General features: G+C 43.2%; 3 protein-coding genes across 7 annotated transcripts in view; all 3 read right to left on the bottom strand.

Annotated features, from left to right (window-relative positions):
* SIRPB1 (signal-regulatory protein beta 1) overlaps positions 1-11,612 on the bottom strand; it is a 93,202-nt gene extending 81,590 nt beyond the window's left edge. For 4 of the 5 annotated variants that reach the window (XM_059892653.1, XM_059892652.1, XM_059892651.1 and 1 more), the window contains exon 1: positions 11,473-11,612. In XM_059892653.1, the coding sequence (XP_059748636.1) occupies positions 11,473-11,545 (73 nt within the window). In that variant the 5' untranslated portion in view covers positions 11,546-11,612. 5 annotated transcript variants of the gene reach the window in all.
* A 21,351-nt stretch (positions 11,613-32,963) lies between these two features.
* LOC104973826 (signal-regulatory protein beta-1) lies at positions 32,964-68,251 on the bottom strand. Its single transcript, XM_010811573.4, is given in 7 exon segments — positions 32,964-35,260; positions 35,864-35,972; positions 39,751-39,839; positions 39,841-40,072; positions 50,249-50,605; positions 57,683-58,039; positions 68,115-68,251. Coding segments are annotated over 6 exon segments (1,266 nt in total). The 5' UTR covers positions 68,245-68,251; the 3' UTR covers positions 32,964-35,260; positions 35,864-35,871.
* Positions 68,252-82,241: 13,990 nt separating this feature from the next.
* Positions 82,242-129,012, bottom strand: LOC101902869 (signal-regulatory protein beta-1). Its single transcript, XM_015474218.3, has 9 exons — positions 128,769-129,012; positions 125,954-126,173; positions 123,103-123,242; positions 97,031-97,342; positions 95,623-95,943; positions 91,164-91,472; positions 83,995-84,321; positions 83,774-83,883; positions 82,242-83,181 (listed from the first exon to the last, which is right to left on the bottom strand). The coding sequence occupies exons 4-8, from the start codon at positions 97,224-97,226 to the stop codon at positions 83,777-83,779; spliced, it is 1,260 nt and encodes a 419-aa protein (XP_015329704.1). The 5' UTR covers positions 97,227-97,342; positions 123,103-123,242; positions 125,954-126,173; positions 128,769-129,012; the 3' UTR covers positions 82,242-83,181; positions 83,774-83,776.
* Between the last annotated feature and the right edge of the window lie 15,167 nt (positions 129,013-144,179).

The raw sequence follows: 144,179 nt of genomic DNA, 5'->3' as shown, positions 1-144,179 counted from the left end.
GGAGCCTAGAAAAATAAAGTCAGCCACTGTTTCCACATCTATTTGCCATGAAGTGAATTGGACAGCTTCTGACCTGTGGGACTCATCTTCTGGTTTCATTTTTTTTTTTTTTTTTTCGTACTGCTCATGGGGTTCTTGCAGCAAGAATCCTGCAGTGGTTTGCCTCCTCCAGTGAACCACGTTCTGTCAGAACTCTTGACTATGACTCATCTGTCTTGGGTGGCCCTGCAAGGATTGGCTCATAACACTGTTGAGTTATGCAAGCCCCTTTACCATGACAAGGCTGTGATCCATGAAGGGTATGTATAATGTATGTGTGTGTGTGTATGTGTGTAAAGTGGAATATATTTGTTGTTATTGTTCAGTTGCTCAGTCATGTCTGACTTTTTGTGACCCCATGGACCCCATCCACTATCTCCCAGAGTTTGCTCAAACTCACGTCCATTGAGTTGGTGATGCTATCCAACCGTCTCGTCCTCTGTTACTCCCTTCTCCTAATGCCCTCAATCTTTCCCAGCATCAGGGGCTTTTTCAGAGAGTCAGCTCTTCACATCAGGGGCAAAAGTATTGGAGCTTCAGCATCAGTCCTTCCCGTAAATATTCAGGGTTGATTTCCTTTAGGATTACGGCTTTGCTCTCCTTGCTGTCCAAGGGACACTCAAGAGTCTTCCCCAGAACCAAAGTTCAAAAGTATCAATTCTTCAGTGCTCAGCCTTCTTTATGGTCCAACTCTCACATCTGTACATGACTACTGGAAAAACCATAGCTTTGACTATGTGGATCTTTATCAGCAAAGTGATATCTCTGCTTTTTAACACTCTGTCGAGGTTTGTCATAGCTTTTCTTCCAAAGAGCAGGTGTCTTTTAATTTCATGGCTGCAGTCACAGTCCACGGTGATTTTGGAGCCCAAGAAAATAAAGTCTGTCAGTGTTTCCATTTTCTTCCCCCATCTATTTGCCATGAACTGATGGGACCAGATGCCATGATCTTAGTTTTTTGAATGTTGAATTTTAAGCCAATTTTTCCATTCTCCTCTTTCACCTTTATCAAGAGGTTCTTTAGTTCATCTTAACTTTCTGAGGTTATTGACATGTTTGGATTCCAGAAATCTTGATTCCAGCTTGTGATTTATCCAACCTGGCAATTCACATGATGTCACTTGGTCACGACTGAGTGATTTTCACTTTCACTTTTCACTCTGCATATAAGTTCAATAAGCCATGTCATGATATATACTCTTGACATACTCCTTTCCCAATTTTGAACCATTGCGTTGTTCCATGTCTTGTTCTAACTGCTGCTTCTGAACATGCATATAGCTTTCTATTTATAATGTAATATTGCTCAGCCGTAAAAATGAAATTTTGCCATTTGCAGCAAAATAGATGGAATTGGAAGGCAAATGAAATAAGTAAGACAGAGAAAGACAAATAGTGTATGATACAACTTATATATGGAAAATAAAAAATACAGCAAACTAGTTAACATAACAATAAAGAGACAGACTCAAAGATATAGAGGACAAACTAGTGGGGACAAAGAAAGGAAAAGGAAAATATAGGCTAAGGGGTGAAGAGGTGCAAATAATTACATATGAAATAAGCTACAAGGATATATTGTACTACACCAGGAATACAACCAATATTTTATAATAATGATAAATGGAATATAACCTTTAAAAATTGTGAATCACTCTATTTTACACCTGTAATTTACAAATTATTTTACAGCAACTATACTTCAATGTAAAGGAAATAGCCCAAAATCCATCAATAGATGAATAGATAAATTAAATGTGAGATATATATATATCATAACATATCATATCATATATATATGATATCATATATCATATATATACATATCATAACATATATATATAATATTTCAGCCCTAAAAAGCAAACATATCTTATATCATATATATACATATATATATACATAAGCAAACATATCATATATCATATATATACATATCATAACATATATATATATATACACACACACACACACACATATATATATATATATATATAATATTTCAGCCCTAAAAAGCAAAACATTTTGACACCTACATCATGGCATGGATGAACCTTAAAAATACGCTTAGTGAAATAAGCCAGATAAAAGAGGACAAATAGATGATTCCACTTATGGTACATAGAATAGGCAAATTCACAGAGAAAAAGTAGAATAGATGTTTCCAGTGGTTGCAGGGGAAAAGAAATGAGGAGTTACAGTTTAATGAATAGATTTTCTGCTGCTGCTGCTAAGTCACTTCAGTCATGTCCGACTCTGTGCGACCCCATAGATGGCAGCCCACTAGGCTCCCCTGTCCCTGGGATTCTCCAGGCAAGAACATTGGAGTGGGTTGCCATTTCCTTCTCCAATGCATGAAAGTGAGAAGTCAAAGTGAAGTCACTCAGTCGTGTCCGACTCCCAGTGACCCCATGGACTGCAGCCTACCAGGCTCCTCCATCCACGGGATTTTCCAGGCAAGAGTACTGGAGTGCGGTGCCATTGTCTTCTCCAAGATTTTCTGCTACAGATGTTGAAAAAGTTCTGGCAATATGTACTGTAACACTTCACAACACTGTGAAGGTCCTTAGTGCCACTTTGTATCCTTCAGTTCAGTTCAGTTCAGTCGCTCAGTCGTGTCCGACTCTTTGCAACCCCATGAATTGCAGCACGCCAGGCCTCCCTGTCCATCACCAACTCCCGGAGTTCACTCAGACTCATGTCCATCGAGTCAGTGATGCCACCAGCCATCTCATCCTCTGTCGTCCCCTTCTCCTCCTGCCCCCAATCCCTCCCAGCATCAGAGTCTTTTCCAATGAGTCAGCTCTTCGCATCAGGTGGCCAAAGTACTGGAGTTTCAGCTTTAGCATCATTCCTTCCAAAGAACACCCAGGACTGATCTCCTTTAGAATGGACTGGCTGGATCTCCTTGCAGTCCAAGGGACTCTCAGGAATCTTCTCCAACACCACAGTTCAAAAGCATCAATTCTTCGGCGCTCAGCCTTCTTCACAGTCCAACTCTCACATCCATACATGACCACTGGAAAAAACATAGCCTTGACTAGACAGAATTTGTTGGCAAAGTAATGTCTGCTTTTTAATATGTTATCTAGGTTGATCATAACTTTCCTTCCAAGGAGAAAGCGTCTTTTAATTTCATGGCTGCAATCACCATCTGCAGTGATTTTGGACCCAAAAAAATAAAGTCTGACACTGTTTCCACTGTTTCCCCATCTATTTGCCATGAAGTGATGGGACCAAATGCCATGATCTTCGTTTTCTGAATGTTGAGCTTTAAGCCAACTTTTTCACTCTCCTCTTTCACTTTCATCAAGAGGCTTTTTAAAAAGTTCCTCTTCACTTTCTGCCATAAGGATGGTGCCATCTGCATATCTGAGGTTATTGATATTTCTCAAAGTAGCTAAAATGGTAAATTTTATGTTTTTTATATTTTACTGCAAAAAAAAACAAATGAGATCTGAAACATGGTGATTGCCCCAAATAAAGCTTTTGAACTGAACCAAATGGTTCAAGGAAAAATAAAATGTGTGATTCTACACTTGATCTTAGCCAAAAGGCCAAGGAGTGATAAATGTGTGATTCTACATGTTGATACATTTGAGGAAACTACAAGTGAATAGGAAGGTAGAACCATGGGGACAAGCAAGCAAGGAAACAGCAAATTCCAAAATCATGTTTTGAAAAGAACTGCAGGTGGCTGACTACATTTGGACAATGAGTTACAAGTTAAAGGGACACAAGTCACCATGGGGCCAATTATTTCACTACAGGTGCAAATTTACCAGATTGATTTCACTGCCTCCCTAACTACCCAGTGCGGGGAGCGAGCTCCACCCGTGGCAAAGGTCATGAGGAAGGAGGCTCGGCATACGCAAAGGCGGGATCGAGCCTCAGGAGTCCCCCTGGAAATTCTTGAGCATCTACCCCCAAAACCAGAGTCTGCCTACTTTCTGCTTTGTGCTTTCACCTACACCTCTGACTTTACGGGGGGCTGTGCCCCAATACCTCTCTCTGAAAAAAGAGTTAGCTTACAGCTCCAGCTAATAATTCCTGGGTGTGACAGTGTTTAACCTACAAACTCCTTTGGAAATCCTCTAGCCTGCCTGAATAGGTTTTTCCGGCCACATGTGATTGTTCAGAGCCTCCCAACTCCTGTGAGAGGCAGGAGATGTTCTAAACTGTCTAAATACAGATTCCTTTGAGCAGTTAAAAGATTTATTAGAAATTGTATTGGTGAAGGGTTTTTCACTTATTGAGCCAATATTTGCTGCTAAGTCTCCATACCCCTTACCTACTGTGTCCTTGGCACTGTATTGATTGATATAATGGGTGTATAGAAATGTAAGTAGTAGCCTCAGTGTTTGTAACCTTGGACTCTTGAGAGTTAATTCTTTTCTTGATTGAGCCCACCTCACCTTTGCCCTATAGGAATGCAGCTTTGTCCAATGCTTTTTTGGAGGCTGGTGCCTGACTTTGGAATAATCACCTTTAGAGAAAGATAAGTTTCTTAAAATGTTAACAGGCCTCCTGGCCAGAAGATGATGTAAATCACCTGAACTTTTGCATATGATAAGTTTGAAAGCCTGGCTTCAATTAGAACCAGGAACTGCTGTCCTTGCATGACTCCACCCCTTCCCCCATTATCCTCTATGCACAACTTAAGGTATAAAAAACTATTTTGGAAAATAAAGTGCGGGCCTTGTTCACAGAAACTTGGTCTCCCCATGTCTCTCTCTCTCCCAAATTCTGGCTGAGTCTCCATCTGGAGCGCGGAAACCGCCATGCTTGCTAATTATGCCTGGGCTTCTAAGATCCGACCGGGGAGGCCTCAGTGTCTCCTCTCCTTTGGGAGAACGGAAGGACGCCTGCGGCCTACGTAAGTGGTGCAAACTTCTTGTCTTGAAGTTTTATTGGTCTCCCGCGTAAACCAAGCTACTCAGCCTCTTTTCTCCACTGAATTTTCCTACTGAGCTATCCTCATCCTATTACTCTTTATATCTTTGATAAAATATTTAAATAAATAGGTCACCGACGCCGTCCCCGCTTCGAATACCCTGGATCAGCCGGGGCTGGTCCCCGGCAACCCAGTTTCTGGAGATACAGAGAAATACAAACATATTACTTATCTGAAATGTTCTATTAAACAGGCAAGGGTCTAATTACAGGGGTATAAATCAGAGGAGCAGGATGTTTTGGTGCCACAAACAAATTCTGTGTTCTTTTCTGTTTCTTCCCTACTCCTTGAGTAGAAAATGTGTGGTTCATCTTTGCGGAGTGTGAGCTGGTAACCCACTCACTTCAGTTCAATTCAGTCACTCAGTCATGTCCTACTCTTTGTGATTCCATGGACTGCAGCATGCCAAGCTTCCCTGTCCGTCATAAACTTCCGGAGCTTGTTCAAATTCATGTCCATCAACTCAGTGATGCCATCCAATTATCCCATCCTCTGTCATCCCCTTCTCCTCCTGCTTTCAATCTTTCCCAGCATCAGGGCCTTTTCCAGTGAGTCAGTTCTTCGAATCAGGTGGCCAAAGTATTGGAGTTTCAGCTTCCGCATCAGTCCTTCCAATGAATATTCAGGACTGATTTCCTTTAGGATTGACTGGTTTGTCTCCTTGCTGTCCAAGGGACTTTTAAGAGTCTTCTCCAATACCACTGTTCAAAAGCATCAGTTCTTCCGTGGTCAACTTTCATTGTGGTTCAACTGTCACATCCATATATGACTACTGGAGCTTTGACTATACGGACATAGGCACTATTTGTAACCAATCATGCCTCCTAAAGAGGGGGCATGCTATTACACGGTAAGTACCGTGATGTGCCAACATCATCAAATGGTTTAGGTTTTTAAGTCTAGACAAGATTGAGGTTAGGGAAGTTGAACTGTTAAGATAAAAATTGGAAGAAATAGGAAAGAACATTGGAGGGAGGAATGGAAGGAGAGGAGGAGAGGGAAGAGAATAAGGGTCAGGAGCCAAAGAATTAAAAAAAAAAAAAACAAAACACTACTATCTGTGAATCAAGAATTATTCTATTTATATCTCTGCTCCAGGCCTTTCCTCTGAACTCTGAATTGAATGTCCAACTATATACTCATCATGTTCTTTGTATAGATATAACCATCTCACAGTTAAAACATCTAAAACTGGACTGAATTTCCCCCCACATTCTCTGTATCTCAGCTGAGCCCCTCTTCTTCTTCCAGATTGTTAAGGAAATTAAGTAAATAGTCTTGTTTAAGCTTCAGAGACAAAGCAGAGCAGGCCTGTGGCCTTGCTTCTAACCTGCCTGGACACTGCCCTGACTGTGAGTGCCCTGACTTGCCTGCTGTGAGTGCAAATCTTGTAGCACCGTGGATAAGAATCTTAAAATTGTTGAGCCCCTGGAGGGGCCCTGGCTAACCAAGTCACAGGCTCAACATTCCAAGTTTTACATGACAAAAAGCATTAACATGAAACCAGAGCTGCAGTTTGCTCACAGATTGATGATGATATCAGTTTGCATTCTGTGATTATACCTGGGAATCCCGAACTGCAATTTTTGAACTCTCACTTACAGAATGGACATGCTGCCTGGGACCTTTTCCCAATTGGGACTCCAGATGTGCTGTGTCATGGGGACTTCCCAATGCTGTTTGAGTCTGGATGTTGGTCAAAACCCAATTTGTTGATGTATCCTCTGCTGTTGCTATTTCTCTCTCTCTTTTTAATGTTAGTATATTGAAAGTAAGCTAGATAATGCTCTAATCAGTTCAGTTCAGTTCAGTCAGTTAGTCGTGTCTGACTCTTTGCGACCCAATGGACTGCAGCAAGCCAGGCTTCCCTGTCCATCACCAACTCTGGGAGTTTGCTAAAAACTCATGTCCATCACGTTGGTGATGCCATCCAACCATCTTATCCTCTGTCGTCCCCTTCTCCTGCCTTCAATCTTTCTCAGCATCAGAGTCTTTTCCAGAGTCAGTTCTTCACATCAGGTGGCCAAAGTATTGGAGTTTCAGCTTCAGCATCAGTCCTTTCAATGAATATTCAGAACTGATTTCCTTTAGGATGGACTGGTTGGATCTCCTTGCAATCCAAGGCACTCTCAAGAGTCTCCTCCAACACCACAGTTCAAAAGCATAGATTCTTCAGCGCTCAACTTTCTTTATAGTCCAACTCTCACATTCATACATGACTACTGGATTTGTATACAATGAGTAGCTTATTTTGTTAACAAATCCTTGGAACCTGGGACAAAAGTGAAAACTTTCATCAAAACACAGATGCAGAAGTCTCAAAACCTTGGAGCCTTTTTCTTCTACCTCAAATCCTATGCATCAGAAAATTCTGTTGCTTTCTCATCAGCATGCATCTGGAATCTGACTTTTTTCTCTTATCTCTACTAGCTCCTGCCCAGGTGCAAGTCACTTTTACAATTTTTTTTTTTTTTTTTGCATGAATGTGATTGTCTCAAATGCTCTGCTTGTTTCTCAGTACTCTTGCCTGGAAAATCCTATGGACAGAGGAGCCTGGTAGGCTGCAATCCATGGGGTCACTAGGAGTTGGATACAACTGAACAACTTCACTTTCACGCATTGGAGAAGGAAATGGCAACCCACTCCAGTATTGTTGCCTGGAGAATCCCAGGGATGGGGGAGCCTGGTGGGCTGCCATCTATGGGGTCTCACAGAGTCAGACACAACTGAAGTGACTTAGCAGCAGCAGCAGGTACTTGTTTCTATATTATGTATAGTCTGCTCTCAATCAAATAGTAGAATAAATTAAAACTCATGTCAGATTATGTCACTTCCCTCTTCAAAACTATGAGGGCTGAAACTAGGAATAAACCTACCTAAGGAGACATAAGAGTTGTATACAGAAAACTACAAGACACTGTTGAAAGAAATCAAAAACACTATAAATAGATGCTCATATTGTTCTTGGACTGGAAGAACCAATATTGTGAGAATGACTATACTACCCAAAGCAATCTCAGATTCAATGAAATCCCTATCAAATTACCATTGGCATTTTTTTCATAGAACTAGAAAAAAATTCACAATTCATATAAAACTATAAATACCCCGAATAGTCAAAGTAATCTTGAGCAAGAATAATGGAGCTGGAGGAATCAACCTTCCTGACTTCAGACTGTATTACAAAGCTCATCATCAAGACAGTATGGTATTGACACAGAAACAGAAATATAGACCAATGGAACAAGATAGAAAGTCCAAAGATAAATCCACACACCTATATACACCTTATGTTTGACAAAGGAGGCAAGAATATTCAACGGAGAAAAGATAGTCTCTTCAATAAGTGGTGCTGGAAAAACTGGACAGCTACATTTAAAAGAATGAAATTAGAACACCTCCTAATACCATATACAAAGATAAACTCAAAACAGATTAAAACATAAATGTAAGATGAGAAACTATAAAACTCATAGAGGAAAACATAGGCAGTACAGTCTTTGACATCAATCACAGCAAGATCCTCTATGACCCACTTCCTAGGGTAATGGAAACAAAAAAATAAACAAATGGGACCTAAGGGACCTAATTAAACTTAAAAGCTATTGCACAACAAATGTAACCATAAACAAGATGAAAAGACAATCCTCAGAATGGGAAAAAAATAATTGCAAATGAAGCAACTGACGAAGGATTAATCTCCAAAATCTACAAGCAGCTCATGCACCTCAGTATCATAAAAAGAGACATTTCTCCAAAAAAGACATACAAGATGGTTCAGAAACACATAACAAATGCCCAACATTGCTTATTATTAAATAAATGCAAGTCAAAACTACTTCATCCCAATCAAGTTGGCCATCATCAAAAAATCTATAAACAATGAATGCTGGAGAGGATGTGGGAAAAGGGGAACACTCTTGGTGTTGCACTCTTAGTGGAAATATAAATTTTTAAAATAATTCATTTATTTTAATTGGAGGACAATTACTTTACAATATGGTGATGGTGCTTGCCTTATATCAACATGAATTGGCTGCAGGTTTACATGTGTCCCTGCCATCCTGAACCCCCCTCCCACCTCCCTCCCGACCCTATCCCTCTGGGTTGTCCCAGAGCACCAGCTTTGGGTCCCCTATTTCATGCACCGAATTTGCACTGTTCATCTATTTTACGTATGGCAATGTACATGTTTCAACGCTATTCTCTCAAATCATCCCACCCTCACCTTCTCCCATTGAATCCAAAAGTCTGTTCTTTATATCTGTGTCTGGGAACATAAATTTACATGGTCACTATGGAGACCAGTATGGAGATCCTTTAAAGACTTGAAATAAAACTACCTTAAAAAATAAATAAATAAAATAGGGCACGCTCCTGGAAAAGTTTGTGTCCAATAAACTAAATGAAATCTTAAAAGAAAAAACTGCAATGGCAACCATTTCACTCACAGCAAAACCAAATCCTTCAACACAGGAGGATGATTCTACTCTCAGGACTTTTGTACATGCTGCTCCCTGTCAGGAAGTCTCCTCCACCGGATAACCACATAGCTCACTTCAGAATTTTCTTTTCAACTTTGCTCACAATTCCCCTTCTCAGAGATGCCCACCCAAGATTACCAGGCTTGAAATACATTGCACCCAACATATTCTCCCAATTTGTTATCTAGCTACTCTTTTAAAACACTTATCACTTTCTAACATACTATGTTATTTAATTAAGTATAAGTCTATTGTTTATTGTCATTTCTTCCACTAAGCTAAATATCCATGAAGACAACTTCTTAGTCTCTTTTATTCACCAAAGTACCCCAAGTTCCTTCCTGCAACTTAGAAAGTATCCAAAAAATATATGTTGTTTGAATTGCCCACTGTGACATCTCCATGAGACACTGAATTCTATTTTAAGTGGACATTTCTCTGGAAATTATTAGTATATCAGAAGTTGAGTTGTCCACGTAGGTCAGTTTATGAAAAACAAAAGAAATTTGCATTTATACAGGAGGAAGAAGAGCCCAGGAGAAGAAAACCACAAACCTTCTTTCCCATACTCCATACTTCTCCACACCCATTAGCAGAAGCTGCAGAAATATCATGGGATGGAAAAATATCACAGTATCAAGAAGAGCCATGGTTAAACTCATGAGCTCAACTACCAGGTTGCTTGAGTTCAAATCACACCTTTATCAGGTACCTTGAACTGAGTAACCTTGAACATTCCTTGCTCAGTTTCCTTATCTGTAAGGTAGGGGTTCACAAGAGGATCTAGCTTGGATATAATGATCACATGAGTAAATGCTGTGGGCATTTCCAACATTGCCTGGCACATGCTGAGTGGTCAATAAAATGAATAGTTATTACTCATTAGCTTTCCTGAGGCATGGAAGCTTCAGATAGCATTAGATTATATATATATATATATATATGTTATAGATATGGATATGGTTATAATTATAGATATGGATATGAATATATAGGTGGTATAGGCAAGATTCTTGTGTCTTTTATCCCTCCTTTCCTCCTCACGTCTATCCAGCATGGAAGCAGAGACTAAGATAACAACGCAGGAAATTCTACCCTTTAACCAAGAGAAAAGTTTTCTTAAGAATTTGAGTGAGGGTAAGGGGTAGATTTATAGAGAAGTAGAAAAGGAGAGATGTTGCTAAAGACCTCAAAAACTGAACCTTCCATGTAGATTGAAAAATGTTTTAAGGGGAAGAACAGAAAAAGTCTTCTTGAAATACCACGTGTCTGGAAACACTTCCTCATACCCACACGTATATACACGCACATACACACACATAAACACATTCACCCACAAACATGTATTAAAAAGTACCCTAGCAATCTAATGTACAAGCTGTTTTGAGCATTAAAAGAAATTATAACACATATTAAAATCTCAGTAAAAATGTCATTGCATAGGACCCTTGCAATATACTGAAAAATTTGAACCCTTCTCTGAGTGGCATGATGGGTGATGACTAATATATTGTTTGCTTCTTGGTATTTTCTGATATTTCTGCAATTGGGCTCTTCTGAGAAGCTGAGCAGCACAATATTATTCAGAGAATCAACTCTGGAGCTGGACAGCCTGGATTTGAATCCTGTGCTCCACTGCTTTAGATAGGTGACATTGGACAAGTTACTCTGTGCTTCAATTTCTCCATTTACAATTGGAGTAATAGTTATCACACAGGGATGTTGTGAGGGATGTTTAGTTAAGTAAATATGCACAAAGCTGTTAGAGTTTGAAACATCCTCTGTTTGGAAGCCTCTGGTAACCAGCTGCATATGATGGATCTACAGAGAAAACTCAGATCCCTGATTTCATGCTCTCAGATAAGGCCCAGCCTTTGGCCTTCTGTGACTGCCTCGGGTAGCATACCCATGTTTACATGGAGACCCTAAAAGCACAGGGACAGGGGGAAAGTCCAGGGGACAGGGAGAGGGGATTCTACTCTAAGCAATGCTCACCTGTGAGTCCCAGGAGTAGAGTAAGCAACAGGCAAGAAGGAGGCGGCCAGAAGTAGCAGGCAGAGAATGTCATTGTGGAGGCCAGCGGAGCTGCTCTGTCCAGACGTGTCAGTTGGGAGAACTTGAATTTCTGTGCTCTGTGGAGAAGAGAAAAGCTCCACCTACCATTATATAAAAGGAAGTGCCTATGATGGGGTGAAATGTCTGTGAGAAAGTTATCTGCTTCTGGATTCTTGTAGTTCCTGTTTCTAGACAATGAAATAGGACTCGGGGAAAAAACATAGGTACAAGTTATGAATTTCGTGTTTTCAGAGAGATTGGACAAGCCTAGCAGAAATAATGCTTCCTCCCTACCTGGGGTCTCTGCTTTCTCCTCTGGGTGCCTTGCCCCATTCATGGTGACCCTTCTTTCAAAAGCACCAGGCAAACTCACACATCCCAAGAGTATCTGTGATTATGGTCTATGTCCTAAAGACACAAGCCCAGGACCCTAGGATGTGACTGATTTGTGGTCTCCTTCTGTACTTGCCTCAGCAAAGACATGCTCTTTGCTGGAAAAAGGAAGAGGGTTCACCAGGACCTTCTCTATTTTGGGATGGAACCAGATCAGCACCTGAAATGATTTCCTATTCCAAACCTTTATTGATGTCGCTAGTGAAATTTAGCCCAATTGCAAAGTGCAATGTGGACCTAGACTGGTACGGCCAGCATCCAAAAAGGGAATCATTTTCTCCTTCCTTTGGGAGAAGAAGTAGATTATATGATCCAGAAATTATACTTCCAGGCATTTATCTCAGAGGAGTGAAAACTCTGTCCATACAAAATCTGTGCACAAATGTTTTAAAACGTTTCTTTTTGAGTCAAAGCAGTGGAAAAATCAAAATGTCTAATAAAATGGAAGAGTTTAACAACCTTTCTACATAGGAAATACTATTCAGCAGTACAAAAAAAATGAGTTATATACGAGTACAGCTTTGTCTCTTGAAAGCCTTATGTTGACTGAACAAAGCCAGTCTCAAAGTATCACTCCACTTGCACAACATTATCAAAATTTTATATATATATATATAACTGAATGGCATTTGGCAGAGGTTTGGTTTGGTGGGGATGTGTGTCAATTTGTTATGCTAGCACACGGGAGACTCTGTGGCTATGGAATGTTCTGCAGCCTGCCCGTAGTGGTGGTTATACATACACAAAAAAGGATCAACATAAACCAAAATTAAGAGTGTTACAAACTCAACTATAAATAATAATCTCATAGTAATAATAACATGGACACTACTAAGCTATCCAAAATTATAATTATATTAGAGTAATAAGGAATAACGTGTGCATATGTAGCATAGGTCAGGAGTAACAGAACATTGCATCCTCATCCTCCACACTGGGATGTCTATAAATAATGCCTAAGAGTGAAAAAAATCAAGAAGTATCAGTAAGCATACCATGTGACATTTGGCAGTGAAACCTAAAATCATCAGTTTAAAGAGTTGAAAGTGGTTTTGTCTCAGAGGTGGAGAATGGCAGGAGGTTAGAGAGACTCCAGTTTTCATATGTATAACTTGTAGAGCTACTGGACTTATAAACTACGTGCATATGAAACTTTAATAAATATAAAGATGATTGGGTTGATGTCAATAGAGTTACACGTAAAAAGAATGCCCTTACTGTTCAGCAATGCTAATAACTTTCAAGCTTGCTGGACAAAACATTGATGATCTACATCAAATACAATCTTATAGTCAAAACTACTGAAAGCATTAATAATAATTTTTAAAGATTCCATAAGCTAGAAAGTATTGAAGACAGCTTTAACTAGAGATGAATAAGACCATTCGTGGTAAAAACAACTGTAAAATTGTGAATTTAGAATCATTTGAAAAACTAAATAAACAGAGGCATATTATATCCATGAATGAGAGAACTCAATATTGGAAAATTTTCAATATTTCCAAATTCATATATAAATTCAATGCAGTCAAGCAATAAATCTAAAATAGTTTTTCATGAAAATGCATTAGGAGACTGAAACTGAGGAGATGAAAAAGTGATGTCATACAAATGGAAATGCCAATAAAACAGGTATACTAATACTCATATCAGAAAAAATAGACTTTAAAGCAAGGCTATACAAAAGACGAAGGCAATGGCACCCCACTCCAGTACTTTTGCCTGGAAAATCCCATGGATGGAGGAGCCTGGTGGGCTGCAGTCCATGGGGTCACTAAGAGTCGGACACGATTGGGCGACTTCACTTTCACTTTTCACCTTCATGCATTGGAGAAGGAAATGGCAACCCACTCCAGTGTTCTTGCCTGGAGAATCCCAGGGACGGTGGGGCCTGGTGGGCTGCCGTCTATGGGGTCACACAGAGTCGGACACGACTGAAGCGACTTAGCAGTAGCAGCAGCATACAAAAGACAAATGAGGCATTATATAATGGTAAAATGATCAATATAAGAGGAGGCTATTAAACTCATTAACATATATATACCTAATACAGAAGCATCTAAATATATAGCAAATATTAACAGGCATTAAAGGAGAACTTGGCAATAATACAGCAATAGTAGGGGACTTGAAGACCCCTTACATCAATGCATAAATTATCCAAGAGTAAATCAATAAGGTGGTCTTAAATGACAGAGTAGACTGGTTGGAATTAATAGATATATACTATAAAGCAGTAGAATATACATCTTTTCAAGCATACATGGAACATTCTCCAAGATAGTTCGCATGTTAGGCCAAAATTCAAGTCACGATACATTTAAGAGGATAGAAATTAGATCAACTACTTTTTCTGACCACAATGGTATGAAAGTAGAACTCAATTACAGGGAGAGAAATGCAAAAGAACAAACACATGGAGACTAAAACATATGATACTAGAACACCAATGGTCAAAGAAAAAAAATCAAAGAGGAAATCAGAAAATATCACGAGACAAATGAAAATCCAGAATGACACTTTTCAAAATCTATGTGATGCAGAAAAAGTAGTTTGAAGAGGAAAGCTTATAGTGATACAGGCCTACCTCAAGAAACAAGGAAAATCTTAAATAAACAACCTAATCTACCATCTAAATGAATTAGAACAGGGAGAATAGATGAGACGAAAAGTCAGAAGAAGGAAGAAAATAATAAAGATCGGAATGGATATAGATAAAAGAGACAAAATACACTAGAAAAGATAAATGAAACCTGGTTTTTTGAGAGCTGGTTATTTGAAAGGATAAACGAAGTTAATAAACATTTAGCCAGGCTCATTAAGAAAAAAAGAGAGTGGCTTGAAATAAACAAAATAAGAAATGACAGAGAAATAGCAACTGATATTACAAAAATACAAAAAAAAAAAAAAAGAAAATACTAGAAAAATTATACCAACAATTTTTACAAAGTAGAAGAAATGGACAAGTTTCTGGAAATATACATCCTTCCAAGGCTGAATCAAGAAGAAATAATCTGAACACAGATCATAAGTAGTGAAATTGCTGTTGTAATTTAACAATTCCCAGCATACTTAAAGGCCAGGACCTGATGGCTTCACAGGGGAATTCTATCAAAACTACAAAAAAGGTTTAATGCTATCCATCTCAATCTATTTCACAAATTGAAGAGGATAGAATAGTTCAAAGTTATTCTATGAGGCCACAATTACCCCAACACTAAAATCAGACAAACACAATACAAAAAAAGAACATTAGAGCCCAATATACCTGATGAATATATATTTAAAAATACTCAACAAAATATCAGCAAACTGATTCAACAATATACAAAATAAAATCATATATCATGGTCAGGTGAGAGTTATCCCATCATTCAATATTCATAAATCAATCAATGCAACATATCACATTAACAACTGGGATGAAAAAATCACATAGTCATCTAACAGTCACAGAAAAGGTCTTTGGCAAAATCCAACATCCATTCCTAATAAAAACTCTCATCAAAGTTGGTATAGAGGAATATATCTCAACAAAATAAAGGCCATTTATGACAAACCAACAGCTAACATCATGCTCAATGGTAAAAAGCAGAAAGCCTTCACACTAAGTTCAGGAATAAGATTACGATGCCTGCTCTTACCAATTCTATTTAATCTAGTATTGGAAGTTTGAGAGGGAAGAAATAAAACTGTCACAATTTTCAGATGACATACTACTTACAAATAATCATAAAATCTCCACAAAAAATTTTAGAGCTTAAAAATGAACTCAGTAAGATTTCAGAATACAAGATTAATATGCAGAAATCTGTTTCTATACAGCAACAATGAATGGTCAGAAAAGGAAAACAAGAAAATAATCCCATTTAAGACCTCTTCAGTCAGCTCAGTCATTCAATCCAGATGCTCAGTCAGGTCCGACTCTTTGCAACCCCATGGACTGCAGCACACAAGGCTTCTCTGTCCATCACCAACTCCTGGAGCTTGCTCAAACTCATATCCATCAAGTTGGTGATGCCATCAAACCATGGCATCTTCTGTCATCCCCTTCTCCTCCTGCCTTCAATCTTCCCCAGCATCAGGGTCTTTTCCAATGAGTCCGTTCTTCACATCAGATGGCTCAAGTATTGGAGTTTCAGCTTCAACATCAGTCCTTCCAGTGAATATTCAGAACTGATTTCCTTTAGGACAGACTGTTTTGATCTCCTTGCAGTCCAAGGGACTCTCAAGAGTCTTCTCCAACACCACAGTTCAAAAGCATCAATTCCTCTGTGCTCAGCTTTCTTTATAGTCCAACTCTCACATCCATACATGACTACTGGAAAAACCATAGCTTTGACTAGATGGACCTTTGTTGACAAAGTAATGTCTCTGCTTTTTAATATGCTGTCTAGGTTGGTCATAGCTTTTCTTCCAAGGAGGAGAAACCTCTTAATGATAAGCAAAGTCGAGCAGTTTTTCACGTGTTTATTAGCCATCTGTATGTCTTTCTGGGAGGAATGTCTGTGTAGGTCTTATGCCCATTTTTTGAGTGGGTTTTTTGCTTTTCTGATATTGAGCTGTATGAGTTGCTTATGTAGTTTGGAGTTTAATATTTTGTCAATTTCTTCATTTGCAAGTATTTTCTCCCATTCTGAGAGAAAATTTTCATCTTGTTTATTTTCATCTTGTTTATTGATTCCTTTGCTGTACAAAAGCTTTTAAATTCAATTAGTTCCCATTTTTTTATTTTGCTTTTCTTTCAGTTACTCTAGGAGATAGTTCACAGAGGACCTTGGTGCTATTTTTGTCAAAGAGTGTACTGTCTATGTTTTCATCTAAGAGCTAAGTTTTCAATCCACTTTGAGCTTGTTTTTATGTATGATGTTAGAAGTGTTCTAGTTTCATTATTTTACATGTAGCGGTCCAATTTTCCCAGAACCATTGATTGAAGAGGCTGTCCTTTCTTCACTGCATACTTTTCCTCCTTTGTCAAAGATAAGGTGCCCATAGGTGCATGGGTTTATCTCTGGGCTTTCTATTTTGTTCCATTAGTCTATGCTTCTGCTTTTGTGCCAGTACCATACTGTCTTGATGACTGTAGCTTTGTAGTATAGTCTGAAATCAGGAAGCTTGATTTCTACACCTCCATTATTCTTCCTCAAGATTGCTTTGGCTATTCGGTGCCTTTGTGTTTTCATACAAATTACAAAATCTATATGGAACCACAAAGGACCCTGAATTCACAAAATAATCTTGCTAAAAAGGAAAAAGCTGAAGGTACCAAATCTTCTTCTGTCAGAATATACTACAAAGTTACAGTAATCAAAATAGCATGGTACTAGCATAAAGCAGGCATATAGTTTGGTGTAACAATAGAGAGCCCAGACATAAGCCAACACATTTATGGTCAATTAATCTATGACATGAAATGCAAGAGTATACACTGGTGAAAAGGCAGTCTCTTCAATAAATGGGGCTGGAAAAAACTGGAAAGCTACATTTAAAAGAATAAAATGAGAACAATTCTTCCTACCATACACAAAAATAAACTGTAACTTGATTAAAGAACTAAATGTAAAACAGGAAACCATAAAAATTATAGAAGAGAACAAAGGCAGAATCCTCTTTGACATTATCTGTAGAAATATTTCTTTTTATCTTTCTCCTAAGAAGAAAGAAACAAAAGCAAATGTAAACAAACGTGACCTAATTATTATTAAAGCTTTGCACAGCAAAATGAAAAGGCAAACTACTGAGTGGAAAAAGATATTTTGCAAATTATATGACCAATAAGGGGTCATACCTAATATATAAAAATAAATCATAAAACTCAATAACAAAAAAGCCTTATTAAAAATGAGAGGAAGTCCTGAGTAGACATTTCTCCAAAGAAGACAGATAGATGGTCAACAGGCACATGAAAAGAGCTCAATACTGCAATCATCAGAGAAATGCAACTAAAACCATAGCAAGATATCACCTGACACCTCTCAAAATGGCTATCATCAAAATTTTACAATTAACAAATATTGGTAAGGATGGGAAGAAAAGGGAAACCTCATGCAGTGTTGGTGGGATTGTACATTTATGTAGCCACTATGGAAAACAGTATGGAGGTTCCTCAGAAAATGAAAAATGAAGCTATCATATGACCCAGCAATTGGATTCTGTCCAAAGAAAACAAAAACACTATTTTAAAAAAATGCACATGAATGATCATCAGCATTATTTATAACAGCTTAGATATGGAATGGATAAAGAAAATGTATACAATGGAATATTACTCAGCAATTAAAAATAATGAACTTCTGCCATTTGCAACAACAGTGTGAATTGACCTGCAGGGTATTATGCTTAGTCAAATCTGTGAGACAGAGTAGGACAAGTACTCTAGTTATCACTTATATCTGCACTCTAAAACAGAAAACATATGAAAATATATAACAAAATAGAAACAGTCTCATAGATATAGAGAACAAACTAGTAATTACCAGTGAGTAAAATGAAGGGGTTAGGGGCAAGGTAAGGTTATGAAATTAAGAGGTACATACTACCATGTATAGTATAAATAAGCAACACAGATATTTTGTATAGTGTAAGGAAATATAATCATTATTTTGTAATAACTTTAAGTAGAATAAAACCTATAAAACTCTTCAATCTCTAATTAACATAATACTGCAAACCAACTATACTTCAATTTTTTAAAAGCAGAAAATAAAGTAAAATAAAATAGCCACAGCAGTTTTTTAAATTTTAGTTGAAGAATAATTACTTTACAATATTGTGATGAGTTTTGACATACATCAATATGAATTGGCCTTAGGCATACAACTCTCCACTCCCTCCTGAACCCCCTATCTTTTCTCCCCTTCTCCAACAAGCAAAAATAGGAAGATTTGCCCAATAGAAGTATCAAAACTTATTATAAAGCATCTCTAACTACAACAGTGTAGTTTGGTCAGAGAGATAGACAAACAGGTCAGTGGAATAAAAACCTTACTGAAAGAATAAGAAATTTATGGAAACCTGATACACAGCAATGTGGCAGTGTAGATCAGTGAGTGCTGGATAATTTATCATTATGGAAGAAAAAGATAAGATCCCAATCCCCAACTATAATAGACAGACACGCACACACAGACACACACACACACACACCCACACAATACAGTGAGCCATCAATGGAAAGAGCAAACCTTGATCATGAATTGAAATCCTTTTCTTCTTTTATAACAAAAGCACCAACGATACCAACAGTCCACTTTAGGTACCACACCAGAGGAAAAGGGACTCTCCTATATGTGCCAAGGAAGCAAAGATAAGAATAGTTGTGTCAAATTGTACTAGCAAAACAAACTTCAATATCTATGACAAGAAGAATCAATACATTGTGATATACATTTAACAATAGAATCTGTAGAGCAGTGGAGATTAATAAAATGGAGCTACATACATCGGTATAAACAAATCCCATAAACTTTGTGAAGTATGAAAAATAAATGCTGTATACAGTCTGATAGCATTCATATGAAACTTAAAACATGCAGTCCATGGGGTTGCAAAGAATCTGACACGACTTCAGTTCAGTTCTGTTGCTCAGTCATGTCCGACTCTGCGACCCCATGAATCGCAGCACGCCAGGCCTCCCTGTCTATCACCAACTCCTGGAGTTCACTCAAACTCATGTCCGTCGAGTTGGTGATGTCATCCAGCCATCTCATCCTCGACTTAGCGACTAAACAATAACAATAAGAACTGACTCAAATTCATTCATTTTAATGGCTGAGTAATATTCCATTGTATATGTGTACCACACTTCTTTATTCATTCATCTGTTGATGGACATCTAGACTGCTTCCATGACCTAGCTATTTTAAGTAGTGCTGCAGTGAACACTGGGGTTGTGTCTTTGAAATTATTTGAGTGTTCTATCACATTTCACAGAGGCCTCTTTTAATCAAAATGTTCTCTTTTCTAGTGCTCAGAGGTCATTGGTATCATAGATAATTTTTCTTCTTTTTCCATCTTTAAATGCTCAGAAGACAACCTATGATCCCAGCATTTCCCCAGCATCATTTGCATCAACTTCTTGAAATACACTTTGCCAAATCTCTGATTTTGCTTTGTGATGGGTGTGGGATTCTAATTACACAGTATGGTCTAAAATTTGCTACCCATCATTAAAATCCTAAAGCAGAGGGTTTCTGGGCTCCCTACCACCTCTTGAATCCACCTGATCTCAGAGCAGCAGAGCTGGGTGATGCCATGTCCCAACTCAGTTTCCTAAACCACTTCCTCCATGAGGCTCCTCTGCCTGGGGATTTCTCCACACCCATGAAACAAGCCTGTCCAGGCACATTCAAGTCTCTCTTCTCCATGGGACAATCCTAAGAAATAGTCTACACAGTTCCTTAGAGGGTCCTCAGTGGCATTTAGCCTCAGTTGTCCACAGGGATACCCAATTCAATAATTCACCCATTTAGGGGTTTCCCTCATTCCCTCTCTCACTTTCCATATGTCTTATCCCCGTTCCAATAGATTACCTTCCAATCACCTACATGCAAGACCTAGTTTTAGGCTCCGCTTTTTAGGAAACCCAAATAAAGAGACCCATGAGTTATTTCTGTCATGGGAAACCCAACCTGAGATACAGGCATTGTTGAACAGGGGCTAACTTCATAGGTGATCAATTCATTTGTGAAAATCTGTGTTTTTGACAATATTTGCCTCTCTATACAACTGTCCTAACACATAGTGTTTATTTAATAAATATTCATATAAGGAAGACCCCCTGAACTATAATTCTTCAACTTACAGTCAAACATACCACAGCTGAGAGACCTTAAGTATCAAGCAAGAGGTACCATAACTGCTAAACAGCACCGTCTAAAGCCTGAATTCATGTCAATGTTCACTCATCCACCTACTTTACAATCTCAGGCAGCCTTCACTTCTTGAAATCGAATTCCTTCTGGAAGTGAATGGGACAAACAAAATAGGGCAGTAATACACATTAAATAAGTTAACCCATTCAAATGTATTTTGCTGACCCAGTGCTGGGCTGACTTGAGATATGGTTCTTATCCATAAGAATGAAGTGATAATAGCACACAAAATGAAGGGGAAAATATTTTATAAACTTTCAAGTCTGATATGTACATAATTAATATTAATGCTGTGCAACCTTGGACCCCTCACTTGCTTTCTCAGGATTTTAGGGTCATAAGCAGAGGGATGATCACTAAGATGCTCTTTAGGCATGATACCTTATGACCTCAGTGAATTACAGACCTACTAAGCACCAATATAGGCCAGAAATTCAACCAAAAGTCAGAATGAATATAAAGTCTTTACCCAGGCATGACTAATGACCTAAGACATCATAGTCCCTAAAATTTAAAGTTCACAATAATCTTTATATCCTCTTCATATACATTAATTTCAAAATGTTGATATTAAATTGGTATGCTATTTTATCTCCATTTTAAAAATGGGAAAGGAGACTGAATTCTGAGGGGTGATGTGAATAGTTAATAAGAATGACTAATAATCACCACTTCTGTGTGGTTAATACAAATACTTTATACACTGAGTACTTTACCATTGTAAAGTATGGTATCCTTGCCACAAGTGAGGGATGTCCCGTTTTTCAGATGAGGAAACAAGTTCAGAGACATCACAGCCTAACTCTACATTACATCTCCTGAAAATGTCCAGACTGATGGTTTCCTGGGAAACCAGTGTGGATCTCTGCTTGACTGGTAGAGAAGGGTGTGCCCATCATCACCCTGCAGAATGAGAACACTGCTGGTCACATTCTAGGTTTCTCCTCAAGGGTGGACACTGATCTCTAGTAGCCTCTGGTCTTTTTAAAGCCAAGTCATAGTAACCTGGCCTGTGGGGAATCTATGGAATATGAAGGTCAGTTGGATGATAATGCCCAGCTCAGATTGCTGAAGGGGGCCTTGCAGGGCCGAAGACTGGCTGCTCCCACCTGTAGTAGAGACCCTGCCTGTGAGAGGATGTGGAGGAGCCCAAACCCAGTGTGAGCAAATCCTCAGCATCTCCATGGAGGAGTCATATTGCCTCCTCTTCCATAGTGTTTGAAGATTACATTCTCACAGGGGTTCAATTATGAAACTGATATCAGAGGCCAGACAATGAAGCTATAGGGACTACAGGGTTTGTAAAGAGGCCTGACTCCCACCCACACCTCACAACCCCACTCACAGACCCTAAGACCTAATCCACTGAGTTCTGACTGTACCCTAGAATAGGGAGCTGATTTTATCCCCATTTCACAGATGAGGACACTGAGGCCAGAGCCTCGGTACCTTCTCCAGGCTCCTCAGTAGGTCAGTAGAGCTGGGATTCTTAACCAGAAAATAAGTTCCCAGAGTCTGTGCTCAGTGACCAGGTTCAGCTCTGCCCCCAGTCCCTGGACAGGGAAGGATGTCTGAGTGTTCCCAAGACAGATCATATGAAGGGAGATAGCACAGGACCAAGGTAGGGGCACAAGCTTTGTGGTCACACTCAGCCCAAGTTTGCACTCCCAGCCCCTTTTGTGCATGAGCCTGGACAGGTCAACTCTAAGACTTGGTTTCCTCATCTGTAAAATGGGGATGATTCTTAATTCTTGGTTATTTAAGAAATTCAGTAAAGTAACTCACATATATCATAATATATGGCACATAGTATTCACATTATAAGTTGTAACTATTGTCAGGGTAGACCCACTATAACTACCTAAGAAATCTTTATTAATCATATTCTAATGGGCTTCCCTGGTGGATCAAATGGTAAAAAATCTGAGACCTTGGTTTGATCCTGGGTCAGGAAGATTACCTGGAGAAGGGCATGGCTACCCACTATGATATTCTTGCCTGGAGAATTCCATGGACAGAAGAACCTGGTGGGCTACAACCCTTGGGGGTACAAAGAGTTGGACATGACTGAGAGACTAATGGGAGAAGGCAATGGCACCCCACTCCAGTACTCTTGCTTGGAAAATCCCATGGATGGAGGAGCCTGGTAGGCTGCAGTCCATGGGGTCGCTAAGAGTGAGACATGACTGAGCGACTTCACTTTCACTTTCCACTTTCATGCATCGGAGAAGGAAATGGCAACCCACTCCAGTGTTCTTGCCTGGAGAATCCCATGGACGGAGAAGCCTGGTAGGCTGCAGTCCATGGGGTCACACAGAGTCGGACACGACTGAAGCGACTTAGCAGCAGCAGCAGCAGAGAGACTAATAAAGTTAACATAGGAGAGGGTTAATGACTCACCCAAGGGCCTCACAGCAAACAGAACTTGCATTCCAACCCAGGAATTCTGACTCCAAGTCAAGGGCTCTTTCTGTTACACCACAGCTGCCTCTGTTTCTCCACAGTTGTCCCCATTATAATCAATGAACTTCAATATTTTCCAGCTTTCAGTCCAGCTCTGGGCTGGGCAGCATGAAGACTATATACAGTCATCACAGAGTACCCACTGTACACTACTGTCTGGATGCCAAGCAGGATTCAAGGGAAGGATTCCTTGAATGGGAATAGCTGTTTGAGACCCCCCACTCTGCTGTTTGAGACCCCTGAGATCTGATCCCTCTGCTGCCTGACCCAGCTGTCACATGTCAGACAACATATGTGAGGGTGGCTGGTACACAGTAAGTGCTCTACAGGTGTCAGAAAACATGACCAGAGGCACAGAGGTAGGGGTGTATAAGGGGCGGGAGCTGAAGAAGGGGTTTAGGGGTCAGGCTGCAGAGGTGTTGCTGCAAAGGCACGCGAACACCAAACGGAAGGGGACCTGATGCCAGAAAAGGAAGTTTCCCTTCCCCACTGCAGACCAGAGGGCACATCAAGCAGCTCCACAGGTGGTGATAGAATCAAAGGGATGTTCTTAGGGGATTAACCTTGCAGGACTGGGACAGATCCATGTATGCAGGCAAAGGAGAAAAATAAGACAGAGGAAATACTGAAGGTGAGTCATGAAAGAAATAATGTACCTTGCTTCTAATCCAAAGTTAACAGTTTGGAATTTTTCAGCCAGATCTCTGTATTTCACTTTATAAATGTATTATATGTTCATACATTTTTCTTATTTCTGCTGGATTAAAAAATATGTCATTGAGAGTTGAGAGGTAGTGGAGTCATTCCCCCTGCATATTTCTAGAGCAGGCAGGAAAGGCCAGTGCATTCGGGGAGAGATGGAATGCAAGGTCAGTGTCCCTATCGTGAAGATGTGTGGATCTGGGCCTAGCATCCCTTACACATGTTTTGCTAGTGGTTGCTTGGGCTGTCATACATGCTGCAGGCAGAGAAGTTTTCATTGCCTATAAGGAGTTTTCCTTCCCTACTCTCCTTTATCTTTGCTTGGCCTGGAACTAGTTAATCCTAATCCTGAACCTAACTTTTCTCCATCTCCTCCCACTCCCCACAATCCCTGCCCTCATTCCCAGTCATTCATTCTCCCAACCCACATGCGTGCATGCTCAGTCTCTTCAGTTGTGTCCAACTCTTTGCAACCCTATGGACTGTAGTCTCCCAGGCTCCTCAGTCCATGGGCTTCTCCAGGCAAAAGTACTAGAGTGGGTTGCCGTACCCTCCTCCAGGGGAACTTCCTGACCCAAGGATCAAACCCACATCTCCTGCATTACAGGCAGATTCTTTACTGCTGAGCCACCAAGGAAGCCCTCTCCCAAGCTGACTTACAAAGTCATCCTTCCTCTGGTCTGAGCTGCTAGCAGGCAGCTCTTCCTTGTGGAGAAGGTCACCTGAGACTGCACAGGGCGAAATAATGAGGAGGAGAAAGAGGATTCGGTTGGGAGGAAAGGTGAAGAACGAGCAGGAGGAGTTGAAGTGACAGAGGAGAGAAAAAGAGAGACACACACACCTGAGAATGAGAATTTCACGCTTGCGTCTCTCTGTTTCCCAGCTAAGCCAGTCAAGAATCCTGGCCTCTCTTTAAAATTGACTTCCAATAACTTCCAGCGGAACCAGTATTGATTAAAGCCTTCCTGGGAGGAATCTGGGGGCACAGCTGGCCTTAGTGTCTATTGTTTACTGCAGTCAAGACAGACAGAGAAACACAGAGAATTTTCAACCAGAAGAGTGCGTGGAACTGGGGACAGAAGCCCAACTCCTTCTTCTTGAGGAGGGTGTGGAGGATGGAGAAGTGAAATTTGAGGATGAATGCCTGAGACTTTGATCATCAGCCCAGAGTGTCCTCCCTTCCTTAACCTCATCGCCTGCTGCCCTGAGTCCCTCACCTACTGTTGTCTGCACCCCAGGCAGATGGCAGGTGTCTTCACACCTGATATTTTCAGCCATGCTACCCAGAGGGGTTGGCGAGAGACTGTACCCACCTTCCCCCAGTCTAGGCACCTGAGCCTGCAGGGTGATGTTGGCCCGGACTGGGAGCTGCTCGTTCTGGACCACCCAGCAGGCAACTTACTCCCGTACAGCATGGACTCTGCCTTCCAGGTGTGCTCCTGAGAGTAGGTCCCATTTGGGTTTCTAGTGACTTGGGGGAACTCTAAAGGTCTTGTTTTGACCTGTTCTCCAACCCAACGAGGTGCAGGTGGGTGGGATAGAAGTGGCTCACATGGGTACAGCCACTAAGGAGAAGAGTATGGAGGTTCCTGAAATGACTAAAAATAAAAGTATCATATGATCCAGCAACCCCACTCCTGGGGATACATCTGGAGACAACCATAATTCAAAAAGATACAAGCACCCCAAAGTTTATTGAAGCACTATTTATGATAGCCAGGACATGGAAGAAACCTAAATGTCTATCATCAGAGAAATGGATAAGATGTGGTACATATATATAATGAAATACTGGTCAACTACAAAAAAAGAACAAAATAATGCCATTTGCAGCAACATAGATGGACCTAGAGGTTAGTTATCACACCAAGTGAAGTAAGTCAGATGGAGAAAGACAAATATGATATGATATCATTCATATGTGGAGCCTCATTACAAATGAACTTATCTTCAGAACAACTTCAGTTCAGTTGCTCAGTCGTGTCTGACTCTTTTCGACCCCATGAATCACAGCATGCCAGGCCTCCCTGTCCATCACCATCTCCCAGAGTTCACTCAAACTCATGTCCATTGAGTCGGTGATGCCATCCAGCCATCTCATCCTCTGTCGTCCCCTTCTCCTCCTGCCCCCAATCCCTCCCAACATCAGGGTCTTTTCCAATGAGTCAACTCTTCACATGAGGTGGCCAAAGTATTGGAGTTTCAGCTTTAGCATCAGTCCTTCCAAAGAACACCCAGAACTGATCTCTTTTAGGATGGACTGGTTGGATTTCCTTGCAGTCCAAGGGACTCACAAGAGTCTTCTCCGACACCACAGTTCAAAAGCATCAATTCTTCGGTGCTCAGCTTTCTTCACAGTCCAACTCTCACATCCATACATGACCACTGGAAAAACCATAGCCTTGACTAGACGGACCTTTGTTGGCAAAGTAATATCTCTGCTTTTGAATATGCTATCTAGGTTGGCCATAACTTTCCTTCCAAGGAGTAAGCGTCTTTTAATTACAGGTATCGAAAACAAACTTACGCTAACCAAAGGGGAAATGTAGAGGAAAGGATAAATCAGGAGCTAAGGATTAACACACACTACTATACATAAGACAGATAATCAACAAGGACTTACTATATAGCAAAGGGAGCGCTACTAAATATTTTGTTATAACTTATACGAGAAAAGAATCTGAAAGGAATGAATACATGTACATGTATAACTGAACCACTTTGCTGTACACCTGAAACTAATACAGCATTGTAGATCAACTATACTCCAATAAAATTTTAAAAATAAATTATAGATCTAGTAATACCAGCAAAGATTATTGGACACACTGAAAAAAAGAAGTAGTGCACACGGCACCAGAGATTCTCTGGTTCACCTGAATTTGCATCCCAGAAGGTTTGGTACTGATCTTTGTGGGGGGGGACAGTTAAACAAAAAAACAGAAAGAAACATCCACTGAAATTACCCCTGCCTGCCTGCCCTCTGTGTCTTCTTTTCCCAGGAACTGGTCACAAGTTCTCTCACTCTCAAAAGAAAACCTTTTTTCTTTGATGTTTCAAAGTAAGGCAAATAGAGCTAAACGTTGTTAATTAAATACAGGTAGGAGTATTAGAGCCTTGCTTTCTGTATCCATAATTTTTGGTAAGGGGGTAAGTTTTTGTTTTTATTTATCTCAAAGTATTATCTAAGTTTCCTGATGATTTCTTCTTTCATATATTGGTTGTGTGTTTAATTTCCAAATATCTTTGTTTTCATCTTCTTCTGCTATTGATTTGTAATTTCATTCAATTGTAATCAGAGAAAATGCTTTCTGTAATTACAATATTTTAAAATTTGTTGAGACTTATTTTGTTGCTTACCACATGGTCTATCCTGGAGGATATTCCATGTGCACTTGAGAAGAATGTATATTCGGCTGTTATTTGGTGGAATGTCCTGAACATGCCTGTGATGTCCAATTAATCTAGGTGTGTGTGCTCAGTTATATCCAGCACTTTGTGATCCTATGGACTGTAGCCCACCAGGCTCCTCTGTCCATGGAATTCTCTAGGGAAAAATACTGGAATGTGTTACCATTTCCTACTCAAGGGGATCTTCCTGACCCAAGGATTGAACCCGTGTCTCTTGTGTCTCTTGCACTGGCAGGTGGATTCTTTAACACTGCATCACTTGGGAAGCCAATTAATCTATAGCGTTATTCAAGTCCTCTGTCCTTATTAATATTCATTCTGGTTTTTCATTTATTATGGAAAATGAGGTATTAAAATCTCTTTCTAGTGTTTTATTTCTGTCTAGTTCTCCCTTCCATTCTGGCAAAGTTTGCTTCTTATATGTAGAGGACTGACATTTGATGTACAACCATTTATAAAATTTTCTTGGTAGAATTGATCTATTGACAGTACATAATGTACTCTTTGACTCTTGTATCAGTTTTTTAAGCTCAATTCTATTTTATCTACTACTGGGGTAGTTCTACCCCCTTCTATATTTTTGTTACTATTTTTATGGAGCACATTATTCTTTTCTTTCAGTTTCAGACTATGTATGTTCATAGATCTAAATTTAGACTCTTACAGATACCGTGTGCTTGTATCCTGGTTGCTTTTTCCCCATTTAGTCAATCTATGTCTATGTATTAATGTATTGGGGAACTGAATCAATTTACAATTAAAATAAGTACTAATAGGGCAAGAAGTCGGAGAAGGCAATGGCACCCCACTCCAGTACTCTTGTCTGGAAAATCCCATGGACGGAGGAGCCTGGTGGGCTGCAGTCCATGGGGTAGCAAAGAGTCGGACACGACTGAGGGACTTCACTTTCACTTTTCACTTTGCACTTTCATGCATTGGAGAAGGAAATGGCAACCCACTCCGGTGTTCTTGCCTGGAGAATCCCAGGGACAGAGGAGCCTGTTGGGCTGCCATCTATGGGGTTGCACAGAGTCGGACACGACTGAAGCGACTTAGCAGCAGCAGCAGGGCAAGAAGTGAAAGTAGTAGTCACTTAGCTGTGTCCGACTCTGTGCAACCTCATGAATTGTAGCCCTGCCAGGCTCCTCTGTCCTTGGAATTCTCCAGGCAAGAATGCTGGAGTGGGTAGCCATTCCCTTCTCCCGGGGATCTTCCTGACCCAGGGATCCCTGTCTCCCACATTGCAGGCAGGTTCAGGTGATCCAGATCTATGTCTATGCATTGATGTATTGAAGAACTGAATCAATTTGCATTGAAAATAATTACTAATGGGGAAGGACTTACTATTGTCCTTTTGTTAATTGTTTTCTGTGTTTCTTGTATCTTTCTCCTCCTCCCGTCCTCTCTTACTGCCTTCTTTTGATTTTCATTGCTTTTGTTTATCTCTGCTCTAATTTTTCACATTCTTCCTTCTGCTAGCTTTGTGTTCAGAACAGAGAAACACACTCGTCTCAATATATTTCACAGTATTAAATCAGAAGGTGGCAAGGAACAGGAAACATTGGTTGTGCCCATAGAATGAAAGAACAACAGACCTTAGGGTACAATTCTAAGAGCAGACCAGGGAAAGGTCAAGGGTCAGGAGTCTGACTTAACCTCTCCTGGAAGAATTTTGTAAACAAAATCTGGAACTGAGTGACACTCACTCCTTCTAGTCATGATTCCCCAGAGCCAATTCTGGCCATAGGAGGAGGACATACCCATTCATTGACTTCCTGTGCAGGGAATGAGCTCCCACACTGAATTGTGGTGGCCCTCCAGGTAACTGCCACAGGCCCCAGTTATATTCCAGTTGGAAATGGGTGAGTGGCATTTGCAGACTGGAAGAGATTCTGCTTGCTTACAGATTCTGTTGCTTTGGCTCAGCTGATACAAGGGATCTAGGGGCAAACTTCACCCATGTTGATATTTCATCCTAAATCCAGAAGTGAAAATGTAGCTACAAGTATCTGTTTCTGATATTCAGGGTCAAGAAATAGGTCATAAGAGGTGCAATAAATATTTTGGAGCCCAGATTTGTCTAAAACTTTAGAATGACTTCTCCTGGTGGCTCAGCTGGTAATGAATCTGCCTGCAATGTGGGAGACCTAGGCTTGCTCCCTGGGTTGGGAAGATCCCCTGGAGAAGGGAATGGCTACCCATTCCAGTATTCTGGCATAGAGAATTCCATGGACTGTATAGTTCATGGGGTCGCAAAGAGTCAGACACTACTGAGCGACTTTCACATTTTAGAATGACTTGTTAGCCATCCAGGTCTCGGTTTCCCAGCCTTTTGGACCCTACAGTGCACACATTCAGTTGCCTTTTTCCAACATCTATTTTTTTTTTTTTCAATTGGGAATGTCCAATGTCATATTCAGGTTTTAATTGGGAATGCCCAGTGTCTTATGTTTGGGTTTTAATTGGAATGTCCAATGTCTTAAGTTGGCCATCACAGAAGGGCATAGCATCTCAACCTGGCTTGAAACAGTATTGGACACAGGATTCTTGAAAGAATAACCAGAAGGGCCATCAACAGGATTCTAGCCTTTGGGGTTGTTTGTGAATGAAGGAGCAAAATATCCAGTGTGTGATAATGGTTTAGTGCATATTGCATAAAAAATTTACTTTTACCAAGCAAAGGGATATAGTTTATCAGATTATCTCTACCATTTGTGAACACTTAGTTACCTGAACAAGATATACGGACAGGATGCCCTGTCATTAACCTCACACAGTGCTGGTGTCACATCCCACGTGACACATCATCGATGCAGATGAAATCAATTTAATTGATTGGTCATTGTGTTTTCCACTTGGAATACTTGTGGGAATTGCCTTCCATTGAAACCATAAATTAGTTATCATTCTGGCCCAGTCCCAACTGAACCACTGGACAAGACCTTCTGGGGACTGAGAAGACATGTTGCAGCCCTGGTTGCAGCATCTCCAGCCTTGACTGACACTAAACTCTCAGGCTGGTTCACCTGGAACTCATTATCTGAAGTTCTTGGGAGAAATGTCACCTCATTGCTCATGTTCCTTGTCTTGCTCAAGATGTTTTGAAGTTCTGGTGTAGATCAAGGTGAGATTTCATTCCACATTCTTTCAGTCACATATACTGGCACCAAAGTATAAAAATTATAAATGTGGTTGCCACCTGGGTTAGAAGAAGGGAACCAATGCACAGAAAGGAAGATGGCAGCTCTCTTCTCCATTAGAATATAAGGATGGCCTGGAGCATAACAGGCACTTAAATAAACATACTTGCAACGAGGACAAATACATTTCTAATAAACAAGAAATGTCAAATAGAGTCTGTGTCAGACTCTTTTTTCTGTTTTGGAATCAGAGACAAGGCCCCAGGCTAAGTACAATGTGATCTTAACAAACAAACAGTATTCAGAGAGTTACCTGGAGAAAAAGCCACCTCCCATTTTCCACAGGTTCTTTTATGGTGCAAAAGTCAACTTATCCCAATTCACCAAAATAAATGTTAATATTTGTTTTTCTCCATGAAATTGATATTTTTCCTAATGGGTGAAAACTGATTCTTAGACTGTGAAAATTCTTAACCATCAAAGTGTTTCATGTTAATCAATGCTCAGCCCTAGCCAACAAAATGTTATTCCTTAGTAGTTAATTGTTCTTGGATGTGATCTTGGGTGGTACATAAGCAGCATTGGCATGAAGTTCACAGAAGATACACAGAGTGCTTGCCAGATGAGTTCTATGAAACTATGGAGGACTTCCTCTTGATGGATTTTTCAGTTTTAGTGCATGCATTATTGAGTGCATGCATTATTGCTTAATGACATGTTACCACAAACATAATAGCTTAAAAAACGCAAATCTATTACTTCATACGTGTGTGAATCAGGAGTTCAGGCACAGTTTAGCTGTCATTCACAGAAAGAAGATGTTGTGAGACAGACGGAGCATGCCACCTACAATCCAAGGGATATTTGAGGTATCAGGCAAGAGCCCTGGAAAATATTCTCCCTGAAGTTCATAGCAGCTTTATTCATACTTGTAAAAACTTGAAAATCACCTAGATGAGTTGGTAAAGAAATTGGTGAATCCAGATAATCAAATATTATTCTTGACTAAAATGAAATCAGCTCTCAATCCTTCAACACATGTGGAGGAATCTTAAATTGTTTTTAATAACTGAAAGCAAAAATCTACATGTTGCATGATTCCAAATATATGACATTCTAGGAAAGGGCTCCACCCTCAAGACTTAACTCTTTCACAAAGACCCACCTCCAAACACCATCACATCAGGGATTAAATTTGAACAAACGAATTTTGGAGGGACACAAACATTTGGGCCATAACAGACTTCCTTACATTTTTCATAAAGTCCTTGTCTTTTCAACAATCCTGTGTAGGATCACACAGGATGTGTACCACACACATTTACTTGTCATGTTTCTCCTTGGGCTCCTCTCAGCCGTGATGTTTCCTGACTTTCCTTGTTTTTGATGATTTTTGACAGATCTGATAAATACTTCTCAAATTTATTGTAGGATGTCCCTCTACTACAGCTTTTCTGATGCCTTTCTCATAATTAAACTATGGTTATAGGTTTTGTGGGAAGAAAGTCCCAGAGCAAAAGTGCCATTTTCATCAGATCTACATGCTTTATGCCTATTGATATTGATTTTGATTGTTGAAGAACATTTAATGACTTGGATAATTTGTATTTGTCAAATTTCCCCATGGTAAAGTTACCCATTTTCCTCCTTCCATTCTGTCTTCTTTGGAAATGAGTCACCACATGCAGCCCATACCTCAGGAGTGGTAAACTGGGTTTCCCTTTTTTAGAGTGAAGTATCTACATAAATTATTTAAGACTTTCCTGTACAGAAGATTTTTAAAAATTCTGCTCCATTCATTAATATATTCAATGCTTCATTTACATCAATATGGACTCACAGATATTTATTTGATATTTGAAGTTGTAATCCTAACTTATTTTGGCTGCTATAACAAAATATCACAGACTGAGTGACAGAAAACAGAAATTTATTGCTCATAGTTCTGGAGGCTCAAATTCCACTATCATAGTAGCAGCATGATTTTGGATTGATCCGAAATCCTTCTTTTGGAGTGCAGATTTCTCATTGTATCCTCACATGACAGACAGAACTAGGAAGGCCTTGTGGGTCTCTTTTGGAAGGTACTAATCCCATTCATGACAGAGGCTCCCTTGTGAGCTAGTTGTGCTCCAAATGCACCAACCAGAAGCAAGGTACATTGGGCATTAACATTTTAAATATGAATTTTGAAGTGACAAAAGCATTACATCCAATACTTAATATATTTGTTGCTCAAATTGTTCCAGCTTTGTCCACTGGGGCCTCTTTCAGTTGTTTCCTGAGCCCCTTTGACAAACTCTAGTAAATGTCAGTTTTTGCATTTTGGTTTTGTTTTCTTTTGGCTTTTCACTTCCTTATATTCTGAAGGATCCTGAATTTTTGATAGGACTTCTAAACACAAAGAGGAGAGTTTAGCCTTTAATGAACAGACTTTAGAACACAAGAGTCAGGTGACTGAATTAGATAATTTTTATTTTGAAATCCAACATTTAGTAAAAATGAATTCATTCATTTATTAAACATTAATGGCCTGGTATGTGGCAGTCAGTGTTCTGGCAACTGAGGATTCGGTCTATTCTCATAAAACTGATGTCTTGTTTGAGGAAGAGACAACACATATATCAGAGTTCATGTTGCATGGTGCATTAGTTTAGTTGAATAACACCAACCCCCAACACATGGTTCAGATTTCAGTTATCACAGGAAATATACTGTGAACAGTTGCATGAAGTACAACTTTGCTGCTAACTCCACGTCAGTCCACAAATCACTGTGTACTAACAGATGCTCATCATGCTCAATAACCAATCCTGTTAATTCTTCAAAAGTCTGCAGGATTGGTCACCGTGACTCTTACTCTGTTTTGGCACAGACAGAAAAATAAGTAGTTGTGTTGTCTCCATTCTCCCAGTGATGAACTCATATGTCATTTACAAGGTGAATAACTGTAAAAGGGAATTGGCAACAAATGAAAGTGCAATGGAGAGACAAAAAGTGATGATGCCAGAAGTTATATTCAAATTGAATGCAAATGGATTACTGAAAAAATAGTTGACCATGGGAGTAGTAACTTAATACTGTAAGAAAGATTCCAGATATGCAGTCAGAAGAACTTAGTGAAGGCCAACTTACCACATAAATAAGGAAACTGGTGGTAAGAAAAGGGTGAAAATGACCCAGAGGATGTGACAGCAGCAAATGTTTCAAATCAAAGGAAGTTTTGTAAAGATTTCACAACTTTGACAGTACAAGCACTAAATGTTGGAAATTGATCCAAACTTACCAAGAAGCATAATTCACCAAGTTGGAAAAAAGATGCTCTTATATTGTAAATTATACAAGAAGAAGAAAGCAGGCAAATTAATTGATGTAATACTCAATGTTTCTACTTTGTCAAACTATATATTGTTAGTTACTGACAATCAGAGTTTCTAATGCTTTGAAAACAAATTTTAAAAGTCACAAAACAATCATTATTCATCCCAACATTACTGAGATCAGATTCCATGATTTCATTTACACAGTAATTTTTATAGTCCTTTTCTACCATTCAAAGAGAGAGCTGCCTATCTTTTATGTCAGATGGTGATAAGTGCTCAGAAAACAAACTAATCAGGTTAAGAGCTCATGGAATGCCATGCTGAGAGTGGAACTGATACTTTATACATTGTGGTATATGGAAGGTGCCTTGGTAAATTTGAGCAGAGACTGCAAGGAAGGAAAAGAGTGAGCCAAGCAGACATGTTGGAGGAAGAAGGTGAGGGTAGAGATAGGATTTGACTGACAGTCCGAGAATCACTGTGCCTGAAACAGGAAAGCCAGTTAGAGACTATAGCAGTGGTGCAGGAAGGGATGATGGTGTCTGGGACCAGGGAGTGGTGATGGGGATGAGAGTGTGCAGATTATGTTCAGTGGTGAGCTGTGAGAAGCTTGGACTGGCTCAAGAGAGACAACATTTACATTTTCAGGAATTATTTAAGTTGCTAAATGGTTGTGAACTTGAAATTGACCACATTGAAAGCATTTTACATCAAGAATTTGACATGTATTACCAATCAGGCTTATTTTTTCTTTCTTAACAGTCAGTTGTTAAAGATTTACCATCACGCTACTGGACATAATCACTTTAAAGACAGAACTGAATATGTGATATAAAAGAAAGAGAAATCAAGGATGACTCCAGGCTTCTGGAAATAGTGTATTTATCATGAGCAACAGGGTTGGGAAGGATGCAAAATGATAGAAAGACTACTCTTTCCATCACAGAGAGAGGAGGGAACACTACTCTTTGGGTTTGAAAAATAGGCTATTGAGACAATAAGGAAGGAGAATAATTTTTCTTAAAACCAAGATAGGGCATCATTTATACTCAAAGGGTGAGGAGTCCGATGAACAGAAGACAGAATAACTTCTCTGCAGAGAACATTAGTGTGAGCCAAGTCCAGGGTTACAGGTGCGAGATAACCTGACCTGTGTTGATCTGACTTATTTCTCACATTCCAGGGATATGTCATGAGTCAGTCCCCAGAACTACTTCCCATGATCCCCACTCAGGACCAAGTATGAAGACACAGCTCTGAGGGCTTCAAGAACATGTGAGCAGGCAGGTCTCCATGGAAGGGGGGCATTTGGAGCAAAGTTGTGGGAGCTTCTAGCTGGGTTCTTCTCCAAGGCTGGGCCCTTCAGGGAGGGAAGGAGACAGCAGAGACAGAGGGTGGCACCAGGCAGGCGGGAAGGATGGAGCTGTGGGAAAATGTCATAGTTATGTGCTCATCACTCAAGAAACATTTCATGAATCCCTCCGATGTACCCAGGTGTTCTCCTCCTAGGATAACTGTCCTGAGAGGATGGGCAGCTCCTGAGATAGAACTTTACCTACTCAGCCTCCTTCCCTCCTCCCCAGGTCCTGCGCCCCTGGTGCCCCTTCCTAAGCCTTTCTACTGTTACACAGAGGATCAGAGCAAGACACCCCTCAGAACAGCTGATCCAAACTTCTCAACATTGCCCTAAAATATGGATTTCTTTTGCCCCAAGAAGTCCCAGATTTTAAGTGAAACACCCGCTCAGGTGTTCCTCATTCAGCACCCTCTGCCCACTTCCTCTACAGAACCCCTAAGACTCTGTGGACCCCCTTTGAAAATCCCTGATCCAGCCCATCTCCTCTAGGACCTCACACACCTGAGAACCAGGTAACACTGAGAGGGAAGCAGGGTGTCCTGAGGGGATTGAGGGAGCTACTTCACCTTCTCTTAACTCCACATGGGCCCTGACCTTGTGTGGTCTATGAGTAGCCTCTCTAAGCTCTAGGACAGAACTTGTCCTGCCCTCCATCCTACCCCAACTTACATTTATGCTCAAAACTTCTTGCAGATTAGGATGATGGAGATACCAACCAATAGCAGCGTCTTGGGGCCTAGGAGGAAAACTGCCAGGAGAGGCGAAGACTGTTCTGGGCCTGGAAATCAGGCGACAAGGCGATTGATTAGAAGGGTCACAGAGGAACCATTCCCAGGGCCTCCACTTACTCCATCTGAGGCCGCCTGGGCCCACCAACACGCTGTGGCTTTGACCTGCCGCCTGGCCTCAAGCTTGAGGCAGACATTAGGGCACAGGAATCCCTCATCTCACATTCTCTTTTCCCAGGCTGCAAGGGTCCTATAACTTGAAGAGAAAACTCCAGAAGTGAAAATCACTGTGAGACAAGAGAAAATTCAGCAAGTCCTAGTGCACAGTCTCTCACTAGGCTGCAATCCCATCCTCAGTCAGCTATTAGGAAAATTTCAGGAGAAATAGTCAAGTCTGATAAGGTTAGGAATCTAGATATTGAAAATAACATCATGAGTATTAAATCTGCCTAAACTTTGAAAATATTAAAAAAAGTGTCCTGCAGAACAGTGCATAGATCACAGGAAAGGGTTTCAACCTATTCTTGATTTAATATGGTTGGCACACAATCCCCCATATCTGTGCGTAGATTACCATATGTGTCAAAAGAGGTGATCAGTAGTAATCAAGTTAAAGATCTTAAGATGGCAAGTTATTTTGGATTTTCTGAGTAGAGCCCATGTGATCACAAAGATCCTTACAAGTAAAAGGTGGAGGCAGGAGAGTCAGAGAAGGAGGTGCGATGTCAGAAGCAGAGGTCAGCGTGATGTGGGGCCCTTTGCCAAGGAATGTAGGCACCTCTGGGAGCTGGAAAGGGCAAGAAAATGGATTTTCCTCTAGAGCCTTTGGAGGGAACACAGCCCAGCCACCATCGTAGACGTCTGACCTCTACAACTATATTAAGCATATTTGTGTGTGTGTGTGTATATATATGTATTAATGCACTTGTATTAAATCACTGAACATGGTAACTACTTACAGTGACTATAGGAACCTAATTCAAGGAGAGATGTGAATAAATGGACAGGCACAATTTAAAATGCTTAACTTCTTCGTGTGCATGCGTGCATGCTCAGTCACTTCAGTCATGTCCGACTCTTTGTGCCCCCATGGACACATGTGACCCCTGCCACCCTCCTCTGACCATGAGATTTTCCAGGCAAGAATACTGGAGTAGGTTGCCATGCCCTCCTCCAGGGAATCTTCCTGACCCGGGAATCTAACTATGACACCTATGACTCCTACATTGCAGGCAGATTCTTTACCCACTGAGATACCTGGGAAGCCCCAGCTTCTAGGTGAAAAGAAGGAAAAAGTACTGTTTGGCTATTGAATGGTGAAGGGAAAATGGGAAAAAGGAAAAACATAGTGGAAGGGATTTCAGGGTTTATGTTCCTGAAAGATGAAAGAGAACCAAAGAACGAGAGGACTCACAACCTTTCTCCCTCTATGAAAACCAACTAACCAAGAACTCCTTTAAATGTTAGATTATGCTGTACTGAGAGAAGAGAGGCTAGAAATATTGTAAGACATCTCAGTACCGTAAGAACAAACAATAAGATATGCATCCTCACCCCAGACCCCTGGACCCAGGAGTGCAACAGCTGGATCCCTCAGATGCTCAGGGTAGGCTTTGGGTCTGGGTGGAAGGGTCACATCGGCATTTTATGCTTCTCTTCAGCCTGCCCACCTAAATGTTTCAAAAAACGCTTCCAGCCTTACTACACTAGCAACCTTGATGGGACAGCCCAGAAATACCAACCCTGGTTGAGTCCAAGCAGGAGATGGAAGATTAGAAAACATTTCCAAGCCACTGTAGACAAGATTGCATGAACTCTTCTCTCCTACACTCCCTGTTAAGTATAACCTGAACCCTAGAAATAACACAGAGGATAAGCACAGGAGAACTCTAGGTGGAAGAAGAGGTGAACAGGCTGGAGACCTCAGGACTGGAGGAAGAACACAGCAGTCAGCCACCCAGGTCCGCTCTCCTAATTCCCTAGCACAGAAAGAGACCCAGATGTGGCACTAAAGAAAAAGAAAGTCTAAACCAATAATCTAAATTTCTGCTTCAAGAAATTAGAAAATGAGAAGCAAGATAACCTAAAGCAAAAGGAAGAGAGGAAATAATACAGAAATAAGAAAAATAAATGAAGTCAAAAACAGAAGAGAAAAATCAATGAAACTTAAAACAAAAACAATAGAGAAAATAACTGAAACAAAGAGTGTGTTCTTTCAAAACACCATTAAAATGAAATGCTTCTAATAAATAAATAAAAAAGGAGGAATGACACATTTCCAATAACAGGAATGGAAATGGAAGACATTAATACAGACTCTGCAGATATAAGTGGATAATAAGAGAATTTTACGAACAACTGTACAGACAGCAATTTGAAAACTCAGAGACAATGGAAGAAATAACTCAAAAAGCACAGCCTACCACAGCTCACACAATATGAAATGAATGTTCTGAATAGTCTTAAACAATTGAAATTTGCTTCAAATTAAAAAAAAAAAAAAAAGATTCTCATGACCCATACGGTGTCATGGGAAAATTTTGTCAAAAACTTACAGATGAATTAAAAACAATTTTGGTGAAAAAAAATAATTATAAAAGGTATTTTGAAAAATTTGAATTTATATTCCACTTTAAGTGATATTGGGAATTAGTATTGATTATATTAAGTGTGCACTGGTATTAGTTTTATAGAAAATAATGTCCCTAACGAAAAGACCACACAATTGCAGACACCATTGACACACATAAGTTGTGAACACAATTATGCAACTTCTCTATATCACTAATTTAAAGGAAGTTGTTTGTTCTCCCTTTCCTCTCTTAATTCTTCCAGCAGGCAGGGACCTGGACGCTCAGTGACCCAGCATCGACCCAGTAGATGAGGACAATACCATAGGCATGTTGGAAGAAATGTGGGCCTTTGAAAGATCTTCTGGAGAAAGATTCATGGAAACCTGACTTGGCCCTCTCTTGATGTTATATGACAGCCTACAAGATGTCTTACTTATATAAAGGGAGGGGCACTGTCATTGGAACAAGTCCACGCTGTGGGAGAACACGTCTGTAATTAGCATGTATCTCTTGTGCAGGCTTGGGGTTCCTGTCCTCAGTAACTCATTCACCTTGATTACTTTAGCCCAATGACCTGGACTAAAGGCAACACATCTTCAACAACACAAGACCGACCCCCATCCCCACTGCTCCCTGAGTCCCTTATGTAAACTCCAAGCCCTCTGGGTGGCTGAAGCAGAAAAGGAGATGAATTGACAGTTGCATTTAGTTGATGTGCAGTGAGCGATTGCGATCATTTCTGGTCCACTGTCACAAATCAAAGGACAGAGGAGCCCATGCGGTGACCACTCATGGTCACCTGGGTGCCTGGTACAACTCTAACTTCATGTCCTCACGGCTCCCCTTCCAGAATTTCACAGAGTAGTAAGTACAGACATTTACTGGTGTGATGTTCCTGATATGGATGGAAAAGTCTAGGCTGAAAAGAGACCAGGAAGAGGTTAGAAAGAGTAAGGAGGTGGCAAGTGGGCAGATGTGGAATGGTGAACACAGAAACGTTATTTGAAGAAAGAAAGAGGCAGGACACTGAACAGGATGATATTCCTCCTTCCTCTCTCTCTTAATGTCATGGATGTTTATGTCAAAGGATCTATAAAGAATATACCATACTCTTACCCATGGTAAGGAGGGAATTCACTTTAAAGTTCTAGTTTATATCTATTGACTTCTAGATTGTTTGATAAAAAGCATGAAGTACTCCCTTCATTATATAAAAACAAATAAAGAATTGGGTCAGTTGGAGTGGAGTCCTCACCAGGGAGTTTGTGGGTGCCCTGGTCCTTCTGATGAGCAGAGACCTCCAGGGTATGTTTTTTGGTGACCGCTGGCTGCCCATCATACTGTGGTGAGCACCACAGCCTCCCTGTGGGCAGAGGAGTCCACCAGGAGCCAGCTCATCCAGTTAAAGGTTCCATCCTTGTGTTCTATGAGGGTCAAGGTCACTTCTGTTCAGAATATGATTCCATTCTCCAACCAGATCAGCTGCAAGTCTCTGGGGTAGAACTTGTTCACTTGGCAGGTGATGGCGTTCATCTGGTTCCCCATAGGGTGTTGTGTAAGCTCCAAGGTGGGTAAAACTGAAAGAGCACAGAGAAGAAGCTCTGACAAATGGGACAGGTCACCGCACCCAGGTCAGAGCCAGGCAGGCAGCAAGTGCTCAAAGGGTTTCTCTGCATAGGAATGAAATCACTAAGCACAGTGCAGGGCACACAGTAGGTGCTCAAAAACTGATAGCTCCTATTAGGGTTATAATGTTTGCAATCAGCAAGATCAGTCCCTATCATACAGTAGGCACACAATAACTGCAGCAAAATAAATGAAATCCCTAGGCACATAAGGGCCCAGCTTATAGTGTTGCCTAGTCACTCAGTCGTGTCCGACTCCTTGAGACCCCATGGACTGCAGCCCTTGAGTCTTCTCTGTCTATAGGACTCTCCAGGCAAGAACACTGGAGTGGGTTGCCATTTCCTTCTCCATGGCTTATAGTAGGTGCTCAGTAACTGGAGAAGCCGTTGATAAAGCAAAGAAAACTATTTAGCATCGTGTTTGGCACAGGTGTCCATAGAAGTGAGTGAATAGCTCAACTAGAAGCCTGGTGTTGGGCAGGAATGTCAGGAAGTAGATTCCAGGCAATTCAAGGCATGGAGCAAAAAGCAGGCGGGAGGAGCTAGTTAGGGCCTTGGGGGCAGGGGAGGGCTTGAGTTGACATGAGGGGCATCTACCTCGGATGGTCTCAGAGAAGTTGGCAGTCCCATGGAGAGGAGGGCCCCCCTGCAGGGTGACATGAGCCACCTCGCAGATGACCTGGGAGTGAACATCTCCCGTGGCCAGCAGCACCTTGGTTGTGCTGGAGATGCTGTAGGAAATGCTGTCTCCCTCTGGATCCACACTGGTCAGTTGCCATTTTTGAACCATATAAGGGAGATGTTTCTGGGGGAGAAACCGTGAGATTTGCAGGTGACACTCACTGTCTGCTCAGGCGTAGCCCTCACTGTAGGGCCAGATACCATGGGCGGAGAGGGCTTAACAATGAACATGATTGTGATTATCATCACTAACAAAAAACTTGTGACAGTGTTAAGAAATTGCAAATATATTATTTTTAAATTGTTCAAATAATTCTGGGAGGGCAGTGTTACCATAGTCATGTTACGGGGAGACCTACAGGTTCCTAGGGGTGACTTTGAATCAGGGGCAGGGCTGACTGGAATTCCAGACCTGAGTTCAGAGTCCACCTTCTTTCCTCTGCCAGGTGATTTCCCACCAATTTGGGCACAGGAACAAAAGTACTTTTGGGGCTCACTCTTTTTATTAACTATTCCTGACTGGGCTCGCCTGGAAAACTTAACTAACTTCAGAAAATGCATTTACAGAAGGGAATGCAGGGAAGCAGGATCACAGGGACCACACAGAAGCTGAAGCAGGGTGGCCAGCGGATGAGAGGGGTGGTGTGGCCCCTTCTAGCTCCTCGTCTATGAAAGAGGGCAGCTGGCATTAACCTGCCCAGGCTTCAGTGAGAGTTAAATCAGGTGCTGGAAGTGTTTTTGCTGGGAGTAAAACAAGATGCTTCACAAAACTAAACAAATACATGTCTCTCTTTAACCTGGACTCTATTTATGTTCAGAACTGTCTTTCAGGTAGTTATTCTTCCCACAAAATGCCAATTGGACTAATATATCAACCCCTGAGTTTCAAAGGAAGGGTGCAAACGGGTATCTTTTTGAGTCGGGTTTTTCTCTTGGGTTAGTTTTGAGTTGAAAAGAAAGATCACCGAGTGCTGAGAAACCACAGGTGCTTAGCTTCTTCGCTAAGTCGCTTCAGTCGTGTCCAACTCTGTGCGACCCATAGACGGCAGCCCCCAGGCTCCGCCATCTCTGGGATTCTCCAGGCAAGAACACTGGAGTGGGTTGCCATTTCCTTCTCCAATGCATAAAAGTGAAAAGTGAAAGTGAAGTCGCTCAGTCGTGTCCGACCCTCAGCGACCCCATGGACTGCAGCCTACCAGGCTCCTCCGTCCATGGGATTTTCCAGGCAAGAGTATTGGAGTGGGGTGCCATTGCCTTCTCCAGCTTAGCTTCTTAACTGTTATTAAATCCATAGAGACACAGACATAGGCCTACAAGAAACCCAGATTCACACAAATCAGCAAGTCAAATGTGAGAGTCCCTGTAGAGGAGTCCTGCAGGGTGTCTCTCAATTGTTCATTATTACCCAATACCTCCTGTAAAAGTCTGTAGACAGCAAACATTACAGATATTTGCATTTCTAAATATTTAGCTTGCTTCCTAAAACTCATTAAACATTTGAGGACATACATAGCTATATGTCCCTCATATTAGCTGCCTTAATATGTTAAATTGTATAAACTCCAGCATCCTGGACATCCCTAAAGGGATGAGGTACTGTGATCAGTTACTACTTATCCAGAGTTTCCTCAGAGCCTAAAGATGGCCTGATCTCTTGATCACCCTCAGCTCTCTAATCCCCCCCACAGCTCTGAGAGGAAGGCCTGAGTGTGTCCCCATATATAGGACAAAATTCAGGGAGAGTGAAGCTGTTCAAGGACACGTGGCAATTAAGGTCAGAGTTCACCTCACTGCACACAGGACTGATTGATTTTAGTGTTGCAGTTCTTTACCCTTGAGCCTCACTGTTTCTGGACAAAGCGGATACAAGCACCACCTGGTAAGATGAGGATGTATATAAAACACAGAGCTTGGCATATAGTAGGTGCTTAATCAATAACATCCATGATCTTATCATAAAAGAAAAGTGAAAGTGTTAGTCGTTCAGTTGTGTCCGACTCCTTGCGACCCCAGGGACTGTAGCGCTCCAGGCTCCTCTGTCTATGAGATTCTCCAGGCAAGAATACTGGACTGGGTTGCCATTTCCTTCTTCAGGGGATCTTCCTGACCCAGGGATTCAACCCAGGTCTCCGGCATTGCGGACACATTCTTTACCATCTAAGCCACCAGAGATGCCCTTGTTATCATAAGATATGGTCATTCTAGTTCTGAAACTACGTATTTATTTTTTAGGCAGTAAGAAGCCAAAACAAAAGCACAATTGAAGCACCAAGGAGAGTCATATTCTGCTCCAAACAGCTGCCGTGCAAAAATCGACATCAAAAAAAATAGTAGAAACACCAAATTATGAATCTGTCCCCAATTATAAAAATAATCCCATCAGAAATAAGTTTGGGGAATTAGCTTTCAAAACACACAAGAGACCACAGGCATTTTCCTGCAGATTAGCTCTTTATAGAACCTGGAAGCATTCTGAAAGGAGACAGGACAGATTTCATCAGTGTCACTGTGGTTGTTGAGGCCAGAGGGCTCCAGGCTGAGAAGGGAGTGTTTGCAGGGATTCCAATGCCTGTTTAGGCACACAGGTGTTTAAAGATGGGACGGTTTCCCCAGTGATGAAGCTCTGGTCTGAACAGGATGGTCTGAGTGAGTAGGAAGGCCCTCTCAACCCAGGTGAGCTCTGTTGGGGTGTGGGTGTCCTTGCCACTCCACTCAGGCTGAGTTTCTTGGGCCTTCGAAGATCTGTCACCATCACAGTTTATTCTGAAGCACTCACATCTGGGAGAGCTGTTCTTATAACCCAGGCACAACAGGGGACTGACCTCTATCAGGGAAAAACCATAGCCTTCCCTCTCGGTGACCTCGAGAACACACAGCTCAGGCTCCTCTGCCGTAGCTGGGCACCAGCATCCTCCACAGGAATTAAGACACTCAGCTGTCCAGGCCATGTCTGTGCACTTAAATCAGAATTTATAGGGTACAGCCAGGGTCCTGGGATCTTGCCACCATCTTCCAGGTGATTCCAATAAGCAGCTGAGGTTGAAAGGCACCCAGCTCCACAGTAACTCAGTTGTACTCAGTCCTGGAGGGAAAGTGACCCTGTCTGAGGTCTTCTGGCTCCAACACATCAGGGCTCATGTTAGTGGAACATGTATCACATGCCAGGGTCTGCTCTAAGCTCTTGACATGTGTCCCTCATTCATCCTTTCAGCTGCTCTGTGAGGACGGGGCTGTCACTGAGGGATGAGGACACTTAGGCCCAGAGTGGGGAGAGATTCAGCAGAGGTCCCAGCGCTGGGATGCGGCAGAGTTGGGACGAATTCCCAGGCAGGTGTTTGGCCCAGGCTCTCAGAAACTGCACTGAGCTCAGGAACACCCTAACCGCCACCCCGCCCCAATCCAGAGCTTTCTAGGCCCTCTCCAGTCAATCACAGACCCCTGAAAGTTGTGTGATCACCCTCATTTCGTAGATGGGGAAACTGAGGACAAGAGGGAACTGAGACATGCCCAGGACCCCACAGCCTGGGAGGCCAGCACCATCGCTCCCTGAGGGGCTCTCCTTTCACCAGGTCATTCTGCCCTCAGGACACCCTGCAAAGGTTGTGTGATCATCCTCTTTCTACAGGTGAGGAAGGGGGGTGCCCAGTACAGGGAACTGTGCTGGTAATTTGGACAGAGCTCCTCAAATCCTTCCTGAAAGACATGATGACCACCATCATGCAGATGAGGAAACTGGGGCTGAGAGAAATGAAGGGACTCTCTCCTCTCACCCTCTGACTGTGTCCTGGTGTTTCCTGTCAAGTCTAATCTTTCAGGTCCATCAGCAGAGCAAGTGCCCACCTTCAGGAGCCTCCACACTGACCACCAACCCCTCTTTTGCCTCAGATTCTTGACTCCAACAACTACAGGGAGGAGTAGCCTCTGAGGGCCCAGCCCTGGGGACCCTGGAACAACAAGGGAAGACGTGGGCTCCCGACGCCTGAGTCTAGAACAGGAACTCTCGCTCACACGGGGCCCCACCACCCTCTAGGGGACACCTCCCCCTCCTCATTCTCAGTCCACAGAACCAGGAGTGGGCACAACCTGGTGCTGCTGGGGTCACAGCGGCCCCTCTGGGCTCTGTCCACACCACCCTTCCCGGACCTGCTCCTCAGGGGCCTGGTGAAGGGGCAACATCATAACAATGGGGAGAAAATCTCCTGATGCTTTTAAGAGTGTTGAAAAAAGCTAATTCCCCAAACTTATTTCTGTGTCATTGTGGAACTTTTCAGCACATCATGTGACACTGAATGATCTGTCTCATCTGGGTTGTAAAACTGGACTTACCTCCCTTACAGGGCCTTTTAAAATGTTTATCTCTAAAGAAAAGAATGAAATAAGATTTTAGAGGACAGGGCTGGAGTCTGCTCAACACTTTGATAAGCACAGTGGGGTGTGCAGAGAACAGGGCTGTGTGACCTTGAGTGCCTGGGATTCGATCTTGGCTCCTCTACCTGTTCACAAATCAGATCCCCTCTCTGAGCCTGAGAGTCCTCATCTGTAAAAGTGGTAAACAGACAACCTTTCCTTCTGAACACTGTTTATAATGAGTAAATGCCTAAGGAGGATTCACCATCTGACAGGCGGCAGCTCCCCTCCCCTCCCTTCTTTCTCATCCAGGGGATCATCTTGCAGGCGGCCTGAGGAAGAGGATGAACAGCCCTGGGAGCCAGCAGATCTGAGAGGTGGGGGAGCCACTTACTAGCTGTATTGAGACTGAGCAGGGGACCCACCATCTGGGAAGTTTAATAATATCTGAGAAATCAGGAAAAAACACCTTCCGTGCTGACATCTAGACGTTTAGGGAGATTATTTGCTACCAAGACTAGGAAGAAAATCAGGCAATATCATCACACAAATTAAAATCCACATACTGTCTGAATTAGCAATGCCACTTCCAGTGGGTATTTCCCCTCTGAGCAGAGTGACACTTGGAAAGCTTATCCACCTTAGCACTGTTTCAGTAGCCCAAGGTTGGGAACAACTTAGTCTCCATCAACAGGAGATTGGGAGATGAATGATGCTGTCTCCATATGCTGAGTGTTAAGTAGCTGTTGAAAACCAGGGCAGCTCTAGGGGCTGATGTGGAATGAGGGATTTGGGATCATGCGGGTGAAAGTAGGGAGAGTTTTCCAGTCACCTCAGGCTCAGGTTCTGAATGTGAGGGACCTTCTGGACCTTTGGGAAAGCAATGAAAGGAGCCTGTTCCATGGTTAATTCAAGGAGATTTTGGGTGGTGGTGGTTTACTTACTAAGTCGTGTCCAACTCTTGCGACTCGATGGACTATAGCCTGCTGGACTTCTCTGTCCATGGTTTCTCCAGGCAAGAATACTGGAGTGGGTTGCCATTTCCTTCTCCAGGGGATCTTCCCGACCCAGGAATTGAACCTGGGTCTCCTGCATTGCAGGCAGCTTCTTTATCGACTGAGCTCTGAGGGAAGCCCAAGGAGTTTTTATTCTGCAACTTCTATGTGCCAGGCCCTTCCAGAAAACTAGTCCCAATGCCAGTGAAGGAAGGAGCCTTGCCTGGAGTCAGATGCAGTTCCTTTTTTTTTAATGGAAAAGAAAAATATATAAACATAGTGAGACATATTAACATTTATCTGAGAATATTTTATCAAATGCAGAAAAAATAAGAATAGGAATATCTTGATGTTATTAATAATTTAAATATAATTGAATTATATTTAATTAGTTTATATTAATCATATCCTATACAATATATATCAAGTGGGCCTTAGAAAGCATGACTACGAATAAGCTAGTGGAGGTGATAGAATTTCAGTTGAGCTATTCCAAATCCTGAAAGATGATGCTGTGAAAGTGCTGCACTCAATATGCCAGCAAATGTGGAAAACTCAGCAGTGGCCACAGGACTGGAAAAGGTCAGTTTTCATTTCAGTCCCTAAGAAAGGCAATGCCAAAGAATGCTCAAACTACCAAACAGTTGTACTCATCTCACACGCTAGTAAAGTAATGCTCAAAATTCTCCAAGCCAGGCTTCAGCAATATGTGAACCGTGAACTTCCTGATGTTCAAGCTGGTTTTAGAAAAGGCAGAGGAACCAGAGATCAAATTGCCAACATCTGCTGGATCATGGGAAAAAGCAAGAGAGTTCCAGAAAAACATCTATTTCTGCTTTATTGACTATGCCAAAGCCTTTGACTGTGTGGATCACAAGAAACTGTGGAAAATTCTGAAAGAGATGGGAATACCAGACCACCTGATTTGCCTCTTGAGAAATTTGTATGAAGGTCAGGAAGCAACATTTAGAACTGGACATGGAACAACAGACTTGTTTCAAATAGGAAAAGGAGTACGTCAAGGCTGTATATTGTCACCCTGTTTATTTAACTTATATGCAGAGTACATCATGAGAAACGCTGGACTGGAAGAAACACAATCTGGAATCAAGATTGCCGGGAGAAATATCAATAACCTCAGATATGCAGATGACATCACCCTTATGGCAGAAAGTGAAGAGGAACTAAAAAGCCTCTTGATGAAAGTGAAAGTGGAGAGTGAAAAAGTTGGCTTAAAGCTCAACATTCAGAAAACGAAGATCATGGTATCCAGTCCCATCACTTCATGGGAAATAGATGGAGAAACAGTGGAAACAGTGTCAGACTTTATTTTTCTGGGCTCCAAAATCACTGCAGATGGTGACTGCAGCCATGAAATTAAAAGACGCTTACTCCTTGGAAGGAAAGTTATGACCAACCTAGATAGCATATTCAAAAGCAGAGACATTACTTTGCCAACAAATGTTCATCTAGTCAAGGCTATGGTTTTTCCTGTGGTCGTGTATGGATGTGAGAGTTGGACTGTGAAGAAAGCTGAGCACCGAAGAATTGATGCTTTTGAACTGTGGTGTTGGAGAAGACTCTTGTGAGTCCCTTGGACTGCAAGGAGATCCAACCAGTCCATCCTGAAGGGGATCAGCCCTGGGATTTCTTTTCTTTTTTTTTTTTTAGGTACATAACTCCCATTTTTAATAAAAGGTGTGCAAATTAAAACTTGGAAGGGTTTTTAAAAACTTCCTTGAAGTGACTCAATAAGTACTTGGAAGATGTGGAATACAGACTGAGCAGAATGAACCCTTTGTCAAAGCTGCCATACTCTAAGGCCTCTAAAATAAGAGGAAAAGAAGATAGCAGGTAAATTAGAAAAGGTAATTTGCAGATAATTTGAGATTACTTGGATGTCAGGCTAAAAAGTTGTTTTCTTTCAGCAACAGAGTTTTCATGCTGTCTATGCGGTCGAACAGAGTCGGACACAACTGAAGCGACTTAGCAGCAGTGGCAGCAGCAGCAATGTTTCCTTTGGTTATTCAGTTCAGTTCAGTCGCTCAGTCATGTCCGACTCTTTTCGATCCCAGGAATTGCAGCACGCCATGCCTTCCTGTCCATCACCAACTCCTGGCGTTCGCTCAAACTCGTGTCCATCGAGTCTGTGATGGGAAGGAATGATGCTAAAGCTGAAACCCCAGTACTTCGGCCACCTCGTGCGAAGAGTTGACTCATTGAAAAAGACTCTGATGCTGGGAAGGATTGGGGGCAGGACAAGAAGGGGACGACAGAGGATGAGACGGCTGGATGGCATCACTGACTTGATGGACGTGAGTCTGAGTGAACTCTGGGAGTTGGTGATGGACAGGGAGGCCTGGCGTGCTGCGATTCATGGGGTCGCAAAGAGTCAGACACGACTGAGCGACTGATCTGATCTGATCTGACACAATATATTTAAAATTCTGTATCTCATACGTTGTTGTTAGATGTCCACAGGACATTTAAAAAAACTGGCAAAAAGATAAACATTACTAAATCTCAAAAAGTAGAATTATTTTGTGTGTGTGTGATTCAGTTATACATATATACATATGTTATTTTTGAAATTATTTTCCGTTATAAATTATTACAAGATATTGACTATAGTTCCCTGTTCTATATAGTGAACGTTTGTTGCTTATTACATATCTATATTTTTAAAACTAGATATCTAGTATTCTATTGATACTAAGTCAAACAAGTAGAATCAAAATATCATAAATTTTTTAGTTAGGTAAAAATTCATAAGTTTTCTAAAATATATATGTTATACATAATTTATATGTATGTATACAAAAGGTTTTCTACTACACTTGATAAAGGTTTGAGAAATGAACATCAACAAAAAGAAGAGATGGAGAAACTGGAAAACATAAACTAAATGAAATGGGAGCACTGAATATGAAATAGAAAAAGTGAAACAGACTAGATAAAAGTCACAGACCCTCATATAGTCCAGTTGTTTTTAAATATGGCTGCTCATTAGAAACATATTGGAACTCTGGCCAAAAAAAAAAAAAAAAATCAGTACCCTGGTATTTGTATTTGTATTCTGCAACTTCTATGCACTAGGCTCTTCCATTAAACAAGTTCCAATACTGGTGCAGGAAGGAGATTGGCCTTGAATCAGATTGGGTTCTTGATGGATCCTTTCACTGACTATGTGACTGTGGTCTGGGCCCCCGTCATCTCTTGGCCTCAGGGCCCCATCTGTACATGGGAGGTTGGGAGGATGATGCCTAAGGCCCATCCTGTGCTGAGAGTCAAGGATTCAGGGCCTTTGTCAGAAAAATCTAAATGAGCACCTTTGCTGCCTCAATGGCACTGCTCCTAAGTCACCCACATGGAGAACTGCTTCCCTGAGGAGGGACATTCTGAGATGAACCAGCTCTGCTGGGAGCCTTTAGTGACTGTGTGAGTCAATCCCTGAATGACAGAAGGAAACACCCAACCTCTCGGCATTGTCTCCAAGCAGGGCCGTAAGAAGAAACACTGAAACAGCATCTCTTAGAATTTCTTCCCAGTTTAGGAAATTCTGAATAGGAAATAAAGAATAACACATCTCCCCTCCCTGCGCTGGATGGACTTCTCCTCTTTGGGAGGAAGCGGACATAAGCTTCACGGGTGAGGAGCCCTCGCCTGCTTTGTTCACTGCTGCTTCCACAGCATCCAGGGCAGGGCCTGGCACACAGTAGGTGCTCAGTAAGTGCTGAATAAAGAGAAGACTTAGCCACACTGAGGGTGCACTGTCCAGAGATAAGAAGTGAGGCCTGGCCTGTCAAGGATCAAGTCACTCAGACTTTCATTTCCCTTATCCCTGGAATCAAAGGACTGAATGTGATGGAAAAGTCAAGGGCTGTGGAACTAGGATCCAGACTTTTCCCACATTTACCAGCTGTGGGGCCTTGAGCAAATAGCACAACTGTCATGGCCTCAAATACTCTGATTTGTAGAAGAGAGTAAAATCAGATCATGTCCAGATCACTGTTGTACCAGATTCCTTTTTTTGCTCAAAGAGTGAAGGGCATTCTTGTTGACTTGTCAGAGACTGGGAGATGAAGGACACCCTGGCCATACTCACCACTCACAGTGAGATGAGTGCCTGGTCCAGACTTAAACTCCACGTCACCACGTTCTCCTTTCTGGAACTTCACACAGTAGTAGACACCAGTGTCTGCTGGGGCGATGTTACTGATGCGGATGGAATAGTCCATGTTGTTCCTCTTTGTGGCATCTGAAACATTTGTTACTCTGGGGAAGGGGGCTTCTTTTTGACTGTAGATTAACTCCCGACCTGGCCCAGTTCCCCTGAACCACTTGATGGGCCCCACAGGGCTCAGAGAAGTCACGGTGCAGTGCAGAGTGGCCGTCTCTCCTGCTGTAACTGACACTGACCTCTCAGGCTGAATCACCTGCAGCTCCCTGTCACCTGCCGCTCCTGGAGGAAGACACAAAGCAGTTATTTATTCATCCTTATGTGATCCTGTATGTTTTCTTACATGTTTATCAACGATCAAGAACAGCTTTCATTGTCTGAATGCACCATGAATGGGCCTTAAACTCAGCACACCACATGTACATTGCATGAAGCTTGCACTATGAGCCTGTAATGTAAGACACTAATACAAGAGAGGAACTGAGTCACGGAGGTCAGTGATGTGGCAGAGACTGGGACTGAGTACTTGAGCCCTCTCTGGAAGTGTCATGATCGACCCCATATTCATGGGTGTTCACTGTGTCCTCAGGGAGTGCTGCATTCTGTCCTTTGCATTAGGTGGGACCACATGACCTCTTATTTGGGCTCCAAAATCACTGTGGATGGTGATTGCAGCCATGAAATTAAAAGACACTTGCTCCTTGGAAGGACCAACCTAGATAGCATATTTAAAAGCAGAGACATTACTTTGCCAACAAAGGTCTGTCTAGTCAAGGCTACGGTTTTTCCAGTAGTCATGTATGGATGCGAGAGTTGGACTATAAAGAAAGCTGAGTGCTGAAGAATTGATGCTTCTGAACTGTGGTGTTGGAGAAGACTCTTGAGAGTCCCTTGGACTGCAAGGAGATCCAACCAGTCCATCCTAAAGGAGATCAGTCCTGGGTGTTCATTGGAGGGACTGATGTTGAAGCTGAAACTCCAATACTTTGGCCACCTGATGTGGAGAGCTGACTCATTTGAAAAGACTCTGATGCTGGGAAGATTGAGGGCAGGAGGAGAAGGGGACGACAGAGGATGAGATGATTGGATGGCATCACTGACACAATGGACATGGGTTTGGGTAGAGTCTGGGAGTTGGTGATGGACAGGGAGGCCTGGCATGCTGCAGTTCATGGGGTTGCAAAGAGTCGGACACAACTGAGCAACTGAACTGAACTGAACATGACCTCTTAGATCACTGAGTTATGAGGAGAAGTGATGCATGTATTTTGTATGTTATTCATTAAGCTGCAAATACCTTTATAGACCAACTTCACTCCTCCCCAGGGATCCACATACTCATGAAGCAATTTGCTCCAACAACCTGTATACTTGAGTGACAGTGATATTCAGATATTCACAATGAACATTAAGTTTATGAAGAAAGTAAAACATTGTTTCAACTCCCTGGGATTTTTTCCAAAGGCACAATGACACAGTTATATTATAACTGTGTCACAATGACATATGTTATATTAGTTACCTAAGGAAGCTGCAATAAATTAACAAAAACTTAGTGACTCAATGATAGTTTTATTGTCTTATAATTCTGGGTGTGAAAGGACCAAAAGCAGTATTACTGGACTAAAATCAAGGAGTCAACTGGGCTACATTTCTCCAGACGCTCTCATCATCGCCTCTGCACATTTTTGACACTGTCTACGTTCTTCTCAAGGTTTCTGTCTTCTTATGACTCCAGTTGTGCTTCCATTGTCACCTGGATTCTAACTTTGGATTTCCTGGCTCTTCTTATAAGATTATATTGGGCTCCCATGTATAAGCAAGCATATTCTCCCATAGCAAGAGCCTTAATCACTTTTGCAAATGTTTTTTTCCATGTAAAGTAAAACATTCACTAGTGAGTGTTAGGACATGGATCTCTTTGGGGGGCTACATTTTGTTTACTTAATCTATAACTTGCTTTAATCGAAGTGTATTGGTTTACAATGCTGTATTAATTTTGCAGCACAAAATGTGACTCAGTTATACATATACATTTGAAATATATTCTTTTCTGTTATTGTTTATCCCAGGATATTGAATATAGTTCTGTGTGCTGTACAGTAGGACCTTGTTCTTTATCCTTTCTATATATAATAGCTTCAGTTCAGGTCAGTTCAGTCACTCAGTCGTGTCCGACTCTTTGCGACCCCATGAATCGCAGCACGCCAGGCCTCCCTGTCCATCACCAACTCCCGGAGTTCACTCAGACTCACGTCCATCGAATAGCTTACCTAACCCCTACCCCATTTACCTTGACAACTGCAACTCTGTTCTCTATGTCCTTGAGTCTGTTTCTGTTTCATAGGTAGGTACACTTGTGTGTGTCTCTCTTTTTCTTTTTTTAGGCCACATCGTGTACCTTGAGGTTCTTTGGTCCCCTGCTGCTGCTAAGTCGCTTCAGTCGTGTCCGACTCTGTGTGACCCCATAGACGTCAGCCCACCAGGCTCTCCTGCCCCTGGGATTCTCCAGGCAAGAACACTGGAGTGGGTTGCCATTTCCTTCTCCAATGCATGAAAGCGAAAAGTGAAAGTGAAGTCGCTCAGTCGTGTCCGACTCTTAGCGACCCCATGGACTGCAGCCCACCAGGCTCCTCCATCCATGGGATTTTCCAGGCATGAGTGCCGGAGTGGGGTGCCATTGCCTTCTCCACTTTGGTCCCCTACCAGGAATCAATCCCAGGCCCCTGCAATGGAATTATGAAATCCTAACCATTGACCATCAGGCAATTCCCTGAGTCATTTTTTGGATTCCACATACAAATGATATCATATGGTATTTGTCTTTCTTGTTCTGACTTACTTCACTTAGTATGATAATCACTAGTTTATCTATGCTGTTGCAAATGGCATTATTCTTCATTTTTTACAGCTGAGTAGTATCCCATTGTGTGGATAAAGAAATGGCAACCCACTCCAGTATTCTTGCCTGGAGAATCCCAGGGATGGAGGAGCCTGGTGGGCTGCCGTCTATGGGGTTGCACAGAGTCGGACACAACTGAAGCGACTTAAGCAGCAGCAGCAGCAGCAGTATTCCATTGTATATATGTTCCACATCTTTTCATTCATTCATCTATTGATGGACATGTACTTTGTTTCCTTGTCTTAGCCATTGTGAATAGTACTGCTATGAACATAAGGATGTATGTGTCTTTTTGGAGAAAAAGATATATGCCCTGGGGTTGGATTTCTGGTTCATATGATAATTTTAGTTTTATGAGGAACTTCCATAATATTTTCCATAGTGGTCACATCAGTTTACATTCACACCAGTAGTATAGGCGGGCCTCCCTTTTCTCCACATCCTCACTAGCATTTGTTATTTGTACAACTTAAAAAATACATATTTATTTTAAATGGAGGATAATTGCTTTACAATATTGTGATGGTTTTGCTATACATCGATATGAGTCGTACAAATTTTAATGATGGCCATTCTGACCAGTGTGAAGTGGTGCCTCACTGTAGTTTTAATTTGCATTTCTCTAATAATTAGTAATGTTGAGCATCTTTTCATGTGCCTCAGTCATTTGTATTTCTTCTTTGGAAAAATGTCTACTTAGGTCTTCTGCCCATTTTTCAATTGGGTTGTTTGCTTTTTGTTATTTTTGAGTTGTATGAGCTGTTGTATATTTTGGAAATAAAGCCCTTGTCAGCTGCATCATTTAAAAATATTTTCTCCCTTTCTGTAGATTGTTTTTTTCATTTTGTTTATGGTTTATGGAGGTCCTCTATCTTTGGCACATCAGAGCCCACATTAATGGAACATGTATCACATGCCCGGCTCTGCTCTAAGCTCTTGACATGCGTCCCTTACTCAGTCCCTGCAGCTGTTCTGTGAGGGCGGGGCCATCACTGAAGGAAGAGGACACTGAGCGCCAACTTGGGAGGGACTCGTCAGAGGTCCCAGAGTTGGAATAGGAGCCCAGGCAGGGGCGAGGCTCAGGCTCTCAACTGCTGTGCACTGAGCTCAGGGACACCCTAACCCACTCCATCCAGGGTTTCTTAGCCCTCTCCAGTCATCACAGACTCCTGAAAGGTAGTGTGATTACCACCATTTCACAGATGGGGAAACTGAGGACTAGAGGCTCTGTGAGGACCACATGGCCTGTAAGGTCAGCCCCATTGCTCCCTGAGGGGCTGCCCTGTCACCAGGCCATGTGCCCTCAGTACATTCTGCAAACATTACAGGTGAGGAATGGGGACACGGGGAATTGGGTCACAGCCTTGAAATAATACCCCAGTCTGGGTGTCTCTACTCTGTGCTGGTGATTTAGACAGAGCACCTCAAATACTTCCAACTCTCCTGAAAGGAGACAGTGATGATCACTATTTTACAGAAGAGAAAACTGAGGCTGAAAGAAATGAAGGGACTACGTCTTCACCCTTCCCTCCACTATGTCCCAATATTTCCTGTCAGCTCCAAGCTTTCATTTCCATCAGCAGAACACGCACCCACCCTCAGAACCCCCCACAACAACCACCACTTTCCCCTTTTCTCTCAGATTCTTGACTTCAAGTGACTACAGGGGGGCGTGGCCTCTGAGGGCCCAGGCATAGAGACTCCGAAGCCGCAAGGGCAGACACAAGCCCCTGACACCTGAGTCTAGAACAGGGACTCTTGCTCACGTGGGGACCCACCACCCTCTAGGGAACACCTCCCCCTCCTCATCCTCAGTCTGCAGAGCCAGGAATGGGCATGCCCAGTGCTGCTGGGGTTGCAGTGGCCCCTCTGGGCTCTGTCCACACCAACCTTTCCAGACCTGCTCCATAGGAGCCTAGTGAAGGGGCAACATCACAACAAAGGAGGAAATCTCCTGATGCTGCTAAGTGTGCTGAGTGCTGCCATTTAGAAGAGGTTCCGCCCATCCCATCAAGAGACACTGCAGTATCTGTCTGGTCCAGGTTGTAAAGCTAAACTTACCTTCCACAGTGGACTTCTCTTTAGTGCCACTGCTGAAGAACAGAACAATACAAGGATTTCAGAGGACAGAGTTGGAGATTTCCCCCCCACTGTGCAGAGAGCAGGGCTGTGAGTCAAAGTGCCTGGGGTTCAATCTTGGCTCCCTTACTCACTAAACAAGTCCCCTCTCTGAGCATCAGTGTCCTCATCCGACACCCTTCTTTCTGAACACTGGTTATAAGGAGTAAATGTCATGAGAAAGGTTCAGTATCTGAGAAGCTGATGCTCTCTGACCCCCTCGCCTCCCTCCTTTCTCATCCAGGGAATCATCTGGGCAGGCAGCCTGGAGAAGAGGATGATCCACCTTCCGGGAAGCCGCATATCTGAGTGGTGGTGGAACCACTTACTACTTGTGACCAAGGTTGAGCAAGGGACCCACCATCTAGGAAGCTAAGTAATAGCTGCAGATCAGGAAAAAACCACCTTCCCTGCTGATGTCTGAAGGTTGAGGAGGCTCAGTGGCTACCATGACTAAGAGGGAAATTTAGCAATATCCACTCAAAGTATTATACACGTATCCTTAGTCACATACAAATTGACACTTGCTTTCTATCTTTACAAGGGTTAAACTATGAGCCACTGTAGCTGCTGACCTTCAACACCTCCTGAAAGAAGATCAGAAAGGAGGCACTCTGTGATCTGGAAAAACCTGGCAGAACAGGCCTTCAGATCCTTAGATATTTTCTGGAGATGATTTTATGAGCCCAGTTCTTGCATCTCCTCATATCTAGAAAAGCATCAAAATCTTTCATGGTGACATCTGTTCCTTGTGACTAGCATAAACCTGCTGCAAAACGCGTGTGCTTGATTGCATGTACTCCCTTCACCAAAAGCACATATATATTGCCCCCACCCCCCAACTTCTTTGGAGCAATCTCTCAGAGCTACCTGAAATGCTGTCTCCCAGGCTATAGTCCTCTTTTTGCTCCAAATAAAACTAAACCCACAACTCTCACATTGTACATTTTTTTTCAGTCGACAGCTGCAACCTAGCAAAGCCACTTCCAGTGGTTACCTCCCCTTTGAGGAGAGTGACAGACAGAAAGATTATCGACCTCAGCACTGTTTCAGTAGCCCAAGGTTAGGAACAACTTAGTGTCCATCAACAGGAAACTGTAAGATGAATGATGCTGTCTCCATATGCTGAGAGTTAGGTAGCTGTTGGAAAACAGGGCAGCTCTAGGTGCTCATATGGAATGAGGGATTTGGAATCATGTGGCTGAAAGTAAGGAGTGGTTTCCAGTCACAACAGGCTCAGGGTCTGAATGTGAGGGGCCTTCAGAAACTTTAGGAAAACCATTAAAAGAGCTTATTCCATGATTAATTCAAGGAATTTTTATTCTTCAAATCCTATGTGCCAGGTTCTTCCATGAATTGAGTTCCAGTGCCAGTGCAGGAAGAAGACTGGCTTTGAAATAGATTGGGTTCTGGAAGGATCCCCTCACTGACCATGTGACTGTGGTCAGGGCCCCTATACCTCTTGCCCTCAGGCCCCCATGTGTACGTGGGAGGTTGGGAGGATGGTGTCTAAAGGTCCTTCCTCTGCTGACAGCCCAGGATCCAGAGTTTTGGTCAGAACACTCTAAATGATCACCGTTGCTACCTCAGTGGGGCTGCTCCTAAGTCACCCACATGAACCTCTTCCCTGGGGAGGGACATTCTGAGATGACCCAGCTCTGCTGGGAGCCTTCAGTGACTGTGTGAGTCAATCCCTGAATCACAGGAGGGTCTTCTTAACAGATTCCCAGGAAACACCCAACCTCTAGGCATCTCCTCCAAGCAGGGCCATCAGAGTAACCACTGAGCCTGTGCTATAGGAATTTCTTCTCAGTGTGATGCTTCTGAAGAGGAAATAGATAAAATTTTCACTCCTTGCCCTAGATGAATCTCTCTTCTTTCAGAGGAAAGAGAACATAAGCTTCATGGAATAAGAGCCCTTTTCTGCTTTGTTCACTTCTGCTTCCATAGCATCTGGACCAGGCCCTGGCTCACAGTAGGTGTTCAGTATGCGTGAATAAAGAGAAGACTCAGCCACATTGAGGTGAGCATTCTATGGAGGCAGGAATGAGGTCTGGACAGTTGATGGAGCAAGGGACTCAGACATTCATCTCTTTTATCCCTGGAACCAAAGGGCTGAATGGAGTGAAAAAGACAAGGGTTGTGGAGCCAGGCAGACTGGGGACTCAGAATTTTCTCACTTTTACCAGCCATGGGGCCTTGAACAAATAGGCCTCAACTCCCCTGATCTATAGAAGGGAATGAAATCTGATCATGACCCAGATCATGATTGATTCAAAGGGTGGAAGGCATTCTTGTCGACATGTTATCGGAATACAGGGGACAAAGGCTGTACTCACCACTCACAGTGAGATGAGTGCCTGGTCCAGACTTAAACTCCATGTCACCACGTTCTCCTTTCTGGAACTTCACACAGAAGTAGACACCAGAGTCTGCTCGGGTGATGTTACTGATGCGGATGGAATAGTCCATGTTGTTTCTCTTTGTGACATCTGCAACACTTGTTACTCTGGGGAAAGGAGCTTCTTTTTGACTGTAGATGAACTCCCGACCTGGCCCAGTTCCCCTGAACCACTTGATGGGCCCCATGGGGCTCAGGGAAGTCACGGTGCAGTGCAGAGTGGCCGTCTCTCCTGCTGCAACAGACACTGACCTCTCAGGCTGAATCACCTGCAGCTCCCCGTCACCTGCCGATCCTGGAGGAAGACACAAAGCAGTTATTTATTCATCCGCATGTGATCCTGTACGTTTTCTTACATGTTTTTCAACGATCAAGAAGAGCTTTCATTGTCTGAATGCACCATGAATGGGCCTTAAACTCAGCACACTGCATGTGCATTGCATGTAGCTTGCACAACGAGCCTGTAATGTAAGACACTAATACAAGAGAGGAACTGAGTCACGGAAGTCAGTGATGTGGCAGCCTTCATTGACTTTGTATTCCATGATCCAGCCTTGAACTCAGCCTTTTGCATGTATGTTGCATGTACATTGCATGTAACCTGCACAATGAGCCTGTTACATGAGATCCTTATACAAGGGAGGAACCGAGGCACAGAGAGGTCAGTGATGTGGCAGAGACTGGATTTGGGCATTAAGCCCTCTCTGGAAGTGTCGTGCTCCACCAAATACTTCTGGCTGTTCACTATGTGTCCTTAGGGAGTGATGCATTTCTATCCTTTGCATTAGGTGAGACCACATGACCTCTTAGATCACTGAGTTGTAAGGAGAAGTGATGAATGTATTTGGCATGGTTTTCATTTAACTGTAAAAACCTTTATGAACCAATGTCCCCCTTCCCCAGAAATACACATTCTCATGTCGGACTTAGCTCCAACGACCTGGATACTTGAGTGACAGTGATATGCAGAGCTCCCAACACACAGTGAACATGAAGTTTAAGAAGAAAGTAAAACATTGATCCAAGTGCTTGGAATTTTTTCCAATGACATGGTCATGTTAAATTAGTTACCTAAGGCTCTGAGAGAAATTATCAAACATTTAGTGGTTTAAAATGACAGTCTCATTATAATGCTGGATGTCAACGTACCAAAAATTATATTATTGGACTAAAATCAAGGAGTCAGCTGGGAAATATTTCTCCTGGAGGCGGTGATCATTGCCTCTCCAAATTCTTGAGACTGTCTGCACTCCTTTTCTCATGGTTTCCATCTTCTTATGAGTCAGTCTTGCTTCCATTGTCACTTGTGCTTCTCTCACTTTGGCTTCTCTGCCTCCTTTTTATAAGGGTATATTGGTCCACAATGATAATCTGGGTTATTCTCCCCATCAGTTCAGTTCAGTTCAGTCTCTCAGTCGTGACCAACTCTTTGTGACCCCATGAATCACAGCACATCAGGCCTCCCTGTCCATCACCCACTCCCAGAGTTCACTCAGACTCATGTCCATCGAGTCAGTGGTGCCATCCAGCCATCTCATCCTCTGTCATCCCCTTCTCCTCCTGCCCCCAATCCCTCCCAGCATCAGAGTCTTTTCCAATGAGTCAACTCTTCGCATGAGGTGGCCAAAGTACTGGAGTTTCAGCTTTAGCATCATTCCTTCCAAAGAAATCCCAGGGCTGATCTCCTTCAGAATGGACTGGTTGGATCTCCTTGCAGTCCAAGGGACTCTCAAGAGTCTTCTCCAACACCACAGTTCAAAAGCACCAATTCTTCAGCATTCAGCTTTCTTCACAGTCTAACTCTCACATCCACACATGACCACTGGAAAAACCATAGCCCTGACTAGACAGACCTTTGTTGGCAAAGTAATGTCTCTGCTTTTCAATATGCTATCTAGGTTGGTCATAACTTGTTTTCCAAGGAGTAAGTGTCTTTTAATTTCATGGCTGCAGTCACCACCTGCAGTGATTTTGGAGCCCCCAAAAATAAAGTCTGACACTGTTTCCACTGTTTCCCCATCTATTTCCCATGAAGTGATGGGACCAGATGCCATGATCTTTGTTTTCTGAATGTTGAGCTTTAAGCCAACTTTTTCACTCTCCTCTTTCACTTTCATCAAGAGGTTCTTTAGTTCCTCTTCACTTTCTGCCATAAGGGTGGTATCATCTGCATATCTGAGGTTATTGATAGTTCTCCCAGCAATCTTGATTCCAGCTTGTGCTTCTTCCAGCCCAGCATTTCTCATGATGTACTCTGCATAGAAGTTAAATAAGCAGGGTGACAATATACAGCCTTGACGTACTCTTTTTCCTATTTGGAACCAGTCTGTTGTTCCATGTCCAGTTCTAACTGTTGCTTCCTGACCTTCATACAAATTTCTCAAGAGGCAAATCAGGTGGTCTGGTATTTCCATCTCTTGAAGAATTTTCCACAGTTTATTGTGATCCACACAGTCAAAGGCTTTGGCATAGTCAATAAAGCAGAAATAGATGTTTTTCTGGAACTCTCTTGCTTTTTCCATGATCCAGAGGATGTTGGCAATTTGATCTCTGGTTTCTCTGCCTTTTCTAAAACCAGCTTGAACATCTGGAAGTTCACGGTTCATGTATTACTGAAGCCTGGCTTGAAGAATTTTGAGCATTACTTTACTAGCTTGTGAGATGAGTGTGGTAGTTTGAGCATTCTTTGGCATTGCCTTTCTTTGGGATTGGTATATTAGGTGCATATATTTTGATAAATATTAAAACCTATTCTTATATTGATTCTTTTATCAATGTATAGTGGCCTTGTTATTTATCTTTATGGCCTTTGTTTTAAAGTCTGTTTTGTCTGATGTGAGTATTGTGGCCTTGGCTTTCTTGCCACTTCTGTTTGCATGAAATATCTTTTTCCATCCCCTTACTCTCAATTGATGTGTATCTTTTGCCCTAAAGTGAATCTCCTGAAGGCAGCATACTGTAGGCTCTTACTTTTTAAAATCCAATATGCCACTATGTGTCTTTTGATTGGAGCATTCATTCCATTGATATTTAAATTAATTATTGATAAATATGTATTTATTATCAATTTATGCCTTGTTTTCCCATCGATTTTATATTTCTATATTGTCTCTTTCTTTTCCCTTTTGTGGTTTGATGATTTTCTTTTATATTATACTCATGTTTTTGGTTTTTGTGACTCTATTGTATGTTTTTGATATGTGTTTACCATGTTTCTCAAGTATGTTAACCTCATCATATATCTACTTGCCTTAGACTGATAGTCATATAGGTTCAAACACTTTCTAGGAAATTTTTTAAGGGTATATTTTCCTACTCTCCTTCCCTACATTTCATCAATATGATTCTGATGTCCCCTTTTACATCTTCATATTAATCCTTTTGCTGTTCACTGTCTTTATCATCACTTCCACAGAATTTTTATTTTAAAATATGTGTATTAGCTTATTTAGGTGATCTGTTTTTCAATTGTGATTTACTCTTTCCTATATGTTCATACTCCTTTTCTAGGTAGTGAAGACTTTTCAATGTTTCTTTTAGAATAGGTTTAGTATTGATGTTTTCTTTTAGCTTTGCTTGTCTGAAAAATTCTTTATCACTCCTTCCACTCTAAATAAATATCTTGGTGGGTAGAAGATCCTAGGTTGCAGATTTTTCCCTTTTAGGACTTTGAATCAATGTCTTGCCACCCCCTCTGGCCTGCAATCCTTCTGTAGAGAAATCTGCTGATAGCCTTTTGAGGGTTCCCTTGTAGTTAACTCTTTGTTTATCTCTTGCTACCTTTTAGAATTCTCTAACTTTTGCCATTTTTATTTTAATATGCCTTGGTATAGATCTGTTTGGGTTTATGGTATTTGGGACCCTTTGAGCTTCCTGTTCCTGAATACCGGTTTCCTTCTTTAGATTTGGGAAGTTCCTAGCTTTAATTTCTTCAAATTTTTGACTCCCCTTTCTCTTTCTTTCCTTTCTGGAATCTCTATTACGTGTAGGTTTTCAAGCTTTTTGTTATTCCATAAGTCTCATATTTTTTAAATTGCTTTTATTGCTTTGGTTTCCTTTTGCTTGAATGTCTGTATACTTTTCTGACTCAGTGATTTTCATTATTCTATCTTCCAGATCACTTTTTTGTTCTTCTGCATTATTTTTTCTGCTATTCATTGCCTTTAGTTCACTTTTCATCTCAGAAAATGATTTTTCTAGTTCCTTTTTACAATATTTTGCATTTCCGTTGATAGCCTGCTTAATTCTTTTAGTATTTTCATTATTTCCCTTTTCAAATCAGTGTCTATTAGTCTAAAAATGTCTGTCATTGTTTGTTCTTTCAGGGGAATTCTCTTGGTCTTTTAACTGGAATTGATTCTTTGCGTCTTCATTTTACCTATACTTTTCTTATTCTGTGAGTTTAGAAGAAAAGATATCTACTGTGGTCTTGAAGGACTATTTCTTGGGGAGCATCCCTGCGTAGTTTGTGTGGGTTTAATATTTTTGGTGCAGAGACTATTTTCAGTGTGGATGCCTGCTACCTCTTCCCTCAGCGTATGTTCACCATTATTGCCTTGATGGGGGTGTGCAGATGTGGTGGCTGGTGCCTTGTTCTTGGGTTCGTGGTAGTGGTGGTCACTCACACATGCCTTGGAGCTCATTATGGGAGTGGACGTAGCTGTCAACCATTCCTGTAGCCCCAGGGCACAACAGTGCCCTCCTGAGTGCAACTACTTCTAAACAAGGGCTTGGCAGGAGTGACTAGTGATACCTCCTGGAGCTGTGTAGGCAGTATCTTGCCACCTGAGAGCAGAGAAAATGGTGGGTCCTACCCCTCCCCTTGCACACCCCTCAAACAATACACCCTCAGGTGAGGTCATATCAGGCTCCTGCACCTTCAGGCTATTTCCACACAATCCTTTGCCAGGGTCTGATCTCTGAATCCTGAGCTACAAGCACCCAGCTCCCACCCAATGGGCCCAGGATTTTCTCAGGCTGGGGAGTGCTGATCAATGGCACTGACCATCCGTGCAAGTCTCTGTCTGGTCTAGCTACTGCAAACCAGGTGTTGTATTCTCCTCTGAGACTCTGAAGCTCCCCCTCTGTCCCAGCTTATATCCCTACTGGTGAGGAGACTTCCTAGAGTGCAGGAACCTGTCTCTTTCACAGTTCTCCCCAAGGTGTGCAGATCCCCTCCTGATTCCTGTCTTACTTTCTTCTTTTTTTCTTTTGTCCTATCCGGTTGCATGGAGATTTTCCTGCCATTTCAAAAGTCTAAGTTCTGCCAGTGCTCAGTAAATATTGTGAAAATTGTTCTGTATGTAAATGTATTTTTGAAATATTTGTGGGAGAAGGTGAGCTTCTCCTACTTCACAATTTTGATTGCTCCTCCTATGTTGGGGGATTATTTTCTATCTATCACACATATCTGTCCTGACAGTTACAGAAACCAGTTGCCATAACAAAAATCTATGTATGTGTCATTGTCACGCAGGATGAATGAGGAGGCAAATTAATGGAATCTGAATGAGGGTTATTCAAGCAACTCACCAGTCAAACAGTTTGAAAAATCAAACTAGATCAATAACAGAAACAGAAATAAGATATTCACCAATACATAAAAATCAAACAACATTCTCTTAAAAAATCAGTAGGTAAAAGATGAAATCACCAGGGGAATTAGAGAATGCCTGGAGACAAATGAAAACATAAACACATAATATAAATACATGTGAGATGCACAGAAAGCAACTGTAAAGGGAAATCCTACTATTCAGCAACAAAATAACAAACAACTCAACTTAAAAATGATCAAAAAAATTGAACAGGCATTTCTCCAAAGAATATATGTAGACAGTCAACAAGCATATAAAACAGTGCTCAACATCACTACTAATTGGAACATGCAAATTAAAACCACAGTGAGCTAGCCCTAAATATCCTCCAGCAATCCCACTGCTGGGCATACACACTGACGAAACCAGAATTGAAAGAGACACGTGTACCCCAGTGTTCATCACAGCACTGTTTATAATAGCCAGGACATGGAAGCAACCTAGATGTCCATCAACAGATGAATGGATAAGAAAGCTGTGGTACATATACACAATGGAGTATTACTCAGCCATTAAAAAGAATACATTTGAATCAGTTCTAATGAGGTGGGTGAAACTGGAGCCTATTGTACAGAGTGAAGTAAGCCAGAAAGAAAAACACCAATACAGTATACTAACGCATATATATGGAATTTAGAAAGATGGTAACAATAACCCTGTATATGAGACAGCCAAAGAGACACTGATGTATAGAACAGTCTTTTGGACTCTGTGGGAGAGGGAGAGGGTGGGGTGATTTGGGAGAATGGCATTGAAATATGTATAATATCATATATGGAACGAGTCGCCAGTCCAGGTTCGATGCACGATACTGGATGCTTGGGGCTGGTGCACTGGGACGACCCAGAGGGATGGTATGGGAGGGAAGAGGGAGGAGGGTTCAGGATGGGGAACACATGTATACCTGTGGCGGATTCATTTTGATATTTGGCAAAACCAATACAATATTGTAAAGTTTAAAAATAAAAAAATTTTAAAAAAATTAAATAAATGTAAAACAGAAGTCCTGCAAGTGTATAGACAGAAACTTCTTTCTTAGACCCAAGAGCATTGACATATATGCCATCAGATCACACCTGTATAGTTTATGGCTCAAATAGCAACAGGAGCTTATTCAGACTTTGCTGGAGACGAACTCCATCAGACTGAAGTAAAAATAAACGTTTGTAACTGCCAAAAACAAAAACAAAACAAAACAAAACTGAAAATAAGGGTCATGCCAAAGAATTGATGCTTTTGAACTGTGGTGTTGGAGAAGACTCTTGAAAGTCCCTTGGACTGCAAGGATATCTAACCAGTCCATTCTGAAGGAGATCAGCCCTGGGATTTCTTTGGAGGGAATGATGCTGAAGCTGAAACTCCAGTACTTTGGCCACCTCATGTGAAGAGTTGACTCATTGGAAAAGACTCTGATGCTGGGAGGGATTGGGGGCCAGAGGAGAAGGGGACAACAGAGGATGAGATGGCTGGATGGCATTGCTGACTCAGTGGACGTGAGTCTGAGTGAACTCCGGGAGTTGATGATGGACAGGGAGGCCTTGCGTGCTACAATTCATGGGGTCGCAAAGAGTCGGTCACGACTGAGCGACTGAACTGAACTGAACAAATTTTCCAGGTTAATTTCATTGCCTCACTGACTATCTAGTTTCAGGAGATAGAAATACAAACACATTCTTTCTTATCTGAAATATCCTATTAAACATGCATAAGCCTAATTGCTGGGATGTAAATCAAAAGAACAAGTTGTTTTGATGCCACAAACAAATCCTGTTGTTTGTTTTTTTTTTCTATTTCTTCCCTACTCTTTAGGGAGAACATGTGTGGTTCACCTGAGCAGAGTGTGAACTGACAAGTCCACCCACTAAGCACTATTTGGGGCTTCCCTCGTAGCTCAACTGGTAAAGAATCTGCCTGCAATGCAGGAGACCTGGGTTGGGAAGATTCCCTGAAGAAGGGAAAGGCTACCCACTCCAGTGTTCTGGCCTGGAGAACTCCATGGACTGTATAGTCCATGGGGTTGCAGAGTAGGACACAACTGAGTGACTTTTGCTTAAGCACTATTTGTAACCAATTATGCCTCCTAACCGGAGAAGGCAATGACCCACTCACCCCACTCCAGTACTCTTGCCTGGAAAATTCCATGGTCGGAGGAGCCTGGTGGGCGGCAGTCCATGGGGTCGCTAAGAGTGAGACATGACTGAGCGACTTCACTTTCACTTTTCACTTTCATGCATTGGAGAAGGAAATGGCAACCCATTCCAGTGTTCTTGCCTGGAGAATCCCAGGGACTGGAGGGGGGAGCCTGGTGGGCTGCCGTCTATGGGGTCACACAGAGTTGGACATGACTGAAGTGACTTAGCAGCAGCAGCAGCAGCATGCCTCCTAACAAGAGTGCACCTTATTACAGGGAAGGTCCTGTGATGTGCCAACATCATCAGATGGTTTAGTTTTTAAAGTCTGAAAAAGAAGACTGAGGTTGGGGAAGGTGAACTGCTAAGACAAAAACGGGAAGAAACATGAAAAAAAGTTGCAGAGAGAAATGGAGGGAGTAGAGAAGAGGGATCAGAGAATCAAGGAATAGGAAAAAAAAATCTCTACAATCATAAATTAATAATTTTTTAATTTACATCTTTGGCCCAGGTCTTTCCTCTGAACTTGCTTGTCCAACTATCCACTTGTCATGTTTTTTGGATAGAAATAGATATCTCACAGTTAACAACATCTGAAACCAAACTGAATCTCCTCCCAACCCCTGCCACCCTCTGTATCTCAGCTGAGCCACCATACTTCTAGATGCACAAATCTCAAAGCCATAGTCTTTTCTCCCACCACACATACTATGCATCAGAAAATCCTCTTCAGCGTGCACCCAGAACCTGAATTTTTTCCCTCTTATCTCTACTAGCTACTGTCCAGGTGCTAGCCATTTTTACGTCTTCTTTTTTGCATGTATATCATAACCTCAAATGTTCTAGTTGCTTCTATGTCCTCAGTAGTGTATTGTCAACCAAATGCCAGAATGAATATATGACTTGGGGAAAACAAAAGTGACTTGTATGTATGCAAGAAGCAGAAGAGCCCAGAAGAAGAAAACCACAAACCCTCTTCCCCACACTCCCCGCTCTGCAAACTATTGACAGAAGTGGCTGAAATCTCATGATCGTGAGATAGAAGCAGGGCCACAGCATCAAGAAGACCAACAGTTCAACTCATGAGCTCTAGTATCAGATTGCTTGAATTTAAACCATACCTCTACCATTTACCACTGAGTGACCTTGAACTTCTCCTTGCTCTGTTTTCTTCTCTGTAAGGTAGGGGTGACCAGAGGCTCTAGTTTGGATTTGATGTCACATGAGTAAACAACTGTGAGCATTTCCAACAGTGTCTGGCACAAGACGAATGTGCAAGAAAATGAATAGTTTTTACTCAATAGATTTCCTGAGGTGTGCAGGCTTCAACGAGCATTAGATGATATAGATTCTTATAAATATGGGTATAAATATAATTACAGATATGGATATGAGTATATAGATCATATAGGCAAGAGTCTCGGTGTCTTTAATCCCCTCCTTTCTTCCTCACCCCTATCCAGCACAAAAGAGGGGACTCCAAGATGGGTACGCACAAAATTCTACCCATTTACCAAGAACCAAGTTTTCTTAAGAGTTTGAGGAAGGGTAAGCCCTGGTGGCTCAGACGCTAAAGAACCTGCCTGGAATGAAGGAGACCTGGGTTCGATCCGTGGGTTGGTAAGATGCCCTGGAGACGGGCATGGCTACCCATTCCAGTATTCTTGCCTGGAAAATTCCATGGACAGAGGAGCCTGGTGGGCTACAATCCATAGTGTCGCAGAGAGTCAGACCCAACTGAGCAACTAACACTTTCACTTTTCCAAGGATAAATATATAGAGAAGTTAAAAGGAGAGTTGTTGCTGAAAGGCAGCAGAAACTAATTATCTGTCTATGTCATTTCATGTAGAGTGAAAAATGACTCATGGGAAAAATAAGGAAGTCTTTCTGAAATCTCATTTCTGAGAACACTTCCTCATACCCACTCATTCACATACATAAACATACACATATCATGCATCCACAAACATGTATTAAAGTGTAGCCTAGCATGATAGTGTACAAGCTGTTTTGAGGATCAAACACCATTATAACAGATGTTTAAAGCCCAGTTTAAAAAAAAAGTTAGCAGATAGGAACCATCTAACACATCACCAACAAAAGTTTGGGAGTACGCACTGTAAGATTTTTAAATGAGTAGCATGGTGTGTGATGACTTACCTATTATTTACTTCTCTGTTTTCTGATTTTTCTGCAATTAGGCTCCTCTGAGAAGCTGAGCAGCACAACATGGCTCAAAGAATCAATTCTGCAGCTGAACATCCTGGATTTTAATCCTGTGCTCTACTGCCTTAGATGACATTGTGACATTGGTCAAGTTACTCTCTGACTCAATTTCCCCATCTGCAGTTCACTGTTAATAGTTATCACACTGGGACATTGTGAGAATTAGATAATATGCACAAATCCGTCATGGTTGGTGTTTGAAGTATCTGTTTGGAAGCCTCTGGTAATAGGCTGCAGGTGATGGATCCACAGAGAAAACACTCAGACCCCTGATTTTATGCTCTCAGATAATGTCTACCCCTTGGACTTCTGTAGCATGGATTGAGCACTCATGTTTACATGGAGACCCTAAAAGTACTGGGGCAGTGAAGGTCCAGAAGGCAGGAAAAAGGAGATTCTACCCAAAGGAATACTTACCTGTGAGTCCCAGCAGCAGAGTCAGCAGCAGGCAAAGAGGAGGAGGGTGGACCCAGAAGGCAGGGATGGGCATCGTAGAGGCCTGAGGAGCCCGCTGTGTCCAAATGTGTCCTAGGGAAAACCAGAACATCTGTGCTTGGTGGAGAGGAGAGAAGCCCCACCTCCCAAGATGTAAGAGGAAGTGCCTATGATGATGTGAAATGTTTGTGAAATTGTAATCTGCTTCTGCATTCTAGACAGTTTCTGCTTCTGATGGTGAAATAGAATTCAGACAGAGAAGGCTCATGGAGAGTGAGGAGTTACTTATGTTTTCAGAGAGAGTGAACAAACCTAATAGAAATAAACTTGCTCCTTATTTGGCTAGAACTTGGGGCCACTATTCTCTCCATTGGGCCCCTGACCTCATTCATGGTGAACCCCAGTTTGGGAGCCCTAGGCAAACTCACAGACCCCAGGAAGAATCTGTGGCTGTGGGCTTGTCCCAAAGTACCAATTCCAGAACTCTAGGATGTGGCTGGCTTGTAGTCTGATTCTACACCTGCCTCAACCAAAAGAAGTTTCTCCAGGGCCTCTCAACCCTGTGGAATGGAAGCAGGTCTGCTCCTGTAATGATTTCTTACTCCAGTCCTTTAAAGATGTAATTAGTAAAATTTAGCCAATTTCACAGTGCAACGTGGATCTCAGAACTTGTATGACCTGCCTCCAAAAAAGGAATCACTTCTTACTCCTTTCACAAAAAGAAGTGCATTATATGACCCAGAAATTACGCTTCTAGACATTTATTCAGAAAAACAAAAACTACCTCCACACAAAACCTGTGCATGAATGTTATAGAGGATTTTTCTGTAAAGCAAAAACTTGAAAAAAGAAAAAAATCTACCAATATGTGTACAGTTTAACAAACTGCATCCATAACAGGAAATACTATTCAACAGCCCAAAGGATGAGTTTTATATATGTGTGTGTGCAACAATTGTAAGTTTCTTGAAGGTACTAGGTTGAGTACATAAAGCCAATCTCAAAATACGAATTCCACTGATATAGCATACTTGAAATTATATGGAAACAAAATACAGTGGCATTTGCCAGAGGTTTGGTTTGGTGGGGACGTATGTCATTGTAAAGGGCTATCACGTGAGAGACTGTGTGGTCATGTGATGCTGACCATGGTGCTGGTTATACAAACACACAGATGAGAGGATCAACACAAGCCAAAACCAGGAATGCTACCAAGTCAGCTATAAATAGCAACCTCAGTCATAATAACATAATATAGACACTACTAAGTTATTCAAAATTATATTCAGTTCAGTTCAGTTCAGTTCAGTCACTCAGTCATGTCCAACTCTCTGCGACCCCAGAGACTGCAGCACGCCAGGCCTCCTTGTCCATCATCAACTCCCGGAGCTTGTCCATCGAGTCTGTGATGCCATCCAACCATCTTGTCCTCTGTCGTTCCCCTTTTCCTCCCGCCTTCAATCTTTCCCAGCATCAGGGTCTTTTCCAATGATTCAGTTCTTTGCATCAGGTGGCCAAAGTACTGAAGTTTCAGCTTCAGCATTAGTCCTTCCAACAAACATTCAGTACTGATTTCCTTTAATATGGACTTGTTGGATCTCCTTGCAGTCCAAGGGACTCTCAAGAGTCTTCTCCAACACCACAGTTCAAAAGCATCAATTCTTCAGGGCTCAGCTTTCTTTGTAGTCCAACTCTCACATACATACATGACCACTGGAAAAAACCATACCTTTGACTAGATGGACCTTTTCTGGCAAAGACATGTCTCTGCTTTTTAATATTCTGTCTAGGTTGGTCATAGTTTTTCTCCCAAGGAGCAAGTGCCTTTTAATTTCATGGCTGCAGTCACCATCTGCCGTGATTTTGGAGCCCCCCAAAATAAAGTCAGCCACTGTTTCCACTGTTTCCCCATCTATTTGCTATGAAGTGATGGGACCAGATGCCATGATCTTCATTTTCTGAATGTTGAGTTTTAAGCCAACTTTTTCACTCTCCTCTTTCACTTTCATCAAGAGGCTCTTTGGGTCTTCTTTCTTCCATAAAGGTGATGTCATCTGCATATCTGAGGTTTTTGACATTTCTCCTGACAATCTTGATTCCAGCTTGGGCTTCATCCAGCCTGGTATTTGCATGGTGTACTCTGCATATAAGTTAAATAAGCAGGGTGACAATATACAGCCTTGATGTACTCATTTCCCAATTTGGAACCAGTCTGTTTTTCCATGTCCAGTTCTAACTGTTGCTTCTTGACTTTCATACAGATTTGTGATGAGGAATCAGATGCATCTGTGTGGCATGAAGTCAGGAGCAACAAAACATTACTCATCTTCCATAGAGTCATGTCCATAAATAATGCTTCAGTTCAGTTCAGTTCAGTTGCTAAGTCATGTTTGACTCTTTGCGACCCCATGAATCGCAGCATGCCAGGCCTCCCTGTCAATCACCATCTCCCCGAGTTCACTCAGACTCACGTCCATCGAGTCGGTGATACCATCCAGCCATCTCATCCTCTGTCGTCCCCTTCTCCTCCTGCCCCCAATCGCTCCCAGCATCAGTCTTTTCCAATGAGTCAACTCTTCGAATGAGGTGGCCAAAGTACTGGAGTTTCAGCTTTAGCATCATTCCTTCCAAAGAACACCCAGGGCTGATCTCCAAATAATGCCTAAGTGTGAGAAAACAAAAAGTTGCTATAGAAGCATGCTATATAACATGTGTGTGCGTCCTCAGTCACTTCAGTGGTGTTAGCCTCTCTGCGACCCTATGGACTGAGACTGGCTCCTCTGTCCATGGGGATTCTCTAGGCAAGAATACTGGAGTGGGTTGCCGTGCCCTCCTCCAGGGGATCTTCACAACCCAGGGATCAAACCCATATCTCTTATGTCACCTGCATTAGCAGGCAGATTCCTTACCACTAGCACCACCTGAGAAACCCATGCTCTATGATATTTGGCACTAAAAATCTAATAATCAGTTAAAAGAATTGAAAGTGGTTTTCTCTCAGAGGTGGAAACTGGCAGGAGGTTAGGGAGGCTCTTCCCTGGTGGCTCAGATGGTAAAGCATCTGTCTACAGTGTGAGAGACCTGGGTTCGATCCCTGGGTTGGGAAGATTCCCTGGAGAAGGAAATGGAAACCCACTCCAGTACTCTTGCCTTGAAAATCCCATGGACAGAGGAGCTTGGTGCAGGCTACTATCCATGGGGTCGCAAAGAGTCGGGCACGACTGAATGACTTCACTTTCTTTCTTTCACTTAGGGAGGCTCTAGTTCTCATATGGAGAACTTAGAAATGTTTGACACATAAAAAATTTGCATATGAATCATTATGAAAGATAAAACTAAGTTGGATGATTGGATTAATGTTAACAGAGTTACACTATTTTTTTTTTTTAATGCCTTTGCTGTTAGTCAGGCTGTATGAATCACAAGCTGGAATCAAGATTGCTGGGAGAAATATCAACAACTTGAGATATGCAGAAGATAGCACCCTAAGGGCAGAAAGAAAGAAACTAAAGAGCATCTTGATGAAGGTGAAAGAGGAAAGTGAAAAACCTGGCTTAAAACAGCATTCAAAAAACCAAGATCATGGCATCCCATCACATCATTTCACGGCAAATAGATGGGGAAAAAATGGAAATAGTAACAGACTTTATTTTTAGGGGCTCCAAAATCACAGCAGACAATGACCACAGCCATGAAACTTAAAGATGCTTGCTCCTTGGAAGAAAAGCTATGACAAACCTAGACAGTGTATTAAAAGTTCAGAGATGTCACTTTACTGACAAAAGTCTTTCTAGTCAAAGCTATGGTTTTTCCTGTGGTCACATATGAATGTGAGAGTTGGACCATAAAGAAGGCTGAGCACTGAAGAATCGATGGTTTTGAACTGTGATGCTAGAGAAGACTTTCGAGAATTCCTTTGACTGCAAGGAGATCAAATCAGTCAATCCTAAAGGAAATCAACCCTGAATGTTCATTGGAAGGACTGATGCTAAAGCTGAAGCTCCAGTCCTTTGGCCATCTGATGCAAAGAGCCAACACTGGGAAAGACAGAGGGCAGGAGGAAAAGGGGGCAACAGAGGATGAGATGGTTGGATGGCATCAATGACTCAATGGACATGAGTTTGAGCCAACTGTGGGAGACAGTGAAGAACAGAGAATCCTGATGTGCTGCAGCCCATGGAGTCACAAATTGTTCAACATGACTCAGCAACTGAAGAACAACTCTTAGCAATGGTAAGAGTTTAATAGCTTGCTGGAATAACATTTATGATATACCTCAATTACAATCATTAGACAAAACTACTGAAAGCAGTATTAGTAATATTTAAAGATACCATGAACAAGACTTTCTGGTCTTACATTTAACCCTCTTAAACCCATTATGAGTTTATTTTTGTGAATGGTGTTAGAAAGTATTATAGTTTTCATTCTTTTACACCTAATTGACCACTTTTCCCAGCACCACTTGTTGAAGAGACTGTCTTTTCTCCATTTTATATTTTTGCCACCTTTGTCAAAGATAAAATGTCCATAGGTGGGTGGATTTATCTCTGGACTTTCTATTTTGCTCCACTGATCTATATTTCTGTCTTTGTGACAGTATCATACTGTCTTGATGACTGTAGTTTTGTAGTATCGTCTGAAGTCAGGCAGGTTGATTCCTCCAGTTCCATTCTTCTTTCTCAGGATTGCTTTGGCTATTCAGGGTCTTTTGTGTTTCCATACATATTGTGAAATTATTTGTTTTAGTTTCTGTGAAAAATATATTTGGTAGTTTGATAGGGATTGTACTCTTGCCTGGAAAATCCCATGGATGGAGGAGCCTGGTAGGCTGCGGTCCCTGGGGTCACTAAGAGTGAGACACGACTGAGCGACTTCACTTTCACTTTTCACTTTCATGCACTGGAGAAGGAAATGGCAACCCATTCCAGTGTTCTTGCCTGGAGATTCCCAGGGACGGGGAGCCTGGTGGGCTGCCATCTATGGGGTTGCACAGAGTCAGACACGACTAAAGCGACTTAGCAGCAGCAGCACTGAATCTATAGATTGCTTTGAGTAGTATACTCATTTTCACTATATTGATTCTTCCAATCCAAGAAAATGGTATATTTCTCCATCTATTTGTACCATCTTTGATTTCTTTTGGGCTTCCCTTGTGGTTCAGATGGTAAAGTGTCTGCCTACAATGCGGGAGACCTGGGTTCGATCCCTGGGTCGGGAAGTTCCCCTGGAGAAGGCAGTGGCACCCCACTCCAGTATTCTTGCCTGGAAAATCCTTTCATCATGTTTTACAGTTCTGTATATACAGGTCTTTCGTTTCTTCATGTAAATTTGTTCCTAAGTATTTTATTGTTTTTGTTGCAATGATGAATGGGATTATTTCCTTAATTTCTCTGGTTTCCAACTCTTAAGGAAAACATGGGCCTCCCTGGTGGCTCAGAGGTTGAAGTGTCTGCCTCCAATCCAGGAGACCTGGGTTCAATCCCTGGGTCGGGAAGATGCCCTGGAGAAGGGAATGGTAACCCACTCCAGTATTCTTGCCTGGAGAATCCCATGGACGGAGAATCCTGGTAGGCTACAGTCCACGGGGTCGCAAAGAGTCAGACACGACTGAGCGACTTCACTTCACTTCACTTCACTTCACTTCAAAGGAAAACATAGAACACCCTCCAACATAAATCACAGCAAGATCCTCTGTGATTCACCTCCCAGAGTAATGGAAATAAAAACAAAAATAAACAAATGGGATCTAATTAAACTTAAAAGCTTTTGCACAATGAAGGAAACTAAAAGCAAGGGGAAACAACTGCCCTCAGAATGAGAGAAAATAACAGCAAATGAAACAACTGACAAAGAATTAACCTCCAAAATATTCATGCAGTTAAATACCAGAAAAATGAACAACACAACCAAAAAGTGGGCAAAAGACCTAAACAGATATTTCATCAAAGAAGATGTACAGATGGCTAATAAACACATGAAAAGATGCTCAACCTCACTCATTATTAGAGAAATGCAAATAAAAACCATAATGAGGTATCATCTCACACCAGTCAGACTGGCCAACATCAATAAGTCTACAAACAATAAATGCTAGACAGTGTGTGGAGAAAAGGAAACCCTCTTACACTGTTGGTGGGAATGCAAACTGGTACTGCCACTATGGAGAACAATGTGGAGGTTCTTTAAAAAACTAGGAATATAATAACTCCATCCCCAGATATCATTATACTGGGGATTAGGCTTCAACCTGTAAATCTGATGAAGGGCTAAAGCATGAGGGGTGGGGAGAGGACACAAACATTCAGTCCATGACAAGAAAGGAGGCAATACTTCAAAAAACAATTTTATACAGCTTGCCAAACAGGACTCCAGAAAGGTGATACCCACTTATATTCCTAGCTAGCTTCTTTTTTAAAGATCTTTTTTATGTGGACCATTTTAAAAATCTTTGCTAAATTTGTTACAATATTGTTTCTGTTTTGTTTTGGTTTTCAGGCTCCTGAGGCATGGGGGATCTTAGCTCACCAACCAGGGACCAAATTTGCATCCCCTTGCTCTGGAAGGGGAAGTCATAACCACTAGACCACCAGGAAAGTCCCTGTTGTTTGTTCTTTAAGTTCTTGCCCTGAATATCTCTTTTCATTGCAAAGCGCTATGTTGATTTTCATTATTTTCTTCACAAAATCATGAGCTGAGAAAAGTGACATGATATTAAAAGAGCAAATATGAAAACACATTTTTCTGTCTCCTACTTTTGGGTCCCTCTTGAAGCATGACAGGGAATCAGATTATTGGTAGGCTCTGTGTCCACAGCCCGCCTTCCAGGTTTCCAGGGTCAGTTCTTGGTGATCCATTCAGGTTCCTGTGAATGCAGAGAACAAACCCAAAGCCTTTTCTCTTCCCTGTGGTTTCCCATGGAGCTCCCTCCCACAGGTCAAAACTGCAGTTCTCCAAGTTACCACTAAGTGTCAGGCAAAGAATAGTCAATCGCACATGTTTCAATGACTTATTTTTTTTTCAGACTTGCAGCCTCAATGTTCAATGAGAAAGCACTTTAAAAAGCATGCAGTGAACTTTCTGATCCACTCCTCTTTCCATCCAGAGAAGAAAACAATAATCTGGTGCTTTTATCTTGAAAATTTTTTTAAAAAATCATTTTTTGGTTCACACACAAAAAAACAAAAAAACTCTGGAAATAGAACTGCCATATGACCTAGCAAAATCCCACTGCTGGGTGTATACTCTGAGGAAACCAGAATTCTTGGGATCTATTTCACAGCAAGGTGATTATAGTTGATGATATTGTACCATGTACCTGAAAGTTGCTAAGAAGTGAAGTGAAAGTCACTCAGTTGTGTCCGACTCTTTGTGACTCCATGGACTATAGTCCATGGAATTCTCCAGGCCAGAATACTGGAGTAGCTAGCTTTTCCCTTCTCCAGGGGATCTTCTTGAACCAAGAATCAAACAGGGTCTCCTGTATTGCAGGCAGATTCTTTACCAACTGAGCTATCAGGGAAGCTATCAGGGAAGTTGCTAAGAGGATAGAGGATAGATCAAATGTTCTGACCAGAAAAAGAAATGGTAATTATGCAACATGATGGAGATGTCAGCTAACACTAAAATGGTAATAATTTTGAAAAATATAAATGTGTCAAATCAACATATTGTATATCTTAAATTTATACAGTGTTACATGCCAATTATATTTCAGTAAAGCTGGAAAAATAAAAAAAGAAAGAGACACATGTACCCCAATGTTCATTGCAGCACTATTTACAATAGCTAGGACATGGACATAAGTAACCTAAATGTCCATTGGCAGATGAATGGATAAGGAAGCTGTGGTACCTATACACACTGGAATATTACTCTGCTATAAAAGGGATGCATTTGAGTCAGTTCTAATGAGGTGGATGAATCTGGAGTCTATTATACAGAGTGAAGTAAGTCAGAAAGAAAAAGACAAACACTGTATATTAATGCATATATATGGAATTTAGAAAGATGGTACCAATGATCCTACATGCAGGACAGCAAAGGAGACAGATGTAAAGATGTAAAGAACAGATGTAAAGATGTAAAGAACAGACTTTTGGATTTAGTGAGAGAAGGCGAGGGTGGGATGATTTGAGAGAATAGCATTGAAACATGTGTATTACCATATGTAAAATAGATGACCAGTGCAAGTTCAATGCATGAAGCAGGGCACTCAAAGCTGGTGCTCTGGCACAACCTAGAGGAATAAGGTGGGGAGGAGGTGGGAGGGTGGCTCAGATGGGGGGCACACATGTATACCTATGGCGATTCATGTTGATATATAGCAAAAACCATCACAATTTTGTAAAGTAATTATTCTCCAATTAAAATTAAATAAATAAAAATTTTGAAAAAAATATATTATGCAATGAAAAAAGTCAGTGGGTCAATAAAGAAATCAAAGAGGAAATTGAAAAATTTCATGAGACAAATGAAAACAAAAACACAATTTTTCAAAATCTATGGGATGTAGCTAAAATAGTTTGAAGAGGGAAGTTTATAGTGATACAGGCCTACATCAAGAAACAAGAAAAATCTCAAATAAACAGCCTCACCTACCATTTAAAGGAATTAGAAAAAGGAGAACAAAGGCAAAATTCAGCAGGATGAAAAAAGTAATAAAGATCAGAGCGAATATAAAGAAAATAGAGACAGAAAACAATAAAAAAGATAAATGAAAACTACAGTTGGTTTTTTTAAAAGACTAACAAAATTGATAAACCTTGAGCCAGGCTCAAAAGTAGAAAAGATAGTGAACTGAAATAAACAAAATAAGAAATGATGAAAAAGATTTTCAAAACACCTAAAGCCTGATAAATTCATGTAAATCTTTCATTTTAATATTATTTGTAATAAAAACAAAAGGAAAAAAACTTAAAAAAGCAGAAAAAAGAAAGAAATGATGAAAGAGAAATAACAACTGATATCACAGAGATACAAAATATCATGGTGCCGGGGACCACCACGGGAGATCCCACCCATGACAAAGGTCATGTGGAGAAGACCTGACAGGCAAAGGCAGATCAGGACTCGAGGGATTCCCTGGACCTGCTCGAGCATCTTCCCCGAAACCAAAATCTGTCTGTCTATTGTTTATTATATATGCCTTTCACCAACTCTTCTGACATTTACAGGGGGCTATCCCCGACCACCTTTCTCTGAAGAAAATCAACTTAGGGCTCTAGTTAATGAGTCTCCTGGGCTTTAAAGGAGCATTTTTACTTTAACCCCTCTGTTGCTATTTTAGCTTGCTTGGCAGGTTTATCCATACTCTTGCAACTAACGCACATAATTGCTCACAACTCCCCAACCATGAAAGGCACGGGAAGCCTAAGCATTCTAAAAGTCCTAATGAGCATAGAGCCCTTTGAGGGATGAAAAATTATTAGAATAGTACTGGTAAAGGGCTTCATTATTAGGCCAATGCTTGCTGCCAAGTTCCCATATCCCTTATCCATTGTGCACCTGTGAGTGCATGAGTTAATGTAGTTGGAATGTAAGAAAAATAAGTAGTAGCCTTGGTATTAACCACATCAGATCTTTGAGCTAATAAGTTCTTTCTTTGTTGTGACCCACTGCACCTTCACTCCGTGAGAATGTAACTTTATTTAGTACTTTCTGAGGCTGGGAGAAATAAAGAAAAAACACTTTAAGGGAAAACAAGTTTTCTGGCTGATCAACCTTTATCAGAAAAGAGTCATGAAATGTTAACAGGCCACAGGGCCAGACATAACATAAGACCTTTGTTTATGAAAAGGTGTACAGAAAATGTCCTGGTTTCGATAAAGGTAAAATTGATGGAATGTTGAGCTGACTCTGTATCTTTTACTTTGAGAAATGTGTAACTCAGAGTATAAAAGTTCCTTTTGAAAATAAAGCTGCGGATCCCACTTCACCAGAGCTCTGGTCTCTGTGTCTTTCTTTCTCTCTCTCTCTCTTCTTTTTTCAGGCTGACTCCTTGGAGCACAGAGGCTCTCTGAGTTCACTTTTTTGCCCAGGCTTCTAAGACCCAATCGGGAAGGCGCCCTGCATCTTCACCCCACCGAGAGGGCGCCTGTGGCCTCCATGAACAGAGCAATCCCATGCCAGGGGCTTTATTGGCTTTCTGTGTAAACCAAGGAACATCAGCTTCTTTCTCTCTCCCTTATTCTTTCTCTTTATTTTTATTTTCATTTTGACCCCGGACCACCAGCTCCCAATCCATTATAAGACCCATGTCATCTCTCTCTATCTCCAACGCCATCCTTCCTGAGGGTACCCCTGGATCCTGCTGGGGCTGGAGCATGGTAATATTATGAACAGTTATATGCCAAAAAATTAGACAATCTAGAAGAAAGTGACAAATTTCTAGAGGCATACAACCTTCCAACACTGAATCAGGAAGAAATAGATAATCTGAGCACTGATCATGGGTAGTGAAATTGGCTTTGTAATTTTAAAACTCAGAGCATACCTAAAGTCCAAGATCAGATGGCTTCACGTGGGAATTCCATCAAAAATATAAAGAAGAGCTAATGCTATTCTTCTCAAACTATTCCAAAGATTAAAGAGGATGGAATACTTTTAAATTCATTCTATGTGGCACAATACCCTTGACAGCAAAACGCAACAAACACAGTACATAAAAGAAAATTACAGTCCCACATCCATGATAAATATAGAGACAAAAATATTCAACAAAATATTAGCAAATGATTCAACAATATATTAGAAAGATCATATACCATGATCAAGTGGTATTTATGCCAGGAATAAGAGGATAGCTTAATATTCACAAGTCTATCAATGCAATATACCACATAAAAAAAGGAAGGATAAAAATCCCATGATCATCTCAACAGACAGAGAAAAAGCCTTTGACAAAATTTAACATCCATTCATGAAAAAAGCTCTTATCAAAGTTGGCATAGAGGTAATATATCTCAACAAAATAAAGGCCATTTATGACAAACCCACAGCTAACATCATACTCAATGGTGAAAAGCTAAGTCTTCCCACTAAATTCAGGAACAAGACAAGGATTCCCATTCTTACCAGTTCTATTTAACATAATAATGGAAGTCCTAGCCACAGCAATTGGAGAGGAAAAAGAAATAAAAGGCATTAAAATTAGAAGGAAAGAAAGAAAAATTGTCATTATTTTCAAATGACATAATACTATATAGACAAAACCCTAAAGACTCCACAAAGAAACTATTAGAACTAAAAAAAGTATCAGTAAAGTTTCAGGATACAAGATTAACATGCAGAAATATTTTTGCTTTTGTAGACACCAACAATGAACTATCAGAAAAAGAAGACAATCTCATTTAAAATATCATCAAAAAGAATGTAATACCTAGGAATAAACTTATACAAGGACATGAAAGATCTTCACTCTGAAATCTATAAAACACTGAGGAAGGAAATTGAAGATGATGCAAAGAATTGGAAAGACATCCCATGTTCTTATAAGAATTAATATTGTTAAAATGTCCATACTACCCAATACAATCTACAGACTTAATGCAATCCTTATCAAAATATCTATGACATTTTTCACAGACATAGAAAAATTATCCTAAAATTTATATGGAACCAGATAGATCCTGAATTTCCAAAGCAATCTTGAGAAAAAAGAACAAAGCTGGAGGTATCATGCTTTTTCACTTCAGACTATATTACAAATTGACAATAAGCAAAGCAGCATGGTAATGGCATAAAACAAATGCATAGATCAATGGAATGGAATACAGAGACTAGAGATAAAACTATGCACTGTGGTCAAGTAATCTATGACAAAGAATGCAAGAATATACAGTAGAGAAAAGACAGTCTCTTCAATAGATGGTACTGGGAAAATTGGATAGCTACATATGAAAGAATGAAATTAGAACATTCCTTCATATCACATACACAAATAAACTCAAAATGGATTAAAGAACTAAATGTAAAACCTGAAATCATAAAATTCCTAGAGGAGAATATAGTAAACTCTTTGACATAAATTGAAGCAATATCTTATGGATCTGTCTCCTTAAGGAAAAGAAACAAAAGCAAAAAAAAAAAGAGTCCTAAATAAAATTAAGAGCTTTTGCACAGCAAAGGAAATCACTGACAAAACAAAAGGATAGCCTAAAATGGAGCAAAATATTTGCAAATAATACGACCAATAAGGAGTTTTTAATCTGTATTTAATGCATAGTTAATATCCAAAATATGGGCTTCCCTGGTGGCTCAGCTGGTAAAGAATCCACCTGCAATGCCAGAGACCTGGGTTCAATTCCTAGGTTGGAAAGATCCCCTGGAGAAGGGAAAGGCTACCCACTCCAGTGTTCTGGTCTGGAGAATTCCATGGATAGAGGAGCCTTGCAGGCTACAGTCCATGGGGTTACAAAAAGTAGGACATGACTGAGTGACTAACACATGCACAATATCCAAAACATGAGATCATACAGCTCAATATAAAAAACCAAACAACCTAATTAAAAGATGGACAGAAAATCAGAGCAGACATTTTTCCAAAGAAGACATACAGATGGCCAACAGGTACATGAAAAGATGCTCAACTTTGCTAATCACCAGAGAAATGCAAATTAAAACTACAAATGCCTACTTATACCTGTGAAAATGTCCATCACCAAAAATTCTACAAATAACAAATGCTAGTGAGGATGTGGAGAAAAGGGAATCATAGTACACTCTTGGTAGGATTGTAAATTGATGCAGCCATTATGAAAAACAGTATGAAGATTCCTCAAAAAACTAAAAATAGAACTACCATATAACCCAGCACTTCCATTCTATCTGGATGGAAAAAAAGTACTAATTGGGAAAGATACATGCACCCCCAATGTTCATAGCAGCATTATTTATAATATCTGATATATCGAAGTAACTTATCAACAGATGAATGGATAAGAAAGATGTATATATATGTATGGAATGGAATATATGCACTATACATATATGTGGAATATTCCTGGAATGGAATATTACTGAGACATTTAAAAAAAAATGAAATTCTGCCATTTGCAACAATGTGAGTGGACCTGCAGGGTATTGTGCTTAGTGAAGTAAGTCAGACAGACAAGGACAAATACTCATACATGGAGTCTAAAAAATAAAACAAATGAATGTATATGACAGAACAGAAACAGACTCACAGACATAGAGAACAAATAGTAATTACAAGTGGGGAGGGGAAAGGGGATGAAGAGTTGTGAACTACTGTGTATATGATTAAAAAGTAAGAAGGATATATTGCACAGCATGAGAAAATATAGCCATTTTTGTAATTTTAAATGGAGTATAAGCTACAAAAATCTTGAATCATATGTTATACACTTAAAACTAACATAATATTTTAAATCAAGTATACTTCAATCTCTAAAAAGCAGAAAATAAAGTAAAAGAAAATGTGTTTGGGCCAAAAATAGCCATGACAGTTTTGAATAACAATAAAAGGTGGGAAGGGACTTTCCTGGTGGTCCACTGGTTAAGCACCTGCTTGCAATACAGGGCATGTAGGTTCAATCCCTGGTCAGAGAACTAAGATCCCATATGCCACAGGGCAACTAAGGTCAGATGCCACAACTACTGAGCCTGCCCACTCTGGAGCCCATGCCTCACAAGTAGAGAAAGCCTACATGCCGCAGTGAAGACCCCATGTGCCACAGCTGAGACCCAGTGCAGCCAAAGAAAGAAAGAAAGAGAGGAAAGAAAAGGTGGGAAGATGTGCCCAGCCAAGGCATTAAAGCTTATGAAGCTATTCTAAGGTAAGGTAGTTTGGTCAGAGAAATAGACAAGTAGCACAATGGAACAAAATAAAATCAGTAAAAGAACCAGAAATTTACAGGAACTTGATATATGGAAAAGGGGCAGCAGAGATCAAAAAAATATATATATATAAGATCCCAATAATATCCCCACCTGTAATAGACACACACACACACGAAAAATGAGATCAAAGGCACACACACACAAAATGAGATCAAAGGCATAAATAGAAAGAGCAAAACTTGATCAAGATTTGAAAATCTTTTTTTTAATGTATAACAAAAGCTCCAAACGATACCAACAGTCCACTTTATGGACACACCAGACGAAGAGGAACTCTCCCATATGTGCCCAAGAAACAAAGACAAAAATATTTGTGCAAAATTCTACTATCAAGACATTACATAAATATTTAATATCCATCACAAGAAAAATAAAAAATTGTGGCATACTGTCACAGTAGAACTTATACAGCAGTGGAAATTAATAAAATTAAGCTACATAAATGAACGTATAAATTCATTTATACGTTCATTTATGAATAAAGAAAAAAAACTTGTTGTGTATAAAAAATAAAATTTCCAGCAGGCTCTATACAGTATAATAACATTTATATAAAAGTTAAAACATGCAAGTAATGTTATATATTGCTTAAGGTTTATACATATGTTGTAGAAGTATAAAATCATGATTGAGATTATGAATACCAAATCTAGTACAGTAATTTTCAAAGGAACAACAGATCACAATAGCAAAATGTTAACAGTCTGCAAACATAGCATGGTAGTTATGTGGATATTTTTATATTATAAATTTCAAATGGAAACATCTTATTCAACTTAGTGATTTAAAATACATGTGTGTTAAAATGAAATCACACTTGCAAAAGCTCTGGATAAAAGTAAAAAGTGCTCTGAAAATTAAGTGTGCGTGAGCAGGGGCACAATGGAAACCTATTTTATTGATCTACTTGATTCTCTTTGGGGTGGAGGCAGGAACAATTTGAAGCTCAGTGCATCAGGGTCCAGACATTCTGGATCAACATGACCAATGTCCATCCTTGACTCAGTTCCAAAGGTCAGAGAGAAGGCACATAGGAGGGTGTGTGGAAGGGAGTGTGTTCATGTTGGAGGTGGGGAAAACAGAGTGAAGGGTGGGAAATCTTGAGTCATCCCCAGTCCTTATAGCTTATTTCCACTTGAGCCCCTTGCACAGGGAGGGAGGCGGTGTATCACAGAGTATGCAGGACCTGTAGGGAAAAACACTCATTCATTGTTTCCACAAGTGTTTTTGAGCACATACTGTATGGGAGGCACTTTGCTTGGCCTGGGTTCATGGTGCTGACCAGAATGAAGCCCCAAACACCTCTTTCTGAGTTCTAAAGTCTCTCCCATCCCACATCCATCTGTATTATTACATAGCACATCCAAGTCCCCAAGATAGGTTCCATAAGTTGATTTTAGTAATACTTTCCTTATTCATCCCGGGATACACCATGTGATAAATGAATATACAACAGTCTATGGAAGGGCTCTTTGGAGTTTGGGTCTCAAACTTTTTTGACTGTGGACCCTCACCTCCAGTGTCCTACATACCTTGGACTCTCACCTGCCAGGTCCCAACTAACTTAATTGTAAAAACTTCAAATTCCCAGGCACAGAATAATGAGAGTTGGAAACCTCTGAAATTCCAAGACACATTTGGAGAAAATAAGTCTGTTCCCATCTCTCCTTTGAAGCTGGATTGCCATAAGATATTTGAGCTTGCCTTGACTCCTCTTGCCACCCCAGGAAGGTGGCTCTGATCTCCTTTTTTAAAGAATAAGACTGCCACCACCTCACCTGTTACAGGTTCCACCACCTGTGAAAATAGGTGGCTATGAAACTGATCACCAGCACCACTTTGAAGCCCAGGAGGAAAGCCATCAAGATAAGGGCAGGCATCTCTGGACCTAAGTGACAAGGGGCAGAGGAGATATCAAACGGGACTCTGTGAGTTAATACCTCATTCCACTTGGAGACAGAGGCCACCCAGTTGCTCACAGGTGTAGGGGTAAGCTTACCTGTGCTCCCAAGGAATTTGTATGTGTCCTGCACTGCTGTGGACAGTATGAGGCTGGCCTGGATGGGAGGCTGGGTCTCATGCTGCACTTTACAGGTAAGTACATGTTCAGACTCCCGCACTGAGGCATTCACCAGATGCAAGGTTTCCAAGGTGTAGGTCCCATCACTATTCTGCTTCGACGGGGGTTGCACAGCTCCCTTGAACGTATGGCAGTTCTCCAACCAGCTGAGATGCACATTCTGTGGATAGAATCTCTGCACGTGGCAGGTAACTGCCACCATGTCCAAGGAGTGTGAAGACTGGGACACAGTCACTGTAGGGGGGACTGTCACAGCCCAAAGAAAGCAGACAAGTATTATAGGAAGTTCACCATGGGAACCGGCAAGCTCCCTAAAGATAGAGGTCCTCTGCTCAGGGCCTACCATAGAGGAGTTAGGTATTGGTTAACAAATGCATGCATAAGTAAGTGCATGAGTGAATGCATGCTTGGACGGAAGCATGGAATGATGAATCCATCTTAATCTTTCCTTTCTTTTCCACTGTGGACATTCAATAGGAAAAGGTGAACCTGAATGTCATTTAAGAACCTATGAATCAGTAGACTTACTCTATGACCTGATGAAGATTCCTAGCCTCTAATCTTCATGACTGCAGGATACTAATATTTGACATAGAAAGGAGCTTACTTTTGGAGAAGTTAAGTATTTACCCAAGGTCACAGGTGGCAAAGCAGGGGTTCCACCAGAGACAGTATGTTTTAACATTCGCTATGCTGACACCCAAACTATAAGGCTATAATCATTTATGGTTGCAGGCTCCTGGGAATTATGACCTAACAACTTCTAGAATTTTTTCAACCAGACTTTTTAGCTGTGAAGAAAATGTATGCATACTAAAGAAAATTGGAGAAATTTTTAAATGCTAAAAAACACATTAAGGGTTTCAGTAGAATTCATAGGAATACACAGCACTAAATTAAAGTAAGGGATGTGAGCATCAGATTCTGGTCCCTGCACTGACACCATTGTCAAATGCAAGACCTTGTGCCCATCACCTCTTTGTTTCCCACACTCTTATTCGAAATTGTCTAAGCTTAAGGGGTCTAGTTATACAGACTTTGGCTCTTGGTCTAGGGTAGAGAAAATAACTCCTCATGTAGTACAATTTGAAAGAACTAAGAGTATGTTTGTTCCCCCAATATTATTTCTTTTATACTCAATTCATCTTGACCTATATGCTTGCATCTATGATGCTGCTCATAGGTGGGACAGCCAAGCAAGACACCATCCCCAGAATGTCCCTGTCACTATCCCTAGAATGTCCCTATCTCTTGTCAATCTTTCCCCTTCAGCCCATGGGCAGGGATTCCTACCAAGCAAAGAGCAAAATCCAGAGAAGGGATTGTGATGGCCTGGTAACTAGGCAGTGCCTGCGGAGGACAGGCCAGAACAAGGTACCACCAAGCAAGTGCCATGGGGCTGACAAGGACCAATAAGAGCATGGAGGGTCTCAGATAGACCATTCTAGCCACCAGTGAGTTCTCTGGGCTGCAAGATATTCAGGACAATGTTGGGAGGACAGAGACCAAAACCCAGCTGATGATATTTGCTCCCATGTGCTGAGCACAGAGCTTGAGTCACTGTGCATGTGCTATTTATTCTTCACAACCAAATGGTATAAACACAAAGTGCTACTTGGTATCAGAAAAGACAACAAAAAGCCAATAGAAGGACCCTACACAACTCAGGCCTCCATTTCAATGAAATTGTCAAAAAGGAATTGATTCAAACTTGAACATGAACAACATTTCAATTATACAAGTAATTTTATTTAATTTACCTTTTAATTAAACATAGAATATAATGACAACTGGGCTTCCCCAGTGGCTCAATGATAAAGAATCTGCCTGCAATGCAGGAGACAGAGGTTCAATCCCTGGGTTGGGAAGATCCCCTGGAGAAGGGCATGGCAACCCACTCCAGTATTCTTGCCTGGAGAATTCTATGGACAGAGGAGCCCGGCAAGTTGCAGTCCATGGAGTCACAAAGAGTTGGACACAACTGAAGTGACTGAGCACAGCAGCATATAATGACAACTATGCACCAACTTTTAGAAGAAACAAGTGTTGGGAGTGTAAGGAAGTTGGCATAATATTTTCCTAAAAAACATATGCCAATACCATCAAACCCTACATTTCAAATTTCACACTCACAGCCTAAAAGTTAATTTTTAAAAATTATTTGAAATCATTTGACTGTTCTGTCAATTTTAAGGGGCATGCATTTTTAAACCAGAATGTTATCTTTCAAAGTGCCCACAGAATCATTAGGATCATAGAAATTTTCCATCTTCTTTCATCTTTTAAGGCCAGAAAATTCACCTGAGACCCCAGCAGTTCTAACACATCATTTACATCAATTACTTGAAATACACTTTGCCAAATCTCTGATTTCACTTAGCAACAGTGAATTAGGGTTCTAATTGCACGGTGTGGTCTGATGCTTGCCATACTTCAGTCAAGGAAAGACCCTCCTCCTAAAGCAGAGGGTTTCTGGGCTCCACACCACCTCTTGTAGCCACCTGACCTCAGCCCAGTGGTGCTGGGTGGTGCCACGTTCTATTTCAGATTCCTGAAGCTCTTCCTCAATGCTCTGCATCTGAATTTCTCCACAACCATGAAATGCCACCAAGAAGCCCCTGAAGGCACATTCCAGCTCCCTCCTCTATGGACACTCCTGAGGAATAGTCTATAGAGTTTCTCAGAGGGTACCCAGTGGCAGTAAGCCTCAGGCATCCACAGGGGCCCCCAGGTCAATAACTCACCTTTTCTGGGGTGTCCCTTCTTCCTTGTGTCACTCACTCCATCTCTTATCCCAGTCTCACTAAATCATCTCCTAACCACCTGTACCTAACACCTCATTTCAGGCTTTGCCTCCAAGGAAATCCAGACAACAACACAAAATTATTTCTGTAGTTGCAAGCCCAACCTGATGCAGGCAGTGATGAGCAGAAGGATTTAAAGAGGAGGTTAATCTATTTTTCCATCTCCTCACTTTCAGTCTGCATGTGTCCCAAGGTCTGAAGTGGGTCTCTTGCATACAGCATATATATGGATCTTCTTTTTTATCCATTCAATCAGTCTGTGTCTTTTAGTTGGAGCATTTAATCCACTTACATTTAAAGTAATTATTAATATATATGTTCCTATTAGCATTTTCTTAATTGTTTTAGGTTTGTTTTTATAGGTCTTTTTCTTCTCTTGTGTTTCCTGGCTAAAGAAGTTCCTTTAGCATTTGTTGTAAATCTGGTTTGGTAGTGCTGCATTCTCTTAACTTTTGCTTGTCTGAAAAGCTTTTGATTTCTCCACTGAAGCTGAATGAGACCCTTGCTGTGTAGAGTAATCTTGGCTGTAGGTTTTTCTCTGTCATTACTTTAAATATATCCTGCCACTTCCTTCTGGCCTGCAGAGTTTCTGCAGAAAGATCAGCTGTTAACTTTATGGGGATTCTCCTGTACGCTTCTTGTTGCTTTTTCCTTGCTGCTTTTAATATTTTTTTCTGTGTTTAATTTTTGTTAGTTTGATTAATATAATTTATAAATAATCAATTTATGGTGAATATTCTTATTATCTATTTGCTTCTCTATACAATTGTTCTAACTCCAGGGAATTATATAAAAATTTTCAGATAAGGGGGAGTCCCTGCAGTATCATTTTCCTATTTTACAGTCAGCGATCCCAACACTCAGAGAACTTAAACAACCAGCATGAGGTCCCACAGCTGGTGAATGGTGGAGTCCGAAAAGCCTGAATTCACATCCAAGTTCTCTCACTCAGCAGCTTCATATCCTCAGGCAACCTTCACTTCTTACAAACTCAGTTTCCTTCTATAAAATCATGAATGGGATAAGCAGTACAGGGCAGTTGTACACATTAAATAAGTCAATCCACACAAGTGTGTATATTGACAATGTCATTAATATCAATATTTTATCCATGTAAAATGATGTATTTTATTCCACAAGAATAGCATAAAATGAGGAAAATATTTTGTAAACTTTAAAGTCCTATAAATATTTAAGAAATTAATTTTACTGTTGTGCATGCAAACTTGGACAACTCACTTACCTCCTCTGGGCTTTAGAATTGTTGCAAATAATGAGATGATCACTAAGCTCCTATTAGGCATTATATGAAAGAATTCAAATCATGTCATTTGCAGACCAGTCAAGGCCTGATCACAGAGAAGGCAATGGCAACCCACTCCAGTATTCTTTTCTGGAAAATCCCATGGAGGGAGGCTGCAGTCCATGGGGTCGCTAAGAGTCGGACACGACTGAGCGACTTCACTTTAACTTTTCACTTTCATACATTGGAGAAGGAAATGGCAACCCACTCCAGTGTTCTTGCCTGGAGAATTCCAGGGACAGGGAGCCTTGTGGGCTGCTGTATATGGGGTCGCACACAGTCGGACACAACTGAAGTGACTTAGCAACAGCAGCAGCAGCAGCAGCAGTGAGGCCTGATCCAGGTCAAGAAAATAAAAATTAACCTTCTCTAAAAAATACAGATGAAAATTGGAAGTTTTGGCCACAGCAATCAGAGCAGAAAAAGAAATAAAAGGAATCCAAATTGGAAAAGAAGAAGTAAAACTTTCACTGTTTGCAGATGACATCATCCTCTACATAGAAAACCTTAAAGACTCCACCAGAAAATTACTAGAGCTAATCAATGAATATAGTAAAGTTGCAGGATATAAAATCAACACACAGAAATCCCTTGCATTCCTATACACTAATAATGAGAAAACAGAAAGAGAAATCAATGGAACAATTTCATTCACCATTGCAATGAAAAGAATAAAATACTTAGGAATATGTCTATCTAAAGAAACAAAAGACCTATATATAGAAAACTATAAAACACTGGTGGAAGAAATCAAAGAGGACTAATAGATGAAGAAATATACTGTGTTCATGGATCAGAAGAATCAATATAGTGAAAATGAGTATACAACCCAAAGCAATCCTTATCAAGCTACCAATGGTATTTTTCACAGAGCAAATAATTTCACAATTTGTATGGAAATATAAAAAAACCTCGAATAGCCAAAGCAATCTTGAGAAAGAAGAATGGAACTGGAGGAATCAACCTGCCTGACTTCAGGCTCTACTACAAAGCCACAGTCATCAAGACAGTATGGTACCGGCACAAAGACAGAAATATAGATCAATGGAACAAATTGAAAGCCCAGAGATAAATCCACGCACCTATGGACACCTTATCTTTGACAAAGGAGGCAAGAATATACAATGGAGAAAAGACAATCTCTTTAACAAATGGTGCTGGGGAAACTGGTCAACCACTTGTAAAAGAATGAAACTAGAACACTTTCTAATACCATACACAAAAATAAAATGGATTAAAGATCTAAACATAAGACCAAAAACTATAAAGCTCCTAGAGGTGAACATAGGCAAAACACTCCCCGACATAAATCACAGCAGGATCCTCTATGACCCACTTTCCAGAATATTGGAAATAAAAGCAAAAATAAACAAATGGGACCTAATTAAAGTTAAAAGCTTCTGCACAACAAAGGAAACTATAAGCAAGGTGAAAAGACAGCCTTCAGAGTGGGAGAAAATAATAGCAAATGAAGCAACTGACAAAGAATTAATCTCAAAAATATACAAGCAACTCCTGCAGCTCAATTCCAGAAAAATAAATGACCCAATCAAAAAATGGGCCAAAGAACTAAACAGACACTTCTCCAAAGAAGACATACAGATGGCTAACAAACACATGAAAAGATGCTCAACATCACTCATTATCAGAGAAATGTAAATCAAAACCACAATGAGGTACCATTTCATGCCAGTCAGAATGGTTGCTATCCAAAAGTCTACAAGCAATAAATGCTGGAGAGGGTGTGTGGAAAAGGGAACCCACTTACACTGTTGGTGGGAATGCAAACTAGTACAGCCACTATGGAGAACAGTGTGGAGATTCCTTAAAAAACTGGAATAGAACCGCCATACAACCCAGCAATCCCACTGCTGGGCATACACACCGAGGAAACCAGAATTGAAAAAGACACATGTACCCCAATGTTTATCGCAGCACTGTTTATAATAGCCAGGACATGGAAGCAACCTGGATGTCCATCAGCAGATGAATGGATAAGAAAGCAGTGGTACGTATACACAATGGAGTATTACTCAGTCATTAAAAAGAATACATTTGAATCAGTTCTAATGAGGTGGGTGAAACTGGAGCCTATTGTACAGAGTGAAGTAAGCCAGAAAGAAAAATACCAATACAGTATACTAATGCATATATATGGAATTTAGAAAGATGGTAACGATAACCCTGTATGCAAGACAGCAAAAGAGACACAGATGTGTAGAACAGTCTTTTGGACTCTGTGGGAGAGGGCAAGGGTGAGATGATTAGGGAGAATGGCATTGAAACATGTATAATATCATATATGAAATGAATCGCCAGTCCAGGTTCAATACATGATACTGGTTGTTTGGGGCTGGTACACTGGGATGACCCAGAGGGGTGGTATGGGGAGGGAGGAGGGGGGGGTTCAGGATGGGGAACATGTGTATACCCGTTATGGATTCATGTTGATGTATGGCAAAACCAATACAGTAGTGTAAAGTAATTAGCCTCCAATTAAAATACATAAATTTATATTAAAAAATGTGAATGGTCTAAAAAAACAAAGAAAATTAGGCCCTTCCCTACATATGAGTAAAGATAAAAACAGTCATCATTCTACCTAAAATTTAGAAGTTCACAAAGGCCTTTAAATTCTTTTCATATAAAAATTATAAATTTATACATATAAATAAAATTAATATATATTAATTAATATAATAAAATTCAATTCCCAGAAGATATTTTGTCTCCATTTTACAGCTGAATAAACTGAGTTCTGAGAGGTGATATGAATAGTAAATGTGAGTAATAATAATTGCCACTTCTCTGTGATTGATACGAGCAAGAGATGTGTTAATTACTTTACCAGTTTCATTATGCTGAATTCTTGCCACAACAAAGTGAGGGGATGTCCCATGTATCAGTCAAGGAAACCAAGACTCAGAAAACTTCCAGCCCAACTCTGCACTAAGCCATCTGGACAAAGAGAACATCCTTACCACGGAGGTACTGCTCCAGTCTGATGGTTTTCTGGGAAACCAGTATGGACATGTGCTTGACTTGGCAGTGGACAAGGGAATGCACGTCGTCAGCCTGCAGAAGGATGACCACACTGATGGTCACATTGTAGGTGTCTCCACGAGGGTGGACGCTGGTCTGGGACTTTAACAGCTGGTGGGAATTTTTAAGCCAGGTCACAGTAACCTGACCCGTGGAGAATCCAGAGGATGTGAAGGTCAGTTGGATGTTTGTGCCTGGCTCAGAGCGCTGAAAGGGGCCTTGCAGGGCAGAAGAGTAGCTGCTCATGCCTGTAGAGGAGACCCAGCCTGTGAGAAGGTACAGAGGAGCCCAAACCCAGTACAAACAAACCCTCAGCATCTCCACTGACAAGCCTCACCATCTCATCTTCCACAGTATTTGTAGGTTGCATTCTGACAGGAGTTCAACTATGAAGCTGATATCAGAGGCCAGACAAAATGAAGCTACAGGGACAACAGCAGTTTGCAAAGAGACCTGACTTCCACCCACACCTCACAACACTGCTTGCTGACTTTGAGACCTAACCCTAGTCCTCACTGCAAACCTAGGAGGAGGGAGCTGCTCCTATTCTCGTTTTGCTGATGAAGACACTGAGGTCCAGAGCCTAAGTACCTTGTCTAAGTTCCAAAACTGGCCAGTAGAACCAGGGTTCTTAGCCAGAAAGTAAGGACTCAGGGTCTGTGCTCAGTGGCCAGACTCAGCTCTTCCCTCAGTCCTGGGACAGGGAAGGGTGTATCACTGCTCTCAGGACAGGTCATATGAAGGCAGGCAGCACAGAGAATTTAATGGACGTGAACTTGGGCAAACTCCGGGGGATGGTGAGGGACAGGGAGGCCTGGTGGCTGCAGTTCATGGGGTTGCAAAGAGTTGGACACAAGTTGGCGACTGAACAATAACAACAGCACAGAGAAGGGGTAGGAGCATAGGATTTGGGGTCACACTCAGCCCAAGTTTGCATTCCCAGTCCTTCCACTGCATGACAACTTAACTCAGTTTCCTCATCTGTGACATGGGGATGATTCTTAATGCCCAGTGTTAGTTTAAAAATAATATACAATAACTAGTAAAGCATATGAGATAATTATAAATAATTATCATTTATAATCACTCTATAAACACAATTGTGTGAGTGTGAGTGTTAGCTGCTCAGTCATGTCCGACTCTTTGTGACCCTGTGGAGCTCGCCAGGCTCCTCTGTCCATGGGATTTTCCAGGCAAGAATACTGGAGTGGGTTGCCATTTCCTTCTCAAGGGTATCTTCCCAACCCAGGGATCGAACCTGGGTCTCCCACATTGCAGGCAGATTTTTTTTACCATTTGAGACACCAGGGAAGTCCCAAATGATAATTATTATCATCAAATACTCATGACAGTCACCTAAAGAATTATTTTTAATTGCATTCCTAATGTTAAAGGGAAAAAGGCTGAGAAGATTAGTAACTCACCCAAGGGCCTCACAGCAAACAGAACTCACATTCCCGTCACAGACTCCAAATCAAGGCCTCTTTCTGTTACACTGAAGCTGCCTCTGTTTCTCCATAGCTTCTCCATAATAATAGTGAACTTCAGCATTTTCCTGCTTTCAACCCAGCATGGTCTGGGCATCAGAGAGACTGCCATCACGATCATCAAAAAGCACCCTCTGTGCACCCCAATATCTAGATGCCAAGCATGGGTCAAAGGAAGGAGCCCTAGCTGGTTCCCACCTGGAGGGCATAACTGTTCTCGCTCAGAGGAGGAAACGGAGCTCAGGAAGGGCAGTGCTTTGCCTGAGGTCGCAGAATGCCTGTGGCAACCCTGCCAGATGATACCGATCCATTGGACTCAGAAATCTGGCCACTCCGAAAATAAGAGCCTGTGTCTGCTTCAGGGCTGAGAGAGTCTCAGCACGGAGGAGAGGCCTAAATGGACAGAACCCTGGTCAGGACTTGGAAGAGGTCCCAAAGTTTCAGGGCCAACTATGAGAACGGAATGATGTGGGCAGATATGACAGTTTAGAAGGAAATAAATATGATACAGAGTATTTAAGAGGGAAATTTACAAAAGACTTGAGATAACACTAATATTTGTATGCCTAGGCAGGATGGAGGGGGGAGAAATTTCTGAAAACACATTGAACTGGTGAGCAGACAGCCCTGCCTTTGAATCCAAGTTCTACTATTTGAGACCCCTGAGACCTGCTCCTCTCCTGCCTGTCCCAACTGTATTATGTCAGACAACATATGTGAGAGGCCTGGCACACAGTAATGCCCTACAGGAGTCAGTGAACATGACCAGATGCACGGACTGGGCGTGTGTAAGGGGTGGGAGCTGAAGAAGGGGTTTAGGGGTCAGGCTGAGGAGGTGTTACAGCAAAAGCACCTGAACACCAAACAGAAGAGGGCCTGATGCCAGAAAAAGAAGCTGCCCTTTCCCCACTGCAGACCAGAGGGCACATCAAACAGCTGCACAGAGGGGTGGTAGAATCAAAGTGATGTTCTCAGGGGGCTAACCTTACAGTAGTGGGTCAGACACATGTATGCAGGCGAAGGAGAAAAATAAGACAGAGAGAAAAACCTCAGCATGAGTAAAAAACGAAATAATGTAACTTGCTTCTGGTCAGAAAGGAGCAGTTTGGAGTTTTTCACATAGACCTGTATATCCTGCTGGGTGGACATTTTTCTCATTTCCTCTAGACAAGAAAAAAAAGGCCATGGAGAAGTCGAAAGGTAATAGGCTCGTTGCCCCCTGAGAATTCTCGGAGTTAGCAGAAAAGGCCAGTTCTTTCAGGGAGAGATCGAATGCAGGGTCAGTGCTCCTATTGTGAAGATGTGTGGTTTTGCAGCCCAGCAACCTGTCTGCCCTTTTGCTGGTGCTAGAGACCAAGTAGCTCACACTGCCTGTAGGGAGTTATCTTATCCCACTTCCTGTTGTTCTGGAGAGCTGTCGGTGGATTCTGGTTCACCCTTGGCTGGTCCAGGTCTGGCCATTTCCAATATTCCTGTCTCTTCTCCCCTCCCCAACACAGCCCCTCTGGCCCAGTCACTCATTCTCCCAAGCTGATTCACCAGGACCAGGGAAAGCAGATCTGGCCCCAGGGTTTGAAGGGCTGGTGGGCAGCTCCCTCTAGTGGAGAATGTCATCTAGCACACAAAAGGTACAGAGAAGATAGATTTAGATTTAAAAGAGTCTCAAGTGGAGCTAGTGTTAAAGAACCCGCCTGCCAGTGCAGGTAGACATTAGAGATATGGGTTCAGTTCTTGGGTTGGGAAGATCCCCTGGAGAAGGACGTGGCAACCAACTCCAGTATTCTTGCCTGGAGAATTCCCATGGACTGAGGAGCCTGGTGGGCAAAGTCTACAGGGTCGCAAAGAGTCAGACACAACTGAAGCGACTTACCAAGCATACACAGAGAGAAAGGGGCTTCCCTTGTGGCCCAGTAATAAAGAATTCACCTACCAATCCAGGAGATGTGGATTCAATCCCTGGTGGGGCAGATTCTTTGGAGAAGGAGATGACAACCCACTCCAGTATTCCTGCCTGGGAAATCCCATGGACAGAGGAGCCTGCAAGGCTACAGTCCACGTGGTCGAAAAAGTATCAGACATGACTTAGCAACTAAAACAACAACAAGGAAGAGAAAGAGGGAAAAGGGAAGGAGAAGAAAAATGAGGGACAGAGGAGGGGAGAAGAGAGAAAAAATAGCCTGAGACAGAAGTGATAGAGAGCAAACAAATGAGCAAAAGAGATAGCAAAAAAAGAGAGAATGAGAAGCCTGCCCCTGCACCCTCCAACTTCCCAGGTAATCCTGTCAAGAATTCTGGCCACTCTTTAAAATCAACTCCTAGAAACTGTCAGATGAACCAGTCTTGATTATCACCTTTCTGGAAGGGATTTTGATTTCTAGCTGTCCTTAGTATCTACTGTTTTCTGTACCTAAGTGTTAAAACAGAGAACATTCAACCTGAAGAGTGCATGGAATTGAAGAAGGAAGTCCCACTCCTCCTTCTTAAAAAGGATGTAGGGGTTGGAGGGCTTCCCTGGTGGCTCAGATGATAAAGAATCTGCCTGCAATGCAGGAGACCCGGGGTTCACTCCCTGGGTCGGGAAGATCCCCTGGAGAAGGAAATGGCAACCCACTTCAGTTTTCTTGCCTGGGAAATCCTATGGACAGAGGAGCCTGGTAGACTATAGTCCATAGGGTCACAAAGAGTCGGGCACGACTGAGAGACTAACAGAGGAAGGAGGAGTGGAGTTTGGGGATGAATTCTCGAGAGTTTTATCACAATCCCAGGGCATCTTCTCTTCCTTCACCTTCATCCCTTGCTACCTCGAGTCCCTGACCCACTGCTGTCTGCACTCCAGGCAGACGGCAAGTATTTTCACACCTGACTTTCCCAGCCTGGCTGCTCAGAGGGGCTAGCAAGAGGCTGCACCCACCTTTCCCCAGTCTGGATGCCTGAGCCCGCAGGGTGATGTTGGCCTGGACTGGGGGCTGCTCATCCTGGACCACCCAGCAGGCAAACTCTCTCCCATCCAGCGTAGCCTCTGCTTGCCAGGTGTGCTGCAGAGAGTAGGTCCCATCTGGGTTTCTGGTGACCTGGGGGGACTCCACGGTCTGCACCTTGTGCCTATTCTCCATCCAGGTGAGGTGCAGGTGGGGAGGATGGAAGTGGCTCACATGACACGTGAGATTCACTCTCTGATGCACACGGATTTGCATCGCAGAGGGCTTGGTGGTGATCTTCAGGGTGGGGACAACTAAACACAGAAACAGAAAGGAATGCCTTCTGAAATTATCCCTGCCCCCTGCCCTCTATGTCTTTCTCTCCCAGGAACCAACCCTAGAACTCTCATTCTTAAATCAGTTACCTTTTTTTTAAAAAAAAACTTTTCTGTATGCTCAATGTAAGGCAAATAGAGCTAAGTGCTAACATTCACTAAATATGGCTAATAGTACGTGGGCGTTTGCTATGTTACTCCCTGTGCATTTGAAATATTTCATATCATGCAATATTTTAAGAATTATAAACAATGATTTTCATGAGAACCAGGACTTAGTTTTATTCATTTCTATATCCCTACCACCCAGAACAGTGCCTGCCACACAGTAGATATTCATGGATGAATTAATTCATTTGTGTTGAATAAATAATACATATTTAAAGTTAAAAAATAGTAATGGTATTAATAGAAAAAAGATATTTGGGATGGAAGCTTAGTCCAGACAGTAATAATAAAATCAAATATATATAAACAATTTTCCTTGTGACAAGCAGTGTTCTAGGTGCTTCACAAGAAATTGTTCATTTAATCCTCACATGAAACCTACAAGATAGGTGACAATTTATTCTCATTCTAAGGGGAAGCTGAGGCACAAGGAGGCTCAGTAACTTCCAGAGGAGCACACAGATCATGAAGTGGTACACTCAGGACTAAACCCAGATAGCTGGCCCCTGAAACCTGTGTCTTTAATAATGCTACCTCATGCGAAGAGTTGACTCATTGGAAAAGACTCTGATGCTGGGAGGGATTGGGGGCAGGAGGAGAAGGGGACGACAGAGGATGAGATGGCTGGATGGCATCACCAGCTCGATGGACGTGAGTCTGAGTGAACTCCGAGAGTTAGTGATGGACAGGGAAGCCTGGCGTGCTGCAATTCATGGGGTCGCAAAGAGTCGGACACGACTGAGAGACTGAACTGAACTGAACTGAACTGACCCTGGGATCAGACATTGTGAGGCGGAAATCCAATTTCCCAACTGTGAAATGGGGCTTTGTGTAAAACACTGAGAAAGCCAGTGCTGCCAGGAAAGCCATGCGCCTACCCAGCCTCCCGCCCTCGCACCTTGGAGTACGCGGGAGAGGTTCATGCTCCTCCGCAGGGGCTCGGCCAGGGCCCGGTGTGTGACTTCGCAGGTCATCACCGACAAGATATCTTGGCGGGACAGGGTCACCCACACCTTACTGGTGACGGAGTAATTGCCTTTGTTGTCGGTCACTAGGCGCTGAGCCGAGGCTGGATGCTCATCTCTGTCCTTCATCCAGGTAACATTGAAGTCTGAGGAGCTGAAGGGACCAGCAGTGCAGTTGAAAGGCACTGAATTCTCAGGGGTTGTCCTGCGAGTCGGGCCCACCAGAGAGATGGAGGGCTGCCCACCTAGGAAAGAGATGGCTGTGACTGCATGCTGAGAGCCAGCACATCCGACTGCTGCTGTGGTGTGTGTGGCCATGGGGACTAACTATGTATCCTGTCTGGTTCCAGCTCAGGGAACCAAAAGATGCTAAAAAGTAAACAAACAAATATAGAATTACAACCAGGCCTCAGTGATTTCAATTCAGTTCAGTTGCTCAGTCATGTCCGAGTCTTTGCGACCCCATGAACTGCAGCACGCCAGGCCTCCCTGTCCATCACCAACTACCGGAGTCCACCCAAACCCATGTCCATTGTCGGTGATACCGTACAACCATCTCATCCTCTGTTGTCCCCTTCTCCTCCTGCCTTCATTCTTTCCCAGCATCAGGGTCTTTTCCAATGAGTCAGCTCTCCGCATCAGGTGGCCAAAGTATTGGAGTTTCTGCTTCAACATCAGTCCCTCTAATAAACACCCGAGACTGATCTCCTTTAGGATGGACTGGTTGGATCTCCTTGCAGTCCAAGGGACTCTCAAGAGTCTTCTCCAACACCACAGTTCAAAAGCATTAATTCTTGGGTGCTCTGCTTTCTTTATAGTCCAACTCTCACATCCATACATGACCACTGGAAAAACCATAGCCTTGACTAGACAGACCTTTGTTGGCAAAGTAATGTCTCTGCTTTTTAATATGCTGTCTAGGTTGGTCATGGCTTTCCTTCCAAGGAGTAAGCGTCATTTAATTTCATGGCTGCAGTCACCATCTGCAGTGATTTTGGAGCCCAAAAAGTAAAGTTTGACACTGTTTCCACTGTTTCCCCATCTATTTGCCATGAAGTGATGGGACCAGATGCCATGATCTTAGTTTTCTGAATGTTGAGCTTTAAGCCAACTTTTTCACTCTCCTCTTTCACTTTCATCAAGAGGTTCTTTAGTTCTTCTTTACTTTCTGCCATAAGGGTGATGTCATCTGCATATCTGAGGTTACTGATACTTCTTCCGGCAATCTTGATTCCAGCTTGCGCTTCTTCCAGTCCAGCGTTTCTCATGATGTACTCTGCATACAAGTTAAAAAAGCAGGGTGACAATATGCAGCCTTGATGTACTCCTTTTCCTATTTGGAACCAGTCTGTTGTTCCATGTCCACTTCTAACTGTTGCTTCCTGACCTGCATACAGGTTTCTCAAGAGGCAGGTCAGGTGGTCTGGTATTCCCATCTCTTTCAGGATTTTCCACAGTTTCTTGTGATCCACATAGTCAAAGGCTTGGCATAGTCAATAAAACAGAAATAGATGTTTTTCTGGAACTCTCTTGCTTTTTCAATGATCCAGCGGATGTTGGCAGTTTGATCTCTGGTTCCTCTGCCTTTTCTAAAACCAGCTTGAACATCTGGAAGTTCATGGTTCACGTATTGCTGAAGCCTGGCTTGGAGAATTTTGAGAATTACTTTACTAGTGTGTGAGATGAGTGCAATTGTGTGGTAGTTTGAGCATTCTTTGGCATTGCCTTTCTTTGGGATTGGAATGAAAACTGACCTTTTCCAGTCCTTTGGCCACTCCTGAGTTTTCCAAATTTGCTGGCATATTGAGTGCAGCACTTTCACAGCATCATCTTTTAGGATTTGAAATAGCTCCACTGGAATTTCATCACCTCCACTAGCTTTGTTCGTAATGATGCTTCCTAAGGCCCACCATGTGAGTGGACTTCACATTCCAGGATGTCCGGCTCTAGGTAAGTGTGAGTGATCACACCTTCGTGATTATCTGGGTTGTGAATATCTTTTTTGTACAGTTCTTCTGTGTATTCTTGCCACCTCTTCTTAATATCTTCTGCTTCTGTTAGGTCCATACCATTTCTGTACTTTATTGTACCTATCTTTGCATGAAATGCTCCCTTGGTATCTCTAATTTTCTTGAAGAGATCTCTAGTCTTTCCCACTCTATTGTTTTCCTCTATTTGTTTGCATTGATCATTGAGGAAAGCTTTCTTATCCGTCCTTGCTATTCTTTAGAACTCTGCATTCAAATGGGTATATCTTTCTTTTTCTCCTTTGCCTTTCGCCTCTCTTCTTTTCACAGCTACTTGCAAGGCTTCCTCAGACAACCATTTTGCTTTTTTGCATTTCTTTTTCTTGAGGATGGTCTTGCTCCCTGTCTCCTGTACCATGTTATGAACCTCTGTCCATAGTTCATCAGGCACTCTGTCTATCAGATCTAGTCACTTAAATCTATTTCTCACTTCAGTGATTTCAGGGAAACCCAAAGAGTGCTGACATAGAAAATGCCTGGAGGACTTCTTTTGGAGAGGCGGTCAGAAAAGGATTCCTGGAGGAGGTGACATTTTAAGTTGAACTGAGAGGTTTGGTGAGGAATCAAGATTTCCACTTTGGACATAACCGAGAAGCCAAGAATCACTGCAAGGCATGGCTGGCTCTCCACCTCAGATCCTTCTCGTTAACACCTCCTAAGCCTCCATCCTCTGCTTGTTCACCTCCAGGGACAGGGGGACTCTCTCCACTGGAGGCAGCTTCATCCATCCTCACAAGCTAGGAGGATGGCAGAGTACTCCTGCTCCTCACCCAGGATCTATCTCCTGGAGTCATCCTGACAACTGCAGGACTAGACTCTTCCTTCCCCATCAGGACAGCCTACAGAGATCTGAGCACAAGGACCTCTTGGAGTCTTTGCTACATTCCCCGAGCCTCTACTTTGAGTGAGGATGTGACTTGGATGCTGAGGGGACACAGAGATGTGTCAGACAGGACTCCTGCCCTGGAGGAACAAATGGGCAGGTATGTGTTGGAGGGCAGGGCAAATAAACCAGCAGTGACAGCACAGGGGGTGGAGGGCAGCTCAGGAGGCTGTGGGAGCCTGTCCCCTTGGCACTCAGCTCTGCATCGTGCTCTCCTTTGAGTAGATCCTGCTGATAATCATCTTCCCTCCTGCACACTGCACCCTGTGGATTATAAAACATTTCCAGGGCTGTGTGCTCATTTTCAACTGCATCCCAGCTGTGGGAGGCTGGTATTATCACCCCCACTTTCCAGAAGAAGAAACTGAGATTCAGAGAGGTCTAGTGAATTGCACAAGGTCACAATGCCTCTGAATGACTAAGGAGGGATATAAGCATGTCCATCTGAGTGTGGGTCCAGCACTCTCTTCATGATACCAGAGGCTCCATCATTCGGGGGCTCTCTATCCGTCCGTCTTTGCACCCCCACACCCTCTCTAAGCTAGATCCGATAGCCACTCAGACCAGAGTTGACATCAGGGATACTGGGTAGTGTGGGGCTTCTCTTTCATCCCCTGACCTGACCCCAGGCCCTTCACCTCCCTTCACATCTTTCTCGTCCTGCCCCCCACAAAACTCCCCTCACCGCCATTACCCACAAGGTCCACACTAAGGAAAAGACAGGAAGAGCACCCTGGTAGGCAGGCAAACAGCTCAGCTAAGCCTCTTCTGCAGCAGAGTGGCTGAGCTGGGTAATCCCCGCCCACTCTGAGGGTCTCTGTGGGCAGTGCTCAGGCTCACCTGTGAGTCCCAGCAGGAGGGTGAGCAGGAGGGCACTCAGCGCCTGCCCAGGGGTAGCAGTCATGGCAGGAGGTGCCCAGCGTCCCTAGAATGTGCTGGCTCCAAGTGCTGGATGTGGCTCCGAGCCCTGGATGAGCCACTGCCTGGTCTCCCGACAGCCTGGGGTGGGCCTCGCAGTTCCTGACCACCTGCCCACCCCCAGGCCTAGAGCAGTGGTTTAAGCCACAGTAAGAGAAGTGGTCACTGTGGCCCACATCCCCTTCCAAACCCCAAAACCTCAAGGAAGCCTGAGGTCTCCAGTGGGAGGCGTGTGCTATCTCTGGCCTGGGCGTGGACTGTCTTATGCACGCACACAGGACCCACGAAAGGAGCCACCTGGGACCCCATTCGGAGCTAGGAGGAGGAAGAAAAGAACTCTTTGCTGCACCCCTTCCAGATGGCTCGGCAGGGACTAGGGGGCAGCACCATCCATGGTGAGTGTGGTATTGAGAGTACACTGGTTGGAGGGCTGGCATTTGGAAGCGGCCTAGTTTGAACTGGGCTTTCTACAGGGTCTGACACAATAATTTTTTCTTAAAAGCATCAGGAAGTTATTCATCCCTCATCACCCATTCATTCAACAATTACAGAGCAAGTGCCCAAAAACAGCAGGCTCTGCCAGTGAGACAGAGGGAGACAGGCAGAAGAAATGTGACCGAGCCGATATGAGAGCGGCACTCAGACATAAACAAAACCAGTTCAGGGTGACACCCATGCATAGTTCAGACAGCTCGGTGGAGTGGTCACACCAGCCCCTGGACCTCGGTCAAACCTGGGGCTCCGTTTCCTCATCTATAGCAGGAGGCACTCAGTCTACCTGGCACTGAGTCTAATGCATATAAGGTCTAAAATGCTGGTCATGTAATAGGAGCTAAATGTGAATTTCCATCCTAAGAAATATGATCCCCTCATCTCCACACTCTTCACGCTTGTTCTGCTCTTTATACCTCCACATGCCTTTCTGCTCTCAGCTCAGTTCTGTCCCCAGACACACTGTGTGAGCCAGGTAGGGAGCTTTAGACTTTCTAGTCTTTGCATTCAAAAAGTAAAAAGAAACTGGTGAAATTAATTTTAACAAATACATTTTATTTAACTCAACATCTATAATTGTACCATTTCAACATGTAATAATATAAAAATCCTGTGATATTATTACCTTGTTTTTTCCTTTAGTCTTTGAAATTTTTGTTACTTACAGTAGTGTAAGCTTCCCTAGTAGCTGAGACAGTAAAGAATCTGTCTGCAATGCAGGAGACCTGGGTTCAATTCCTGAGTTGGGAGGATTCCCTGGAAAAGGGAATGACAACCCACTCCAGAATTCTTGCCTGGAGAATTCCATGGATAAAAGAGTCTGGCAGTCTATAGTCCATAGAATCGCAGAGTCCAACACCATTGAGCAACTAACACACACACACACACACACACACCCCAAGTCCTTCCTAAACAATAAAGTTGTGATTAACAAAAGCTGTATGTATTATACTGTTTTTACACTTAAAATAATTAACAGTAAATAAAAACTTCAGTTTCTCCTGGCATTGGCTGGGCTCAGTTGCCACATTGGACAGCATAGTCTTGGGTGAAATGTTCTTTCCTCTGGAAAGCCCTCCTACCCTGAAGCGGAGGTACTTCTCTGGCATAGCATTTATCGGCTCTGATTTAATTTTTAATTGGCAACCAGTTACATAATTTCCCCACTAGACAGTAAGCTCTGCAAGGGCAGGGGCCTTGTTCTTGTTCACTACTGTAAGTGACAAGAGCATAGTAGGTGCTCAGTGAATCTTGGTTGCATCAAAGGATGGATGGAGGGATGGGTGGATGTTTGAATAAATAAAGAAAGAGGGAATGTGAACCATGGGGATAAGGAAAAGGCGGAAGCACCAGCACAGAGAAAGCACAGATGGCTTCCTGGAGGAAGTGACTTTGCCTTCAAGGGCCCCTGCATCTGCCCTTCAGCTTTAGTCATGCCATCTGCATGGCAGGAGGAGACTGGGGACACCAGGGCTGGGCTGCAGGGTCTGGGTAGCCATGGGTCTCCTGCTTTGTGAGGCTTAAAGAGAAGTGGGGAGATTGGAGTCCTCTGGGAGATGGTCTGAGGAGTGCCAAGGTACCCACAGGGCTCACCCTGGCTGGACCACATGCCCACTGTGGGAGGCTCAGTTTCCTCTGAGTGGAGCCAAGTCAGTCTTCTTCCTGATTCCAGTGCCCAGGACATGGCTGTCCCCCAGGCTGCAAGCTCCACTACCTAGGGGGTCCTCCTAGGGGCCTCGTTGTGAGTGTGGGTCCCAGTCCTGGCCTAATGGACTGTGGAACCAGGGACAGACAGAGACACCCTAGCTCCTCCAAAAGGGGAATGTGTGGTCCATAAAATCCAACCTCTTGCTTCAAGGACCCACAATTTTTCACTCTCAACACAAGTAGGAGGGGCTCAGAGTGTAAACAGCCACTCATGTCATACTGCCACCCCTCTGGACACTCCTCTGTCTCTCCTGAAGACAGTCACCTGACTCCTTGAGAGCAGGGACACTTTCTTGTCCACTGACGCCCTGTCTGAGTGTTCAGTGTCCAGCACAGTGTCTGACACAGAATGGCCTGTGAGAACACTTGTTTGCTGAATCAATTCATTCCCTTAGCAGTTTGTTCATTCCTACAACTCAGCAGAGTGCCAACTGTGCCAAGTGCCCTACAAGGCACCAAGCAACTGAGCAGGACAGGTCTCCACCTTTAAGGAAGCTACATTCTAGAAGGAAGGCTGAAAACGAAGGAGCCAATGTGCAGTGTGACGTCAGGAAAGTTAGCACTATGTGAGTGAAAGTCTCTAAGTCATGTCCAACTCTTTGCGACTCCATGGACTCTACAGTCCATGGAATTCTCCAGGCCAGAATGCTGGACTGCGTAGCCTTTTCCTTCTCTAGGGTATCTTCCCAACCCAGGGATGGAACCCAGGTCTCCCGCATTGCAGGCGGATTCTTTACAAACTGAGCTATCAGGGGAGCCCTTAGCACTATGAAGCAAAGTAAAGACTGTGGTGGGGAGAGAGAGTGAGGGCGTGTGTTTGGGACAGTGCAGAGGAAGACCAGGATCCAGGGGAAGGGGCATGTAAGCTGAGACCTGGTCGTAGGGAGGAGGGGCCTTGGGGGGACCTGGGGGAATAGAAGGATGCACGCTGCATGGCAGGCGTGAGTGGGGCTTCTGATCAACAATAAGGTCACTTGCAGAGGGAGGGGCAGGCAATCATGAGAGAAACCACAGGGCCTGACCTTGTAAGTCACAGTAAAGAGGTGGGATTGCAATCCGTGTGCAGCACACTGGTGGGCTGAGAGCAGAGGTGTGGGAGGATCCAATTTGTAAATTAAAAGCACACTCTTGTGGCCATGGTGAGGATGGAGAGGAGAGGGTCAGGGAGGAGGCAAGAGGGGGACAGGAAGCAAGAGGCCACTGCAGTTGGGGACAGTCAGACACAGCAGTCTGGAGCCTGGGGGAGAAAGAGGAATATGGGGACAGGGGATAGAAACTGGCAAGCTGTAAATAAATAGTCACCGACATTGCATAGGATGAAAGAAACTTCAGAAAGGACTGAGAGGAAAGTGGGGGAGGGTTGCAGGGCTGAAGTTGTGATCTGGCTCTGCCACCAATTCCCAGGATGACCTTGGGCCAGCCCTCTGTGCTCTCAGATTCTATCGCTGGGCACGGATGGGTTTGGGCCAAGTGATCTCTAAGGACCTTGTTCCTTGAATAGGTTTCAGGTTCCGTGAAACCATGGGCATGGTTTCACTTCCTGCACTCTGGAGTCCCAGCCCAGGTCCAGGCCTCATTCATACCGCATCTGCTGAGACTGCCTCCCAGGCAAAGTGCCAGGGCTGGTAATGGTGGGTGTCCAAACTCTGCAATTGCGAAGGGCCTGTGCTCACAGGGCTCATACTTGGTTTACTGCTCTGCTGTCGCCGTCTTGAAACACTTAATACTTTCGGAACATGGGGCCCTTCATTCTCAGTTTGCACAGGGCTCTGCTGATTATGTGGCCTATGCAGCCACATGCTCTTGGCCTCCTGGGGTGAGGGGAGGCAAACATCCCAGAGGTTTCAGGCATGATGCAGAGGGTAGCAGGCGTCTCAAGTTGCTATGTATCAGGACCAACTGAGGGCCCTCCCGGACCCTTCTGTATCATCCAGTCCCTGACATCACTAGCACCACCTTCCCACCACCTCTCCAGGCTCACTGACATCCCACAAATCCCAACAACTTCTCTGTACCGGGAACTGAAGAATTCAGCCACTCAGATGGATTGAGTCTAGTGACCCCCAGCCCTATGAAAGCAAACAAACACAATAATGGGAGATGATGGGTGAAAAGCAAGGCCTTAACCCCCAAAAGTGGCTTTCATGATAGACTTTTAGGCTCCATGCACTTAGGCAGGGCACATGTGTGGGAGCAGGGGAAGTAAGTGAAACCCAGTGATGTGAGGTGACTGCTTGATACCAGCAAGCGGAAGGGAACCAAAGAGGAAGTGATTGGGGCTCATTTCACTTGAGAAAAAGAAGGACTTTCTAACAATAATGCTGTTCAGCAATGAAGCCTCAACTTCAGGTGGCCACTTCCCTTCCCAGAGGTTTAAGTATAGAACTCATGTCAGGGATGAAGATTCTGGTTGAGCAGCTTGACTGGAGAAATGTTTTTCAAACAATATTGTTGTCCAGTTGCTCAGTCGACTCTTTGTGACCACGTGGACTGCAGCCAGGTTTCCCTGTACATCACCATTTCCCAGAGCTTGCGCAAACTCAAGTCCATTGAGTCAGTGATGCCACCCAACCATCTCATCCTCTGTTGTCCCCTTCTCCTCCTGCCTTCAATCTTTCCCAGCATCAGGGTCTTTTCAAATGAGCCAGTTCTTCCCATCAGGTGGCCAAAGCTTGGAGCTTCAGCTTCAGCATCAGCCCTTCCAATGAATATTCAGGGTTGATTTCCTCTAGGATTGACTAGTTTGATCTCCTTGCTTTCCAAGGGAATCTCAGGAGTCTTCACCAACACCACAGTTCAAAAGCATCAATTCTTTGGCGCTTAGCCTTCTTTATGGCCCACCTCTCACATCTGCACATGACTACTGGAAAAACCATAGCTTGGACTATAGGGATATTTGTAGGCAAAGTAATGCCTCTGCTTTTTAATATGCTGTCTAGGTTGGTCACAGCTTTTCTCCCAAGGAGCAAGCGTCTTTTAATTTCACTGCTGCAGTCACCACCTGCAGTGATTTTGGAGCCCAAGAAGATAAAGTCTCTCACTGTTTCCATCATTTCCCCATCTATTTGCCATGAAGTGATGGGACCAGATGCCATGATCTTAGTTTTCTGAATGTTGAGTTTTAAGCCCGCTTTTTCGCTCTCCTCTTTCACCTTCAACAAGAGGTCCTTTAGTTTTTCTTCACTTTCTGCCATAAGGATGGTGTCATCTGCATATCTTTTATTGATACTTCTCCCAGCAATCTTGATTCCAGCTTGTGCTTCATCCAGCCTGGCATTTCCCATGATGTATTTTGCATGTAAGTTAAATAAGCAGGGTGGCAATATATAGCCTTGATGTACTTCTTTCCCAATTTGGAACCAGTCCGTTCTTCCATGTCTGGTTCTACCTGTTGCTTCTTGTCCTGCATACAGGTTTCTCAGGAGGCAGGTAAGGTGGTCTGGTTTTCCCATCTCTTGAAGAATTTTCCACAGATTGTTGTGATCCACACAGTCAGAAGCTTTAGTGTAGTCAATGAAGAAGAAGGACATGTTTTTCTGGAATTTTCTTGCTTTTTCTATGATCCAATGGATGTTTTTTGATCTCTGGTTCCTCTGCTTTTTCTAAATCCAGTTTGTACATCTGGAAGTTCTCAGTTCATGTACTGTTGAAACCAAACTTGAAGGATTTTCAAACCATCAACCATAAAGAATTCATAGGTCATGAAATTAATGTGGTGGACATAATCCAGCATTTTTTAATGGAAGAGAAGAAGGAAGAAGATGATGGGGAGTGGACGGGAAGGGAGAAGAAATAAATATCGGGGTTTATCCTACATAGTTAGGGAAAGTATTCTTTCTTAAAACTTAAAGTGTGTGTGTGTGCGCGTGCACGCACATGAGCTCTGGATGGCAGTATTACTAACTGTGGGTGGTCGTCAAAAAGATTGAAAGCCTCAGGAAGTTGATCTCTAAGATCTTTTCTACTTTGTAGTTATGTGAGGCAAGGTTTTTAGATTTTATGGATGAAATTATGAGACTAGGATTCTAAGATTCATTTATTTCTTTTTCATCCATTTACTTCACATTTATTTAATACCTCTTCTACGCCATGCTGGGTGCTAGGGAGAAAGAGATAGATTATAATCAGCTTCTGCCCTCAAGTCAAGTGATAGAGACATTTAAACAGATACTTATAATGCAGCATGGTAAGTGTCTCAGCGAGCACTTAGCTAAGGTTGGTACATATTTCACCCAGTCTTATGAGGGAGGTGCTTTTCTCAGCACCATTTTGCAGATAAGGAAAAAGTCAAGGTCAGATGATTATATGAAAAGCTCATCAAGGTCCCCCAACAGAGCCATAATTTGAACTCAAGACCCCTTGTGTGCAGAGCTGTATTTTTAACCACTGGTCTGTGGTGGAGAGGGCAGGAGTGGGGGTGTGAAGGCTCAGGGAGGAAGGGACTGGCTGGAGCAGCTGGGGTGGCATGAGGGAAAGGCCAGGACAAGTGCCATAGCACAGGAGACACTTAAGTTATGTTTTGAAGGAAGAATAGGAGTTTGATAGCTTAATGAGGTGAGAAAAAGTGCATTCATTTTCTCAAGAGACAGCCCAGAAACCATGCTGAGAACAGGAAAGAGTGTGGGATTTAGAGCAAGCAAATTGGGTTTGAATTTTCATTACTGTGTTTGCTAGCTGTGTGACACTGGGCAAGTCACTTAACCTCTCTGGCCTCATTTCTTCTAAATCAAGGTTATCGTGTACTTGATGCATCTGGGCTTCCCAGTGGCTCAGTGGTAAAGAAGCTGCCTGCAGTGTAGGAGATGCAGGTTCGATCCCTGGGTTGGGAAAATCCCCAGGAGGAGGGCATGGCAATCCACTCCAGTATTCTTGCCTGGAGAATCTCATGGACAGAGGAGCCTGATGGGGTACAGTCCATAGGGTTGCAAAGAGTTGGACACGACTGAGCGACTTAGCGTGAACGGACATGATGAGTCTAAGCATTAGCACAATAGGAGCTTTGTGTTGATTACAACCCATTGATGAAATTTCCTAGAGTTTGAAACCTAGCCCTGCACTTACCCTCTGGGTTACCCTGGTCAAGTTGCTAACCCCTTCATAACCCAGTTTCTTCATCCTTAAAACAGGAATAATACCACATAAGTTTATGAAAATAAATCAATACATGTGAAGTGCTTAGAAGAGTATCAGGCACAAACCAGGTGCATGGTAGGAATTGGCTACTGTTAACACTCCCATATGCTACACATGTGCTAAGACCTTTATAATTTTATTCATTAATTAGATTAACAAATGATTGTTGAAGTGCTGCCATGTTTCAGGCAATGCTCAAAGTGTACCAGGGAATCTCAATTAGTTTACCACGTGGCTGGACCCAGAGTTTGTTTTCTGCGGGGAGTGGGAGGGGGAATAAGATCTGGATGGGAGGTGTGATAGGGGTGAGAAATGGGGCTGGAGGGGTGGAAAGGGCCAGGTAACGAAAAGTGTTTTATGTCATGTCATCCTGTAAGCAGTCGTGAGCCCGTGGAGATTTTCAATCTGGGGAATTTTTATTCTTAGAATTTAGGCTTCCCTAGTTGCAAAACTCTGAGTCTATGCCAAAGTCTTTATGATTCCAAGATTATAGTCCTCTGAATTTTGTGACCCTTAATATATTTCACTTGCTGTGGTAGATTAATATAAAAAAATGGTTACAATAAGGACTTCTGGTTTCAATGCCAACATGTAAAGAACTTGAAAGTCATTACTTCTGTCTTTACAACAAGAAAGAGAGAGGCTGAAAATCAATGGCTTTTCTTGAATCCATCACAGACATGAGCCTGCAGGGCAAACACCACCCAAAAATATGGGGAGTCAAGTGTACTCAGTGAGATATGGCACCCAAGACTGGCTTACCCAAGCAACGTTACGAGTTGGTGGAACACTTAAGGAGTAATTGTGATGAACTGCTGAAGGCTGAGAGCGGACTAACATAAGAGTGAGAAGCTTCTGAAGACTCCAGTCATGGGGGTGGGGAAGACCTAGTATTTTTGTAGATTTTTCCTCCAGGAACATCACCAGGCTCTAATGGAAAGGATCCAAGAGAGTTTCCCAGGTAACTGGTAGGAGAAGGCAAAAAGCAGTCATGGTGATGCCCTTCTGGATCCTTCTCCCTAATCTCCAGCGTAGAGGATTATGCCAGAGAGCAATTCTGAGATTTCACCCCTGCTCAGGCAAAAGGAACTCTGCAGCGCTTCAGCCCTCTCCAGCCTTCCTGTTTCACCTAAGGGGGAAAATGTATGTGTGTATACACAACATAGGCGGTAGGCTGGGATGTTGCACCTGGGTGGGGAAGGGACTAGAAGCAGCGGGATGGCAGGAGCTTTACCTCTAGAAGAGGAACAGCAACACTTGTAAAGGCCACACCCCTGAGATGAGATGTAAGCCCACAAAAAGACTGAGACTTACTTGGAAGATCAGGGAATGCCTTCCCTCTGTGTACTACCAGCACACCAGTAAGGCCCCAGTATAAATAAGCACAGCGGATTACAGCTGAAAGAGTGCTACAAAGAGCTGCAAGACACAGATTCTCTGAGGAGACATTCAAAGAGACGCTCCAGAGCCAAAAAGGAGGAGAAAACAAGGACACAAAGGACCATGAAGTCCCACGTACATAAAGCTACACAAGCATTAAATGTGGCCCAAGTCCCAGCGATAATTAACATCGATCTTCACACTGAAGGTCTGTATTTGTTATCCTCTACAATATGTGCAACTGTCAACAAAAATGTACAAGACAGGATTGCTATAACAAATTACCACAAGCTTGGTGGCTTAAAACAACAGAAATGTATTCTCTTAACTCTTCTAGAAGCCAGAGACTCAAAATCAGCATTACAGGGGTGAAATCAAAATATCACAGGGCTGAGCTCCCTTCCTTGCCTTTCCCAGCCTCCAGCAGTTGCCAGGATTCCTTGGCTTGTGGCTGAATGGCTCTAATCACTTTCTGCATGGTCGCATCACCCTCTCCTCTTCTTCTCTCTCTGTATCAGATTTTCCTCTGCCTATCTCAAAAGGATGCATATGGTTGCACTTAAAGTCCATCTGGATAATCCAGAATAATCATTGTACCTCAAGATCCATTATTTAGCCTATCACATATGCCAAAAGGCAAGACAAAATTATAGGTTGAAGAGACAAAACAATCACGAGAAGCAGACTCAGATTAACCCATGTTGAAATTATCAGGCAGGGAATTTAAAACAACTACAACTAATACGTTAAAGATTCTAATGGAAAGACATTTTCCAAGATATCACACGTGCTTAGTTGCTCGGTCGTGTCAGACTCTTTGCAGCCCCATGGACTGTAGCCTGCCAGGCTCCTCCATCCTGAGGATTCTCCAGACAAGAATATTGAAGTGGGTAACCATTCCCTTCTCCAGGGTATCTTCTTGACCCAGGGATCAAACCCAGTCTCATGCATTACAGGTGGATTCCTTACCATCTGAGCCACTGGGGAAGCCCAAGTTACCATGTATTAGACCACAAAAGAACTCAACACATTTTAAAAGATTGAACTTATTTGGAGAAAAGATGGTTCTTTAAAACTCATGCTGGAACAATTAGATGTCCATATGCAAAAAAGAAAAAGATTCCCAACATATATCTTATACCTTACATGAAAACTAAAATGAACTCAAAATATATCATAGATCTAAATGTAGAGCACAAAACAACAAAACTTTGAAAGAAAAGATAGGAGAAAATCTGATTTACTTTGGGTTTGATGATAAGTTTTTAGACACAATACCAAAAATGCAATTTCCACAAAAGAAAAAAATTGACAAGATGGACTTTATTAACATTTTTTTCTGTAAAAGATAAAGTGAAGAAGATGAAAAGACAGGCCACAGACTGAGAGTAAATACTGGCTAATCACATATCTGATCAAAGAATCATGTCCACAATATACAAAGAACTTCTAGAACTCAACAATAAGAAAACAAACCACCTGACTTAAAAATGGGAAACACATATGAACAAACACCTCACCAAGGAAGATATACAAGTGGCAAATAAACATATGAAAAGATTCTTAGCATCACTTGTCATTAAGGAAATGCCAGCTAAAATAAAAGGTAAATTGAAACAACTATTACATACCTACTAAAATGATCACATTCCAAAAAAAAAATCTGGCAGTATCATTTTTGTGCTGATGTGCTGATGAACATGCAGAAGAGCAGGGACCCTTACCCACACTGGTGGGAATTAAAAATGGTACAAGCACTTCAGAAGACAATTTGGCAATTTCTTGTAAATCTAATCATATATGCACCATATGATGTAGCAATTGCACTCCTAAATATTTACCCAACTGATTAGAAATGTTATGTCCACACAAAAGCCTTCATACAAATATTTATATAGCAAATTCATATTCCTAAAAAAGCTGGAAGCAACTAAGAAGTTCTTTAATAAGTGGATGGATAAACAGTGGTACATCCACACTTTGGAACCCTCCTTAGCAATCTAAAGGGAAGGGAAAGTCACTCAGTCGTGTCCGACTCTTTGCGACCCCATGGACTGTAGCCTACCAGGCTTCTCAGTCCATGGGATTTTCCAGGCAAGAGTACTGGAGTGGGGTGCCATTTCCTTCTCCAGGGGATCTTCCTGACCCAGGGATCGAACCCAGGTCTCCCGCATTGTAGGCAGACGCTTTACCCACTGAGCCACCAGGAAACGGAACAAGCTATTAGACAGAGAATAGACTTGTGGTGGCCAAGGGGGAAGAGAGTTGGGGGAGGGATAGACTGGGAATTGGAGGTTAATAGATGCAAACTGTTACATATAGAATGGATAAACAGCAAAGTCCTACTGTATAGCACCGGGAACTATATTCAATATCCTGAAGTAAAGCATAATGGAAAAGAATATTTTAAAAAATATATATGTATAAATGAATCTCTTTGCTGTACTTTCATGTAAAGCAGAAATTAACACAACATTGTAAATCAACAATACTTCAATTAAAAAGAAAAGGAACAAGCTGTTAATCCACACAGCAGTATGGATGAATCTTAAATGCATGTTGCTAAGTGAAAGAAGTCAGACTCAAAACATTACCTAATGTTTGATTCCATTTATATGGTTAAGAAAAGGGCAAAACTATAGAGATGAAAAACAGATCAGTGGCTTCCAGGGACTGGAGAGTGGGAGATGATTGACCAGGTGAAGTACATGGATATTTTAGAGCTGTGAAACTATTCTGCATGACATTGTAGTGATAGGTACATGACCATCTATTTGTCAAAACTCATAGGAGTTCACAGCACAAAGAGTGAATCTGAATGTATGCAAATTTTATAAAAGAATCTAACTACATTACAAATGTATGACTCACTGAAGGGTGTGGGGAACAGACGTGCCGACATAAATAACTCTAGGAATAACTGAAAACAAGAAAACTAAAGACCAAAAGAACTGTCCACAGCATTGTACTTTTATTGGTAAAGTTACACTTCATGAGAGTGTGGGTTGGCAATTCTGAAACTCCTGTTCCTGTGCACTAGAATTGAACAATGAAGTAAATAGATGGCAGATGGTGGGAGCCAGGTTTCTTACCGCTGAAATGGGGATGGGGAGCTTACAGATAAGCAAGGAGAGAAGAATAGAATGAACTGTATGAATGAATTCATGTTGGAGACATTAGCATGAACTCATGAACATTAGCATGAATGTTTAGCTTAACACAATGCTAATGGATAGATGTAGAAATAACTATAGTTATGGGCACATACAGGCTCCCACCACCTGCTTGTATTTCCTAGCTCTGTCCACTGAGAGTGGCCGCAGGTAGCAACAAGCACGCTCAGCACTCAGATCTTGGCTTCTAATACCATTCTTAATAAAAGGAACTGGATTCCTTGGAGAAACTACACGGATATAATATACAATGGAATAAACAAATAGCAGAAGAATTCCAAATGACTTATGTAGATTCTGCCCCCTCAAAGAGATAGAGAATAGCTCTCCCTCTCTTCAGTGTGGGCTGTGCGTAGTGACTTCTCACAGAGAATAACATGGAAAGGGAAAAAGAGTGATGTCCCAGTGGAGAAAGCTGGCAAACACTATCTCAGACAGGTGACTAAAATTAACATCATTAATGATTAGTGACGCTGATGGCATGTTCTTTTGATATACTGTGCTTAGAATGATGCTTCACCTCTGAGGTCCTCTTCTTGAAACCTCATAGCTCCATTCTAATCATGGGGAAAATACCTAACACCTAAACTGAGGGATAATCTACAGAAAGCCTGACCAGTGCTTCTCAAAACCATAAAACTCATCAAAAACAAAGAAAGTTTGAGAAACAGTCGTAGCCAAGAGGAACCTAAGACGGCATGATGATTAATTGTAACATGACATTCTGGATGGGATCCTGGAACAGAAAAAAGTACTAAGGAAAAACTAATGAGATCTGAATAAAGCATGGAGTTGAGCTAATAATAATGTGTCAATATTGGTATCAGTATTAGCTGTGACAAATGTATCACAGTAATACAAGATGTTAACAATAGGGGAAGCTGGGTGTAGGAGTATATAGGAACTCTCTGTACTATCTTTACAACTTTCTGTAAATCTAACCATTATAAAATAAAAATACTAATTTAAAATTAAAAAATAATTTTTAATAACAGCAATAGTTCATGTCCCTGCATCATACTCTTTACAATGTGATTTTGCTGCTCCTCCCTTGGAGAAGTGTTTTGAATTTCCCCACTTCTTAAATCTGGCCTGTGACTTGCTTGGACCAATAGCATATGGTGGAATGTAATGCCAGTCACGGACTTTCCAGAGGCCTTACATGCTGCTGAATGATGAGAGACATGTCCCAGGCGCCCTTTTACCCCAGCTGATACCCAGCCAACTACCAGACATGTGACTGAGCTCATTCTTCCTAGATTAGCCAGCCCCCAGCAAGACCCACCCTCTGATCCAGACAGAAGAGCCAACACAAAATTAGCCCAGCCTGACCTAGCCACCAGTGATCCATATGACCAATAACAAAAGCTTTTTGTTTAAAGCTGTTTGTTATGCATCAATAGCTGAGTGATTCACTCATGCACAACAGTGTTTATACAAGATTATTGTTGTAACATGATTACTAAAGATTGGGAACAATTTAAAGGCTTGTCAATAGAAGACTGATCAAATAATTATAAGATCAGACAATGGAATATTATGCAGCTGTTCAAAAGAATCAGGCAGTTCTACATGAATCAATACAGAACAAATCCCATGATACATTTTTACATGAAACAGCAACATACAAAAGAATATATGGAAGAAGCTACTGATCCTGTAAAATATTTGTATTTGCGTAGACTTTCTGCTGGAAGTTATACAAGAAACATGACAACAGCTCCCTTTAGGAAGAGGAACTGGACGGCAGGGGAGCAAGAGTGGAAGGTAAAAATTCCTTTTCACTCTAGTCTTTTTTTATCTTTGGAATCATGTAAATGTGTTTTCTATTCAAAAATAAATAAAAGCAGAATGAAAAAAAATCCCGCGCCTTTCAAATTCAGTCTTTTATTCTCCTTTCCCAAGGTTTCTGAGAGATCCAGCAGAACCACAAACAGCAGAGAGAGAACCAGAATGTATTTTCTCCCTCCGACTTCCAGAGAGCCTCCACCACGTGCTAAGTGAAGCTTGCTTCTCTGGTTCCCTTGTTTGCCAGTTTCACTGGGTCTGCACAACCCTGCCTGCCACTAGAGGGCAGCCTGAGGCTTCCTTCCTGGCAGGGAACCGTGGAGGGATCATGGGCTGCTCTGAATAGTGCGCTGTCTCCAAAGGAGGCTTTCTGTATTAAATTAAAGAATTATAACAATAATACTGAGTTTCAACTAGGCAGAAAAGCGTCCCAGAACCTCACCCCGGGCACCGGACCAGCCAGCCATTACTCTTCAGTTCACAGAAAGCCTGTGCATCTTCTGGGGTTTGGGGGTGGGGAGGGAGCACGAGGGAAGAGCACATCTTTACTGGCTCTGTAGAACCCTGCGGGGATCTGGACCTTTAGGTTGCTAAAAACGGACTCTAAGGAGATCTGGAGGGTTTGCCACTGACTCCCTGTAAACTGGAAGTGGTGACTGTAAGAATGAGTTAAGCACTTAATTTATGACAGTGACTGAACTAAGCACACTCCAGACTCTTCCATCCCCATTTTACAGATGAGGAAGTTGTGGCCTCAAAAGACAAAATAATTTGCTTCTGACTACACAGATGGCAGTGTGGGCCGGAGTAAGATTTGAAGCCAGGTTTCCCTGGTTCCCGAACCGCTGCTCTTAATGACTTGCTTCCGAGAGTAGCGGCTGGGTGGGATTTGCAAAGAGCTGGCTGAGAAACAGCGTGGGGAGGGACATCCGAGCCCATATTCACTGAGCCCCTCCTAGGTGCCAGGCGCGCATCCTTCGGGTAGACTGCGTTCTCCTGGGGTTAGGCCTTGTTCACGCTTGCGCTCCTACGCATGAAGGAGCCAGCGGGGGCCAAGACCAGGAGGGAGACCCTGGGGTAGATACCCCAGGGGCAGTTCGTGTGCTCCCGGGTTCCCACGCCTCCGCAGAGTACAAACGAGTTGACAGGAGCCTGTCCCGCGAGGTCTGAGGAGGGGTGTCCTCTGGGCGCGGGAGCGCAAACAGGCCGTCTCAGCAAACAGAGCTCTTGATCTCATGCAAATACCTGCGTTCGTGCACCGGGAACAAGAGAATGGGCCCGCAGCTGATGCGGGCTGTAGGCGGCTTTCCCGCATTCCCTTCTGTGGGGCCTTGAAAGACCTAAGCGCTGGAAACCAAAGCGCCGGCGCCGCCGAACTCCGCGCCGCGCCGCGCTGGGGGCGTCTCAGTGCCAGTCTGCAAGAGGGGCCGCCGAGAGAGCCCAGCAGCTTGGTGGGCTTTCCCCGCCAGGCCCTCGCTCCCGACCCTCTATTCCTGCCTCAGCTTCCCCATCTGCACCGGGGGATGTTCAGAAGGGCTGGGCAAAGTGCCTGCTCCTTGCTGGAATCCTTTTATCCAGGCACAAGGAGACGTTTGCCGTTCAGAAGAGAAGCGAGGCAATAAGTAAAGAAATAAACAGACAAGATAATTTCAGATAACAAGTGCTAATAAAATGGCAAAAACAAATAAAATGCGAGTACCAGACTTCTGTTCTAAATGCTATAAATACGTGTGTTTGCTCCTCCAATCTCACAACAGACCTAAGAGACAGATTATTACCCCCTTTCACAGATGGGAAAATGGAGGTTGAATCAACTATTCAAGGAAAATGAGAGGTTGAATAATATATTCATGGCAAAATAGGCTGAAGAATTTACTCAAGAGTCCAGTAGATGGTGGAGACTAGCTTTGGACTCAGTCCTGCTCCAAGGGTGACCTTTTAATCACTCCGTCTGCCACTTCTGGTCATGCTAAGGAAGATGGAAAATTATAAAGAGAGCACTGGGATAAAGGAGAGCTATTCTTGGAAAGGTGTCAGTGAACATCTCTACATCCCAGGGCAACTAAGCTGAGGCCTGAAGGAGTGGATACAGCTGTGCAAAGAGCTGGGTGGTCCAGGCAGAGGGAACAGCCAGGGCCAAGGCCTGGGGGTGGGAAGAGTGGACTCTTTACATTTCATAAATATAAGGAAGGTCAAGGGGGCTACAGCTCAGTGAGGAAGGGCAAGAGTGGTGGGTGAGCAGATTGCAGGTAGCCAGAGGCCAAGTGGAAAAAACTTTGCAGGTCTTGGCAAAGAGCCGGGATTTTATTCCAGGTTTGACAGGAAGTCACATTGCTATTATGGCTGCTAAAGTTTTGTGTGGATAATGGGTTGGACTAGCCAGTGGAGGCCCCTCCTGCTCTGCCAGGCTTGGGCTGGAGGAGGAGGTTGATCACTCAGGTCTTAAACACACACTTCTTGCATCTGTTCTCCTGTGTCTAGGAGATTCATGTTGGCAGTCACCAATTCCCTAGCCCTTGGTCTCCAACACAAACTTGGAGATGTCAGATCAGCTAAACCCTCATTTTACAAGTAGAGGTGAGACTGAGGCCCAAATGGAAGGAACAGGGCAGGGGCAGTATCTGTTTCATACACTGATGCACAGCTACTAGCAGGCCTCAGATCCAGGCAGGGGACCCTGCCCTTGTCCCTGGTTCTCATACTTTAAAGAGCCTCTCTCTGGCTCCTCCAGCTGCATATGTCCCCACAGGGCCAAGGGGACATGCCCACCCAAGACTCTACTCCCTTTCTAGACACACTCTGGGGTCCCAGGATTCTTAAGCTCCCTTCCCAAGGGTCCAGGCTGATTCCAGGGCCTCTGCAGGCCTCTTCTGATTTGTTGTCTGCAAGCAAAACACTAGGCCCAGGATGTAACCAATAGGTCAATCAACCAACAGGATGGAGCATGGGTGAAGGGAGCTTGGACAGGCAGCCTGGAGCGCATGTGGGTCTGCACAGTGTGGCATGGAGCCAGGAATGAGAAGAGAGAAGGGAGAAGGCATCTGGGGAGCTAGGGGCTGGGGCCCAGCTCTGCCCACCACCACTCAACATCTCAGTCTGAGGAGTCCAGGGTTTCCAAATTGAACCTGGCTTTCCAAGTAGTTATGAAGTTATATTCCTTGAGGAGAAGGATAGAACATTTTCAAAACAATGTATTAGCTTGATATATAATATTTAAATTTTGGGAGTGAGTGGGCCCCAGGCCCCACCAATATCAGGAGTGGGTCTGGCCTAGAATATAAGAGAAATTCACTATTTATCAAGTAGATGGATTAATCTCATTTAATCCTCACACAGACTCTACAAGGGAAATAGCATCATCTGTGTTTTATTGATGAGGAAACTAGGCTTGGAGAGATTTAGTGACTGCCCCAATCCATCACATTAGAAAAGAGAAGAGTTGAGCCTCAAGCCCCAGTATGTCTGATTCCAAAATCCTTTGTAATTGGTTCATGATGAGTTCACACCCATCATGAACACCTATTGATCTTGTTGGATAGAAGTACTGTTTATATACATGAAAAAGGACCCCCTCCTCTTGATTATTGCTTTATCCTTTCAGGCACTTGGGAGGTAAGGGCAGGAGCTAAAGTCCAATTGAATGGTTTTGGGGAAACTGAGGCCTTGAGCAATAAACCAAGGTATCATCAAGGCTTTAACAAACAGAGTTGACTTTTCTTGTGTAACAAGCAATCGGGAGGTCGCCAGACCAAGGCTAATGTAATTGGTGCAACATCCTCAGCAAACGGCTTCCATCTCATCCTCTGTTCTGGTTATTTCTGGTTTTATAATAAACAACTCCCAAACAGTAACCATTGTATTATTTTTCTACAGCTTTGTGGGTCAAAAATTTGGGCAGTGCTCTGTTGGGTGAGAAATATCAACAACCTCAGATATGCAGACGATTTCCCTATAACGGCAGAAAGTGAAGAGGAACTAAAGAGTCTCTTGATGAGGGTGAAAGCGGAGAGTGAAAAAGCTGGCTTAAAACTCAACATTCAAAAAACCAAGATCATGGCATCCAGTCCCATCATTTCATGGCAAATAGAAGGGAAAAAAGTGGAAGCAGTAATAGATTTTATTTTCTTGGGCTCCAAAATCACTGGGGGCAGTGACTGCAGCCATGAAATCAAAAGATACTTGCTCCTTGGAAGGAAAGCTATGACAAACCTAGACAGCATATTAAAAAACAAAGATATCACTTTGCCAACAAAGGTTCATATAGTCAAAAGTATGATTTTTCCAGTAGTCATGTACAGATGTGAGTTGGACCGTAAAGAAGGCTGAGCACCAAACAATTGATGTTCTTGAACTGTGGTGTTGGTAAAGACTCTTGAGAATCCCTTGGACTGCAAGGAGATCAGACCAGTCAATCCTAAAGGAAATCAACCCTGAATATTCATTGGAGGACTGTTGCTGAAGCTGAAGCTCTAATCCTTTGGCTACGTGATGTAAAGAGCTGACTCATTGGAAGAGACCCTGAAGCTGAGAAAGACTGAAGGGAAATGAGAAAAGGGCAACAGAGGATGAGATGGTTAGATATCATCACCAACTCCATGGACATGAGTCTGAGCAAACTGTAGGAGACAGTGACGGACAGGGAAACCTGGCGTGCTGCAGTCCCTGAGGTTGCAAAGTGAGACGTGACTCAGCAACTGAACAACAATAATTGGGTGATCCTTCTCATCTGTAAGCATCAACTAGTCACTTTTCATATTCAGCTGAAGATTTTACTGGGATGCCGGTGCTTTCCTGGGATGACTACAGTGCTAAGCTCAGCTGGGTCCCTCTCTTTTTCTATGTAGTCCTAGGGCCTTTCCAGGTGATCTCTCCAGCAGAGTGGTTTGACCTTGCCAATAGCAGCTTCTGGATCCAAAAAGCCATGGCAGAAGCTGTCAGTTCTCTTAAGGGCAACACCTAGAATTGGCAGAACATCATTTCCACTCTAGTCTTTTGGTCCAAGAAGTCACAGGCCAGCCTAGATTGAGTGAAGGGAAAAATTGACTCAAATTGACTCTTCCTCTTGATGGAAAGAGGGTCAAAGAATCATCAGCCATCTTTAATTTACAAAATAGCTGCTTAAGATCCAGTCCTCACATCTCAAATTCCAGCCAGCAAGGAGAAAGAGAGGAGTAATGTGTATACTCTCTCTTTTAAGACATTCTCTAGAAATCACATAAAACATTTCCCATTGGCAAGAGAAATTCATGGCCATACCTAAAATATGAAAAGGAAGCTAGGAACTGTAATCTTCATGCCAGGCTGCCACGTGCCCAGATAAAATTAGGAATTCTATTGACTAAGGAAGAGAGGCAAAGTGAAGATTGAGGAAAGACTGGAAATCTGTTTTGTTGTTGGATTTTTTTGCTACCAACAGCCAAACACATTCCTAATGGACATATTTCATTTTCAGTCTTGTTCCTCCTAATGCATCCTCCACCCTGTCACAAAAATAACCCTTCCTTTTTAATCATTCTTTTATGTTTCTAAAAGGTAAATCTCTTAATCATCCCCATGCCAACAGCAAGTGTCTGAAGTTTTTTGTGTGGGGGCCATGGGATTTTAGTGCCTAAAATAACAATAACAGCTTTCCCCACACACCAGGCACTACAGCAAGCACTGTATGAACATATCTTACTCGGTCCTCACGGTAACCAAATAGGAGAGGACTGTATTGATACATGAGGAAATGGAAGCCCAAAGAGGTTAAGCGACTCGCCCCAGGTCACACAGTGAGTAGGTGCAACATAAGAATTCAAATCCTTGTCTGTTTGATTCCACGGGTGTGCTGAAAAGCCTACATATGTGAAGCCCAGGGACTGTTGAGCGATAATCACCCTGGAGGATAAGCAAGGCCCTGCTTTGTGTGTGAGTGTCAGAAGAGGAAAACCTGAGCCAAGAGCCTGCAGATACCCCTTCCTCCCTGCGGTCCTTCAGTCAGGGAACCTGCATCAAATCCCCGTGTTTGGCAGGCATACTGAACTTCATGGAATTAAACTGGCACCTGGAATTCATTTCACTCCATTTCCTCTACACCCTGAAAGAACCCCAGGTCATGAGTAGGAAAGTTTACACAACTGTTTAATTGTTAAGCAGTGATCAGGGCACAAATCCAGCAACCCTCTGGCTTCTCTGGGCCCAATTACATGAGGCACCTTCCAGTTCTGAGGTCCTCCATTCTGACCCCAAGTTCTTCTTGCCTTTAATTTACCCTGTTTGAGAATCTACAGTGGCTCCGGATCCCCTTGGATTCAGCTTTGCCCTGCAAAGGGGATGGAGAAGGGGAAAGGGACAGACAGACCTGGGTTCAAATTCTGATTCTATTTTTGGTGACCCTCAGTTTCTGCATCTCTCAAATGGGAGGGATAATTCCCAGTCTACTAACTTGTTGGCACTTGCTGAGGACCACGTAGGACGAGGGATAGGAACGGCTTTTGTAGACCAGAGCCAGACAGGATGCAGTCTCCACTTTAGCAGATTGCATCCTTGGAGGGCAGGGCCAGCTGAGGCGGGGTGGGGTCAGGGGCAGTGCTGCACCTTCTGGGGTGTGGGAGGCTCCTGCCTAAGCCTTGCACAAGTGGCCAATGGAGGGCGTTTATACATAGGTGCCCTGTCAGGGCCACAGTGAATCAGAGCAATGGTTCTGGAGCTAGACAAACCTGTGTTTGAATCCCAGCTCCATCCTTACTAGCTGAGGGACCCTAGAACCAGAAGGTAACTTCCCTGTCCCTCTATATTCACACCTATGTGATGGGATAGAAAAGACAGCCTATCTCACTGTGGGTTTTTAAAGAACTGAATGAGAACTTGCCTTTAAAGCATCTAACTTAGTGCAGATAAACTGTCCCCTGATAGTAGCAGCAATGGTGATGAACACTTTTGGGGCTCTAATTAAATACTGTACTATGTGCTTCATTGATCAGCTTACATACTCTTCACCAGTGTAAGGCTGAATACCCAGCCCAAGGTCACAATAAGTGGCGAAGGCTGGGTCTGAACCTGAGCACAGGCAGTCTGCCCCAGAGTCCACCTTAATCCATGCACTATTCCATTCGGACTTTATATTCGTACCCAATAGTGCCTCCATAGCCACCACAGCAGCTGATTGGAGCAGGAGGTGTCACCTGAGCCAAAGGCTGCCAAAATAGAGGCCAGCCGGCAGCCACTGGTTTGGCCTGGTGCAAAATCTCCACCCAGCAGGGCTGAGCGCAGTTAGCTAAACTGATCAGTATCAATTGGTCTAGTATTGGTACTGTGTTTGAATCCGGATCTCAGAGTTGGAGAAATGCATAAAAACCGAAAGACCCCATAGGATCAGATATTACAAAGACAGTGTGAAAACACAGAGACTCTTACGTGAAGGCACATAAGTGAAGACAAGAAGGGGGCCCTGAACTAACTCAGTCCCTGGAGCACTGGCAGCTGAATGATTTGCAAGTGGCTAAACTGTCAGTGGGTCTGGGGAGACTGCAACACCTTCTGCTCTGTGCTCGCCTTCTGCAGGTGTCTGCACTTAGCAGCCAGAGAGGTCCCACCAAAAGGGGATGCTCACAGCCCTGTCCCAAAACACGAGGACCGAGGAACTAGTCAAGGAGGAATTATTTCAAATAGTTGGGAATTTCTTAAGTATAACTTTTTTTCCTTACTACAGAAGTCCTTGTGTCCCAGTTGTTGGCTCTCCTGCCAAAACTTGTCCTAGCCTGAGAGCTTGGTGGGGCGCTTTGCATTCCCACCAGGGATCCCTGTCACAGAACCACTGGTGAAGAGCGCTGGCTTTTCCCAGGAAGCTCCCAGGGAAGCTGGGTGCTTTGCCTCCCACATACACCTCAGCCTCCCCCCGCAACGGGGGCATCACGTTGGTAATCGATGAGACTGGTAATAGTTAAGAGGGTCATTGTACTAGTCTCTCTACTTTTCTGTACTTGAAATTTGTCTTAAAAAGAAAAAAAGGGGGGATGTTTTCTCTGATGTGCCTTCTTCCCCACACATCCTCAGAGGACTTCCTATTGCCCCTCTCTGCCACCATCACCCACGGCATAATTTCCAGCTCCCCCCGCCCCCGCCCCCCGCTCTGGTTTGACTGAGAGAGCAGTTTAGCTCCACTTACTAGCTGCCTGTCAGTGTACTAGAGTCATCCGGGAACACTCAAAAGCCTTTGAGGCCCAGTTGTCCCCCCAAGTCCCAAGATTCAGAGCTAAATGGTCTTCTGTGGGGGTTCTGGATGCTAAGGGTTGGCAGATGCTCCCCAGCTGATTCTGGCACTTTCCGGAGTTGAGCAGCCATCTTGACAACCCAAAGCCATCCCTGCCCTTTGGCAACAGTTTTGTTACCTGAGCCCCCACTCTCACCCCTGGGGGTCCCACCACACCCGGCCCTAAGTGACTTGAGGAGTTGTTTCTTCCAAACCCAAACCATGTGCTTCTTTTACCCCAGAGTGTCTGCCTGGATGGCATTCTTTACCTTACCTTATGCCGCAGGGGTTCACATCATTGTCACCATTTGGAAAGCGCAGAGAAGCACCTAGGAGCCCACCACAGCCCCAATACAGGCCCGGGAATTCGTGAATAGAAAGGATCCATTGTTGCCAGTCACTTTAAGGGAACAGCTGAAAAACACATTCAAAGGATCCTGAGATAATGAGTATGCTAATGTGATTTCCACTGGGTGCTTGTGCTACCTCCAAAATCACTGTCAGAACTTCCTCATGGATTCAAAGCTTCCATTGAAGTCAATGGGGGATTTGAGTTAAAATAACATCAAAGTTTTTACTTGAATGGACAAAACTGGGGAGTTATGAATTAAGGGTTAGCTTGACGTTGGCCCTGACACTGCTGACCTTGAGGGGAAAGCAGGCTGTGAGGGGAGCTTCTGGCCAGGCTGGGAGTCCCTTGGGTGGACTGAACCAGCAAGTGTTAAATGGGGGACCCTTTCATATGACAAATGAAAACCTGCTCTCCACTCACTAGGTGGAGGATCCTGGGCAAGGCAAACCATTCCTCTGTCTGAGCCTCAATTTTCCCATCTGTAAAATGGCTTGCTTCCAGGATTAAAGAAGTATGTGTGTGAGAGGAGTCAGTTGTGAATAAAACAGGTGAACTCTGTTATTACAGTGGAGTTGCCATTCTAGTGGGGGAGACAGATACCAAACACAAGAACAGATCGTTAACAAGTAAGTGGTTGTAAGTGCTAGGGAGAAAGAGTAGAGGAGAGAGCCTTAAGGAAAAAGTTTTGGAATAGACAGACCCAAATTCAAATCCAAGCTTGCCCCTCGCAGCTATGTTACTCCTGGGAAAGTGATTTTATCTCCCTGAAGTTCAATGAGATCCATTGATCATTCATCCACCCACTGAACAAATATTTAGAGTTCTGCCTTGCGTCAAGCATTCTTTTGAGTGCTGGAGGGGCCACAATGAATAAAAGAGACAGAAATCTTTGTGCTTAGGAGTTTAAACTCTAGAGGAAAGAAACAGACACCAAGTAAACATACACGTATCTGGTGATGAAGGAAAATAAAGCAAGGTAAGGGATAGAGAATGATGGAGAGGCTGCTACTGTAAGCAGGGGGTCAGGGAAGGCCTCTGTGAGGAGGTGACATTGAAAAATAGGAGGGAATGAGCCACGTGGACAGAGCATTCCCAGGGGAGGAAGAGCATTCCCAGGGGAGGAAGCAAGGGCAGAGGCCTTGAGGCAGTACCTGCATGGGGTACATTGGTGCATGGAGGTGGGGGGGCCTAGAGAACCAGAGACCAGGTGCATGAAGAACTGCACTCAGCGTGTGACTCTAAGTAGGAGTTCAGTAGATAACGGTTATTGTCTGTGCCCCTTTCATGAAAACTGGGGCAATAGGTCACTTTCCACTATCATAAAAGTTCTTGGGGATTCTCTGTGGATTGACAGCTTTTTCATTTACTTTTCTTCTCCTTTACTGAGCGAGAACCAGCAAGTCAAGTTCCTAGTCCACCTGCAAGCCCACCTCCCTGTCTCTAGTCTGAAGCCAACAGGAATGTCTGACAGGTGGCAGAGGTACTGGGGGTGGGGGCCGAGCGAATGATGGTCGTTAGATAATAATGGCAGTGTCTTGAATTTCCTTCCTCTCTGCAGCTTCACAAATTAGATGCCCTAGAAATGCTGTGCCCGTTGCCAAGATGCACCTCCATCTGGGGTGAAAGGCGACATCTGCTTAACAGCTGCATCTTATTTGAGAGTTGGCACTTAATTAAATTACTCAGCTCTGGTTGGGGCAGGCAGAACTGAGCAGCAAGGGGCAGGCCCATCACAAGTGTGCCTTCCACCTCTCCCAGAGTGTGCCTCCACACACCTGTTGATTCCACCAACCTGGACATCTCCACATTTCAATACACACCATGCTCTCTCAGGCTACCCCCTTGCCTTTACTCACGCTGCCCCCCTGCCAGGGACACTCTCCTGGCTGCCCACTTCCCCTGTGTCTTCCAAAAGGTCCAATTCAAACATCAACTCCTCCTGCACGAGGCCTTTTCCAGCTTCCCAGGCTCAACACATTTCCTCCCGTGAGCTTGCGCCATACTTGGTGAATTTCTTACCTGGAGCATTCATACGATTGTACGGCAACGTCATTCACCCTGCCGGTCTACGAGTTCCTCATGGTTAGGAACCATGTTGAATTCATCTTTGTGATTCCTGCATTATGCCCAACTCCCCACGGACACTTAATATGTGTTTGGTTAACAAATGGATGGATAGAGGGAAGGATGGAAGGAAGAGAGAAGGAAGAAGGGAGAGATGAACAGATGGATTTACTGCCACCATTTAAGTCTAAGCCACCATTATTTCTCAGTGGGACAAACACCAGTTTCTTACTAATCTTCTAGTTTCTACTTTTCCCCACAGTAGTTCATTCTACTCAGAGTGCTTAGGAATATTTTAATTAAAGAATTAACATTATGTCACTCCTCTGTTTAAAACCTTTCAGGAGCTTCCACATTCCTAGTCCTGGCCTACAAACCCATGTATGATCCAGACCCTTCCTGCCCTTTTAATCTTATCTCCTTGTTTTTATGCGTTCCAACAGCTTTGGGAACCAGCCAAGCTCCCTCTCACCTCAGAACCTTTGCATCTGCTATTCCCTCTGCCTGTAATTCACTCCCCTGGCAGTCTGTCAACCTGGCATTGTCTAGTCCTTCAGATCCAGCTCTAATGCCATCTCCTCAGAGAGGCCTTTCTTAATCTCCTAGGAAATATCCACCATCTTGATCCCCAAAGCAAAGGGTGTCTGATCCAGCCAAAGTAGGCTTTGACTGCTAAAACCCAGCCAGCTTCCCAGAGCATCGCCCTCACCTGGGATGGCAGTTCAGATCCTTCCTCAGAGATAGCCACAAGCCACCCCTTCCCCCAAAGTCTCACTCCTCCTCTTCATCAACTGAAGATGCTTCATGAATGAGCTTGTCTGGAGCTGCTGCAATTAAACCGTCGGAGCAACATTGGACCATTTGTTTACTATGGCACTTAGAGCTGGAATGGCTTGTTGTTTTGATGTTTCTATTTTCAGCTTCGTTTCCTAAGGGTAGCAGGAGAGGGTAGGCAATGAATCCTGGTCTATTCAAGCAAAAAAGATGTTTCAGTGAATCCTAGCATTTCAGAGTCACAAAATTCTAGAATCATTGTCAGAGAATGTGAAAGCAGTAAAAATCCGCAATTTTAGTTACAGGTTCCTAAGTTCCTGGGATTCTAGAATCTTATACAACAAAAATTAGAATCTTAGTGTCAAATCCACTCATAGTCTTAGAGTGATGGAATCTTAAGAGATTTCTCACTCTGTTGCGTTCTCTGCTGTGCTATCAACTCCTCAGAAGACCTTCTTTAATGATCTTATCTACAATATGCACCCCCCAACCCCGCCACCACACCCATCCTCTGTCACTCTCCATTGTTTTATTCTGGTTCATTTTTCTTCACAGCACTGATTACCACCTGATGTTTGATATTTATTTCTCTGTTTATTTGCTTATTGCCTGTCTCCCCCACACGTTGAATTGAGGTCAGGAACTCTGTTTTGTTCACTGCTTAGAAGTACTTACAACACTATCTGGCATGTTCAGTTCAGTTCAGTCGCTCAGTCGTGTCTGACTCTTTGCGAGCCCATGAATCTCAGCGTGCCAGGCCTCCCTGTCCATCACCAACTCCCGGAGTTCACTCAAACCCACGTCCATCGAGTCGGTGATACCATCCAGCCATCTCATCCTCTGTCGTCCCCTTCTCCTCCTGCCCCCAATCCCTCCCAGCATCAGGGTCTTTTCCAATGAGCCAACTCTTCGCAGGAGATGTAGTAGGGACTAAAAAAAAATTTGTTTCTGTTCATCTAATAAATATTTTTTGAGTACCCACTTCATGTTGGCCATGTGAGATGTCCCAGAATGGGAAGTAGGTCTCATTTTGCACTGCTCAGATTCAATTGGTGGTAAACACACAGGGCACTGTGTTGAAAAGAATTCTCAGGTCTCATCCAAGCTTGAGGGTTGGGGGAGGGGGAGATTGATTAGTAATGGCTGGCATGGACCCAGCAATGGAGAAAGGTGTCATCTCTGCTCTGACCTCTAACTTAACAAAACTGAGGTCCAGAAGGGAATGGAGGTACACTAGAGTCAGCCAGCTTGGGGCTACTGCAGCCAGGATTGGAACCCCCCATCACTCTGTCTGTACTCTTTAGCCTCACCTCACAGGGCTGCTGCCTCAGCTTGAGTCTGTCTCGAGGGCATGGTTTTAATGCCCTCCCCATCCCCCCAGTCTTCCTGGGTTCACTCCTCCAGGTGCTCCCAGGAGTAAGGGGTAGCTGAAGTCCCTGGCCCTGAACCCAAGCCTGGGAACCTAATTCTGGAACACTGCCTGAATGCACAAGCCAGTTATTTTTAAAAATCCAAAAAGAAAAGGAAGAAAGAGAAAACAGTGCTTCGGTCTCTGCGCCAACCCTGGCTGAGAGAATAGAGACTTGAAAGGAACAAAGGGTTTCCTCAAACACGGCAGATCAAGGGCTTGGCTTATGTGGTAACCAGTAACCCACCACCGTGCTTTGTGACAGATCCTTTAGAAGGCAGAGGGCTCTGTTCCTGCTGCAGCTCTGGGGGTGGCGGGAAGGCACAGGGGACATCCTCGCCACCCCCACCCCCACTCCAGATCAGGCTGCTACAATCATAGACCTGGAGAACCCCTGAATGTTAGGGCCTCAAAGCTCTACAGAGCCTGGAGGCTGATACCCTCTTGGTCAGACAGGCAGGCAGAAGCCCTGGAGGGCTCATGGTCACAGAGGGAGCCATGGGCCAGGGCACTTCTCTCCTCACCAGGGCCCCTTTCAGGAGGATGGAGACTAGTTAAATGTTCCTATCTCCCCCTTTACCTCTTGTACCCATCATGACTGCCTTGGAAAGCCTTCTCAGGAACTCTCCCAACCATGAAGTTTCCTGTTCTCTTCCTCCCACAGACTTCTTTTTTCGAGGTGCCTATAGGGTACAAGTTCTGCCCTCTAGGTCTTCAGCATGTGCACTGGTTAGTTCTGAGATCACAGAATTGTAGCTGAGTCCCAGACATTCTTGTAAGGTGGGCACATACCACCAGGTTCTGTGACAAGCCCCTTACAGGTGGTGACCCATGTGAGTGGCAAACAGTCCTGATATAGGCTCCATTATCCCCACTTTTCAGATGAGAAAACCAAGGCTCCAAAAACTGGAAAAAGTGCGTAAGGTGACACAGCAATGGTTTGGCAGACCTCACACTCGGACCCGCCGTCTCCTAAGCCAGCTTCCTGTTCCCCTACCCCTCCCTCGCGTATTAAAATCGACAGTGTTTCACCCAAGTCACAGAACTGAGGAAAGGCCCCGAGGGATCAGGCTAGGAATGAGGAGTTTCCCTCCATCTGATGCCACCCTGCACACACGTCACACATTCATCCCCAGCCCGAGTCAGCCCCAGCCTGGGCGTGGCACCAGCCCTTCCAGCCTCCTTGTCACCCCCCCTCTGTACTGGCTCACGGTGTCTCTGTCCCACGGCTCTTCCCTACCCTGCTTGTCAGCCTGTGTTGCCTCTCTTCTGTGGGCCTTTCTCTGCATCTTTGTCTGCCTCTGGCTCCCTGTCACATGCTCGCAGTCCCCCATCCCTGTACCTTCTCTTTCTCTCTCGGCATCTTGTGCTGTCCTCTCTCTGTATTCTGTGTCTCCTTTAATCCTCCGGCTCTGGTTCTGTGTTACTACTTCTCTTACCCAGCCCCCCTGTCTCTGCTTTTTGTGTCTCTTTCTCCCTAAAGCCACTTCTCTCTCTCACTCCAGCTCTCTTCTCTCTCTTCCTGATGTCTCTCTCTGTCTCTGTCTCTCTCATTCTCACTCCAGCTCTCCATCTCTCTTGCTTCTGTCTCCGCAGCCTTACTCACCTTCCCTCTCCCCCCACCCCTCCCAGCCTGCTCCTTCCCTCACACACCCCCACATTCCGACACATCCCAGCTTAGCTGTAGGGACACAAGGAGGGATGGGTCAGGGACACTCCAAAAGCCGGGGTCGGGGTGCTCGCATTAGACAGACCCAAGTCAGACTCTTCCTTTTCTTCCTCAGCAATGACTGGTTGCTTTCCTGGGAGGCAGACAAGAAATCCCTGAATAGGGATTTAAAGCACTAAGCTCTGATTCCTTCTTTTTAATATTTATAAAGAGAGAAAGGGGATAATTTCAGGAAGATCATTTCAAGGCGAAAACCCACATATTTTCAATAGAATTATTCCAGAAAGCCCCTTTCCGGCTCATTGGAGTGTATAATTTTGTAAGTTAAAGACATGAGGTCTGGTTTCCAAGTTCCCTAAAATGACGCAGCTGAGTGAGGGCCGGAAAGGAAGTGTAAGATGAGAAGGAGGGGATGGTGGCAGAGAGAAGAAACAGACTCTGAGGCCACACATGGGCCGAGGGGGCAGCATCAGCCAGCGGCCCTGCCAGGCCCTCCCCACTGCCCACGTCCCTCAACAGATCAGACAAACTCAGACATAATCATCACCAAATACCCATCTCCAATCTTGAGACCTCTAAGTCCAGAGCTGCAGAGCCAACTGGCCCTGCGAAGGGCTCACAGGCTCCTCAAGCAAGAAGCATCCAGAGCTGCCATCACCATCTTCTTCCCCAGACCTCTTCTGTCCTTGGCCTTCATCTCAACCATCCAGCCGTGCGAGTCTGTCTTGGGTCCTCCCTCTCCTCTGTCACTTCTAATTAGTTGTCAAGCCTTGTTGACTATACACCTCCCCCGGAAAATCCCTCCATCCACACTCCCAAAGATGGACCTCAGCATCCCTGGCCTGCTGCTGCTAAGTCGCTTCAGTCGTGTCCGACTCTGTGTGACCCCATAGACGGCAACCCATCAGGCTCCCCCATCCCTGGGATTCTCCAGGCAAGGACACTGGAGTGGGTTGCCATTTCCTTCTCCAATGCATGAAAGTGAAAAGTGGAAGTGAAGTCGCTCAGTCGTATCCGACTCCCAGTGACCCCATGGACTGCAGCCCACCAGGCTCCTCCGTCCATGGGATTTTCCAGGCAAGAGTACTGGAGTGGGGTGCCATATCCCTGGCCTAGGCCACTGTAAAGGCTCTAAACAGGGATCAGGGCCTCTGGTCTGTGTATGGAGCTCTCCAGAGCCCAGCTCTGAGAATGATCTTCCCTTCTTCAGAAACAATCACATCTCCAGTCGCTTGAATGGTGGACACCAAATTCCTCTACCCTGGCATCCACAAATAGCCACAATCTAACAACTTTATTTCTTCATACTCACCCTCTTATCACAAACTCTTCATATGGCTAAAATGAGCCAGTCTTTTCTCTGTCTACCCAAAAGCAATGAGAAACACTTTTGTATATCCAAACCTTGGCAGAGGCTCCTCGCTCCTCTTGGAATGCCAGCCTACTATCTTGGCTTGTGTATCTCCAACCCAAACTCAAGGCCCATCTCAAATGCCACCCACCATCTATGAGGAACGGATGTAATGGCTCATTGTTCTTCTTTCTGCAGGTTCTCTTTCCCTCTCTTTGACATTTCACTTTGAACATGAAATAGGTGGCAGGGCCTGTGAGCAGGCAAGCTCTGTGGCTAAGACAGAGGGAACAAGAAGAAGGAATCTGTCCTTCTGACATGCTCCCAAACCAGACCAAGCTGGATCCTATGGTTCTGATGAGTGCCTGAAATTGTTGGCAGGATACTCGGCTAATAATTACAGTTATCAAAGTAATTAGCAATATCATTGCAAAGATCAAATATTGAGCACCTACTATAAGCCAGGCCCCTGCTATGGGCTTTGTCCACATTATCTCATGTAGTTCACCATAAATCAATATCGTGGGGACTGTTATCACCTCAGTGGTACAGGGGACGAAACTGAGGCTCGGCAGCTGGCACAATATCACACTGTGAGTCAGAGGTTCAGGATTCTGGCCAGACCAGATCAACTTTGGAATCCTTGCGTTTAACCTCAGACACACTGAAAACGCTGACACCTCAGTATTAGCAGGAACTGAGTGATGAGGTCCCTGACTCATTCCCACTGAAGGGGGCCCACAGGCTGTGAGCCCACAGCCACAGCCCCTCCCTTGGGCCCAGCTTCCCCATCTCTTCAATGAGCCAGTTCCTGTTAAAAGCATGGACCTTTTAGATACTGATTCTGCAAACCCCAGGAGCACAGCTTGTCTTCTTTCCCCCCACCTTCCCAATGAGAAAGGCACGGACGGGAGAGGCAGAGCATCGAACTTCAAAAGACATCCACAGGAGCAAAAGTGGTCCATTCCCCCACTTACCCCAGTACCAGACTTGGCTGAGATTACTCCCTGGTCTACCTCTGAAAGCCCTCAGGGATGCTGCCAGCCCATTTCCACCAAACTCAGCCTCACTGTGACTCCTGCCAAAGGCTGGCCCCTAATTATCAGACTCTGGCTCCACCTCTGGCCAGGGCATCTATATCACCCTCCTCACTGGTCTCCCTGCTTCCATCCTAGGCCTTACCTACGCAGTGACCTTAAACAAAAATCATGAGGCCTCTTTAGTTCTTGAAACCCTCCATGTTAGATAGAATAAAGCCCAGACTGTTCCTCCTGGCTCTCAAGTCCTGTGTGCTTTGGCCCCCAGACTCCCTGAGCTTCAGAATCAACCTTTCAACAGGGCTCAGGATAAACCAGCTTCTTTCCCACCTTGGGAACTTTGTTCTTTTTCTCTTTCCTCAGTTCTTTTCCTAGTCTCTTCTTTCTTCTCCCTCAGTTCAAAAATCATCTTTTCCCCAAAGCCTGATCCCAATCATTTATAGTAGCTTCTGCTGTATATATGTTCACACCAGTGATGCTGCTCCTTTCTCTTATCATGCAGTTAAATATTTCAGTGTTTCTAACATATTGTCCATCAGAGGCAGCAAAATGGCAGATGAGGATACTCCAAACTCTCATTCCTCCCACGGAAGCACCAAAAACAAAAATAAAGACCCAGAAACTGGGCCGAACTAATATAGGAGCTCTGAAAAACAATCAGAAATTTATAGCAACTAAATGAACACACAATCAAGAAAAATCCACCTTCAAAACAGTAGGAAATGTTTTGTGGTGATTTTATTAGCTCTTCTTCCATCCTCTCCCTGGCATAACAGTGATCTTGGTCTGGGGGAGACAGCAGCCCAGTTCCTAGTTCCCTCGCTCAAACCAGAGGTTGCAAGGCAGATCTTGTTTGCAGCCTTCTGACCTGATGAGAACTCCCTGAAGAACTGGTCCTTGTTTCATCTAATTTGGATCTCAGGTAGGGAGAAGCAGCAGGCACCACGCATGAAAGCGTCAGGGAGAAGATAGAACCAAGACGCCTGGGTCCATAGATGGTTTGTTGTAAGTGTCCACCCATAATCACGTGCCTCAGACATCTTGATTGGATATTCACTTGGTTGCTATAAATCTTGTACTGTTTTCCAGAGCTCCTATATTAGGTCAGTGCAGTTTCTAGTTTTTGATTTTGTTCTTGATGCTTCCGTGGGAGGGATGAGAGTTTGGAGCTTCCTAGTATTCTAGTCTGCTGCCTATGATGGGCAATACTGAACAGGCCAAAGAAAGATGCGGTAAACCTGAAGAAAGAACAACTGAAATGTTTGAGCCTGGAGAGCAGGGGGAAAACAAAGAATGAAGAAAAGTGAATAAAATCTAGGGGACTTGTAGGACAGCAACAAAGGACCGATATATGTATTATGGGAGTCCCCAAAGAAGAGGATAAAAAGAGGCAGAGAAACTATCTGAAGAAGAAAATGGCTAAAACTTCCCAAACTTGATGAAGTACATGTATCTACAAATCCAAGAAGCTGAATAATTTCCAAGTAGGAAATTTGTTGCACTCTAACCAACCCACTCTGTGCTGTATTATAATCAAATTGTAAAATGCCCAAGCCAAAGAAAAAACTTGAAAAACAGCAAGAGAGAGGTGACTCATTATGGACAATGGAGTTTGAATGTGATTATTAGCCTACTTCGCAGCAGAAACCTTGGAGACTAGAAGGAAGTGGGAGAATATATTTGTGTCAAAAAAAAAAAAAGATTTCAGCCAAAGGAAAAAGGATATAGAAAAACTATATCCTTCCAAAAAATGAGGGAAGAATTAAAGACACATCAAGATAAACAAAAACTGAGGTAATTCATTACCACTATACCTAACCTATGAGAAATTCTAAGGGAATCCTTCAGGTTAAAATAAAAAGATATTAGATAATAACTCCAGAGAAGGCAATGGCACCCCACTCCAGTACTCTTGCCTGGAAAATCCCATGGATGGAGGAGCCTGGTAGGCTGCAGCCCATGGGATCGCTAAGAGTCGGACACGACTGAGCAACTTCACTTTCACTTTTCACTTTCATGCATTGGAGAAGGAAATGGCAGCCCACTCCAGTGTTCTTGCCTGGAGAGTCCCAGTGACGGTGGAGCCTGGTGGGCTGCAATCTGTCGTCTCACAGAGTCAGACACGACTGAAGCAACTTAGCAGCAGCAGCAGCAGATATTAACTCAAAGCTGTATGAACAAATAAGAATATCTGATAAAAGTAAGTACTTGGGCAAATGTAAAAGCAAATATTATTGTAATTTTGGTTTGCAACTCTACCTTTTATTTTTATAAGATTTAAAAGGCAAAAGAATAAAAATTAATTATAATTCTATGTTAATAGGTACGCAGTGTTTAAAGATATAATTTGTGACATCAGTAACTAAAATAGGAGAATGAACAGAACAATAAAAGATTGGAATTTTTGTGTGCAATTGAAATTAAGTTGGTATCCCTTCAAATTAAATTTTTATAACTTTAGGATGTTATATGTAATCCTCGTGTTGTTGCTGTTCAGTCGCTCAGTCTTGTCCAGCTCTTTGCAACCCCATGGACTGCAGCACCCCAGTCTTCCCTGTCTTTCACTATCTCCTGGAGCTAGTTCAAACTCATGTCCATTGAGTCGGTGATGCCATCCAACCATCTCATCCTCTGTCGTCCCCTTCTCCTCCTGCCCTCAATCTTTCCCAACATCAGGGTCTTTTCAAATGAGTCAGCTCTTTACATCAGGTGGCCAAAGTACTGGAGTTTCAGCTTCAACATCAGTCCTTCCAATCAATACCCAGGACTGAATTCCTTTAGGATGGACTGGTTGGGTCTCCTTGCAGTCCAAGGGACTCTCAAAAGTCTTCTTTGGCACCACAATTCAAAAGCATGAATTCTTCCGTGCTCAGCTTTCTTCATGGTCCAACTCTAACATCCATACATGACTAAAGGAAAAACCATAGCTTTGAACATATGGACCTTTTTTGGAAAAGTAATGTCTCTGCTTTTTAATATGCTGTCTAGGTTTGCCATGGCTTTTCTTCCAAGGAGTAAGTGTCTTTTCATATCATGGCTGAAATCACCATCCACAGTGATTTTGAAGCCTAAGAAAATAAAATCTGCCACTGTTTCCATTGTTTCCCCATCTACTTGCCATGAAGTGATGAGACCAGATGCCATGACCTTTGTTTTTTGCATGTTGAGTTTTAAGTCAGCTTTTTCACTCTCCTCTTTCAGTTTCATCAAGAGGCTCTGTAGTTCCTCTTTGCTTTCTGCCATAAGGGTGGTGTCATCTGCATATCCGAGGTTATTGATATTTCTCCCGGCAATCTTGATTCCAGCTAGTGCTGCATCCAGCCTGGCATTTCGAGTGATGTACTCTGCATGTAAGTTAAATAAGCAGGCTGACAGGATACAGCCTTGTCATACTCTTTTTCCTATTTGAAACCAGTCTGTTGTTCCATGTCTGGTTCTAATTGTTGCTTCTTGACCTGCATACAGGTTTTACAGGAGGCAGATCAGGTGATCTGGTATTCCCATCTCTTGAAGAATTTTCCACAGTTTGTTGTGATCCACACAGTCAAAGGCTTCGGCGTAGTCAATAAAGCAGATGCTTTTTCTGGAATTCTCTTGCTTGTTCTATGATCCAACAGATGTTGGCAATTTGATCTCTGGTTCCTCTGCCTTTTCTAAATCCAGCTTGAACATCTGGAATTTCATGGTTCATGTACTGTTGAAGCCTAGGTTGGAGAATTTTGAGCATCACTTTACTAGCATGTGAGATGAGTGCAATTGTGTAGTAGTTCTAACATTCTTTGGCATTGCCTTTCTCTGGGATTGGAATGAAAACTGACCTTTTCCAGTCCTATGGTCACTGCTAAGTTTTCCAAATTTGCTGGCATATTGAGTGCAGCACTTTATAGCATCATCTTTTAGGATTTGAAATAGCCCAGCTAGAATTCCATCACCTCCACTAGCTTTGTTTGGAGTGATGCTTCCTAAGACCTACTTGAGTTTGCATTCCAGGATGTCTGGCTCTAGGTGAGTGATCACACCATCATGGCTTATCTGGGTCACTAATATCTTTTTTGTACAGTTCTTCTGTGTATTCTTGCCACCTCTTCTTAATATCTTCTGCTTCTGTTAGGTCCATACAGTTTCTGTCCTTTATTGTGCTCATCTTTGCATGAAATGTTCCCATTGGTATCTCTAATTTTCTTGAAGAGATCTCCAGTCTTTTCCATTCTATTGTTTTCCTCTATTTCTTTGCATTGATCCCTTAGAAAGGCTTTCTTATCTCTCCTTGCTATTCTTTGGAACTCTGCATTTAGGTGGATATATCTTTCCTTTTCTCCTTTGCCTTTCTCTTCTCTTCATTTCCCAGCTATTTTTTAAGGCCTGCACAGGCAACCATTTTGCCTTTTTGCATTTCTTTTTCTTGGAGATAATTTTGATCACCACCTCCTGTGTAATGGCACAAGCCTCTGTCATAGTTCTTAGTCACTCTGTCTATCAGATCTAATCCCTTGAATCTATTTGTCACTGCCACTGTTTAATCATGAGGGATTTGATTTAGGTCATACCTAAATGGTCTAGTGGTTTTCCTTACTTTCTTCAATTTAAGTCTGAATTTGACAATAAGGAGTTCATGATCTGAGCCACAGTCAGCTCCCAGTCTTGTTTTTGCTGACCGTAGAAAGCATCTCCATCTTCAGCTGCAAAGAATATAATCAATTTGATTTCGGTATTGACCATCTGGTGATGTCCATGTGTAGAGTTATCTCTTGTGTTGTTGGAAAAGGGTGTTTTCTATCCCCAGTGCATTCTCTTGTATCTATACTAATATCAGACAAAATAAACTTTAAGCCAAACATATAAGAGACAAAGAAGGACTTTATATATTAGTCAGTGTCAATTGAACAAAAAAATAATAGCAATAATAAACATATATGTACCAAATATCAGTGCTCTAATGTATTATCCATCCTACTTCCTGAATGTTAGTTCCATGAGAGCAAGACTGGATCTGTATTACTCACGGCTTTGCTCCAGTGTCAGGTACTGTGTCTAGCTCACTTCCCACTATTCCCAGCAAGTGACTACAGGGAAGCAGGCAGACAGAATCTGGGGATTGCCACCAAGCTTCAGTCAGGGAGCACTGGCCACTGGTTGTCCTCAACTCTCCCAACTACCCTCTCCCAAAAGTTTGAGATCTTTTCTTTGCCATCCTTGGGCAAATCATGAAGATGAGAATGAAGGTGTTTAAGAATTATGGGCAATTTGAGGATCCTCAGCCAAGCTGCATAATAGGAAATGTGAGGAACCAAGGGAGGGTGAATCACTGGAGGGCATCCAGTCTGATTGGCTGTTACCTATGAGGACACTGAGGCTTAGAGATGTCAGGGGACCAGCTAAAGTTCACACAGGAAGCTAATGGCAGAGCTGGCACTCAGATTCAATTCAGCTGACTGCCCACCCCATGCTACTTCTATAAAGTTGCCCAGGGGACTGCCCAAGGCACTGGCCATAGCTTGCACTTCCTTAAGTCCTTCACTTTCACTCCTCCCTGCCTGCTCCATTTCTGCATGCCACTATTTGCTCTCCATCCTCATACCACACAAGATTATTATTTGACTCTCACAATGGCCTTGTGAAAGAGCCTTTGTAAGTCCCATTTTACAGATAGTATAACTGAATAGCGAAAATAGGAAGAGGTCAGCCAGTGAAGAAATGGGGGGCTAGAAACTTGCCCAGTTTTCGACTCTAGGTTTTAAGGTCTGGTCTGCTTTATCAGATCCTTGCACATATCAAGAATTTGTTTCAGCAAAACCCATCACGCTCATTGTCAACTTGCTAGGAAAATCTTCTTCCAACCACAAAAATTCCTGGCTCCCGTTCTCCTATGGATATCCCCTTTCATCTCAGGATGACCTTGGATGACCAAGTACTCTCCAAAAAGAAGCATGCAGAGAAGTTGGGGCCCAGACTCCAGATTGGAGGCATAGGTGTGGATGTGGGGTCTCCCAGATCTGGACATCCTCAACCTCAACTAGCTCAGTGCACCTGCCACTTGATAGGTGCTGAGCTAAATGCTTTGCAGGTATTATATCAAGTTCATGCCCACCATGCCCAACAAGATCAAAACCTCCACCCCATTTTGCTGCTGAGGACACAGAAGAGAAGTCGCTTGCACAAGCACACTCATGGTCATTAGCTGGCTGGCCAGACATGCTTTTAATGTCTTAGATCATAGACCCCTGAGGTCTGTGGGTGGTGGCAGTGGATAAAAACCCTGAAAATGTACAGAACGGCGTGTGTGAGCTGTGGCTTCTCCCAGGTCACCTTGGCATCACTTGTTTTTTTCTTCTCAGGAGTAAGGAGCAGTGAGGGTTGGGGCTGAGGAATCCCAGGGTATTTTTGCTCAAACTCTGTTCAAAACCTACTTCTGAAGGGGCCTGATCCACATGAAGAAAGGGACAGACATGAGATGCTGGGTGTCTGGCCGAGGCCTAGGGGTGGGGATGGGGGTATCTCAGAACTCAGCAATTCCTTCCTTTCATCAGTGGTGGGAATTCCAGGACTACAGTCAGGAGAGGACCAAGCGGTGTCGAAGGTGGGATAGAGAGTGTTCCTAGGGGAAGGCAGGGGATCCTGGTTCTTCCTCAGTTTGGGGGCGGGATTGTTTTACCTTTAGGGAGGCAATTGGCTGGAGGTCCCATGTTCTGGCTGCGGTTGCTCGATCCTCTTACTTTTCCTGTCAGTGAGGAAGCTGTTTACTCCCATAAAGTCATTTATTCCCTGATAAGATCAACCTCATTGTTAGACAGAATTTTCACTTCCTGTCCGGGAGGAGGCAAAAGGCAAAATTCCAGCACTTGGAGCCCCATAGACAGTCAGTGTGAGAGACGCTGTAGAAAACACTGTTCAACAGCCCCTGTCTCCAAAGTGGGGAAACCGAGGTCCAGAGAAAGGGAGAGTTGGGGAAAGAGTCAGCGGCAGAGCTGAACCCAAGTCCAGCCCTCCTGAAATGGCCAGGCCCCCCCTTGCTCTGCACTCTATCAAAGAACCCTGAAATTCCCTGTGCTGGCTTTTGACTAAAGATGCCACTTGCCATCCTTAGAAAACATGCTAACAGAACATTTCAACAATATTTTGTGTAATGCTCTAATATACTACAATAACATAACATTCAAATACTACATTCTGACACAGCTTAATATTCTACTTCAACATTTTAGCACAGTTCTAACCCACATTCTAATCTAACACTCTGAAGCACATACTATTATAACACCCAACATTACATAACGTCCTGCTGCTGCTGCTGCTGCTAAGTTACTTCAGTCGTGTCCGAATCTGTGCGACCCCATAGATGTCAGCCCACCAGGCTCCCCCGTCCCTGGGATTCTCCAGGCAAGAACACTGCAGTGGGTTGCCATGTCCTTCTCCAATGCATGAAAGTGAGAAGTGAGAGTGAAGTCGGTCAGTCGTGTCTGACTTTTAGCAACCCCATGGACCGCAGTCTACCAGGCTCCTCCATCCATGGGATTTTCCAGGCGAGAGTGCTGGAATGGGGTGCCATTGCCTTCTCCAAATGTTCTGCTATAATATTATAAGGCAATATTCTAACCTAAGGATATGACATTTCTGTATTATTTGAATACAATTCTAAGGCAACACTCTAAAGTAACTTTTTAAGTAATTAATACTGAGGACTCTGAGAGCCTAAGCCTCTGAATTTCACTGGACAAGGTGACACAAAAAGCTCAGTTAGGCTGACACGCTCATGACTTTGAAACAGACCAGGCTACTTATCGCACATCTGGCCATGCCCAATCTGCTTCTGATCTGTGAAGCCAGAGCACCCCTTAGCTCTGGGGACCCCAGAATCCAGGTCAAATGGACCCAGATGGCCCCCTCATAGAGGGCCCACTTTCCCCAAGGCACAGTGTGGGACTCCTTGACCTCTGGCGGCCACCTCTCCCCTCTCTCCTCCGAGCCCCATGTTTCTATGGGCTGGGGTAGAGTGAGGACTTGGTGAGGGAGAAGGAGAAAGAGACTCATTTGGAGATCTCAATTGGAGCACCCTGGGAGAGGTGAAGACAATCCCACTATTTGGATCAGGTTTTCCTTATTTTTCTACTTGGGTTACTAGGGCTACAATAGGAGGATGTGTCTGGAAGGCATAGCCAGGAAGGAATAGGAGAATCAAGACCTCAGAACAGCATTATCTTCTTTGAATCTGAGGAAACCAGAATGTTGGAGCTTAAGGATAGGTGAGAGCAAGAGTTTCAGAACTTATTCTGGCCAAGGATCCAACTGTTCACCTAGAATTCTACCCTGGCTGCTCCCCAACCTCAGATTTCCCATGTTTCATTCCCTCACTTTCTTTGGGTCCCTCCTCCTCCAGTGTCACCTCCCTGAACAGCCCTCTATGACCAAGAGTCTAAACAGAGAGCCCCTCTTGCTGGGCCCTCTTCCTTGAAGAGTTCTCCTTCAGTACCTATCCCTGCCTGATGTATTTCTGGTGATTACTTCATTCATCTCCTCGCCCAAACCTATGGTTCTTTAAACATCAGTGTATACTGGAGTCGCCTGGGAGCTCTTTAAAACCCTGATCACCCACTGCAGACCAGTTGAAACCAGATCACTGGCATGAGGCCCAGGCATCAAGGATTTTTTTTAAAGCTCCCCAGATGATTTCAATGGGCAGCCAAGCCTGAGAGCCTGAGTTAGAATGTCAGCTCCTGGTGGCGAGGACCTCATCCTTATTAACAGTATCTGATGAACAGTAGGTGCTCAGTAAGTATCTGTTAAGTAAATAAACACATTCATTAAAATACTTCTGTTTTAAATCTTTTCCACAGAGGGAAAAAAATAGTACCAAAAAGTTTCCCAGGGAAAGGTGAATATTCTCCTTCCCTAGACTAAGTTGAGTCTCAAAAGGTATGGCAGCATTAACCTGTCCCTGTTCCACCCAAAAAGGAAAGGAAAGTGCATTCCCCACAGAAGGCATAGCACGTGCAAAGGCCCTGAGCATTAGTCTCTGAGTGTCTCAACATGTCTGCCTTGGAGATTCTTTTACCCTCTCAGGATCTGTTGGCCTGTGCAACTCATGACCTTGTGGGTACCCTTCCAGAAAGCTTCCCTAGGAGTTCTGCTTCTCCAAGCCTTAGTTTCTTCTTCAGTCAATGGGGATGATTATCCCCATAGCCTCCTAGTCCGGGAGAGTGGTGGTGGTATTCTGAGCATGTATTGAGATAACAGATGTTATCTCAATGTAAAGGACTGTGCATCATAATGACTGAGAACCCTCTCTGTGTCAGGCATGGGCCTTGTTTTTTAGAAATGCCACCTCACTGAATCTATTCAACAGCTGTAGGTGAACCGTTGTGCCGTTTCGCAGATGGGGAAACCAAAACTCTGAAAAGTGTGAGACTTATCCAAGGCCATCCAACCTGGAACCAAAACCCCAAATATCTGTTCATCTCCAAAGGCCATGGAAGCCTCAGAGTCTTTTGACCTCACAGGTACCAGGTCTCTAAGATTTGAGAATGTCCAACTCCATGAGTACCAGGTGGTCAGGACAGAGCAGACAGTCTGGTTTCATGATTTGTTTCACTCCCATCCAATTGTTTGCCAAACGAAGGAGTGGGGGGTGGGGGGTGGCTGGTGGCTAGGAGCCGGGGCTGCCCAGTCACGGGGTGGGCTTGTCTGACCGCCAGCCAATCCGAACTACCGGAGCTGGTGTTGGAAAGGCGCTGGCCCCATCTTGCCGGGACACTCTATCTTTGTCTTGGGGTACAAAAGAGGCCTTGTCTTGGCCCGGCAGTGCTTATTCCACATGCTCCCAAATGCCCCAGCCCCTCTGCCTCGAGAAAGGCCCACTTTGTCGAGTCAAAAGACTAACTTGTTTCTTTTTCATCAAAACGTGTTGACTGACCTGGTTGATTTATCTTGGGAAAGTGGTGGATGAGGGAGGGGAGCGAGGTGATAGAGACCAGCGCAATCCAGAAGGCCATATAGTCCAACCTGAATTGAGGGTGGACACCCAGAGGGTATGTGAGACAGGGGGATAGCTGCACACTGAATGTGCTCTCAGGACAGTCCCCCAATCTCACTAGTGCCCTGATTCCACTATTAGCAATTCATTTATTTGGCTTCAACCTTTGAAAGTAGCTAAAAAAAGAAAATAAAAACTTCATTTCAATGAGACTGCTCTGTTACCACATCTGAATGTGAATTATTTTTCCTGAGAATAAAGGTGAGTCAGTAGTAAGAGAGAGGAAGCAGTAGAAAGGGGACGACTAGGAACCCAGAAGGAAGGAGGAGGGTACTACTCAGATAGAAGGGGATTAAGTCAGTAAAGAAATATGAGTAGACTTTTTCTTTGGTAGTTTTCCCTTGAAATCAGTCCTCTCCCTCCACATCTACCAATTCTATTGTTCAGTCTTTTCATTCACTCCGTCATTCTTCCATTCAAGAAACTTGTTGAGCCTCTACTCTGTGCCAGAGACTCTTTCAGGCCCTGGAACCACAGTGGAGAATGAGACCCCTGTCTTCAGGAGGCACCCACTCTGGGGGAGCTACAGTGCGCCGACAAGTAAGCAAATGCATTAATGTGATAACACAATCATTGAGCTGGAGCTATGAGCTGTGAGGAATAAGACAGGGTGGCTAGAGAGTGGCTAGCACGGGGGAAGAGCCGCTTTGGCCCAGGCTCCCTGAGGAGGGTACGTTTGCCTGTGGTTGGACAATGGAAAGAACCAGCCATGGGGAGGCTGGGGGACAAGTCAGAGGGAACAACACACATGGAGGCTCTGAGGTGGACTGACCTGTTATCTTCCAGATGCACAGAGAAGGCCAGCATGATTGGAATCACATGCCTGGGAGGAGAGTGGTAAGGGAAGAATCCAGGGGCAGGACAGACCACGGGACTGGGAGGCTCCTAGTTACACACTTGGATTTTTATTCTGGGTGAGATGGGTTTGCCAGAGGGGTAACATGAGCTAATTCTTATTTTTATGTCCTCCCCCACCACCCCTGTGCTGTGTAAGAACTGATCGGATAGAGCCTGCTGCAGCCATCAGCTGACAACTATCGTGGCTGGGCTCACAAGGGTGACAGCGGTGAGGGGAGAGTGGAGAAAACTGAGGCATACTTTTAGAGTGGGGGCTGGGAAATGTAGGTTCTACTTCCTATCTGCCACTGAATTCCAGTGTGACCCGGGCCAAGCCTTCCCCCAAGCCTCAGTTTCCCCATCTAGGAAGTAAGGTCCAAGGAGGCTGGAATAACAGAGGCCAAGGTCGCTTGCAGCAGGGACAGCCGGCCTAGGGGTTCCTGAGCCCCTGACGCTCTCAGAGGCGGGGACTGTGATCCAGTTACTAATCCAGTCAGGCCTCGTTGGCCCAAGGGCAGCTGCGGAAACCTGGTGTTGATGCAGTGACTCACGCTTGGTCCCTCTGCTGTCAGCTGAAACTGGGACAGCCAGGGGCCTGAGACTCGCCTGCAGGCTTGGAAAGGCTGGCAGGATGCCACCACACAGCTGGGGGAAGGAGCAGGCTGCCAGCACCAGGCTTCCTCTGGGGACTGACGCTCCAACCACGGCGGCCACCGTACCTTTCCACCCGGCCCAGGCTTGGTACTGGGACTGAGCCCAACCTCTGTGGGCTGGCAGGAGAACACAACCTGCTGTGTGACCACCCCATCCCCTCTTTTGGTGAAGTAGACATTTCTACCCCCATTTTATTGATGAGGGAACAGAGGCCCAGAAGGTGGTAGGTGGCAGAACAAGGAATTTGAAACTAAATTTGACTAATTTCTTTGTTGTTGCTTCATAAGTATGGAGAGAACAGGAGTGAAAAAGAAAGAAAGGGAAGCTAAATACGTTTTAATAAATATAGAAACTCAAAGTCACACCTCATATTTAGCTGGGGCTGCGGACTTTCAAACAAAAACTCCTTCATCTTACAGCTGAAAGTACATCGTTTTCGCAATGTTGATAAGCCACTTGACCACTGTTCACAGCTCTTTGGCTGCTCTTTTATTCGTTTGTACTTTCAGCAAATATTTGATTGCCAAGGATTCTGTGAGGCTCTGATGAGAAGGTCATAACCATAAACAAAAAGTGACTTAGTGCCTGTACTCGCTGGCTCCCATAGTATAGAGGGTGAGCAGATATGAACAAACAATTTTGGAGACTCTACAGTTATTTTCTTATTGCGGGTTACAGTAAGTTACTTCCTTCTCTGAGCTTCTTCCTCCATGAGGCGGCAGTAGGGATTAGATAAATTGTTCTTATCACTTGCTGTGAGTACCTTCAACCAGCGGATGACTGCGTGAGCGGGGTCCGCATGTGAGATGTCAAGCTTGGATGAGATAGGCTAGAGACTTTGAGATAGACAAGACGGGGAGAGTCTTCAGACTGGAATAATGCAGGTCTGACACTTGGGGAGGGGGAAGGGAGAGAAGGCCGGTTGCATAGTCAAGAATCTTAGACTACAGCACAACTCCAAGAAAGGTTCCACTATGTTGGTGGGGCATCCTTGAGCAAAGGCATAATCAGAGAGGCTCTGCATCTCTGCAGGGTGTCCTGCTTCAGTACTCCTGCCTTGCTCCGTCAGTGGCTGAGAGCAGCCCACAGGAAGTGGGGGCTCAACAGAAACAAGGTGGCATGTCCCAAGGGGCAGCAGCTGCAGCTGTCGGTCAAACCCGCTCCCTGCAGCAGCAGAC

The sequence above is a fragment of the Bos taurus genome, chromosome 13 (genome assembly GCF_002263795.3).
Source record: "Bos taurus isolate L1 Dominette 01449 registration number 42190680 breed Hereford chromosome 13, ARS-UCD2.0, whole genome shotgun sequence".
Taxonomy (NCBI): Eukaryota; Metazoa; Chordata; class Mammalia; order Artiodactyla; family Bovidae; genus Bos; species Bos taurus.
Note: the sequence above shows the minus strand (reverse complement) of the source record. Positions and strands in the feature narration are given on the sequence as shown.

Excerpts from the sequence above, each read along its gene's own strand:
- LOC101902869 (XM_015474218.3), bottom strand. The coding sequence starts at position 97,226 with ATGAAGGACAGAGATGAGCATCCAGCCTCGGCTCAGCGCCTAGTGACC. Across the intron at positions 95,944-97,030 it reads CCTCTCCCGCGTACTCCAAG|TTGTCCCCACCCTGAAGATC; the intron begins GTGCGAGGGCGG and ends TTCTGTGTTTAG. Across the intron at positions 84,322-91,163 it reads ACTGGAGCAGTACCTCCGTG|TCCCCCCTACAGTGACTGTG; the intron begins GTAAGGATGTTC and ends GGGCTGTGACAG.